This window comes from Pholis gunnellus (assembly GCF_910591455.1).
Source record: "Pholis gunnellus genome assembly, chromosome: 17".
Taxonomy (NCBI): Eukaryota; Metazoa; Chordata; class Actinopteri; order Perciformes; family Pholidae; genus Pholis; species Pholis gunnellus.
Window position 1 is genome coordinate 14,841,798 of NC_136544.1, and position 144,179 is coordinate 14,985,976.

Sequence of the window (144,179 nt, forward strand, 5' to 3'; positions counted from 1 at the left end):
GTGTGTGTGTGTGTGTGTGTGTGTGTGGGAGTGAGTAATGAAGCGCTGGCTGTCTTGCGGATGCTGTGTAATCATGCAAATCAGCACCACGCTCATCCCCAGCAAGGATATTACAGGTGATGCCGGGCATTGAGCAAGGACGACCTCCTCTCGGCGGATTTACTCTGCGAATGGCACCACAGCGCTGATGTAAAGGATGACAGAGAAGGAGAGAGACACAAAGAAGGGCAGGCGAGCGTGGAGGAGATGCTGGATAAATTAGACACAAAAAACAAATCTCTGAAAAAAGCAGAAAATTTGTCATTAGTTTTCAGTTTAACTCCGAAGCATGTGGCATGGACACAATGACAGACATAAGAGGGAAATCATAATGGAAGTATTGTTTTCACACATGTAAACAGCGGATTTTAAAAAGTGTATCGAGTGCTATCAAGGTATTCATTTGTGTCCATAGGTGTGCATACATGGGAGTCGCAAGTATGTTGTGTCCAAGTGTGTGCTTTTGTGTGTGTGTGTGCGTGTGTGTGTGTGTGTGTGTGTATGTATATTTAGGGATGAAGTAAATGAGTACTGACATTTGCACTGATGTGCACTGAAATGGAAATTACAGTGCGGACTGACATCACCTGACTCTCACCTTAAAACGAGGGGCAGCTCCACTCTACAGCTCCACACACAAGCACACAAATATGTATACATTCATATACTTATTTTACACGTCCAGATAACGTTTTGTTTACATTGGGTTTAAAAGCTCATCTCTAGCTCCCCCAGCTCTCGCTTGATGTTTGATGCAAACACTGTTCAGAGTTGAGCTAGGAGGGAATTTTGGCATTTGGGGGCACTTTGGGCACAAGATCAAAATGTGTAACGTCAATATGTTAAATATCACACAGACAGAAAACGTACACAGGGCTTTGGAAATGTTTTGTAAGTCGTGCCATGATCTAAATACTCCCTGCTGACTGGCCCGACATAATTATTTCAATTTTCAATTTTCAGAATTGAAACTAAAAGCAAAAACTGAGCACATAACATGTTTGTCTAACTTTTTAAGGCTTAAATTCAGTGACATGACTAATGACTGATTAAATATTCAGTTTATCGTTGAATTTTATTTCTTTAAGATTAAATAGCTCGAAAGCTTTACTCCTGCTAATAAACATTTCATCAACATAACTGAGTCTTGTCTTTTAAAAAAAGGTGGAATTGATTCATGCTTAATGCAGGTATAAATATAAAACCTCAGATGTAAAAACTGCCAACAGATTGAGTTTTATGCAGTACCTTCAGGACAATATATCCCCCGTATTATTACAGCACAGAGCCTTGTGAAGGTAATGAGATCACACACCCCAGGTGAGTGGTGAACCGCTGAATGGCCTTCCTGGGCTTGGAAAGAGATGTTTGTGGCTGTCGAAAATCAAAGGGTAATAGTCCATTGTTAACACAATTCAGGGTCAGACAACCGTTATAAAGATATCAAAATATTTCAAACTTATCCTCAGAATGTCTGCTGTAGTGGTAGGTACATGACTGTGATTACACCAAAAAGATAAAATAAGTGTGCATATGCAAACACACACTCCTATTTGAATACTGCTACCATATGTTACTACTACTTACTCATGTTTGCATTCAAAACTTCAAACAACATACGGTTGTAAAGTGTTGCTCGGCAAAGCGTACTTCAGCTTAATACACAAACACGTACATACCAAAACTCGTTCCCAAAATCCTTTCCTGAGCATACAGAGTGGCAAACGGCGAGTGGACGTCTACTTTACTCTTTTTTTAGATGACTGCATACCATATGTGCGGGAGAGAGAAAATCTGCTACAAACCAGGGAGGACAAAAACAACAGATCTGTAACAAAATACACATGGCCCCTGAGAGAGCAGATCAAGGTCATGCTACACATTTCCAGCTTTTGTAAAACTAATAAACCAAAGAAATTAGCCTGCGGTGTCACTTGAGACCATGCGGCTAATAAAATACCTGTCCAAATTCCACCCAATGTGCCATGTTTAAATAGGAATAAGCCAATTTGGAAAGTCAAATTGGATTTTATTTGGAGTGTAATGAATTTAAATTGGAGTTAAGTGGGGTTTATTGTTTGTCATAGCAAATCTGTGACTGTCGAATTGTTCATCACAGAAGTCTGATTTGCTTTATTAGTTAAATCCATCAACATCAAGAATAAATAAACAATTTGAGAAAAGTAATTACCTGCAGTCACAACCTTTTCCACATCATCTTGGCTTACCAAAACACATCATTTAATTCTTCTATCAAACATTTATTTGAATTGCATCTTGTTATTATGCCCAACAATGAGAGATCCTAACTGAAGCTCACAACTGCAGGTGTTTTTAACATTATTTTGACAAAATAGCTTTTGCTTTGTAAACACTTTTGCTTCTTCTAATGTCACAGTAAATTATACTGATTCCTTTACACTTTGCTTGTAAAGATAAGCTAGACTCAATTTCTTGATAACTTGTGATTTACTTTTTCTTCAAAGTCACATTCAGGGACGTACAGAGACATTGATCACGATGCCTGTGGCCATGTCATATTTTTTAGTGGTCCGAGCTATATGGTTGTGGCTGTATCTTAATAGCAGATTTCAATCTAGTTGCTCCTAAGAGACCAAAACATCTGCTGGGAAAAGGAAAAAAGTGTTTACGGACTGACGGGACCAACGACAACAGCCAATAGGAATGCCCTCTCTCTGAAATGACCTATGATTGGCCAACGTCTTTCGTAACATGCTTGACCTCCTGAAGCCTAAACACAGAGCCAAGAGGAGGTGCAGAAGTTCTCTAAGACCATTTGAATTACAACATGCTGCAAACATATTATGGAATTTTTGCCCAATGATCCTGTAAATATACGGCCTACCCTAGCTTAAAATAGATTTTGCATTATTATCTGCCTTCAGTTATTTCCTCATGAAAATCTGAACTGAAGGTTTTTTTTTTTTTAGAGCTGTCAGCCACAATCATCAACAGCTGGAGTTTTCTCACTTTGCTCAAGCTACTTTGTCAAGCAACTCCATCCTAACACCTGCCCTGGGGTTCTTTCACATCTTGATATGATCGAGGAGACCTTTTTTCTCTGGACCCGAAGTCATTTCACTGAGAGTTTGCAACATTTAATGCAGTGTAAAACCTCAAACAGGTGGTCTGGGCTCCACTTTCAGCCAGCTCCGTAGCAATCACCAGATGTGACAAATCACACTGAAATCTGAATGATATAGGTTGATCGTGTCACATTAACATTCCTGTTTACAGGCAGTAAGATAAACATACATTTCCCTTGTCCTCTTTAATACAAGTGGCACTCAGTGGACCCTGGTCTCTTTACTTGTCTCTTGTTCTCTGTAATGTATGCCAGCTCCTTATTGACCTATTCCCATCTACGTCCAGTAAAACAAATATAGCCTTATTGACGTCCTTCTGATTACACTGAGGTCTGTTTGTTGATCCGTATGGAGCCAAGTACATAAAGGTAAGATCTTTTTTTATCTACTTCTATCAATCTGTGTTTCTTCCTTTGATTACTGCAGTGTCTCTAATACACCCATGATGTTGTCCTCTAACCACTTCAATAAGTAATGATAATGATGCCGTTACACTTTCTCAATGCCACAAAATTGTTTTATCAATGACTACGTTTCGATTCTACTTGGATCATCATCAGGTCAGAATGTTTGAAAAGTGGAAACCACAGCCATGTTTATACATCTTGCACACAAATGAATATATATATCATATCTATGATAGCAGGTGTGGTTCATCCGCTCTCATATACTGTGGTAATAAAAAACAATAAGCTAACAATGTGACCATTACCGGGAAACACCAAAATAAAAAAAGAACCCCTCTGGGCTCATGTTAAAATCTCCATCATTGATCTTCCTTCTTCTATACCAATCATTTAATAAATTCATCTCCTTGAAGCATCCCGGCATCCGCTTTTTCCTCTTTCCCCTCTCTCTTTCTGCCTATTAGTATCTGCCCTCACCTCGTCTCCCTTCCCTCCACATGAGCATCAAAGCCCCAGACATCAAAAGTGTTGCAGCCACTCATTTGAATGCAATTACCCCCTTTGCTCACACTAGTAAGACTAAATAACACACAAGCAAGCATGCATGAAATTTGTCAAAACCAGTGAAATGTGACAGGACAGGTTCACCATTTTTCAAGTCTGTCTTAAAACCTTAATCAATCGGTCGTATAAACACAGAAACAGGTTTTGTTTGCTATTATCATTCCTCCTATTCATACGGGCTATTAAGCAATCCCTTCCTTACTCACTTACCCAATCTCCAGAATTCTTTATTGGCATTGTACGTTTCTGCAAACCACGCAATGTCAACGTTTCTGAACCAAAACCTTTTTTGGTTAACACGTTTCATATCAGCCTCGTATCACGTTTGCAGAAACACACAATGACACAAAACTATTTAGTTAAGGTTAAAAAACACATCATGGTTTATTTTAAAATGATAGCAGTCAACAACGTAACTAGCGTAAATAAACAGCTACCACCATAAGCAGACTTTCTTAAGTAATACTACATAAGAAGCGTAACATGAACTCGTGGATGAGAGTCCTCTGTTTGTTTGACCCATCCACCAAACCTTCCACCCACCCACTGCGGACTTTCATACCACGTAACTTTCAATAATGGTCGCTCATTATATTATTTCGCTTGCTCTGTGCATCGCTCGCTGTTATGTCACTTGCTCCATGAGAATGCAAAAATGTCCACATTCAACTTAACTGTGGTTTGCAGAAACAGGCAATGCCAATATTCTTTCTTTACCCTCTACCTTAACTGTCCCTGTCTTTTTAAATGCAGACGGTGCAGAGTTTCATTTCACTATGGATACATCCTGTGCTCCAAGTGTTGGCTTCAGTTTCACTTCCTGGGCTCCTGTGGATCTACAACATATGTTCATGAGCTAAATGTGGAAACTGTTTCATCCGCCATTGGTGTTTATAGTAGCAATGTGACACACTCTGCTTTTCATTACTCATCTCACTGATGCGTTCTTAAATTTGTTGGCACTTTTGTTCCTAACATTCTCCATTTTGTTTCAACCTCATTCATCTTGCCACCCGTTTCTTGCAGTCTTTTGTCTGCAGTGTTGTTTCTCTCTTTCTTTTGCCCTCTAAGCTAGGTCTGTCTGACGGCGATATCGTCGCTGTGTACGAGTACAGACACAGACACAGCAAGGACAAAGGACAACATTTGCTACAAAGGAAGCCTTGGTGGCTTTCTTGATCCAGGCTGCAACAAAAGGCAGCAGCACTTTGACAACCAATGGGTGCTCAAAACACCATTTTCAGCAAAGATGGGAGAGTCTGTGATAACACACACACACACACACACACACACACACACACACACAGCAGGCTCTTAGGAAGACAGGGCAGACAGGCTCTCCAGTGGAGGAGAAATGCTTTCCCAGTGTGGGCCTACCCGCTCAGCAGAGCGCCTAATTGCAGTGATAAATATGAGATGGTGGAGATGGGAGACAAAGGCTCATAGGAACTCTCCTCACATGAACCTGGGGAGGGAGGTGGCTGTCTAAAGGGCTTAACACAGAAAAACATAGACTGTGTACACACACACACACACACACACACACACACACACACACACACACACACACACACAGGCACACACACATTAAATAAGAAAGTCCACTGAGGTACTAATGCACACTTGCAGCATACAAGCTAGAAAAACATACACAGAAAAAATAGCACCACTAAGATACTAAGATATACTTACTATGTACGATACTATGCTAGTTTCACCTCACAGTCTAAATTTCTTACATCCAAAGAATGCACATTTGAATAGCCAGAGGTGAAGACAGTAGATGCAGCAGGGGACCTTGAGTCTGCCCTGAAACTATAAGGCTGAATCTTGAGTTTCATAGTTATAAGGCTTGACTAGCTGCAATGACAATACTTTTCCAAAGCTAATAGGCTTGATTTAAAGCTATTAAAGTCGCAGTGACTCCAGTAGTCAATGTAACATGCAGGATAAGTTGCTTTTGCATGTGGTTTTGACTCTCTGTGTGATTTGTTTTGTCTCTGCCTTCTTCTCTTTCTTTGTTTGTTTCTCTCTCGCACCCCTCCAAAATATTGTAGCTGAATTCAGAATCCAACTGCTTTGCATGACAAATCTATTAAGCTGTCATGTCCAACCAGCTGAGAAACAGATGGAAATGAAAAGCAGAATTACAAAGTGTAGATATAAGAATGAAGCAGATAAAGAGCATTACATATTAAGAGTGTATTAATTCATGACTTCCCAAACTTTCAAAATACCAAGCTGAATACAGGAGGTAGAGGTAAATAGCAGTTATATAAAATGCCACCCTGTGCAGTCCTACAAGCATTTTAGGCTAAGAGTAAGTGCATCTTTTCGAATTGCAGTTTCAGATTTTGACTAAATTTCAGGCACATGAAGAAGACTTATTCTGTTTAACATATTCAGGCCAATTTATGTTTTTTTAAATTCACGAGTGTCCTCATAGTTTGCCCTTCAGTGTCAACCTCGTGTCATGCATAATTCGAATTTTAGTGCGCTTCTGAGTTGGAGCTGATGTTCGGCCTCTTTTTCTCACTGTCAGCGGGCTCACAGCGCAGCATGCATGAGAGATTACAGCCAAAAGCTGTAAACACCACGACCCAGCTCTAAGAGACAGAGCTTTTTAAGATGCAACAGGCACCACACTTTACCATTAAATCTACTCAAGACCTACGACGTGTTTCAAATATCTGGACTCAGTTGCTGCTCTTTAACCAATGACAGAGTTGATGGCTATTGACTGAACCATCCTCAACAAATATGCTCTTTAGTTTTGCATATTTACAGCACCATAACAAGCCGAGATAAGTAGAAAGTCAACAAAGCTAAAACCACACGCTCCCTGTTAGTGCACCACCTGACTTTAAATTAACTTTCATGTACAATTGCTTTGAAGTGCATGGAGATATTTCAAGGTTGCCATAATTAAAGGTCCAACTAAATATCAAATAAATAGATTGCATGAATAAAAATCTGCTGACTTCGTTGCTTTGGAGGCTCCCCAATTTGGAGGACAGATGATAAACTTTGTTTTGCACTTTCACAGCTGCAACTTTATTACAAATTCAGCTTGCAAGTTGCATAAGACAGTATTTGGTAACCTTATGTAACTTTTCTTTGGCGGGCACGATTCATTTTTACTCAGAATACTGACATTTTTGCTTAGTAAAAAATTGTAGTGAATATTTGGAGCTAGTGTTCCTGCTTGAATACTGCGGCTGTGTAATTCAATCTGAGCTGTTCTTGGCCACGATCATGAAGCGTTAGGTGGTGTTGGCAGGCTGCTTCCTGACTAACTCTCTGTACTCGTCATATTTTTATTCACTTAGGCAGAAGTCTTTTGCGTAGTATCTTGACACAGAAGGTTTGCACATGGTTAACGTTGTGTAGGTTTAGGCAACAAAAATCACTGTTTGGGTTATAAAAAAAACCATCATGATTTGGCCTAAAATACAGATGATTGTAATGTAACTTAAACTTTGGACGTAGCTTCATCGTAAAGTCCCACGAGATAACGCCGTCAGTAAAAATAACGCCTTTTGGTTTCACACAGGACACAAATGCCTACCTTTTGGGTAAAAGTCCTGTGTTTGTAATGCGTAGAGACACAGAGGGATGAGGAGAGGAGATGCTGAGCGCAGATAGAACGGTAGTGATCTCTCTCGTCATGGCGATCTAGTGACTGGATAAGAGCGCTCTGCAGGTTGCTAACTGTGTGTCTGCTTTTTGGGGGTGAGCAGGTAAGTGTAGGCCTACAGCGGGTTTTTAGAGCTCAAAACAGCCGCCTGCCATGGCAGATAATGAGGCTATTAGAGCAGTGAGAGTATAACAAAACAATAAAGGTGCTAGCTGGACATCAAAACAATGAGCTGAAACAATAACGCTCCATCAAGCCGAGGGGAGCTGCAGATTCTCTGTAGGTTCATGACTACAAGCGACCCCTTTCACATTATCATTGTTTTTTTCATTGTCATTTGATACATTTTTATCATAAAAACACCTGTAATAGCTTCCTTTTCTTTTTTTCTGTCTTGCAGGTAAAATAGAGGTCGGCAAGGTTTATTTTTTCCTGATGCTCTCATACTTACAATTCAGCAGTAAATGTAATAAGCGGATTCCTCTGAAATGCCGAGGGAGTTTTGCCAGTTTTCAAAATTGTTTTCATGTTAAGGGAAATTGCTGAGTTCTGAATTCAGACAAGGCAAAGATGTGACAGCTTGAACTGGGGTTTCAAATCTGTCTGTTGAAGAAACACAGCCCAGCATACGACTGAACCGCCTGAGCTCCCTTCGAATAAATCTTTCAAAGCGTAAACCAGTCGCTCAACACTGTTGCTGTATTTTTTTTTTTTTTTAACTATTATCTTACTAAACAGTAGGCCAGGTGTTGAGAAAACCAGTCAATCATCCCTCGCGATGAAAGCACAGCGAGGCTGAAACTAGCAGTGTCAGCACTGCTCCCAATCTCACAGTTTCAGCTGTCACAGCTTCTCTTACTCCGCTAATGGCTTTATGTTGCAGAGGTAAAGCGGAAGGAACGCGGAGAAGAGAGAGAGAGAGAGAGAGAGAGAGAGAGAGAGAGAGAGAGAGAGAGAGGGCGGGGGGGAGAAGAGGACATTAGCAATGATCCTCAGACAAGCTAACTCCCTTACAGACTCACTAGTTTCTGTGTGTGAGTGGAGAACACAGAGAGAAGATGGGTGGGTGCATTTACATGTCTACATATGTGCATATATGCAAATGATGTTAAATTCCATAAAAGCAAGCCACATCTAAACTATGACCTGAAACTATGACGCAACAACAAAGGGACGCTCATAAGAGAGAAAAACGCTTTAGAAGTAGTTTCAATTTCAGAGTTTAAATATCATCTGGAGATTGACAGCTACTTTCTCTGATCTTTTACAGTCAGCTCATTTCAGTGGCACCTCATTCATCCTTCACAACCTGCCTTTTATCTGGCTCTCTTTCGGGAGTCTGTGATACAATCAATGTGCCTGGAAAACTCCCTGGGCATTTAGCCTTGACGGCTAACAGGAGCTGGTTTCCACACACAACCTTGGTAAATGTGTGCATCAGGACAGACTCAGGTGTGGGTTCAGGTTTTGCTGACTGATGTGATTATATAAAACGGAAGAAAGAGATAGAGTGAGGGTAAAGTGTTGCTCCAAGAGCAGTGCGCCAAAGTGTTGACACGTTCATTCTTTGAATAATAATCAGATAAAACTGCATTCAAAAATAGAACACCACTCATTTTACTTCATTTTTCAACTCTTTAAAATGGAGCAAAATCTCTCAGCAACATTAGTTTCCCATAATACTCACTGACCCTTCAGGTTGTCCTCTCTAAGTGCATTATATGAAAACGCTACTAGGTTGATAACACTGTTTCACGGTCCGTGTTCCCTGCTTAAAGCAGGTCACCTCTAAACACATCAAAGACACTCATTAGGTGACAGAGCACTAAACACCCCTAATTGACGCACCTTTTGAATAAAAAGCTTCGTACTTCCCCCGGGAAGAAAAAAGCAACACCTCTGTGAAAACAAGTTGGATGCTGTCAGACGTTTCCAGTTCCTCCCTCTTGAGCCTGTAGACAAACACATTAATGAGACACAGCTGCTTGTACCTTGTTTATCAGACTGTTTGACAAAACTTTGGGGTGGCACCACAGTATTTCACTTGACTACCTTTTGACCTAATATCTTATATATAAATATATAAATGTTTAGACAAAACCAGGTGAGGTGAAAAAATGATCGTGGACCAAAAGGGGCCTTGATGTCTCCGGGCACGTTGTGTGTTGCCTTGGGAGAAAATCGACCAAATCAGTAAACTGACCTTTTATGTTGCAAGAGGTCACTTGTTTTCTTCAGGTGACAGAAGGCAAATCAAACATTTGAGATGACAGGCCACTTCTTAGACCTTGCAGAAAACTGAAGCAATGACATATTCACTAAAACCTACTTGTTTGGGCTCGCATCAAGAGCACTCACAGTCTCAGAGACACATGCACGCTTACCGCTCAACACACACACACCTCCACCCTCCTGCAGTGACATTTGAAGGACAGGGTGCCTGCAGGGAGAGCTGGTTTTGAGAGGTTAGATGAGGTGGATGGCTGGCTGGTTGGGGGTGTGAGGTAAACAACACCTCGGAGTTCAGCGTGCATGCCTAATGTGCTCTCTCGCACTGCCGGCTCTGCTGGGCAAGGCTGCCGATGACAAGCTGTCTGGAGAAGTCTCCTGCTCCTGCAGCCTCTGCACTACCTCAGTCTCTGACACTGTCTGTTGGCTTTACACCGTCCAGCTTTCTACATTATCTCTGTACACGTCCTGCTTTTGTCCCTGTCCTATCACTGGCTTTCCTTTCCCTGCTCTAGACTGTTTGGACTCAACCTCTTTCCCCCCCCTTTTCCCCCCCTTCTCTCATATCAGATACTTTTAATTTAAATGTAAATAACAGGTATTAAGAGAAAGACTGAACCCCAAAATGTCATTAAAACATAATTATAACTATCTGAATAATGTGTTGGAAGAAATATATTTTTGTTGTGGCTCGGACTGATTATTTTTTAGTGGTTTCATAGCAGCAGTCAAAAAACAATGGGGCATTCCCTTTAACTTTGTACAATTTTATGAAATGCATACTAATGGTATAATCATGGTCACTGGCAGCAATGCACACATGCAGATCAAAATACAAAGATATGTACAAATGTGAATTGTACACTCTTAAGGTGTGTTCAGACTGAGGGCAAAGCTAATTTTAGAGGCGGCGTGATTGCATACAATTTCACTGTAGAGAAGGACATAGGTTTGCTCAGGGCAGCGTGAATTCAAGCAAAATTGCGTCCACACCAGGTGAAAATGTTATAACTTTAGCAAAGAATGTGTGTTTATCCCGAGCTGTTGCACTCCACTTTGTGAACGTACAGAGACAAGAGGGGAAAAAACGAGTCTGGAGGAAAACAAGAGAAAAAAACTTTAGATCCTCGTAAATTGGTCTGATTCAGAGGTGTAGCACACACGTCACGTACTGTACAAAGGCAGACTCTGCTCACAAGCAGCTGGTGCATTGTTAGGTTGTTATAGCTAACATCTGGACTGTGGGTGCATTGGCTGTTTGTAGCATATAAACACTCCAGCAGTCTAATTTGTGCGGATAAAGTGAGGTGAAAATTTGCTCTGGGTTCAGTCTGAACACACCTTTACAGCTATCTTTAAAAATTTACCAGTGGTTTTTACCCCCCGACCTGAGTTCAATAACCTCACTTGTTCATAGTGTCCAATTGCAGCCCATCTCTCTACTGATTGGTCTCCGAGAGGGCAGAGGTGCTATCTGATTGGTGGTAAGTTCAGACAAGTAGAAGCAAAGCCAGACAGTAATGAATACTGTAGTATTCTGAGGAGATAAAAATCACATTGACATCATTTACTCAGGGCATACACATAGAACATTTATTGCTGCGTAGTCAGGCTTTAACCTTTGATGTCATATTCAGTTGACACAAGGATTTGTCTCAGAAAGATAGGAGGATATATCTTTGAAGCTAAAACAGCCCTTGGTTGCTTCATGTTTTCCCTCTTCAACCTTTAATCTAAGGTATCCTCACTGACAAACAGGACACTTCAGGAAAAGGCAATCACTTCACCTGAAGTCATAAACACACACGCACACAAGCATACACTCACACAACTGTCTTGACTATCACTCATTAATACCCAACACCATGTGGTAAAACATAGTCATCAAAGTGATTTTGCATGATAGAAAAAAGGTAAAACCCTCAGTTTTTCTCACATCACCTCATTCTTTTTGAGAAAAAAAAAAAAACTAAGGTAATGTTCAAAACACAAGGGATACAACAGTCTACCTCTAGAAATCAGGCTTAAAGATGCGCACCTCCTTCTTGGATGGAGTGATTAATCAAGCGGCAGAAGCCAAAATAAGCTTGCATTAAAAGATGCAAAGTTTTGTTCATTGTTACAGTGTCAGCTTTTGATGTCAAACTATGGTGTGAGAAAGGGTTGCTACAACATACTGTATGTGTGAAGAAAAGATGAGTGCATTAATGTGTCATTTCAAGAAAAAGCATACTGTATTGCAATCCCAGAACCATGCTTAAGACACACTAATGTGCTCATAATCGATATGTTGTGGTGTAACTCTCCAATTAAAGCTTTCATAGAGATGGTTTACGCTATTCATGTTTGTTTTTTAGCATAGGAGGCTAAAAGCAAACATAGTTCCCTGTGTACAGCCAGGAATGTCTGTGAGCTAGAATGATCCTCATGTGCTGAGTGAATATGGCTGTTCCCATCTCTGGTTGTCCCCTGGGAGTCCAACATTTGAAAAGAAAAAAAAAAAAAAATCCATGAGGAACCGGTGTTCCCAAAGAGAAATGTGCTGGAGAGAACAATCACTTCAGCGCACAATGTTAGTTTGAAATTTTTTGCTTCGTTGTTTTATACACCGTCCACACCTTAAAAAATGTTATAAAACTGGAAGCCACTGGCAGACAAAAAGTCCTAGACAACAAGTCAAAGAGATCGTATGGGTTAAATGAAATGGGGACAAAGTAACGGCAACACTTGCACGTGCCTATTCTCTTTTCTACAAAAATAGTGGAATAGAAATCACATGGTTATCACCCAACATTGACATCTTGATACAGTTCTGTATATAGATAAAAAAATCTTGGTTAAATGCAATTCCATCATGCAGTCAAGGTCCCGCGCAACTCTTGTGGGTTTGTCCATTCATCACAAATCCTTAAGCATGGTGAGAGGAAGGGGTGTCAAAAGGAGTGTGCTTGAAGTCTCACTTTATTAAGTAGCTGTGAACCATTTCTTTTGGTGCACACAAGGCTGCCCCATGCACACATTATTGTTTCTTCTGATGGGGTTTGTAAAGCTCCATCCAACCTAGCTCTTTCATACGCATCTTCTTCATGTTCGAGAGAGTGAGAGATGCTGGGAGATAGAAAGAAAAATAACCAATTTCACGAATCACTCCATGCACGGTTATACCTCCGCAATCTGTCAATTTCTTTTCATTTTTCGCTGCCACTCAAGACTAAGTTGACAGAGGCACAGAGCTTTGATCGGTCGATACCTATCTTCTGTTTCAAAAATACAGAGGTATAGTGAAGTGATGAGAATGATTTAATTCATGCCTTTTGATGCCCGAGGCAGTGCTCTCACACAGACTATGAGCACACACTCTTGACCTCTCCTCCACCTTGCGTTTTACTCTGAACTCAGCAGAAGGTCCTGTGCCAGAGTGAATAGGACTTGTTGTTTCCGTCTGCCAGAACAGATGGACATTAGATCCGCTTTCTGCTTTCCCAGCCAAACAAATGACCTGCCTTCTCCTTTCCCAGCCTTCCTTCCGCCTTAATATATTCTGCCATTTTATGAGCCTCCTCCCACTTACTTGCTGCACTGCCTCTGAGACATAAACGGATGAAAACAGTCTTTGTTTGCATGAAGGGCTATTTCAGTTTGGGTACTTCTATTTTTGCATTTTTAACCCAAGCTGACACCGGATAAGGGAAACGACAATAGAGCAACAACAAGACTCTTTCTTGTGTAAGTTTAAGCTCTTTTGTCTTTGCTCCTCTTGACTCCCTGATATGAATGGGTCTCCCGGTCTTCCAATGTGAGCAAAACCTTCCATGTCTACCCTTACAGGTACAGCCTCCAAGAGGGTATACGGCCTTAACTCTGCAGGCCACATCCTCACCAGTAGTCTATTACCAAGACCACTCCCCTAGGTAGCACAAAATAGGACATGGGCTTGTCACAAATGTATAGAAAGGGGTTGAGGGGGCAAGATGAGGGTTTGGTTTTGGAATACGGGACATCATGTGTCATCGAGCCTCTCTCTCACTGATGGAAGCAGAGAGAGTGAGAGGGACAGCTATGGGTTTAGATCCAAGGAATGGAGAGACAAAGAAGGAGTGAACAGTAGGTTTCATCTATTTTTCCGACAAGGCCCTACTGTTGTTTGGCTTGAGCTCTTCCCTTTGAACCCTTGCTCACCATCTCCTATTTCAACTCGTCCTTCTCCTCTTCTTGTATCAACTAATACCCCCGTCCAGGGGTTGGCCAAGAAGCCTTGGGGGTCCATAAGCTCCAAGCCCAGAATCTCCCTGCGTCCCTCCCTGCCCCGGGACGACAGCAGCATCCCCCCTTGGTCCAGGCTGCCTGTGCTGTTGCACTTCTTCACCCCCCCTCCTGGGTACACCAGGGAGCTGGGCGACAGCAGCGATGTCAGTGACAAGCTGCTCAGTGTCTCTGACAAATGTTCACTGTTGCCCGCTTGGCTGGAGCCACAACCACCAATTGATGATCCGATACCTATGCCCAGGTCCTCGTCTGAAGGGTCGATTGAGTCTTCACGGGCGTAGCCCGGGCTGGTGCTACCTCGGCCACTGCTCTGGCTACGCTGGTGGCCCCTGGTGGCCTGGAGGGTTAGGGCTGATGAGGGGCTCGGCCTTGGTCTCAGGGTCTGGACTGGGGAGGAAATGGCAGTGCTGTCTTCAGGCAACGGGAGCGGGCACACGAGTGGTAAGGGAGCTGTCGGCAAAGGCGAATCCAAGTTCTGTGGTGGAGAGACGCTGAAGCTCAGTCCCTCTTCCAGGGTGGTCTGGAGGCTGCCCTCAGAGCTGCCTGTAGCAAGGGATGAGTCACTGTGGGACGGATACTGAAGACAGAAGGAAAAAAAAGACAAAGCCCATGAATCCAACTCTTTTTTCATTTAGAGTGTAACATTATGTTATATATTTAAATGCTGATTAAAAACCAGTTTTCATAATAATTCATCATCTGCTGTCAGTGACCAAACTTCAGGCCATTTCTCACCCAGATAAATAATAAAAATGTAATTATAAAAAATAATCTTCTTTTCTTGCTTCATCGTTTACATCAATCTAATGACTTCTTCAATCTATGCTTGAGCCTCTTCCGCAGTAAAACCTCACAACTATCTCTGTCCAATAACCTATTTATCTGTGTTTTGCCCCTCTCCTCCTCTCCCCCTACCTGTGTACAGAGCATCTTGCTATGGGCTCCTGGGGAGCGGAGCGAAACCCAGGAGTCTGGGGAGGTCAGTCTAAGGCCCCTTGACAACCGTAGGCTCCTACTGCGGGGAGGTGCTGGGATGGCTGCTCCTGCAGGGTGGAAGAACTCTGCAGGCAGATGGAAGAGAGGAGAAATGCCACTGGCTCCTCCTCCTCCTCCTCCTCTGTTTCTTTCCTCATTGCTGCTGCTGGAAACGCCACCTTGAGGAGGAAATACACTCTTTCCATTTTCATCCTGGTGTCAACGCATGGACTGTGTACATCTTTCTTGTGAATATCCCTTACATGAATGAGAAGGATTTTTTTTCATCTAAATATTGTATATTAATAATAGCTAAGTCAGCAAGCTAAGCACAACCCTTGCAGGTGGATGTCGTGAGTTGATGCTCTGCAGGGCGTTGGGTAAAAGGACCAGCTGTTTCAATATGTTGATGTTTTAATGTCAAGTGTGGGTCTGAGTATATGCTTTGTGATGCCATTTGGTTTAAAAATGAAGATCCACTGAATAAAAAAAAAGGTATGTTAATACCTTGCACCATCTGCAGATCTACACAGATGTGATGCAAATCATATCAAGCTATTCAAGTGCCCTCTGTATGCTCACTTCCTCAAGTTTGAGAGGTACATTTCTGGGACATATATAGTTCCTCCTTTAACCCTCTTTCTGTGAATATCATTTTACAATATTTTCTCTTTGATTTTCATCTTGGAAGCAACAACTTGGCTTTTGTTTATCAAAACCCTGTTATTTCTAGTACATATTGTGTCTTTCCTGTGCTACAGTCAATTTTACCCACCATCTTATTTGGCATGTAAGTCACAAAAACAGCAATACATGAAATCAAAAATTAACTAGTGGTACAAATACATATTTTAATCTATTGGTAGTAGCACAGTGGATTTACTTTATCTGGTTGTACTCACCAGGGCTAAAGTGAGGTGAGCACATATGTGGTTGGTGTGTTTGCATCTCCTTTTCCTGCAGTGCAGTCTCCACCTCAATGCCAGTGCTGATGGCCCGGCAGAGCTGGCCCAACCCCTGCACCTGGCTCTGCACCACAGTCCGAGTCTGGTGGCCTCCTGCATGACTTCCTCCTCCTCCAGCCTCTTCTGAGCTGCGGGAGTCACTGCTGCAACTTCCCTGGAAGAGAACAGATGATCTCACATTGAAGAGAAAGTCTTTTCCAATAAATCTCCAGGATAGGTTAATCAAGTAAGTGTTTTTCTTTTTCAATTTTGAATAGAAGATAAATTAAACATGTTGGGAAAGGTTCAAAATAAAAACAGAGAGAATTTATGTGCTGAACAATGATTTGACGAGTGTGTGAAAAAAAAGCTTAAAACGACAGCAAGACATAAGCTCTTATTTCTTCTGCAATGGACAATTTAGGTTTAGGATTAGCATTATATTTTGTTAAGTAACAATTCCTGGACCAAGCCTGATAGAAAATGAGTACAGCAAAAAACAGCCCCTCTGGCATCCTGCAGATATCAAACATGGCCTCTGTTTCACATCATCCCTCGGGCTTTTCATTTAAGTGCTAGTGAAAGGGTGAGGACCGATTATGAGCTAAAAGAGCCCAGTATTGTCATGTTAATGTTAGATATTGTAACAATAAATGTTTGGTTATGAATGTGTCAGTTTGTGTGATGGCTGCAACAGCTGGAAGCGGAAAGCAGGAGGTAGATTAAGGCAGGAGTTCCGCTTTGTAAGCTCTCACCTCGTACGTTTTAATTACCATCATGTAGGGACTGCAGAACCATTTAAGTGTGTTTGTGCGTGTGTGTGTGTGTGTACGCTTTTGTGCTTCCAATAGTGTATTACTGTATCTCTGAGTCATTCAGTCCTAGCCCCTGAACAGCCCCCTTTCAAACGGGCAGCCAACCACACCCAAACAAACTTCAAACAGCCTTGCCACACATGCTGAATGCAACACACACACACACCTACACACACACTTTTATATAGCAAACAGTGTTAGACAAATGAAATCCCTAACCTTAGATCCTTTCTCACCTTGTGCCTTTCCTATCCCTTCCCTTTTCCCCCTTCTCTAATGAGCAGTGTTTCACAGCTAGCTTGGTGATAGCAGGCTTATCTGGCTATCCAGACCCAAGGAGCATTGCCCCATTACAGTGGAGGATATCTAGGAAGGACGGATGATAAGGGATGGAGATAGAGGGGCTAGAGGGAGGTGCAGAGAAGGTGTGCAATTACCAGAGGGGTAGCACTGAGAACGGACAAGCATGAAAGATAAAGTCGGAAAGGGGGAGAGTGGGTGCAGGAGAGGGAGGTGTGGGAGCCACCCAGGACAGCAACTAGGAAGAGCCTAGTTTTATTCATGAGAAGAGACTGTGGATTCTTCAAAGACAAGATAGTTTCCACTGATACACAGAGAGAAAGAGATAAAGGATTCTTTGGAACCTAAGGTTTGTACCTGTAATTCACAAGAGAGCCTACAGCATAGCCATGAAACAGATTTTATAATTGCTATTTGTTTTGTGTTGAAATGAGTATTAAAAAATTATCTGTGAACTTCTGCCATTGTTTGTGCTCATCCTCTTGGGGGATTGCGACATAGTGCCGGTTTACTGATCAAAATAGTGGGCATACCAGAAGTTAACCACTGTGAATTTATGTTGCAATGGGTGTTATATTGTGTACTGAAGCTTTTTCTTTCTCAAAAGCTTATTTATTTACACAAATAAAAGTTATACTAGCATGAAGATTTAATTGGCCTCAACATTGTGTGTAAATTTGACAAGCAGGTATACTGCCCAACTAAATTACTGTGGCGCTGACAATAAAGCAGTTGCTCTCTCCCAAGCTCTCTGTCTCACATTCATTATTCAGTATATGATAGTTATTATGATGATCATCATTTTATTAGAATTTTTATCTGAGCATCTTATAGAGCAAATACTGGGTGAAGCAAAACAAGAACATCTTTGCAAATTGCACAGTATTACCACTGATCAAAGCTCAGATCTATTATTATCTTTGTAAAAAAACAACATTTCAATTTCCTCACACTGTTTTTCATTTTGGCCTCACAGAAAATGAGTCATATAGGGATAAGGGCATATGTATATCAGTACTGCATATTGTACTCCATATTTTGCAAAGGCTTTAATTAAAGAGAAGCCTCAGAAGTGTATATTCTAATCTTCCCATCTCGCCACTCTGCTCATACCCACCTTGCCCTCTCGCGCCAGCAGCAGGTAGGCAGTATGTTCGTCCAGGCTGAGGTCATCTGGCAGAGCGGGGGATGAGGACTTGTCTGACAGTTGCTCTGATTTCAGCGATGCCTGCTCTATCTCCGCCATCCTGATCTGCTGCAAAAACGCACCTCCGTTATTCATGTCGTAAAACAGGAAGGGATCGTGAATAGGAACAACAAAACAGTTCAGACTTCCTGGAATTAATTTATTAGTGCATAATATATTGCATGATTTATTCTAGGGTTCACAACAACCAGTATCTTACATCTTTGTGTACATAGATATTACATTTCAAAAGGATCAGCAACAATGTTTTGAAGAGGTCTCTCATGACTCCTTTGTTTATACAGCATCTCTTTTAGGCCGATATGAGCTACACAAACAAGATAAGTAAAACCTCCCCCACGTTTCGATACGCTTCACCAAATGTTGACAATTCAAGGTGGCCAAAAAGCTGTGGCACCTGTCTGTAAAGAGAACAGGGTGAGAGATTTCAAGAAGTAACAACATTGCATTGTCATCATTAATTGAACAAAATATGTGAAAAGAGAGGCTGAATGAGAGCGCGAGAGGCATTTATCCAAGCAGTGCGTTACAGCCGGTGTATGCATGTATGTTTTTTTGGTAAACACCTGCAGTATCCGCATGTATATGTAAGTGGGAGTGAAGAGATGCTCTTTTTTTCCCATCAAGAGTGGTGGTGTAGCTGCACCAGAACCTCATAATTCTGCCCTTATAGCCACCTGAGTATGTTTTCAAACACAAGTGAACGTTAAAATGTTGCGGTGTGTTTGGTAACGGTGTCTCATAGTCCTTGTCGTACTCTCACACATGTACATCAATCCTAAAGACACAACATTACCAGACACAGAATAATTGGGAAGTGACAACAATTACATCAATTGTTTCTACCTCTCTCTCTCATTTGTTCCAACATTAGCTCCAGCTAAGTTTGTTTCATCAGGTAACTCAGCTCATAATGGCTACTGAATTGGTTTTAAATTATCGCTGCATGAGCCTCCTGGGAACTCAAGCTTCTCGGCTGACACACTTCTCTACCTTTCCCATGGCAACACAATTTCAAAACATACAGTAAACAGTGAGTTGGAGTGGAATTTCAGGGTTCTGGGGGTTCTATAATAAGCTCAAGCAGTGTTTCTTTAACCAGAAGGAGCAATAAATAGCCAGAGAGAAGCATTAAGAAGGGTACTTATTAAAAAGGGCCCAGTGAAATCCAATGGAGAGAGGCCTGTTAGCGATATATATTAACACGTACCCGTATGAGAAAGACAAAGAGGATCATAGAGAATGATTCACAGACAATATGTAGCAGTAAATTACCGTTGAACAAGGAGGGAGGAAGAGAGAGAGAGAGGGAGAGAGAGAAAAAAAAGAGGTACGGTGGGATGAGGCAAGGAAGCAAAGCAGACGCATAGTATTGAAACTCATTAATTTAAAGGCGCGCTTTGCAGTTTTCCTGCTTTGTCTCAGTATACCGGCTATCCCTAATGCTGCTATGTGACAGTACCATATCTGCTGATTTGCTCCGTCTCTCAGAATTGGGTTGTAAATAGCTTCAAAAAGGTCCATGTGAGTCATCGGTTGGTACATTCATCAGCAGGTAGTGGAAACTACAGCCTTGTCTCTCTGTATTCCTTTCTGTTTATGAGCCTCCAGGTACAACGGAAAAGGCATAACGGGTACAGGAGGACTTGCTACACATGTGCTTCCTAGGTAAGGGGACTCAGGCAAGAACTAATTGAAAGTGTCCACCGCAGCCTGAGAGCGAAGAGGCAAAGCATTGTTTCATTCAGCACCCCGCAGGGAGGCAATGAAATAAAACAAGGAAATAAGCATGACTGAAATTTCATGACCACATGGCATGACTCATGCCAGTGTGGGCATGGTAAGCAATAATTCATGTAAAACAAGTGCACCAGCAGTCAGATGATAAGTTACAACACACAGGTAAAAAAACAAACAGGCGCACCTCCTTATTGCTGTCTACCACAGGCTTTTTCACTAGAAATCCTACACAGGTAATTCAAATGATTCGCGAACTATTTCAATGTTTGTGTCATAGTTGCATCAATATATTCATTTGTGTTTTCTATCAAATGCTCAATGGTGAGATGCTGCACCTCTGATGCAGAATCTCTTAAAATAGAGTCAGAGAAATGATTTTGCTTGAAAAGTGCCTGTTTATGCAAGCAGCTGAATAAACGTCAAAGGCCTTCACTACTCTAATAAACAGTTCCCTGCAGACTCTACTGTAGTCAGTCTCTTATTAGGCAGTTACTTGATGAATAACTGTCACACACACTGCACCCAGGTGTCCCGCTGCGCCTTTCTGCCCCCTTAAACACAATGTCATTGTACAGAAGCAGTGAAAGACTCATCTGTCTGAAAATGGCCCACACCCACACAGGCTCTCTCTCTCTCTCACATACAAACAAACAATATGCAAGTCTGAAGGTTAAAGGACATTGGGAAATGAATGACAACAGTACAGGGTCAGGTACAGTAAATCAGAGATAGATAGAGGGATAGCCAGAGGAGCAGAGGGACTGATGGGAGGAAGAAGCATGTAAAAGAGCGAGGGAAGATTGATGGTTTGACAGCATCTGCAGACAGGCAGAAAGCAGGACTGACAGGTGAGGAGGTGTAGAGCCCAGTTATTGCTTCTTCTGAGCTGACCCGCTGCACTTTGTCATTCTGATGGAGAACACTGCCACAGGATAGTATGAGTGTGTTTTATGCAGGATCTCCTGCTTACAAAATACCCCAAAATACAAGCACAAGTCAAGGACAGTGTTAGTGCGTGCATATAGGCATGCATATCAGGAATGGTTGCATGTGTGTATGCATGCAACGGGCCTCATTAATACACATTTCTGCACATATGGAAATTTCTTGTGTTCAATAAAGGGCTGAAATTCCCTGTCATACTGCATCACAATAGCGCATACAGTAGTTTACTCGCTTTATAAAGCATGAACTTCAACAACACTTCCTATTCAAACTGCTTTGTGTGATGAATGAAGCCCTGTGTTTGTTTATGTCCATGAAAGTACATGCAAATGCATGTTCACGTGTGCATCCCTCAATGTGCATGCACATAATCCGCTCCCGGACATCATGGTTGTGTGCATGTGTGTGTGTGCATGAATGTGTTTTTCTTGTATATGTGTGTGTGTGAGTGTGTTCAGAGTTTCAGGACTACTGAGTTTTACTATTCACTGGTTTTGCATAGTAATAGTTTGGTCAGTTTTTGTAACACAGTTGATGCAGGCAAAAATGTGTTTTTCCTCACAACACACTGGGCAATGAAACCCCTTGTGTGTGATTGTGTGATTGTGTGTGCATGTGTGTATATACTATATGTTTGCTTATACTGTTTTCTGTATATTTTTGTAGATGTGTATACATACGGTATGTGTGCTAAAGAAGGTCTTATTTCTCGTTCACTCTTATTTCTTAGTTTCTACGTTCATAACTATTTGGTGCTTGCATCCAGTGTGAATTTATTTTAACTTGTCCCTCAAGAGTATTTTCATCCAACCCCTGGGGCCATGTTTACCAAGCATCTCAAAACAAGAAATCACTCCTAACGGACCCAGACTTCTCAGAATAATTTATCTTTTGGTCCTAATTTCATGCAAAGGACTAAAAGCATTTTATAAATCAAGATTTGTAAATGTTTCTTATCTTTGTAATTATCCGTGTCGGCAAAATCTTAAAATTTACATTTATTTGACAACAAGAAACTGCGGGTATGACATCCAATTTGGGTCCCTCACTTCTGCGACTACATTAATGTATTTCAGAGCTTCAAAGCTGACCTGGTTCAAAAACAAGATAATGAAACAAGAATTGGTATGTCTGTTGGTAAGATGCCCTGACTGAACACAGCAACTAAACCATGGCCTTTTTCAAATACACTATGTATACTTCGTCCTCTCTGTGTCTCTGTCTCTCTCTCTCTCTCTCTCTCTCTCTCTCTCACTGACTGAACGCAGCTGTCAAGCCAAAGAGTCACAGCAACAGCGAGCGAGGAGGACTGCAGCTTCACCTGTGACACTCTTCAAGGGGGAGTGTAATGTTTGCCTGAAATGTGCCTAGATTTGTTGTTGGGCTGATTTTCATAAATAACATTGATAAACATGGTCATACAAGTGTCCATGTCTAGCAACATGGTTGCTAATGTGCCAATACTAAAGTGGTATTGTTATAAATAGATTAATATTCTGAGGTGGGAGTATTACTAGTATTATTACAACAGGTGACATATTATGTGTGACTTAAAGGAGTGATTCCGATATGTTGGACAAATATTGGCCTCCAGATTGGTCCAGTGAAGCTCAGTAGGTTGAGCCTGCTGCTAATGGTGATGTTAAAAATGGATGCATCTATGAATGGTACTGTTGAGAGTTGTGTCGGACAAATATATGGATGCCTTTGGTTCTGTTTCTCTTCTAAATTTAAAACACAAGGATGCATCTAATATCTTGAGCTATTGCCCTCATCAGGTGTATGAGTGTGTGTGTTTGCTTGTGCTGCGTATATGTATATATATATATATATATATATATATATATATATATATATATATATATTCATTCATGTGTATTCATGGCGGTACCTCTTGTGGATGGCCCTTGCAATCTCTGCAGATGGGTGGAGGAGAAGAATAGTGGTGGAAGACAGAACCGGAGAGGTTGTCGATCATCAGCATCTCCCCCTCCAGTGTATCCTTGATCAGAAGAGATACGCTGTCCAGCCATTGGCTCTCCTGGAACACATTCACACACACACACATACACACACACACACACAAACACACACACACAGACACAAAGACACACACACGAGACGCAGGCCAGCAGACCAGTATTGCACGCAGGTGCAAACATGTGCACATGCGGACATGCGAGGACAAAGAACACGCAGGGAAATGCATACACCATAGTGAGGGTTATAAAAATGTCAGTGTGCACACGCAGGTATGCTTTTATACTTAATGTACTCACACACATTTGTACACAGTCACACATGTGCATATTCACCCAAACCCATGTAGAGCTCACATTATCTCTAAAATGATTCCATAAAAGTAAAAGAAAAGCATCTCAAACACCTCTGTGTCGGAGATAATGTACAAATAAACTAGAACAAATCACCCTCTCATACTTCGTTGGCCTTTAGGGCTAAACACAGCTCGCTTTTGGTAAAAGGCTCCTCAATAATATGACTCCAAACCCTCATTAGCCAAGTAACACATCATTTTACTATCAAAGCCTTGAGCACTGAGAGCGGTGCTGATGATATATCACCTCAATTAGGCTGTTCAATACCTTGTTGAAACAATTTAAGATTTAAGCATTTGCTTTGTGCTCAGGGTATTATTAGGTTTAAAGCAATTTAGACTGAATCAGTCAGGGCTTTTTATGTGACTTAAATTATCCTTCCTTGCTTGAATCTCATCTGCCAGATTGGTTTCTGGGAAAACCAATCTGGCAGGAAAAAAAAGGAAACTACTTTAAAAATGATTTCTGTGTTTCTTGGGAGGTCACATGTGTTTCACAATGAATTAGATGCATTGTGCCTGACTGTAGCACATTCATAACAGCCAGAATAACTGTATTATATCAGCAGATATATCCAAAAGGGTACTGTGAAACAAGGTCACTCCTCTTCAATCCCCACACAAGCCTATTTTCATGACATATTTCTACAACAACGCTCATCGGACTATACTTAGATATCTTATGCAAACACACATTTCTGACTCAAACTGTTATATTACAATCACTCACGGCTCGTGTTTTGAAAATGAGGGGGCTTAAGGATTCAAGAGATAGGTTACTGTACGCCTTCACTATAAATATACCTAAATCATGCTGGTTTATGAAACAGTGTTTTCATAAACCAGTTTTAGTGCCGCATTTTGGCACAAAGACAAATCGGCAGTAAGGCTGACTCTGCCATATCCAGCTCTTTTAATACACGTATTTGTAAAAACAACAACATTTTTCTCTCTCAAAGAGACAGTCCCAAGATAAACCATTCTTCGTAGGTGGAGAACTTGATATATATAAAAAAAACAACGTTTGATTGACTGTGGTGGCTTCCATTAATAACTGTATTAGTGGGCAACAATGGGGCCCGTCTCCTGGGAATGGAAGTTGAGAGAGAGAGAGAGAGAGAGCTGAAATTAATTACTGCGTCTATCTAACTGTCACTGGCTCAGCTATTATCTCTCCTCTCTTATTCCCTTCCTCTCTCCCCGTGTGTCGACTTCCTACAGTGTCGCCTCTAGTCCCTGTGCAATATATTGCCAGTGTTTCACCATAGAGTCGAAAATGACTTTTTCAGTGTGTATTATGGCACATTATAGAATATACTAGTTGTAGCTGCCATCTTTCTGGAGCTCTTGAATTCTCCATATATCATCAAGACTCATTCAATCTATCTGCACTCTTTGAGTATACACACATACATTTTACAGTTTGAATGGCGAAAGTATAGTATAGAATATTTATGTTTCTAAATATAGCGTCCCCAGGAAAATGATTTGTATTTGTTGGCGTAGCTACTGATAACATTATGACGATATGTGGAGATTCACGAAATTTTAAAGCACCATAGGAGAAAATGTCACACACACACACACACACCAACCCTAGGACCTGTGCTCTGAGTAAATTGCATTGGTCTGCCAGATCCCTTATTGCATCACTTGAGAGACTGAGAATGAGATCGAGAGAGAGGGGGAGGATGATGCCAGTGTGTTCTCCCTGTTCTGCATTAAGTGTCTTTGTCACACTGAGCTAAAAATGACTCAATGCAGCCAACTTTAGCTCTACAAAGGTGAGAAGCTCTTTGTGGCAGCCGATGAGTCATCTTTATGTGTGTTTCCGCACGGATATCTCAGACTATCATTGGCAATTTCATAAAGGGCAGCTCTGCTGTCAGACTGCGAGTAGAAACGAGAAACCATCTACTCTCACACGCTGATGTGAAATGATCATCTCACAAATGTAACCGGCGCATGTGTGTCTTCAAACTCTTGTAGTCTCAATGTGAGCACTGACATGTTGGTAAAGCTTAAATGTAAACTCCATTGAGAAAGCCGTTAAAGTTGTTCATCTTTCCTTGCTATGACTGCAGCGAAACACAAACAAAAACATACTTAGAATTGAAATATACGGCCTAGCCTTGACTTTTATCTGCCGAATATCACTCAAGTAGTTTACTTGTAATTTCGGAAATGCCTTTATTTCCAGCCTAATGTTTTCGCATTCATAATAATTGATTTCTTAACACAACTGCGCTTGTATGTTGCAATTAAGGCGCAGCTTAGTGTCTCTTTCCCTCTTTTTATTCCCTCACTTTGTGTAAATGTTTAACCTTCCTTGCCCCTTCCTTCTCACAAAATGTGTAAAAGAAAATGAACAAAAGTTCAAACAAATTATACAAAGAGATTAGTTAAATGACGGAGTGTAATCACGCAATGTGGCTGTCAGTTAATTTCACAATAGGAAACAGAACAATGATTCCCACTCTCCCATGTCAGCACCATTCAAACACTGTACAGAAATTACTGCCATATTGTTTACCCTTTTTGTATTCCTCCAGTTTGTGAACGAAATATGTAATTTTCTCTGCATGAACTAATTTATTGATACTATGTTAAGAGAAGCAAACTGACAGGCAGCCAGACAGAGAAACAGAACTGAATCTGTTTGCACGCATTAAGATATCAGGATTGCATTGCGCTTTCCATAACTCCTTACTATATATTGTAATCGGCTTGACGCATCCCTATTTGCAGACCCACACATATACGAAATCAGTTAACAAACATAAGAATACTAACACCTTATCACACTCTCTCACACACACACACACACACACACACACACACACACAGAAATATACACACTCACTTGTGCTGGTGAGTACAGGGTTCGGCTGGAGTCACGGGAGTTGTACGCTCCCGAGTGTGCACTGCCTGCTGAATGAAGCATCCTCCTCACTCCTTCTCCTCTCTCTCCATATCCTCTGTCATGTCCCCCTGCTGTGCCTCCAGGTCCAGCAGCAACCAGTCCTTTATCCACCCTCCCACCCCCGCAGCCGGGGGCGCCCATGCAACAGAGGGTGCCCTGGGCCAGCTCCAGCTCAATTTCTGCATCCATCTCCGCCTCCTCTTGGGCCTCCTTGTTGGAGTCGTCCAGGTGCTTCATCAGCACGGCCACCACCACATTGATGAGCACGAACTGGGCGGTGAGCACGAAGGAGACAAAGTACATGGGCGAGATAAACTGAAGGCTAGGGTTGCAGGCATAGTCCACATCACCGGCGTTGTCCGGTGGGCACTCCCGCAATGTGTCCTGGTGTCATAAAGGAAGAAGATGAGGAAAAAGGTCAGGATAGTGCTGGGTCAGCAGACGGAGAATGGCCATGTAACAGGGGACGGTCCAAGAGTCAAAACAGACAAGCTAAAAGGAGTACAAAGGTTTCTGGATAAAGCTCTGTTAAGATAACGGAAGTGAACAAAACTATTTTTAAACAAATTTAATACAGCAGCCCTGCAACAACTTAGAATTACTTACATTTAACATTGTTTAAGCAACAACAAAAAATCCTTATCTTGACTACTGATACAAAAATGCAGAGAAGGAGAAAAGTCAAGATCTAAATGTAATTTTCGAATGCTGATAGCTCAGCCACGCCGCTACGCAATGAAAATTGGTATTCATATTGAAAATGTTTTAGGTAATGGAATGCATCTAGCTCTTGTTAACAAGGCTCTTTGCATTCATGACAACGTGTATAATCATTATACACTTAATTGTTTTGCCTCTATTCAAAACAACAGGAGGCTTTTTTCCCCTCTATTATTCTAGTGGTTTTCCACTCTGGTTAACATGCGCTCAGCGGAGTTCAGTCAGAGCAGAACCAAAGTGACAAGTGTTTTCTGGAGGAAGTACACATATCTCACCCAGGCTGTGACCACACATAACAATTTTAGCCCTCTGAGCTGAAGCTGGTCTTTTCTATTTAATTTGGCATGGCATTTACACACTTTGCTCCTTCACACACATTTCCCTTTTCTGCCGTCACTCCTTTTCCATCTTATTTCTGTACATCATTTTGGTCTTTATTCTTGCTAATCTCCATTTCCCCCTGTAGTTTACTCTCTAGAGAAAATAAATCTTAATAACTTGTCAGTTCTTTTAACCCCTTTTCCATCCTCTTGTATTCCCTCTTATTACAGTTCTGTGGTGCCTCCTTTCTTTTAACCTACCTTCCTCTCCCTCATGATTTCCACTCTTCCCTATCGTCATTGCACGACTGATTACCACTCTGCCTCACCTGCTTCTTACTAAACCAAAGTAGGTCTACCTGTCTCACAGCCCAGGTAGTAATTTGACAGCAAAGAGATGACAGAGATTTACTCTGAGAGGTTGCATCTGTGGCCCGCTGGTTTGCTTCATGGCCCGTTACCATCCACACTCCCTGTATCCAGTGTGTGTTTAATGGTCCGCGCCTGACGACGCGCACCAGCATAATCTCTTTTCCCCTCACAGCCCTTGGTGTGCGGAGGAGTGGTGATAGCTGCTGGTGGGAGTAGATGTGTGTACAGGGTAAATTGGTATTTTGTGTGTGTGTGTGTGTGTGTAATGAGGCACAGTCACTCCCCTGCCTATCAGTAAGAAAATCTGTGCTCCCTGTGCTGAGCAAGCACATTTTCTATTCATCAGAGTATCACAAGAGTGGAAGTTAGGGTGGATGAGAGATATAGAGGAGTTTTTTTTCTCTTGTATTTCTCAGACCACCTCTTCACTGATTTCTCTAGTTCTGTGTTTCAGTTTTTCCTCCTTTCAAAAACACAAATATTAAATTATATTATAAGTAACTTTGTACCTTCATGATGCCATTCCAGTTGTCGCCCGTGGAGACTTGAAACAGGGTTAGGAAGGCCATGCCAAAGTTCTCAAAGGTAGCGTGACGACTCATACCCTCACATGGGTAGTCTTCATTGCAAACTGAGGATGAGAGTGAGATGGATGGAGGAAGAGAAGACGTTATCAGGTCACAGATAAGGAAGACGTGAGAGGATAAAGAGAAAATGCAACAGGAAGGGGGCAGGGACAACAAGAGAAGAAGAAGAAGAGACTTGTGAGTTTGAACACTCAACACTTAAACATTTCATTGCTCCCCAAAACTGCAGAGGCATGCGCCATTTCCGTCACTAAGCTGCCTGGATGACTGTCCAAACAAGCAAACTCAGTGTAGACACAGCCTGTTATCAAATCGGTAGCAACGTGACCAAACACTCTATTTGTCTTTGAGCTTATATCCCAAGATAATCTCTGGAATGGTCTCAAGAATCAAAAAAGCGACACTTGCATTTGCCACTAATCCTTTTCCTGCCAAGCTCCAATAGGAAGCAATGTTGCCACGGGCTGCAGCTGCAGCACACAAGGGGAATGTGACAGTTCAGAGGAAATATCTTCCAACTTCAATGTGGATATTTTTGGACGGTACTTATGTATCAGAATATTGGAGAGTGGGTTGATTCTCTAATGGCTGTCTGACTGCAGGGGAGAGAACTGATGAAAAGGAATAAAGGATGGAGAGGAAATAAGATTTTCATAATAAAGTTAATACAAGTCCTCTTGCTTTTATATACACAAGTTGAGTTTATCAAAATGAGTGCACCATAACTGGAAGACACAATTCTATTTTTAATACTGGGACAGACATTGACATATGCACATTGACTTATTTTAAAATAGTGATGAAGTATGGACAATGTGCTCTTCAAATAGAGCATAATCCTTTCATGCAAACATTACCATATACTCGTGAAAGGAATAATCCAACGTGGATGAGTTTATGTTCATTACCACATGTAGAAAAATTTATATTTTGGTACATACCAGAAAACACCTGTTTCTCAACAGTGTGAAAGGAAAATCCGTCCAAAATTCGAGAGTTAATTTAGGGAATCTTGTGCAGATAATTTCCCTTTTACAAAGCCCACAGAAAGACAGCTATGGCTTAACATACCACTTTTATTTACATTCATCCCATTACATTGTCTATATACCCAAAGTCTCTTGAGTCTTTAGATGACTTGTTTGTAAATAATTACCGAATATCACAGATTAAATATATGGATTTGTGGTAAACTGTATAATTGCTTAACCTACTTTACATTTAAAGTTCACATGTAGAGAAAAATGAAGAGGTTTTGTTTGACATAATCCTTTGTAGCATTGGACTGGCTGTCATGAGCACTCACCAAGTTCTCCGAATAGCTCTACTCCTAAGGCGGCGTAGATGAAAAACAGCAGCATGAAAAGCAGGCCCAGGTTACCCACCTGCAAAACACACACACACACACACACACACACACACACACACACACACACACACACACACACACACACACACACACACACACACACACACACACACACACACACACACACACACACACACACACACACACAAGAACATCTTACCATGCACATATTTAAAAAAAAACATTCTAACATCTGCAATGAAAAAGTGCAACCTCAACAGTATTATGGTTGGGTTTTAAGCTCTGGTTAAATTATATACTCAATATCAAATGCACAAGACTGCAAGTTCTTTATTAGTGAACAGCAGTAGACAACAAAAAGTCATTGCTAATGGGACCTGAGATACATCAGCTGTAGGCTTGCTTGCCTGAATGTAATTCAACCCCCTTTTAAATTGCTACTCAAGGGCATATTGTTAAACACAGTTATTGAACACACCAGGAAGCAGGACCGGGTGGAAAGGTTGAGCATTAAAATGTGCAATAGATTGTTTCTAGCTTGTTGCCCCCATACCCTGCTTAGCTCTACAAACCATGGCACAATTTCCTCTGAGACTTTGATACAACTGAACCCCTGATGAGGTTGTGATTTTTTGAGTTTGGGGGTTTGGGACTTGGCTCAGTTCCACCACAAAACAGCCTTCTGTTACCGCTACTTAATGGTGATAATAATGTTGCACAGTAAACTCTCAGAGCAAAATCTAATCCCATTACAGGGATACAAAACCCAGTCTCCTATTCACTGTCTTTAACACTCTGCTAACGACACTGTTCCACCGGGAATGAGGAAATGCACCGACAAATAGTTGCTATAATTATACTCCATGAGTTCTACAGAGAGGTTTAGATCCCTCCACCTGTTCTTCAGGGGAAAGATATTCTAAATCTGATGTTTACTTTGTAGCGTTTGGTCTAGGAATAATGCATCAACATTACGGCTAGGACAAAGCTTATTCTAAAGGGATTGCACATAGGCTGCATTGCCAATAAAGTTTATTAAACTAAATATGTTGAGATAGTTGCAGGAAATAGGAGCAAATAAGAGCCAAGTCAAACGAAAGTGACTGAATTTAGATTACATTAAATTGAACTAGAATGAGACATTAGAGTAATGCATTTCAAGCAAAATATAGAATTAGCATCAATTCAATTATCTTAAACTCAAGGTTTAAAATATTTTCTTCTTTTTTTTTACTTCCAGAAATTGCCTGATAGATTCACCTGGTCAATTCTACACTTAATCAAAGAGCTGCAGGTGGTGCTGAAAAATAACCTAATATCTGCATGCATATAACAACAGAAATGTTTAGCGGCATCTAAAATCGAAATATGAAAGTTTACTTTTGATGGAGACAAATATGCCCCATTACATGGAGCACAGTCCGGTGAGTCCCTTTGGACTGAAAGTAATAGCGTGAATTACCATACAACCTCTCATTTGGAGCGCTGTAATCATTCTAAATGTGACTGTTCTTGGATTTGCCTCAAGTACATCTCCAAGTTGGTGCTATCCTGCATGGTGTACATAACAATCTGTGCTTCATAATGGCCCGAGTCTATGTGGGATCCAAGATGAGGATGAATGCACAGTTTTACTGGGAAGGATTTAATGGTGTATTCTATGCAGATACGTATATAAATACAAATTGATGCTTTACAGGATGAAAATAAACAAATGCAAATGTATATAATAATAGGTTACACTACACGGGATGAGAATAAATAAGAGCTGCGGATATATCATAATAACCATATACAGGATAAAATAAACATGAGCTGAAGATGTAAAATAATAACTTTCACTATACAGGATGAAAATAAACGTTAGTTTTTGCAAAAATGTCCACAAACTTTGTTTCATTATTTTACATTTTAAAGCTAAATATACATAGTTTCACAGGACACAGCTCTGACGCCTTCCCAAGCACATTCCCTGTGGGGTCCACATCTGCCTTCGGCTATTCAGTTTCTCAGCCATTCCCACAGAAGACATAAAACAACTGGCTCGACTTTAGTACCAACATGATATAAGCTATTAGTGTGAGGGAATGGTGAGTTGCAGCCATTTCACATTAGTTGGGGAGGAGAGGATAATGGAGGACGCTTATGGGTAAAATTACTTTGTCTTACTGCGTGTTTGTGAAGACAAGCCGTGAAAACGCATTTCTCTTAACATGCCAATGAGCTATTAAGCTAACTCACCCATTTAGTCTAAATGTATGGATCCCTCATTACATCTCTGTGTCCCGTCACGGCCGATTAAATATATAAACTTCTTGCATTCACATCATGTCAAATCTCATAAATTACCATTCTAGCAGGCGTCGGTCCCTGTGTGCCATGATGACATCATTCATATTTCTTGCCTTCTCAAACCAATATCAGTGCATTTGCCTGCTCCTTTGTTGGGCTGTATAAAGCCTTAGTTGAAATGTCGATACTGTCTTCAACATCCAATGTGATGTAATAAAGAAATGTTGGCAGCCTGCCATTTCATTTTCACAGTGGAATATAGCGTAATATCACCTCAGATTAATCTCTCGCCAGGTGTAACGCTTTCACTCTCACCCTTTCAGTACCTAAATATGCACACACACCCATAAAGAGAGAGACCTCCTGGAAATGTTAAATTAGCCTGAGTTTTAATTACCTCCCCTGGTGCCCTTGGGATATAGCAAAGGGCTAAGTGTTAATGAGAGGGGGATCAATAGAAAAGCAAGACAAGGAATCTGCTCTCCCTCACCTCTGCCTGCTCTCCTTTCCTCTCACCACCTGTTTTCCTTTGTTTGCTTCATCGTACTTCTGATGGTGAATGGTTCCTACTGTGTGCACGTGTGTGACTGTCTCCCTGCATGTCCATACATTAGACTGTACACCTGTACACTGTCTTTTCACCTAACCTTTCATTCGCTTTCTTGCTGACACTTTGATGAGAAGATCAATACTTATCTCACGTCTGTAGGTAAAATATTTAGCTGGAGGAAGCAGCCAGTTAGCTTAGCTTAGTTTTTCTACATAGGTTTTGTGCAGATTCAACAAATGAGATATAAACCTGTTATGTAGTGACTTTTAGAAGCACCAGAGGGCACATTTTGTTCGGCTAGCTGTTTCAAAAAAGTCAAACTATTGCTTTAGGTTTTTACAAGTATAATAATTAGAATGACAAAGCTCAAATTCAAGCTCAAAGCAAGACATCAGCGTTCAGTGAACAGCGCTTAAGACAAACATTATTTAATATTAATCAAATAAAAAAGGAATTATTAATTGATCAACAAACATTGGGACACTGATGAAGATTTGGAGGCCGCACATGAAAACCACACACAAACACCACAAGATACATTCGTTCTGTTGTTTCCTATTTTATTTCTTACCCATAACATTATGCTACAAAGCAAACAGACACTACGACCAGTCAGTAAGAATTGCGAGCAAAAATGCTTTCTGGGAATTTTCTAGAGCATTGCAATTTCAGTGCACTGGAAGGATTTTGATTCTGGGACGGCCTAGAAACTGATCGACTCTGTGGACACCTCACCACCAAATGAACTGCAGACTGGTTTTAAGAAGCCCCTTTTTTTTCGAGCACACTGTGGTCGCAGTGGGAGTACGTGTACTCTCCATGGTACTGAAAGTGAAAACAAGAAAAAGCCTGTGTGTGTATGGCAGTCTACCAGTCTGTGGCATGAATGAGTCATCTATTTGAGTTGCCTACAGGCCAACAGAGAAAGAGAAGGAGAGAGGGGGGGGGGGGGGGGCTATTCTGGCTATTGACTGAGACTGACCCACCACTCTCTTGGTGAGAGAAAGAGGGAAGACAGTTTGTAACATGCGTGTGTGTGTGTGTGTGTGTGTGTGTGTGTAGACTGTACCTGAGGCAGGGCTTGGACCACCGTATCCAGCAGGGCTCTCATTCCTGTCGCCATCTTCAGCAGCTTCAGCACTGTTTGTGTGTGTGTGTGTGGGAGAGAGATTTTAAGTGTGGCCATTTAGAGGGAAATCCCTCAGGTTCAATTACAGGCTAAATGGGAAACATTTAACTGTGGAAAGGTCAGTTTTTTATTTACAGCCTGTGTAACACACACACACACACACACACACACACACACACACACACACACACACACACACACACACACACACACACACACACACACACACACACACACACATTTATACACAAGAAAGCAGCCTATTAGCTGCTATGCTACAGCTAACTGAGATTTTAACACACCAAGACTAAATCAATGTTCAATTGCACTTAAATGATTTACAGGAAGTGTGGCTGGATAGGACTTGTGAGTGAGTGAGTGAGTGAGTGAGTGAGTGAGTGAGTGAGTGAGTGAGTGAGTGAGTGAGTGTGTGTGTGTGTGTGTGTGTGTGGGGGGGGCCATATTTCACACACGTGTGGTATATATGCTGTACCTCTTGCTATCCTCAGTACTCTCATGATCCTGATGATAGTGGGGTTGATGGGCAGGGCCGCACTGATCTCGATCTCCTCCAGGGTGATTCCCATCACTGACAGAAGCACAATAGCGAGGTCCAACTGGTTCCACCTGGCGCAAACACAAACAAACACACACACACACACACACACACACACACACACACACACACACACACACACACACACACACACACACACACACACACACACACACACACACACACACACATATATATATATAAACACACTCTTTGTGAAGTTGTACAAAGGCACTACACTACAAACACACACAAAGCATCTATAAACACAAATATACTGGCAATATATTGTAGACAAACATGTTAAGAAAAAGATGTGACAGTAACAAAACACAGTTGGACAGTTGTATCCTACAAAAATGAATACACTGCGGGCTGTGTGAAACGTTCTAAGCTTACTATATGAGGACGTATGTATTAAATTATCAGTTAGCTTTCAACACATTACTCTCCTTTAACATCTACACATTTCTACCAGTGATGCTACAGTGCCTCAGCCTCAAAATCCCTTAATAGATCCAACTAAATGCTTGTCAGGGCTTAAGGACAGATGGGAGACAGATATTGCCAAATCAGATGAATATGGTAGGGAATCAAATAGTTTGAAGACACCATAGTCATTGCAACAATTAAGGACAAGTATTATGACCTGATGCTACTACATCACTTTTGCGAGCTTCCCCATATGTTCATCCTTTATTGCCTCATGTAATTGCTTCAGTATGTACTGCAATCCTCATTTATCCTCAGACTTTTTGAAAGATAGTCAATACATATCTTTTCTAAAATCATCGAAGCGGCGAGGCAAGGCACACAGAGTGCTAAAACACTTGGCACTGCCAACTCATTTGTCAGAATGCTTGCCAAACAAATGCCACTGACAATAGTGTATCAACTGCCGCCCATGACTCATTCTCATCATGCACGATCATGTCTCCCTCTGTTGTCGGAGCCTGTGGGTCTACTTCATTTTTCACATCTTTGTTCGGGACTTACCCAGCTCTGTCACAGTAGCAAAAGAAGGTGCATCATCCTCTGTGGTTGCAGCCATCCAGCCCTTTGAAACTGAGGATGGCAACTGCCTTCGTTCATATTTAAGAAATAATGTTCCTTAAATACGTCATCAAAGTCATCCAAGACAATCTAGCTCACCTGTTAAAAATGCACCTGTTATTCATCAACAGGTTAAACTAAACTTGGACTTTTGTATCTCACTTCCTTGTCAGTCTCTGAACCTTTTGGCCAGGCACACATTCACATTCACATTCACAGTACACCCACTGCTAATGTACACAACATGCAGTTCTGTTTTTGGCACATGTGGCATTGTGTTTGTGTGTTACCTGCTACTCCATTGACCGAGTTGTAAAGCAGGCCCTAGAGCCACCCTAGCCAATAAATGACACTACATAAAAAGAGGCAAAGTGCCAGCTGATAACTGTCTGATACATTCTTTCTATATCCGCCCATCTTATTCCCATTTTATCCAGCACCACCTCTTATGTATTATCTGTTTCTTCTCCATTGCTCACGCTCACTCCCTCTGCCACCTTAGCTCTCGCTCTCTGCTGTCTCTTACCAAACTAAAATAGACCAACGACATTAAACTACCACCATCTGCCTCTGCCTTTAGTGAATTAGTCACCACATATCCCTGAAAAGAATAAGACATCAGTCTCATCACCGAGTGACAAATCAATTAGTCTGGGCTCTGAGTGACTGAATGTGGGCGTGAGCAGACCGGTAAGTACAGTAAGTTGGAGAAATGGAAAGTGCAGTAGTATCACATGCAGAGAACGATTAGATAATTTGGTTTTGTTCAGAAGAATGATGCTGTAGAGCTGTAGTTCACCCAATAGATTATTACAATGAAAAAAAAAGGATTGCCATCTCCAAAGCTGTATTAACTGCAAAAATAATTATAGTTTATAGTTTACTACATTATGGAATAAGGGAATGAAATAATAATTTGATGGTGACCAAGGAAATCTAAATACAATAAAGAAAACTGTAAACTCCTGCTTCTTACTGTGAAAAAGAACAAAACTGATTTTGTGTGATAAATGTCTTAAAACGTAACGTATTTGTACCAGAATATGGTTAAATTAACTTAATAACAGAAAGCCTCAGAGCCAGATCACATATTTCAACATATTTCATAATCCTCTATATCGTCAAAGCTGTTATTCCCTATTCCATTGCTAACGATCAAAGCAAAAGACAAATTTGTAAAGCCACTACACTTTGAACTAAATAACAATTAATTGTGCCGCTATTTATAGTATACATTAATTCACAAGATTACGGCACGTGCCTAGAGCCCTGATAGTCGCTTTAATGTTTAATTTTCACATCAAATGTGTGATTAGTGAATGAGCTGAATAGACACAAACATAGAGATATATTGTCATTTTTGGTGACATTGAATCTCCAACTGTTTTGCTTGTAAAGCTGATTTTGGCACTAGGCTAGACACTAAAACTGCAATAAAAAAAAGCTGATGAAAAATGATGATTGTCAATCATCATTCATCATCATCATACAGACCTCTGGACAGCAGATTGACAAATCCCACTGTGGATGGGCTAGTGACAGTTATACATGTGTGCACAGTGCTACAAATAACCACAAAGACACATTTACATGCAGACAGAAAAGTAAACACTCTCACACACAGTATAAACACACACTGTACCTCTCTTTGAAGAAGCGGCGAAAGCCGAATGCGGTGAGTTTGAGTATTGATTCCAGCACAAACGTAGAGGTGAAGAAATAGTTGCAGTACTTCAGGGCGAGATCCAGAGACTGGAAAGAGAGAGTAAAAAAGATGTGTTTGTCTGTCTGTGTGGGGGTGGGGGGTGGGGGGTAATAGGATGTAGTATCATCAGCAGGAGGAAACTGTAGAATTGGAATTGTTCCCATTGTTTGTAGAGTAAAGTCAAACATGCCAGGGGCAAAAATAGAGCATCTTCCATTCATAGCACCACAAACGTCCACAAACTAACATACATTTTTAAGCTGAAATGTATTTCCAGAGTATTCAAATATTCCAAAGGCAAGCATGTTTTCATTGTCTTAAACATCCAGTGCAGCTTCCTGCTACTGCAGAGACCGGAGATCATCCAGCTTGGCTGCTTTCTCCTTTCATAAATAGAGATGTAGCTTCTAACAAGTGGGAAGCTGCCAAATGTCAAGACAAGCATGCTGACAAATACAGCCAAGACCTGTGATATTTATCTGATGCTCGGTCAGTTTAAGAAAGCGTGCTCCATTTTAAAAGGTCAAACGGGCATCTTATCTCAAGCATAATCACGTTTCCTCTCCCTCGCAAAAAACAAACAAAAAAACAAGCGCTATCAGGCTTTTGAACTTCCATTCAATGGACAGATACATGTACTGTACAGCTAACAGCACTCTGACAGCAGCCCGCATCAAATCAGCAGCGCAATCACAGCTCCTTTGTACGGACCGCAACTACTCGCAACACACGCTCCAGAGCCTGGATACAGTTTCATGGTGGCTGACCAGTCAGTGGTATCAGTGTGTCCTTTTAAGATGCTGCTATTTGGGGAAGGGAAAGCTTTAGGAGCTGTAGTCTGGTGTAGGAAAACAGCCATAAATATTTGACAGACATTAATACTCTGCGTAAAAAACCCAACACAAGGTCTTCCTTCTGAGATGGAGCTTGTAGGATCCTGTCTGTTTTTGTCCACATTTTGTGGAGCAGGCGCTTTAGGGAAAGTCAGAGCTTGTTAGCACAAAACAGTAATTACTAACAGAAATGCAACAATGCAAGATGCCTCCCATCATGTATTACCTAACTTGCATCCACAGCCACTAAATACACATCTTTGCAGCTTTGCTTACATGAGGTTGATTGTAGTGCTCTAAGGACATGGTGATGACGTTGATGCAGATGATGAAGGTGATGATGAGGTCCAGGTAGTGATTTGTGCACAGTGTGTGGATCATCAGGCGTATGCTGCCATAGCTGGCAAAGTAGGGCAGCTTCTGCGCTTCTGTTGGTAGAAAAATATATCAATGAAGCCTTTAAAACACATTCAATTTGTATTTGTATCTGATGCGTTAAAGAAAGTATTACATTGCCCTGCAGAGATATAAAACACTTCTCACGATCTACAGTGATCATTCAAACCTTCAGGCAAGTACAATCAGAACTTCTATTCAAGCCAAATCCAAACAAACTGTTCCTGTTCCGACTTGAAATGTACAACTTCTTCATCTTCTGTGTAGCAGAGGATTTTTCCAGGGAAGACCTGCTCCACACTGAGCGCTTAGAAGCTCAACATGTAAGAGCTTTGATCAATCTGGAATCACTATCAATAGGAAAATAACTCTGAAACTGCAGAGGACATTAGCAATTATAATACTTGCTGTTTGTGTGTTTATTATTACCTGTCTGTCTTAATTTCCATCTCTCTTTCTCTAGACATCACACATTTTCATCAGTCTTGATCACAGCTCTACATGCTAATAGAAAGTGATTCTTGTGATGTGTCAAAGTACCAACAGGGGTAGAGTGAGCTATTCAAGCCGTTATACGTATCTGTTTGTTTTTTTAATGTTTGTCATATTTTTTTCATCTGATAGTACCCATTGTGTCTCTACAAATCTATTCCTGCATCTTCTTTCTCACTGTGCCCCTCCTTTTTATCCTTGTTTCACTATATTCCTGCCTCCTCTGCCAACTGCTCATGTGCCTCTGTTTTTTTCTTTTCCTCTTTCAGCTTTTGGCCTCTTCCATTCTCCTTCGATGCCTTCTTTGCTATCCCTCTCCTGTCATTCATCTCTCTTACTTCTCCTCTTCTTTTCCATGCGCCGCTGACGCTTCTCCTCGCGCCTTTTGGCCTCCTCCACTTCCTGGTGCTGGCGGCACTTGTGGAAGTTCTCCACCACCACGCCAACAAACATGTTGAGGACAAAGAAGCTGACGATGAGGAGGAAGGAGATGAAATACAGCAGCATCCACGGGTTGTTGTTGGTCACCGGCTGAGGTTGAAGTGGTGTGTTTGTTCATGGTGTGATTTGATATGTAATGATGTGAAAGAAGGAGGTAAGAAACAGAGATAAGAGGGAAGGAGAAAAAGATTTTGCCAGATTAAAGATTGCCTAAAGTATTTTTCTCATGAAAGAAATGTTGTTCAGCTTATTTGCCTGGGTACCTGTTGGTCCACAGACACAGCATCCAGGCCGTGATACATGATGTTTACCCAGCCGTCCTTGGAGGCGAGTACGAACAGGGACATCAGAGCCTGGACAACAGCAGGTAGAAAACAGAAAGGAAAACTGATCAAAAAGGAATGTCCTGTTACACATTCCTAAAACAAACATGATGCACACCAGATGTGCAAATAACACACATGTCACACTGACCTGTCCCAGGTTGTCAAAGTTGTACTTATGGTGGACCCACTTGTAGTTGGCTTGCAGACAGTCAGACTTGTTGGTGATGTTTTTGATGTCAAGGCCGAAGCAGTAGAAGAACTTGCCTTTAAACAGCTGTCAGTAGAAGAAGAGACCAAGCTTTTGATTCTGTCTGACTACTTATATATAAAAGAGAGAAATAAGCCATTGCAGGCTCCTCTGATGAGATGAAAGGGTGCTCTTGAGTAAAATAATGAGCTGGTCAAAGATCCCACCAGCTGAAAATGTTTTGCAGTGATGAAAGAAGTAGGAAGACAATGAGATTTACTTTAGACAAGACATGCATGTGTGCCAGGGAAAGGGAGGGAGAGAATTACATTTCTAAAAAATCATAGTAATGGGCAAGAAACCACAGCACACAATATCCTGTATTAAATGACGTATGCATGCAGCATGTCTCATCAAAACAGCTCTTCTCTTTTTCCTACCTGCACCCCAAGAATGCCAAAGATGATGAAGAACGCACAACAGATGAGAACAATGTTGCCAATGGGTTTGAGGGAGGTGATGAGGGTCTCCACCACCAGCTTCAGACCTGGAGCTCTGCTAATCACCCTGTAGAGGGGAGAGAGCAAAATAAGATAATAAGTCTAATTAAATTAAATCCATATTTTCCATTTTCTGTCCGCTGTTGAGATTGTTAATAACTTCACTTGTATTGTTTTTACTTGAAAAGATAAAACCACAAATAAGGCACAGATCTGCCCAACACAACATGAAAATCAGCACATGCAATTTACTTCAAAATTATGACTTTATCCATACCTGAGGGGACGCAATGTTCTGAGCAGCCGGAGTACTCTAAGTACACCCAGGATCTTGGCCCCACCCGCCATGGACACAACAATGTCAATCAAAGACACAAAAACCAGGAAGCCATCCAGAATGTTCCAGCTGCTCCGCAGGTAAGCCTGTTCACCCACATACAGCCCCATGGAAACCACCTGGAGAGAGACAATTTGGTGAAGCAGCCCCTTAGGACATGGACTTTCTGTTTCTGGACCAGCTCTGTAAAATAAACCGCCAAGTGTGTATCACAAAAAAAACAAGGTGAAACTAAAAGAACAAGAGGATGAGAGAGGTGATACAGACATGAAAAGTCATCAGCAGCTGGAGGACAAAAGGCTGTCGACACAAACAAAATATCTTATACACTCAAACTCACACACACACGCACAGACGTACATACACACATGCCAAGAGAGTGTCCAGAGCAGACATGGACTTTATCTGCCACACATAATATGTGCACGTGCACACACACACACACACACACATTGACAGAAAATTTGAAAAAACAATACAGAACACATCCAGCAAAATAGCACCTATATTTAATAATAAGATACACACACACACACTTGCAAGCGACACACTAACACACCTGGCACCGCTGTAAAGAGCGAAAATGTAATATCCATTGGTGCAGTGATATACTGTGAATGTCACAACGCCTTTGACTTTGCTCGCAAAAACATTATTGTGAAACCATTTGACATTATCATGGTCCTCTGTGACTTCAAGAGTGAGGGAGGGATGTTATACAGGCATTGTAATACAAATGCACACAGCTGGATTTAGTGTTTTTCGAAGCAGCAGTGGGAGCATCAAAAATGTGCGACTGACATTTGAAGCTGTTTGCCAAGTGTCTGGTAAAGCTTCAGAGGGACAGTGGGGGTTAGCGTGCAAACACATCAAGGTGGTTGAAAGATCAGTGCCTGGCAAACATCTTACTGTAGATCTGAATTTTTGTATAATCTAATGCTTTATATTCAGAAATAGTTTGGGAAATAGCATTGCTTTGTCATATAACTACAATCATTAGATCCGTTTTCTTTAGAGAGAGCTACATTGTGTCTAAAGCTGCCTCATGAAAAAAAGACAAAAAGGTTCTTCAACATGCTGACCAATTCCTCAACCCTGCTGTGCTTTTTATGTGGCTGCATCTTCAGCGCTAGACTCAGGGGTGGTGTCCTATGGAGTGATTAATGCTACACAAACAACCAACACACATTATGAAGATACGCGAGGCTCAGACAGACAGAGACACAGAGGGAGGCATGTACGGCTCGGCCAGGGGGCTGACAAGCCTGCGGCTCCTTGACGGGCTGTGATTGGTTAATAATTGATTGTGGGAGTGCATAATTGATGGCCCACTTGTGCCAAAGTCTTTCGCAGAGAGTACAGAGACAGTGGCAAAGGGAGGGAGGGAGATAAAATAAAAGTAAGGAAGGGTGGGGAAGGATTGGGAGTCTGAGTAAAAAAACAGATGAGAACAGAGGGACTTATAAGGAAGTGGAAACACAAACTTAAAAAGAAGCAGTCAACATCGGCGAGGACAGGAAGAAGGAGAGAGTGTGGGGGAGTGGTGGAGATGGACTGCATCCAAAAAAGAAGACTAGCCACTAATTAATGACTTTGCTTAATTGCTCTACTCTCCAAAGGAACATGGGAATTGCCAAGAAAGAAGGGTAAGGGAGGGGTTGGGCTGTGGGAGCACTGAGGCGAAGTCAATTCAGCAAGAGAGCGATAGAGACAAACAGGGAGACATGGGAGGAGGACAAACAAAAAAGATGCTTCTGCACACAAACTACACACAGGACTAATTGGTGTTAATAGAGACGGGTTGCAAAATGTTACCTTGAGTGTCATCTCGCTCACAAAGATGGCAGTAAAGATGTAGTTGGAGATGGTGAGAAAGACTCTTTCCTGGACCAAACGTGAGGAAGGAGAGAGAGAGTTAGACAGAAAGAAGCGATGGGACAATAAGGGGTAGTAAAATCTTACCTACTACACCTTTAAGATAATAAAATAAAATTTGTCTTTGGAGAATACATGAAGCTATCACAAAAAGGCTTACAGACAGGAGCTTCTAGGGACACATGCAAAGAAATATATTTCAGAGGAACTTACCAAGCTGCCCTGTAGTATCTTGGGCCTCTCCAGAGCTACTGTAATGCAGTTGGAGAAGATGAAGGCCAACACCACATAATCAAACAGCTTATGGGCTATGATGGACTGGCATATCTGTCTGAATCTGGAGTAGCAGGTGAGGAGAGAAGAGGACAAGAGAGGAAGAATGAGTTGAAGATGAATAAAGGAAGGTAGGAAGCAAAAAGAGAAGCATTGCAGTTGCTATTGAGCCAAAAAAGAGGCTGGCAAAATGGGGGGGGGGGGGGGGGGGGGGCAATAAATCGCACAAAAGTTAAAGACTTCTTCCATTTAATCAGAATGGGAGCCAAGTCCCCTGACAGTGCATGGGAGCTCCCTTACATCTTGGTGAGTAAACAGCCTCATTCATCCCCTGTTTACATCGCTCCTAATTTAAAACAAATTACATTAACGACACTCTCAGAAGCACCATACTCCTGAGTACAATGCTCTGTTGGGAGGACAGAATAGAGAGATAAGAGAGAAACACAGAAAGAGATGGGACATATAAACAGTGAATGTGCATGTCAAACCTTAGCATGTGCACTGCCAAAACGCAATTAAATATCTTTGCTGCAGTGTTTATTGGAACGGATGAAAATAAATAAAATGAACCCAATAGGAGAGGGATTGTATTTTGGAACAAGCACGGGGACATTTAAATGCCTTTTAGTTCAAACTCAACTGTTTCCATTCAAACTGCAGCTTGCAACACAACATCACTACAAGTTAATGTAGAATTTAATACATTTTATTAAATTCATCCCCTGAGGCCTGTTTCTTGCTCTCCAACAGGAGTGAAGAGGGAAGAAAATATCAACACGGTGGCGATCAATACTCTAATGTAGTCCTTCTCTGTGGAAGCTTGGCAACCCGTCCTTCCTATTGATGAGGTGAAGAACGGAATCTGCCCACCCATCCTTGATATTGTTTTGATGAGACACGTCCTGTGGCCAGCCGATAATGTTTGTATGAGAGGTTTTGGCTACAAAACAGCCCACATTTTAAGACAACACAATTTTGATGCAGACAATCCCTGAATGCACTGTACACAACAGATTTGATTAAAAGTGAAAAAGAAAAAGCGGTGCGAGGGGTAAAAGTGACTCACTTGTTCTGTGGGGAGAATAGGAAGACAGACCAGTCCTCTCTGCTCTCACACCAGTCTGGTTTGTATGCTTCTAACATCTTCTGGATGCGGAAGCACAAGCTCTGCAACACACATAACACACATCATGGCATGCACACACACACACCATGCACAATATAATCGCCTGTTTAGACTCTCTATTTAAATTATTTACAAAAGTGAAACACTTCTATAGCAACAGCTCGGAGCATCCTCCAACATTACCATCTGTATAGCTCTCTCCCCCGCTGTCTAAATAGTCCTTTCTAATTAACCTTGTTTCTCTCATACACAGACTTGTTTACAATGAAAACAATGGGACTCCCACGAGGCCCAGGTGATAGGGAGTGCAGGCTTTATACAAACTACTTGAAAATCCTACACAAGAGAGCGGGAGATTACTGCATGTGTAACATCTTGTACTTTAACAAAAAAAGCTAAAGGTTCGGTTATTGGGAATCACAAGCTTAGATTGTGGTTCTTTGTTCTTTTTAGACACTGTTACGTACCATCTCAAGGATGCTTATCTGAGTCTGTGTAATTGGTGTACCAAAGGAAAGTCGTACTCCTCTTACTCACCAGGCTTTTCCTAATGCTATTACCGTTTAATTCCCTCCCACACGCACTAAACGGTAACTTACATATTCAATGTCATCATCTAGGTCCTCCCGGTCCTTGCTGCGTGTGTTAACCTGCGGGAAGACGTCGGCCATCAGCTGACTCTGGGGGTTCGCCCCTGCAGCCTGCTCAGTGTGGTGTCTAGGAGGGAGCTGGAGAAGCTGAGACAGAGGAGTCTTCCCATTACAGTCTTGGTGTACCCCTCCTAAGACACCCAGACTGTCGAGCCCACCGCCACCACCACCACCACCACCACCACCACCACTACCACCACCGATGACCATCCCCCCGGAGAAGCTCTTCTTCCTGTGGTGAGCATGGAGCGTCATGGGGGGCAGCGGGAGGTGTGGCAGCAGTGGAGGGAGCGGAGGTCCTGGGACCTGCAGCAAGTGGGGCAGTTCTAGTGATAGAGCTCTGCGGTCCCTCCTGGGTACAAAGTGTCCCGGTAGCACAGGATGAGGAAGGTGAAGAGAGTTTGGAGCAACAGCAGGAGGAGAGAGGAGAGACTCCTCCTCATCCTGGTGGACATGATGGAAGTGGCGGCGCGGTGATGAAGAGGCACGGGGACCCCGGATACGAAGGCTTCCTCCGACTACTCCGCCAAGAGCCCCCAGACCGTAGCCATAGAAGGGCCTTGCAGAGGTGGGGGTGAAGGCTGGACTAGCGGAGGGAGACGAGGAGGAGCAGGGGCGGCATCCTCCCAGGCTGTTCCAGCTGGAACGCCGGGCCCACAAGGCCTGAGGCTGGGTAGGCAGTGAGTGACCCCAGTTGTGATAACTTCGACCTGGATACTGAGAAAGAGAGGGAGAGGTTTGTTCCATGCCCTGTACTGTAATCCTGAGCCACACTCTGCCTAGAGCGGCTCTGGCAGTCCGGATTACAAACAACAATAAACAGAACCAATCCAATGACCACACACATCTCATTATAACAAATAGCATAATAACATTGTTGCAGCAAGGGATTGTCCTTATCAAAGATATTACCTACAAAATTACTTATATTTATGAATTGTCCATTTTTTTTTCCAACAGTCCTTTTTCACTTACCATTGCCCTCTGCTCCAAATTGGCCCTACCAAGAGAAATAACACTGTTCTTCCTGGAGCCGAGAGCAAAGGTCAACCTCTCTCCTGGAAACAGACCATGGGGCAGAGCGGACAAGTCCAGGTGCCCATTTGGGGTTAGTGTAGAGATCTTTGGGTCTGTAAGAAAGAGGGGGTGGAGAGAAGAAGGAGAGGGACACGTGGTGATAAAAAAAGGGAGGAGGAGAGCGGGGAAAACAGTTCAAGAAAAAAAGAAAGAATTAAATAAGTCCTTCCCACCTTCTGGTGCTGCCATGCAAACATAACCTGGAACACTCCATCACGTTACAACATAAAAGTCCTAAAACAATGTTATGGCCAGCTGAGAGAGGCAGAGGAAGGTTTAATTTACACTAAATCACCTTAGAGGAGCTAGAGAGGAGCTCATAATGATGAAAGAGTGGAATATCTGCCAGTGGTTTGTCCGCTCTCTAACATATATTTTAGTGGAATAGCTCTCCAGCTACGATCAACTTTCCAAATGATGATTTTTTTCCAGGTAAGCTGACATTTAATAAGGCCCATTTGGGTTCAGGAGTACTGTGATCAGACATCCTCAGAGGCCTCCCTAATGTGCTGCTGAATGCTATTCTATACTGCATAATGCTTTTGCTGATTCCTGGTGAGTTGACTTTTGTTATGCCTACAGGGTGAAGAATGGAGGGGGGAGGAAGGAGACGTGACATCTGGCATGCATTATTTAAAGCTGGTACAGTTTATATTTCAGGAAAAAGATGGTTAGAAATGTTTGCTGCAGAAATATGACAACAGGCAGTGGTTTTAATGCCCAAGGCACAATGAAACAGCAGCTTTCTGGAGTGCTGAATGGCTGGAGGTCTTAAAATGCGTTTATGATGGTACCCCTTTTACCAGTCAGACTGAAGTAGGCAAAGATGTGAAACAATTCTGGGAACAGTTTACAATTCTGCTGAAAGGTAGACAAAAGCCAGCGTGTTTGTATGGGAAAAATAAAAGAGGTGAAGTTCAATTGTATTTAAAATGATTTCAGTGGTGAGAAGAAAAATCTATCTTTATTTAACAATAAAGCTCCAAAAGGCATTTTAATACCTGAGAGATGCAGAGAGTCTTTCTGCTTATCATTCTCCTCAAAATTACAGGAAGACCTGTCATCGTCCGAGTACGAGCGGTTTGCATCACCCTGTATTGGGGAAAGAGGGAGAAAATGAACGGGTGAGAGAGAAAGAGAGACACAGGGGGGGAAAGGAGGGAAACACAGCAAGGAAGAGGACACATGATGGAAGAGTAAGGAGCAGAAAGTGTAGAAATAATGACCAATCACAAGCTAATTTAAATAGTAACCACCAATCATTCGTCCTCTCCTACTTACCAAACTATCTAAGGGGCAATTTTCTCCCAAGCCCAGTTGGTATATTTTCACTCATCAAATCTGGCTCTAAAACACTGAGGTTCAATTTCAACCCATCGTATTCCTCATATATATATATATATATATATACATATATATACATATATAGAGTTTATGTGCACTAGTTAATATATGACTGATTGTGTCACATTCTCAGCTTATAGCAAAAATAAAAAACTAACTACATGACATGATTACATAGCTTTTCCAATATCACATTTTGTTGAGTCTTTTGCAAAGTGAATACTGTCCAATGCCCTAAATTAGGATGTCTTACCTCAGCTTGGAAACCCTCAACCAAGATGGCAACCAGTAAATTGAAGAGCACATAGTTTCCAAATGTCATAAGAGCTACAAAGTAGAGAGCAGCACAGGGCGAGGTGGATGCCATCCCATTGTACAGCACCATGTTCCAGTCCTCCTGAGTCAGAATCTACAGAAAATATAATAAAATATATGATGAATTGATGATATGAAACATTTTTATAATATACAGTACATACACACCCAAATGTCAATAGAGGTAGAAAAAATAAGAACCCATTTGACAGCACACTTAATCAAAAAAAGCGTGTGTGTGTGTGTGTGTGTTTAACCTGAAAGACGGTGACAATGGCCCAGAGCAGAGAGTCAAAGTTCTTCCTGTCAGGCACTGTGTCTCCTGCCTCTGTCTTCAGACTGAACTTACAACCAAAGATATGCATCCCCAGAATGCTGCAACACAAGAGGGGATTTGTCCAGTAATTCAGCCACACATGCTGTCATAGAACAAGGGCATGAAGAAGTGAAGTATGCCATGGGCTCCACGACATACTTAAATGACATCTGCAGACAATGTGAGGAATTATGGGATAGGGTTTAAAATAGACAAAGTAACAGAAATAGTATACATTTAGAGATGATCAAAAGCTATAGAGCACTAATGAACAAACATGTCCCCTTACAAGCGCACACATAGATTTAAATGACACATATGGTATAAGCACATACTGTACATATTGTAAGACCATTACAATCTTCTATTTCCGTTTCATTCCAAGCTTTACTTTTCTGTCTTTCCCTATTTCTCTCCCTCCCGCTCCCTTTCTTCTACCTGCGCCCATCTGTTTGCTGTAGCCACAAGACTGTGAAACCCAGACAACTCATTCATCGCTGCGTTCTTTAGGGGTTCATGAGAGGTTTTAAAAGTTTATGTCTTAGCCGAGTGGTACTTTACTGCTCACTAAAAGCTACAGTGGCTAGGTGTAGAGGCCTGCTCAGTAGCATTAGCTGGCTAAAACCTCTGATGCCATCCGTCTTACTGCTGTGCTGCAGGGGTAAGGGAGCTGGTTGCAGGTACGCATTCACACAAACACACATGCACGTTAAGATGCAAGCATTACGAAATATTAGGATTCTGTTACTTAGATTTCACAGTTGACATTATGGAATGATTGTATGAGTCTTTACTGAACTCATGCAAAGCTGATGTTGCCTTGCAAACCATCTTTACAGTCAAAACTAAAGATATTCATATTCAATTTAAATCAATACGCCGTTAGAATTTGAGCTGACAGTTTATTAGTTATGTTTTTCTGTTATTATTGTTCTTTGGCCCGAGGGCTATCCATCTAATTTAGATGAAATTCAAAAGTTTAATGTAATCAAATATAATGCTGACAGACAGACAAACTACTTAAGGTGCTTATAACTTTCACAACAGAAGTAATCCTGGAGAAGGAGGCAGGTCAAAGAGAAAAGCCTTGAAACAGCTGAGATAGAATTTGGCAAAAAATGAGGTGGAACTCCAATAATTGTAAATTAATCCTATTATTTTGCACAAACTGTGGCCTGTGGCTATGTCTGCCTCCACCACGATCAACTACTATATTTTAATTAATCTGCTGATATTCTATCAGTGCTTATTTTTGTATATTCAAAGGGTTGGAGCGGCAACAAAACAACCTGTGTTTAGACAGTACTGCACATTGCACATACAGGAAATACAGGCACGTACACACGTTCTCCTTCTTCACAATTGTTGTTGACACTTCCCTGCCCTCTCTGTGTCTTACTGGTTTCTGTTCAGAACTATACTCCGCATAGATACACGCCCCCGTGCCCCTCTGTTACCTGAAGATGAAGATGAAGAGCATAAGCAGCATACAGAAAGTGGCCACGTTGTCCATAGTCTTCATCAGCACAACCAGCTGCCGCCTCAGCGCAGGCATGAACCTCACCAGCTTAATGACCCTCAGCAGCCTGAAGGTCCTCAGCACTGACAGACCGCCGTCTGCCTGACCGATGATCTCACACACACTGTATGTGTTGAGTTGGGTGGCAGTGTGCGTGTTAAACAGAGAGAGAAAGTGACACGTTGGAGAACAACATTTTAAGAAGGAGAGGAAGATTTTTTAAAAAGAAATAAAAAGAAATAGAAATGGGAAAGGGAAAATAAGGGGATGAGTTGTACCTTAAAACTGAATAAAACACTTTGTGCAATCCATACTGGTTTGATAAGGTATACTGCTGCATTTTACACATTTTATCCATACATTGTAGTTCATATATTAAACATTTGTCACATAAACAAATGGTGCAGTTTCATGCAAAAGTTCATGGGGAACACACCAAAACAAATGGAAAATCTGATTGGAACAGTAGCTTTGTCTGTTAGAGATACAAATTTGTCTTGAAACTCAAATAGATTAGATTACATGTTTGTACAAAAGCTCTCATTTAATTACAGTGGCATGATTTGAAGCTGTGAATCTAAGGCTCTCTAGTTTTGAGACAGTATTTGTAAAGATTATCTCACAATCTTAAAATGGCAGCACACTCCACCCGCTGACAACCTAACTTAACAATTGGCAAATGATTTTGTTTGCAGACCTGATGATGACAATGATGCCATCAAAGATGTTATAGGGGTTCCTCAGGTACTCAAAGAAGCCAAAAGCCGTCAGCTTTAGGATCATCTCCAGGGTGAACATGCTGGTGAAGACAATGTTGCAGATCTCCAGGACATTGGTCAGCTCCTCGGGCTGGGTGGAGGGGTCACAGACACAGGAAGACAAAATGAAAATAGAAAGTAAGATGTGGAAGACAGAGTCGGGCAAAGAGTGGTCGGCAAAATATAAGAGGGCTTTGAGCTGTAAGCATTCCAGGTTAAAAAACGTGATATGATATCCCCGGAGAGGCAGGTACAGACAAAGAGATAAAACACAGTTGATATTAAACCACTGCTTTGCAATCATCGCTGCCGCAACAAAAGATGCTGGAGCCACTGCGAAAACAATTGTGTACGCATCACATTTCTCCGCCTGTGTTTAAAAAGGCTGTCACTCAAACTGTCAGTCACTTGAAAAGAAAATTCTTTCCTTCCTGGCAAATAAAATGAACACATACACCTTATCTTAGATGGGCGACAGACAGAGAGCAAGGGAAGAGACTGAAAAACAGGCAAACAAATTGTGTTTTTGTCTTTTCTTTTTTTTGTAGCACAGCTGTTTATGTAAAATTGTAAAGGAAAACTCACATTAGAAACAAACAAGAAAATCGGACAGTGAGGAAGGGAATGGAGAGTATATTGTCTGTGTAGCACATGGAGTCATATACTGGCTGAAGAGGGGAGCATGTTATCTGGAATTGGCTAAGGAAAACATATATATAAGTTCATGAACAGAACACAAAAGAAACACACACACCCTCCAGTCAATCTCGGATTTATTTCCATTTGTTTGTGCGTTGTGTGTTGTGTGTGTGCACAAGCAGACTGGCTTACTGACTGTGTTCTTTGTGTGAGTGAATGTGTGTTATGCACGATATGGATCAGATGCCTTCTCAGATACCCCCTGTGAATTTCAGTTTCAAAGCCGATGGAGAAATAGCCAGCTCGCCCTGCCAACGTTAGCAAACCATGTCAGAGGAAAACACACTCTCAGCCTTCCCCCTCCTCTAATCCGCTTTTTTTCCCCCGATCTATCTCCATCCCCCTAAGTTCTCTGTCCCCTTTTTTTCAGTCTCATTATCAGGCAGACACATCTCTACCGAATCAATATCCTCCTGTCGATCAAAGGAGGAAGAACGGTTGCGGAAGAACCCGCCTGAAGGAGATGGAAACCGAGGAGCGAGCAAAGGGATTGTTTCGAGGTAGATGATGACATGAGGGCGGAGAGCAGAGGGGAATACTCGATTAGAGGTGAGAAAGAGTAAGAATGATTCACGGGGTTGGAGACTCATTTGAGCTTGGAAGCTGGACCAATCTGTGGACTACAGGGTAGTTTAAACGATGACATTACTCACCACTTTTAAACAATGTAGAAATCATTAAACATGATAACAAAAATATGAATGTGTTGTATTAGATGAAAGGGAATGTAGGGATAAATGGAGTTTCATCCCTCAGGAGTTATCTTTCACCTTGACCTTTGGGCAGAATTCACTCACTAGTCGTAAGGACAAACACAGGATATGAGATGTATTGCTATTGACAGAACCATCACAGCTCTTGACACCACAGGTTAAATCAGACAAAATACCATCAATCCTCCCTCTCCTTTCTGCTTTTCTCCTTCTTGTCATTTCCTAACCCTGTTTCTCCTCATGTCCTTGTACCGGTGTTCTCCGATGTAGATTCTTCCCTAATAATCCACGTCTTGAACAATATTTTATCCTCCGGTACAAATATCCTCTCCCTGTTTCTTTTTTGTATGCCTTCAGTCAGTGTGTGAATGTTGCTTGAATATGAATGCATGAGCTGCAACTTCCAAGCCTGAATTCCAATGTGCCAATTTCTTTTCCACACAGAGATGTCCAGACACAAGACACACATAACATGAATGCAAATAGCAGCTCATCTTTCGATGACTTAGTGAGTAAAAATCAAACATAAATATTTGATAGTCAAAGATCACAAATGAAAATTACAAGGCCATACCTACACAGAGCAACATTTTTTTTTAAATTTGAAACCACACACTTGACATGAACATTTCCCCTAAGCAGGGTGTGGTGCGAGTAAAGCAACCCTGTGGTTAGTCAGTTTTCGAGGAGAAGCACATCAGCTTCAGAGTTCCTGTTTTAGAACACATATGCAAGACGGAAGACTTTTTTTTTACTGCCAAGCAAAAACCCACTTGTATCACTGCTTCTGTGTCAGCCTGTGGAGGGAGAGACAGACTCAAGAGACAGACAGACAAAGCGTCTGCGAGTGTGTGCATGCAAATGTGTTCGTGTGTTTCTGCATACGTGCCTTCTTTGAAACGCACACACACACACACACACACATAATCACACAGGGAATTGAGCTGAAAACTGCTGTGTAACGGGAGTCTGCCTCGCTCTTCCCATCTCACTCGTCTCCTCCTCTTCCTTTCCCCCTCCCCACAAACCTCGTTTTTATTTTTAGAGTCTTCAGAGATGAGAGAAAGCAACTACTCTGTACGCTGTCAAAGAGTGCGTGGGCGGATAAGAGAGAGAGAGAGAGAGAGAGAGAGAGAGAGAGAGAAGTGGGGAGACGGAGGTTGAAACTGAGGGAGGTAAAAGAGAGTCAGACAGTAGAGACACTTGGGGTAAGGAGGGAAGGACGGAAGGGAGGGAGACAGCGAGGAACAAAGGAGCGAGTGGGGAAAGGAACATGCAAAGGAAAGGTGCACAGAGGGATTTATGGAGAAAATAAGGGCAGAGAAGTGGAAGTAAAATTAGCAAGGGAGGGAGTAGAATGCCATGAGTTGAGAGGGAGAAATGAAGGAAAAAGAAAACGCTTTTTTATGTAACAGCTTGTGTATGTACCTGCATGAGTTTCTGTTGGTGCGTACACACAAATATAAAAAGATATTTGTCTATGTGCTGCACACACTGGACACATATGGATGTGTGTTTATGTGTGCACACTTGTATGTGTTTGTATCCATGCGTGCATGTGCAGTGTTGGCAGGCTTCTCCCACTCTCAGACACCTGCCTTGTCTGTCTCTGAGGAGCCTGGCCAATGTTAAAAGCCAGCTCGGTCTTGTCTGCCGCTAGGCTAAATGTTTACACCTCTGTCAGGAAACGGCATGGCAGTGATGCTCCACTCCCACACACATCCTTGTGAATGTCATCTGCTATTATGATATTTCTAGTAGCAATGCTTCATCAGCAGTGATAGTGGTTTTATCTGCTGAGGCTGAGGTAATACGTGGGAGTGAGAAATGACTACGCTAACCAATCTATTTACACTGTAGTACATCAGTCTAAAGGATTAAAGGCAATGCATTTGTTGAGGCAATATCCAAAACATTCACTATCTTTGGCCAATTACAGGTATCTGAAATCAGTTCACAAACACAGTATACCCCTCTCTGGTAGTAGCTTAAAAAATAAAGGCCTCTCTTCAGTAAATGGCGTATTGTAACTGCATTAAAAGTGTCGTAACAATGTTTATGTTATAGAATAAACAATATCATCTTACCTGGTTGTGATGCTCGATGCCCATACTGATAGTGTTGATGAGAATCGCGATCATTATGCCCCTGCTGAAGTACTTGCTCTCGACAATGCCCCAAAGTTTCCTCCTCATATCATTCCAAATGTCTTTACAATGTCCAAAGCATGTCCTCTTCCTCTTCTTCTCTCCATCTCCCCTCTCCTCCAGATGGTTCTCATCCTTGCCCGTCTCTTTCACTGCATCCTCCTCATGTTCCTCCCTGTTGGCAGAGTCTCCCACCGCCCTCGCCCCCTCTTTCAGTGATAATGCACATATAGGGCAGTCCTCAGGGTTCTGAGGGACGGCCAGACTGATGGAGTTAGCAAGTGGCTGAGAGCCGTTGTCTTGCTTGTTCTGGTGCGGACATTGTGGTGCTAGAGAGACGGGAATACAAATTCAAAAAAAGACTATATGTGCACTTATGAACCAGATGTTCTTTTGCGATGCAAAATATACAGGATGCGAGCATTTGCAATTGTTGCAAAAGTTTCAAAATGTTATTGTACAGGACAGAGCAAGCTGACGATTGTAGTCACACCTAGTTGGTGGCCATACCATATTTCATTTAACTTACCATCCATTATGTGGGCGTGAATTACACGATCATGTCAGTAACTAAAACATATTCAACTCATACTGTGTGAAATTAAAATGTAAAATGTCACATACGACATATTTGCTGAGGCCCTCCTACTCACTTTTTGGGTGCCTGGAATGATGCCGCTCTCCGTTCACGTTCCCTCCACCACGCCTGTTACCCCTGCCTTGTACAGCTGGCGGGGGTTTGCCCCTCAGCGTGTAGTAGAGAGCCGCCGATCTCCTCTTAGCCTTGCGGAGGACGTGGCATACCAGCTGGAAGATCTCCTCGTAGCAATCTCCTGGCTCAGCCATGCTGGCCAGGGTGGAGGATGACAGGCACTGTGCCCTTTGCTCCTGCATCAGCTGGTGTTCCCGCTGTTTGGTCTCCGAGAACTGGGTGGCGATAACCACCAGGCACAGGTTGATCATGAAGAATGACCCAATCTGGATGGATGTGGAAGAAGGAACAAAAAGTTACAAACTGTATGCAGGTGGGACTTGTTGGGTGAGTCAAGATGAGCAACACATTAAGTGAGATAAAGCGAGTGCAAACAATGGAAAATTACTGCAGGGAAAAAATACTACTATCCACCCCGAAGAATGACTTGTTCTGCAGAAAAGAAAGTAAAGAGTAAGTGCAGAAATCAAGACTTAACCTAGAGGCAACCCTAACTAAAACAATAAGTACCGGTGCAGTGTCTTATTTAAATAATCAGACTTTGGCTAAAGCAGATATTGCTCATTTAAGAAACATGAATTATACATTTGTGATTACCCAATGGTAAACACAGACTTCAAGCTCTCACACTGGCCGATTCTAACAACATGTGCCAATCCCCCTGCAGAAATGATAGGACACATGTTAAAGGTCTCTGAGGGCTGGCTTCCAACCAAACCGAGGCTGATTGGAGCTGACGGACAGAGCCAACACCCCAAAGCACAGTTCAGCGTCCAGCTATCTTCCTCTTCTTTCATTCTCTAACTTGACTTCACTTTTCCTCCCACCTCTACTCCGACTCAATATCTGTCTTTACTATTCTCCCATGCCGCAAAATGCTTCTAACGGACATTTATTGACCCATCACTACATCTATATTTGTTACTCTTTTCTTTCCAAATAAGAGCATTTATTTTCTTAAAATAAGTCAAAGTGAGGGTTGGGGGGATAGTAGCAGAGAGTAGATGGTGTGCAGTGTGGATGGTACGTGGCTGACCCTTTTAGTGGCAGTAATGGGAATCACTACAGGACAGCTGAAATTACTTTTATTGGACTACTCTGAGCTGGATATGGAACAATGGTTAGATCAATATTCGCTAATGCCGAACAACTCAAAAACCAGACCGCTGGATGGATAGGGCAGCTTGTAGAAGAGTCTCAGTTTCGTTCATATCCAAACGTGGTTCGCTGTTTCTCCTCGGACAAAGCTCACAAACAGACACACATCAAGAACACACACAGACGCCCATATACACCTGCAAGGCCAAAACATCTGGAGCTGGAACACTTAATATATAAAATTAATTAAAATCCAAACTTAATGACCGTCCACCTATAGACTTTCATCCAGAATGATCAAAGATGCAGGGCGAGGACTGGAGAAGCTGGGAGGAATAAAAAAAAGGGGCGACTCCAGAGATAGAGAGAGGAAACATAGCAGGGAGGAAGAGAGGGAGGAGAGATGCCCATCTGTGTCCTTTGGGTCAAAGCAGGTCTGCAGGTGTGTGGGCCTTTGATTTCCCTCCAGGCTTGCTTCTGTGTGTGTGTGTGTGTGTGTGTGTGTCTACAGTATTCTGTGATTCTGATCAGTAGACAGCTTTGTGCATAATCAGGGAGGGCAGTCCAATATCACGCATTCAGATGATCACTGCATTATGCATGCATGCAAACACACACATACATACGTTCTCATTCACACAGACAAAAGCATGTGTGATCACACACTCACATACACAAATTAAGATGGCAGGCCTACTTTACAACGGAGTGCATGTGTATATGATTCCATACAGCAGCCGTCACATACATTTATGTGTATACATACTCTGTCTTTCACACACACACAAACACCTCACTGAGCTGTAAGTGTCTTTAATCCATTTACTCACACTCCTCAATGTGACACCAATAAAGACTCTTAGGGTGCGCACTTGACAGTATATATTAAGTGTCGAGCAGAAAGAGTTGAGACTCTGTTTGACACTGTGGAGGTCAACCTGAGTTTTGTATCTGGGAACAAAAGCTTACAGGATCAACTAACAAGCTTAAAGCGCACGGTACTGTAACTTCATAATGACAAAACACCTGCACAGAAAGAAACAGAATAACTACAAAACGATCGAACGAGAGAGTCAAGGTGACCCTCACTGTGAATAACACCTTTGGAAACTTCTTATAGTATCAGCAACACTTCTATGGCATCCCTTAGGACCGTTGACTATACAAGTTGCCGAAACAGACTGGAGCCTTGCAAGGAAGCTCAGAAGGAGCGGCACATTTGTGTCAATCAATCATGTACCACAAAGGCAGCAGTGTGTTTGCCTGGTTGTCAGCTCTTGAGCTCTGTATATTCAACCTCCTCACTCCTAAATGTAACAAACACAAAGTTTGACTTCAGATCAGGATGTAATCAGCTGTGCAGTTCAATCGTATGTATTCTGCGCTGGATATTGCTATGACTGAAGTATCGGGCTAAACAATCCACAGGCCATGAGATTTTGATCAACGTAGCAGCATAAACCAGGCAAAAGCGATTACACTGTGACTCCATGTCAGCTATCTTTGGGTGCCAAAAGGTGTTTACACTTGGAATGACACCCTCAGGTCTGATCTGCCAAAGAAGGGATGAAATTTACAGCTGCAGTCACGATGCCAACGATCTCCTCAGCCTAATAAGCACTATGTTGTGATGACGAAGTCTGTGGGGAGTCTGTTTAAGTGTGGTTCCTTTTCATTATATTCTAGTGTGGAAAACATTCAGTGAGCTTGTGACTGATTGGTGTATTCACTCCATTCATTAACTCTCACTTGTCTTTCTTCAATACCATTATGCAGTTCTCCTCGCACCTCATTTCTTCTCTGGGATTTTCGTGATCTGACTTCCAAGCTTTAGAAAAGACCGTCTATTTCTCATTGTGTTCACCTGCTGGTGCGAAACCTCTGGGACTTTTATTTTACGTCTGCTGCCACAGAGTGACTGAATGCAGGTTTTGCAGACAGCCAATGGCATGTAAATGACGGATTAAATAACTTTTATTGTGCCACCATCTGGCATGGCACACAAAAAGCTGATCTAGCTCTTACACACACAGTGTGCAGACATTATTTTTCTTTTTTGGAGACACATTTTCTCCTCCCCTTCAACTGTCCTTCCTCCTCTTCTCCCCCTTTTTTCCTACTCATTACCAAAGATAACATCCACCTCTTTCGCTCAGACATTGATTGTATACTGTCCTTTATGTCTATTAACACTTCTATCCGCTTCTCAGGAAATATCCTCATTCAATGTATTGATGGTAGGAGTCCACATATATTGGAAATGTTATCCGTGGTTTTCATCTCCAGATTGTCTAATTACAGTTACACTTCATTATTTATTTAGCTATTTTGAAATCATCGGAACATACTGTACACTAGATGTGTCAGCTGGTAGGGATATAGCGAACTAATTTAAAAATACAAATAAATGTGGTGATGAATTTTACTTACAATGATGAGTAAAATGAAGTAGATGAAGTTGTAGAAGGAATGGGCATCCATTACATAATACATGATCTCCACCCAGCCCTCCAGAGTGATCACCTGCATTAGGAGGAAAGATTATTTTCAGTGTTAAGAAACAAATAACAACAACAACAAAAAGTTAACGTGACAAGGCTCGCTCAGCTGAAAGAATAGTATTGCAAACTTGTGCAGCACTCAAATACAAAATGTTGAATTGGTGTTTAAGTGAATGAAATTTATTTAATTTTTTCGAGAAGAATATTTTTCAAGAGCCCAAAAAGCATCTTGTGTTCAAAAGCAATTTGATTGTCAGCCTTTTTAACAAGCACTATTGTTTTAATCTAATCTTTTAATAACTTTACATTCCATCCCAAAAAAAGATATTTATTCAGATTTATCATATTACAAGATCAGCAGCCCAACCATACCAGTCTTCAAACTCATATGGACCATACCTGAAAAATAACGATCCAGGCGTAGACAATGTTATCAAAGTTGATGGCACCTTTGTGGGGGTTAGTACTTCCTGTATGGCATCGAGTGTAGTACTGGTGCCAGTTGATGCACAGACCCACTGCTTCCCCAGCACCACTACCGTTGGCCAGCGGCTCAGGACTCAAACCCAGACCCTGTCTGTGGATTGCGTCCTCCCTGTCCAGGCAGCATGTGCGTCCTCCTTCGCGCCTCGCCGGCACATCAGCACACGACATGATTCCATTGTCAGTTGCCAGGGAGCAGATGAAGGGGCGTTCGTCATTCTCATCTGGCTGGTAGTACGGAGCAGGCAGGGTCATACCTGAAGAGCTGGGGTCGGGACAACGTGAGAAATTATGTTTGTTGGTCATGGAATCGAATCTGTATACATAATATAGTACATAATATGTTAGTATTTCATGAGGATGCCAGAGAAGAATGTGAAGTATTCAACCTAACCTGTGGGATAATTGCATCATTAAAGGTTGAACAAAGAAATGCTGCATGAACAGTATATGCTCTCTTCCCTTTTCACTCACATATATAAACACAAACAAATATATTTTATTTTTTCTCTCCATCCCAGTCAAATTAAAAAGCACAAACACATACATACACGAGAACGAAGAAGATCCAGAAGCTGCTGACCTTAATAGACTAATAAGTTAATCAGTATGGAGGTGTAAAAGACACAGTACATGTTTTCAAGAGAAAAACCCTGACCCAGCAGTGAACTAACGAACACCGCCTAAAGCTAGTGCAGAAAACCAAAGGCATGCTGACAGGTGTGGTAAACAGGGGTGAGGTCATGACGTTGGCAAAATGAGTGGCTTGAGGAGAAATCAAGCTGCACCTAAGACATCCCCTTCCATTACATAAGAGTCCTCTATCAGCTTGGAAAAGACAAGTATGTGTCAGATTGCCACTTTATATAAGCAACCTAAAGTTGTACAGCAGATGTTGTTGTTCAGAGTTTATAAACTACTCTATTAAACTGTGTTAATCAGAGAACCAGAGAATTTGAATCAATTTTGTATTGCCTCTTTGCAGTTGACTTTGCCATCTCGGGGGGGGGTCACTGAGACCCACAGCAGCTAATGTGTTCTTTCTTCCTCATATCTTTTGTTTTGTTTTTCTCCTGGTTGGAAGGGTTGGAACTAATACATCCGTTCTCATAAACCCAGAGGAGCCCTGATGCCAGCGTTTCAAACATCTATCAATGTATCAAATAATTATTTTGCACCACTTACCATATATTGAAACCTTTGCCTTCAATGTTCTCTTAGAACTACTCAAACAAGACGTAAAAGAACTGCACTCTTTTGCAGCCATTCTAGCAAATACTCCAAGTTGTTTACAACGGGATGTTAAATGCTCCGCCAACACTGTAAAATGCAATGTGTTCACAAGTGAAGTATTTTAAGGAGTACCACGAGGTCACTGGAGGGTAGCTCTGAAAAGAATCTTCAAATAGTAACATATGATTTGTAATCCCATCATTGTGTTCTTATTCTAAACAGGCCATTCTCTCTTCATGTATCTGTATGCTTGTGGGATGTCCTGATACAGAAGCAGCTGTATCATTTGTAGTCAAAGGTACAAACAAAACAGAAATGAAAATGGTATTTACTGAGCTAACTAGCCAATTGACAAGCACATCATTGGAGATGAGTATGTTAAACACCAGATAACAGATTGTTTAATCATGTAAACTAAGTCATGTGGAAACTGTATGTGCGAGTGTGAGTGTGTGCCCTCGCATGAAATCAGCAGAAAAACAGATTACACTCTCATGCATTGACACCTATATTACACACATACACACCGTCACTGAACTCATTCGCTCCCTGTACGCGCCCCTCGTGAGTGAGTGTCTGATTCCTGCCAAACTTAATGACACACATCTCCAAACTCTGAATCTAACTGATTGCCACCATCTGAAGCACCTCATCATTTCCTGACATAGCTCTCACACCTCTCAGTTTTAATGGAAGCATGCCAAAGAGTCTGTCTTTCACTTCATATCCAGGGGACTTATCTGCCTCTGTGGATATATTTAAAGGGACAGTTGGCTACCATTGCTTTAGTTATGAGCTGGTGGGGCCATTGTGAGTATATAGACAAATTTGATTACAAATACCAATAAACAGAAACATAAAAAATGTAAGCATTCAAAGCTCTCTTGCCTCCAAGAAAACAATGTTAATAACATGTTAAATTCAAAGCAATCAATTGGAAGTTAAATAATTTAAAGAGAAATAGCAATAAGCAACCACAAATGACATGAAACCAATGCAAAATGTAGGGAAAAACCAACACTGACTGAGCCAGTCAGCAAGCCCTATTAGGTGTGTGAGATAAAGACATAACTGAAGAAAATGATGGCATGGTGTGGATGCTCATACCAAGGTCTGGGCATGGGGAGGACAAAAATAGACCCTCTCCATCAGCAGGCCCATTACTGAACACACACATTCAGGGTCACTCGACCTACCGTATTTACTCATTGCACTGTCTCTGTCTCACACTTCCGCCCTCCTTTTGCTGTCTCCTCTCTCATTTTCTATTTTTTTACACAGGGGGAGACTTATCAGGAAAAGAGTGGCTAAGGGCAAATCATATTTAATCCGCACACCTGCACAACCACAGATGCTTCCACCCTGCTGCTTACCCTTATATACTCACATACACTTCAAGCTCATGCATACATATACGCAATACAACCTTAGCTTATAGTGCATTTAACACGTGAACTCCTTTACTCCATATTTAAGCTCCTATGTTTCTCTCCTCTTCTCAAATGTTTGTCCAGTTTTTCTCTCTTTCTTCCTCTCCTTCGCTCTCCCTTTCAGTCCCCTCTCCCTCTCTTTCTGATTGTCCCTACTCATCTCTTCTCTCTCATTTTCACTCATCTCCCCCATTCCCTGTCTCTGCAATTTTCTAATTTCCAATATTCCCTCCCCTGTCTCCCCCAGTCAATAGCGGGATACTGCTGACATACATAAGAGGTGATTTTGTCCTTTTACCTCAAAAGAAACCCCACACATGCATGCACACTAATTCCAGGATCGATAGTAACAGTGGACATATCAGGCTATGCCACTCCCCATTGAGAGTGGCTCAGAAACCAGACATTGATTGGCAAAGTTTTGCAGGCATGCACTGAGACACACTAGGCTTACACTGACTTACAGCACAGTTTATGCAATTCAATGGAGGACACAAGGGACTGACAACAGAGATGGACATGAAAGAAATAAGAGAAACGTTGTCAAGTGCGCTACATCGGAGGAAGGGATTAAGACTTAGAGCCAGGAAGAGAGAAAGAGAGAGAGGGGGGGCCCTGTCAGAGTAGTGGAGCATGAATGAAGCCTGTTGCCCCCCTGCCGGTGACTTGGCATCACACAGCATGGCACAGCAAAACCTGGCATCACACTGAGAACACACCTGCCTATGGAGAGCGAAACGAAGGAAGGGATCAAGGCTACATTGTAGCAGAAAAAAGAGACAGTTTCCAGGAATCATATTAAATGAGACTCTGGGACAGTTGGGAGGGGAAGATGGCATGGCACAAAGGAGAACACACCATATAAAAAAGATATAGTAAGTGGGGGCTAAGGAGGAAAAACAGAGACCAACATGCATGAATCTTCTTTGGAAGTGCATTAGACAAGCTTCACTTTATGATAAAAATGGCTTTTGAAGTGCTGTTGGCTTCCACTGTGTGGCCACAAGTGTACGATATGTTTTGAAATGTGGAAGCTCAGAGGTGTGAATGTGTCTCCACAACAAATCGCCCTGGCTCTCTATGTATTTTTTTTTTTATTAGAGATAGTCGAAAGGAACTGTTAGGTTAAAGATACTAAGAAGGGAAACAGGCGGCCTGACTGGAGACAAAAAAAAAAAAAAGGATAAAGCTCAAAGGAAAAATAAGGTAGACTAAGGCATGCAAAGAGAAAGGTAGAGATCAAAAGAGCAAGGGTGTAAAATGGCATAGTGAATGCTGCACTTGACTGCGACACTCAGCCCACTCTATTATAACCCCTCAGAGCGCTAACGTTAGCCCTTTATTTAGCATAACAGCCCTCAAGCACTAACTCACTACAAGCTTTCTAATTAAGCACTCAAGCACCCTGACAACTCTGCATAATGTGTTAGTAAAATGCTCTAAAATAATATGCAAAAGAATACCTTGATTAAATAATAAGCAACAACCTGCCGATGTTTTCTAACGCTGGACCACAACATTGTAGTTGTCTACTGTGATCCTCCTGGTCAAAATTGTCTTTTTGCTTCATGTCATGTAGAAAAGTCAAAGTGGAGTCGTAATCACTACATCATCCTTTAGCCCAGTGACGATAAATGTAGAAAACATTGGCTTGTGTGAAGTGATTACTGTAGAGGTTGTTACGGTTAATGGCGCCTCTCAAGTTTAAGGTGAGGACAAAGCAGGCAGGACTGTGCCAGCTAACAGACACGTGTCCTGTTTCATTTGGCTATAAGATCTGTCCTTAGTACACGCTGTGTCAGCACAACCTGAGACAGTGCACAGAAGGCACAGAGTAGTATACATGGCTTTATATACATATTACAACAAACACATCAGGGTCAGGGGCCTTTCTAGCCAGCTGATGCCAGCATAAAAAAAGGAAACAGAGAACACGATAAAATCAAACACTCCTGAATACTGGTGAATATCACTCACACACAGTAGGCGATGCTGTCATGTAGGCTCATGAATATGGAGGAATGCAGCTGGAATCTAATCACGTTCTTAGTTGCAAACTGGGAAAAACTGTACTCTTACTGTTGCTTTGAAGCGTGAGAGAGAGAGAGATGGAGAGAGGAATAGGTTGAACCGCTGGAAGACAGAGTTATGCTAATGTAGGCAGAAAAGTAAAATACATAACATCTTGAATGAAATCCATGTGAAAAGAAAAACTATCAGGTATAACAAGGTGGTATGCTCATATGCGAACTGCACAAACTGTCCATTTTACTGTACATTCAATATATAATTTTCAATATACGTACCATTCCGTAATTACTTTTTTTTTCAATTTCACGAGTATGACTGATGAAAGGTAGAAGAATGGGAAGCATACAGGTGAGGTTTTAGGGCACGGCCAAATCTTCTTTCCCTTTCAATTTGTGACACAAAGGCATTGGCATAACACACACACACACACACACACACACACACACACACACACACATCTACAATGTTTTACTTACAGGTTAAAGTTCTCCTCCAGGTAGCAGCGGTTCCTCAGTAGACCCGCCCACAGCTGCACACCGATGATGCCGAAGATGAAGAAGACGAAGAAGCAGAGCAGCAGCACATTGCCTAGCATGGGTAGAGTGTCTAGCAGCAGGTTCACCAGGATGCGCATACCTGTGTGTTTCAGCAGGTCAATCAATCAATCTAAAAATAGATTATCACATGCTTACACCATTGAATATTTGCATATAGATTGCTACGTTGCACAACTTCTCTTGGGTACGTGGACCATACTGTAGGTCTATTCACATTAAACCTACAGTTACAACTAAAACAAAAAAGGGCTTTGATAACATTCTGAATCCAGCATGTGGTAAGGTTTAGGCTACTAAAACATTTTGTTTTGGGGAAAATCCTGTTTTTGGCTAAATATTGAATAAAGTAAGCTTCAAATCAGTCTGGACTTTCAAATTTAACCAAGACCAGTATCATTCACTAACCATAACCAAATGTTCTGATTATTCGAAACATCATTCTTTAGTGGCAGATATTATGGGGAGAAAAAAAAACATGAATAAATATTTTGCGATTTTCCAGATATGTTTGTTAAAACAACATTGCCACTAAGTGCATTGGTAGCCGGATGGTTCTAACGCTTGCCATAACTGCAACTTGCTGGTTATGTTCCCCCCACTTCCTGGCTGCCTCTTCACTGTCAACTGTGCAATAAAGGCAAAAATGCAAAAATAATCTTTAAAAAATATAAAGTTCCCTCATTATATCGACAAAAATGTGTAATCCGGGTGGTATTACATTCTCTTTGAAACATTTGCTGATGCAGTTTATTAAAAGCAATTGAACATCATTTCTCGACCACCATTTTTTAAAGCATTCCCAACATTTCTGGGCATTCGTTTGAGACATCTACAGCTGTTTAAATTCTGCTAATGACTGCAAACTGACTTGAAAGTATGCTAACTACAGTCCACCCAATAAACGGGCTACATGAGGTCTCATTCATGATTTGATGAACCCTAATTGCAGAAATACAAGCATGTCCCCTGTTGATATCTGATGACGTCATCCCCTGTGGATGGGCCGGCCCTGCAGCGATGACATATTGAGATGTGAATATATGAACATAATGACGGCTGATTGGACTACGAAGAAAGAGCGAGGTGAAACCCACTGATGAGATCACAGCAACCCCGTATTGACACCTGAGAGAGGTGTGTGTGTGTGTGTGTGTGTGTGTGTGTGTGTGTGTGTTTTGGCGTTACCACGAGTGTGACTATGTGGATGTCTCTAATTATCTAATGTGTGTGTGTGTGTGTGTGTTTCAATGCCATACTGGGATTCGTGAATAACAACTCAACAGTAGGTTAATGTGTCATAAACACAACAGTGCAACTAAATTGCCAACAGACTGAATGACAGGAGAGAAGCTGAGAGAAAGAGCGAGAGAGAAAGAGAGAGAGAGAGAGAGAAGCTGACAGAGAGAAAGAGCGAGAAGCTGAGAGAGAGAGAGAGAGCGAGAGCTGATGATGTACACATTTTTAGACAACTTGTAGACAATTTTTACAAAGATTCAAATACTTGAAATTCATGCAATACACACAAACACAAAACCATGTAAAAACAATCGCTAGCAGTGAAAAGAAGTTCTCACCGTTCCCTCAGTGCTAATCAATGCTGTCACTCCCCTCTGTGATCATGTCAGTGTGCTCATATTTAGAGGCTCATTCATCAAATCAACAGATTGAATATCGACGATTGAAGGCACGATTGTTGTTTACGCTGCTTTGAAAGCATTTGAACTATAACTTACAATCAGAATCTGCATTTATAAATGTCTCTTCTCCATGGATCTGACACCACACATTTCTGCCTGCTCACCAAAATGTTGCTCTGCGCTCCTTAAGAGTAGTTACCGTTGTGGATATGATTTGGATTGTGATGTTAAAGATAAGATTACAATGTTAGACTGGGCATGATGCCATGATATTGACCCGGCGATCGGATCATCTATTGGATTATATGAAAATCAAACGCCAACCCTTGTGAGGGTGTGTGTATCTGTATGTTTAGAATTCATTAATTTTGATTAGATACTAATCCTAAAACATTTTCAGCTGATGTGAAAAGTGGTCAAAGTGTAATATGCACCTCACGTCAAACTTTTATAATAATGCTTTTTTTAAGACAAGTTCAATCCTGCTGTGGCCAGTTGACCGAAATTTGAGAATCCAGGAAAAAGAGGAAAGAAAGAGTTTTTTTTTTCTTGAGTCGAGTATGCACCAGTCTTCCTCCTCTGGCTAATTTGTCTCCCTCCTGTGGCTAATTTGTCTCGTCAACTGGTATTAAAGGGAGAGCAGTAGCGTCGCTGGTGTGTATGTGTCTCTGGTGTGTATGTGTGTCTGGTGTGTATGTGTCTCTGGTGCATATGTGTCTCTGGTGGCGGCTGGAGGCGAGTCTAAATGTGTTTGTTCCCCAGGGTCCTTGTCATTAGGCCACTATTCCATTAGGCCTAATTGGGTGAAGAGAGGGAGAGACGGATGGAGGGGGAGAGAGGGAGAACAAGAATGAGACACTGCCCGAGGGTGTGCCGAAAAAGAGGGAGTGCCAAAATAAGAAATAACGCAGGAAAGAACAAAAGAGAAAGAGAAAAGGCTACATGAAAAGAAAACACAAACATTAAAAGGGAGGAAAGCAAACAAAAGTAAGCAAAGAGAAAAGAAACAGTATGGTATCACACAAATCAATCTTTTTTTCTTTGCCTTCTTTTTCTCTCATTCTCTTGCTCCTTCACTACCTGCCTCCATCTCTCACCTCGACGAGTGGCTACACCAGTTTGCCAGCTCCTGCTGTTTTCAGTTAAAGATGGATGCCACCCCTTCCATCCCAATGGAAACATATTTACAGTTATTTACTAAACCAGGAAAATTCTCTTCTTTTTCTAACACTCGTTTCTATAGTGTTGAGTGTTTTCCACTCCATTCTGGCTAACACTCCCTCTAACTCGCAACATTGTCACCAAAAAAATAGAGAGAGAGAGAGAGAGAGAGAGAGAGAGAGAGAGAGAGAGAGAGAGAGAGAGAGAGAGAGAGAGAGAGAGAGAGAGAGAGAGTGCAGGGCTATTATCTGTCATTTTGTTGGAGGGTTACAAATTGAGGTGTGTGAGGGGTCAGGATGTGCTCATCCTCCCTGTGTATCTGTGGGCAAAGTAACGATCCGACAACACAAGGAACAAATAGCTTTAGCCCCATGCTTCCTAACCCCTAATGGGGTCACTGATAGGGGACGGAATCAGGCTACCACACACTCGTGCAGCTTTTCAGCTTACTGATCATCAGCTGCTGTGGCTTTCTTAAATATTGGGCTGAGTAGGTTCCTTGTCAATGGCTCCAACACTTCGGAGCGTGTGCAAAATTGAAATCAATTCCAGCTCTGAAGACAAGCAGCTTTTTCAGGTAATCACACAGAGTATAAAGAATCTCCCATGATTGGACACTGTAAAAACTGTGTAAAAAACACTGTAATTTTGAATGTGTCTCAAAGGTCTGTATTTGAGGCGAGACACCCCAGGTGAAAAGGGTAGAAAGATTAACTAATAGATATCACCAAGAAACTTCCCCAGTTGATTACTTTTTTTTCCATTACAAGCTGATGAAATGTCATGTTTAAATATTCAAATGAGGCATTAACTTGTGCTATTTTGCACAAATTTCCTGAACAGAAGTATGCATATTGACTAAAGCCAAGTACAAATATATTGTTTCATTTTGCTGCCATGTTAGAATCAGAGGGTTTCACAGAGGGAATTTGGGATATCTCTTTGCATCACTCAATAGTTCAGAAAATACTGTCAACAGCCAGAAGAAAATAAGTGTTTTCAGGAATAAAAAGTTCTATAAATCAGTCTATGAGTGATGTATGAACAAACCCATCTGTAAAAACCTTCAGAATATAGTTAGATGTGAATGAAGGTTTGGTGCATGTAAGTGCTACTGAAGTGTGAGACCATGTATAAAAGTCCATACAGACACTACAGCTGAATATGTTAAACATCTTTAACTAATAGAGATCACCATGCAACTTTCCAAGTTGATTACTGACATTGAGACGATCTTTTTATTTAATGTTTAAATATGCAAATGAGGCATTATCTATTGTTGACTATTCGTAAAATTGAGGAGAAATCTATTACGTAAATAGACAAAACAGTGAAATAAACATTGAAGCGTGTTTTTTGGATGTTTTCTTTCCTCTAGTCTGAAAGAAGACATGTTAAAGCAAAATAGCCCAAAATCTCAAAATTGACCAATGCATGAAAAACTATTCCTTTGCCTGTTTTGCCTTGAAAACATGAGAGAAAGATCTTCAGAGGGAGGCGTTGAAAAGCAGCAGAGAAGCAAAACTCATGATATATAGTGTGAGCTGAAAGGGTAGAATAATTGGCTGAAAAACTTCAGATGTTGGGTTGTACAAATAACACAAAGAGCCTGGCGGACAAAAGTGTTCTAACAGTCCACACCTGCAGTTTGACAGTCCTGTGAAGCAAGAGAGCATTTCACAAGCAGACTCACACATATCATCATCATGGTCATCTTTCTCCCTCACATGTAAAACCTTTTGATCAAAGTCACGAGAAAGGCTTCTTTTTCCAACAGCATCTGTCCCCAAGGCCCCAACTGAATTAGGCAAGAAGGGAGTCAGTCTCTCTCAATGACTTGAATATATTGAGGAAAAGTTTCTAAGTTTCTATGCCTTGTTAAGAAAAGTGTTATTATTAGTCGTTCACGTCAGTGTTTCTCAAATAAGGGGACTAGAAGCCCTAAACTTACTTTGGAGTACTGCAATGGGGCAAGTGAAATTTAAAAATGTTTTATTTCAAAAGAATATCAGTCATGCATCATTCCTTTTAAATATATTAATAAACAAATGTAAATGTAGGTTCAATATACCACATTTTATATTCAATGTCCATATTCTTTTGTTAATTGACGGGAAATGTCAACAGCAGTTTTCTTTCCTACAAAAAATGTTTTGCGCTGGTTGAGGGATACTTCAAAAGGGGGAACATTGTTGAAAAAAGTTTGAAAACCACATCTACCGAAAAAAAAAAAAAAAGACGCATACAATTACAGATAACATAACATAAAATGTATTTAAAACAAATAGCATTTCTGACTACTTGTCTGAAACTTGCTGCTAAAGTGATCAGACCAGTCTGAACCCTACTGTAGCTTCGGCAGGCTAATTGGTGCTTACAACGATTAAGAGACGCCTGTTAGGGCAGCAGGACAAAGAAATCAATAGGAGTTAAAAAGTTTGTCCGAGAACTGAGTTTTAGATGAGAGGAACAGGGTTATGGTCACGGACTGATCAGTGGAGCAGCATTAATGGATGGTTTGTAAATCTGATAAAGCTGTGACTCAGGGCCTGAGCGGGCTGTGTGATTTAGCATGAGATGAATGTTTAATAATCCCCGTGGGGAACAGGTGGCATGCGGCTGTACAAAAAAAGCCAGAGATGTAATACTGAATATATACATGAATTTTCATGCAGATGCATTTGTGCTTAATGTGGACTGACAGACACACAGAAGCACAAAGAGAAACTACACACACAAGTACAGAAAATACACATGAATGAACACTTTTGAGCAAACAAATACACACAGACAAAAAAAAAATAAAATAAAATGTTCTCACTTGGCACTCTGTTGATTGCTTTGAGGGGCCGAAGGACCCGCACCGTCCGAATTGCCGACAGGTTGATGTTCTGCAGGTCCAGCGAGTACTCTACCATCCTGGAGAAACAGGCAGAGAGAAAAAGAAAAACATCATTTAACGTTTCTGCAGACTGGGTGAGCTACTGGTTCACAATATCACCCCCCCAAAAAAAAAGATCATGGCACCAGCTGGACTGGCAACCTCTGCTCAAGATACACCAATGGTCATTCTTTGATCTAATCTCACCCGTTCCCTCCCAGAGCTGTGTGAGCTTCAACAGTTTGGGGGATGCACTGTAAAGAGCGTTGCAACACTCAAGAGAAAGTGGTGAGGGGGTGATGTGACAAAGCATCAAAAGGGGAGAATCACATAATATGGAGGTGAAAAAGAGAGAGCGGGGAAAAAAGGGATTCATTCTATTCTAAGTGTAGCCTGCAGGATGTTGTGGCTCAGTCAGAGCCTGGCATCTGTTAGCAAGTCATTTCCACAGCATGGCTAAGCTGTTTGTGCCCCAAAACCACTTTCACAGGAGAATGGTCATGGTTTGTCATGTGTGGAAGCAGAGAGTGTATGTTTATATGTCGCACACTTATGTTACACGATGGTTATCATAAACACAGAGATAGTTCAAGTGAGCAAATAAGTTCCACCGTACAGCATATTTTAAATGAGAGCGAAAATGCCAGATTGCATGTGAGCAAATGGTGTACATTGTGTAATAGTTTTTAAGTGTGTCTGTGTGCAGAATTGATGTGCCCAGGGCTACAACACAGTTGGTATAGGGCACGATACCAACAGCAGCAGCACCATCACAAGCTAGAAACACCTGAAGCACAACCACTGGCTCCGACAAAACAAGCCATGGCTCACTGTCTCTCACATAGACATGCTTATGAAGCATTTCATTTACAATAATGTGATGCTTTATTAATCCCCACGGAGGAGTTGTCTCGATTTGTCCTTCACCACGGTGCAGAGTGCACCAGCAGAGTAACACAGCAGCTCACACTTTTTGTAACGAGGGGTTTGAGCTGCTGCACCATTGTTGTTCTAAGAACTAATCATTTATACATATACAAGTGAAATGTCAAATAAACCTGCCGAGGCACGTAAAGGAGCTGGACCACACTTTTATTTCTTCCTGTAAAACGAATGCCTGATTTATACTCAAGCAGCTGCAGCGGATTGAGTGTAGCATGGAATTTGTTTTTGGACCTGTGGTTTTTAAATCCTTTGTCAGGCCGTCTTTGATGTATGTGATAGGCTTGATTCAATAGTTTCATATAAGTTTGGCCCAACACAACTCCATGACTGGAAAAAAATACAGAAGAGTTGGATGAAGAGGAGCGGCAGCAGCTCCTGTGCCTGTAATTAATGAAGGTGGTTGTGGTCGTTGCCGTTGTTGTAACGGATGCGAGGTACCCATCTCCCACCTCTGATGTCCATTCAAATGTCTGTGGCATCCAACGGCGGATGGTACATAGTCACATTTTTCAGGAGGTGTGCGGTGTGTCTCTGCAGCTCTCTGCAAACCACCTCTGCGGCTCTGCGCAAGCTTTTCCGCAGAATTATAACTATATGCAAGGAGCCACACACTTGAAATAATACATCTTTACGAGGATATAGCAGCATATCGTAGACCAATTTTCTTTACCCGGTTTGGTCGAAAGTACAGAAATGCCACACAGCAGCTTGATGAAAATGTCACAGTACAGAGAAGAGCACAGTGGTTATTTTTATCACAACCTGCCTTCAACATTTTAGTATCTGTGGTAGCTCTAATAATTTGATGTGGGCTGCTGAGAGACTAAACAGAAGGCTAAAATGTCAAAAGGGGAGTTTTAAAACAATTAAAGCATACACATGCTCCCTTTAGTGAGCTCAAGGGCATTCAATTGGATTTAAAACAATGTTGCTTGATTAGATTACAGGGTGAGAAATAAGCTATTAGATAGACGGCACCCACAAAAGCATAAACAATTGCATGGGGGTTTTGTTGGTGACCCAATTGTATCTGGGAGACAAGTGAAAGAGAGAGCAGAAGATCACAGATGTGCCTGTGTGTGTGCAGGCACACTGTGTGCATGCATGTGTTTGTACGTGTGTGCGCTCCATAGAAGTGCCTCTTCCTGTACTGTACACATCAATCAGGCCGCTGTGTTTGGGAGGGTAATTAGTGGACTGCCGCAAGCATCCTTTTTATGATTGTTCTCTATTTTTCACATTCCTTTTTTGCCTGTGATGCCTTCATCTCATTCATGCTTTTATGTGACTAGTGTGTGTGTGTGTGTCTGTGTTTAAATCGATATGAAATGCAGAGCTTCAGGGGAAACCTAGGTTAGACCTTGTGAGAAGAGTTCAAAGGCACATTTAACATGAGAGACAAGGAAAATAACAAAAGAATGTAAAATTGGTAGTGACTTAACTGTCAAATTAACAACATCCCTTCATCAAAGTTACCATCGAAGTTGAAGTTCCGTCTCAAGAGAGTATTTTTCACGCATGATTTACATGAAAAGATTTTTTTCTTTTGACAACTAAAAGAAATATTCAGAAATGTGAGGACGTCCGAGGAAAGTAGTGAAAATTGTGAGCCAGCTGCAGTGCCGTGATGTTTGTTCCTGTTTAATTATGTATTACAGCCAAGCTACTGAAGACGAGAAGGGCAAGTCGTCAAGTCGTTGTTTCTTTGCATATATCTGAAAATTGGCACCAGGTGTCCAACAGGTTGAGTCCACGGACAGCTCCTTGATATGCTTGAACAATACAAACTCAGTTTATTTCTATGGCACAGAAAATCTCTATGATCTGGTACATTTTTTCAACCTACATTAGAATTAATATGGAAGGCCAGGCTGACATACTTCATCCCCCTGTGACAGCAAAGAGACATGCTACCATATTTCTGTTACTGCAGACAGGCAGGCTGGGAAAAAATAAGTTTCAGTGCAGTGGATTATGCAAAAATAAAATATACAGTATATAAAATAAAACAGACTGTGTGTGTCAGGGTTACGGAGTAAATGTACAAAACCCCCTTTAAAGCCTTTCATGGCGAAAGCCTGATCTGCATGGGGTCTGAAGGGGAGATGACAAGGGAAGATGTTCATCCAAGCATGTGAAAAAGGAAAGAAAAAGAGAGGGAAGGAGCAGGAGGGTTAGAAAGCGAGGTGGTGCCTGTGGGTAACAGACATGGAGCTCATGGCAGACTGTCGGCTGTGATTTGGCCTGGCAAGTTTGGCAGTGCCCTCTGCAATTACCCTCGACGCTAATCTAATGGATGCTGCCAAAAGGAAAACGAAGACGAGGAGGCGTTCACACAAATGCATATACAAGCACAGGCACGCACATACACAGATTAAACAAACTCAAAAGGCATAAACTCACAGACTGTAATCTCTGTGTGTAATTCCTAGCCGCAAACACACACACACACACCTACACACACAAACACACAAACAATGAGCAGCCACTGGGGATGAAGTGATTCGGCTCAAATGAAGATGAATGTCCCTCCACCTACCCTGGTAAGTCTGTTGCTCTACCTTTTTTTGTGTGCTATTATACCAGCCACTCTCCCTATCCATCTCTCTCTCTTTCTCTCACACACACACACACACACACACACACACACACACACACACACACACACACACACGATTGCTCTATCGCCCGTGTCTGAGCCTCTCATTTCACTTCGTTCAGAGCAGGTGTTTGAGCAGGTGTGTTTGCTTTTGTTTTGTGCACATGCATCCATCTAGTGGGTGTGTGTGTGTATGTGTGTGTGTGTGTGTCCCGCAGTAACAGCCTGTGTGAAGGACACTTTGTAAGAGCGAGCCAAACTTATGCAATAACTTACACAATATATGATGATGGAATTGAATGTTCTTGTGGGCAGGTGTTATGGATCTTTCAGCAGTGGGTGTCTCTTGAAATCTTGCTTTTGAATTCTCAGTTTCCGTCTTTTCCTTCCTTCTTCCTGTCTGCCTTGTACCATTTTTATTTCCAAAGTAAACACATGTGCTAGTCCAAAACAACATGTGTAACATCTATTACCAAGTATGAAACAATATTCTGGTTGTAAAAATGTTGTGGAAAGATTCTAAAATGTATAGCATGTTTTCATCTTTACCCTATAGTGACTACAATATGTATCATAATGGCAGCATGCCCAGTCTTCTGTTATACTGGAGTGTGTGTGGCACTGTACCAGAGGTTTCTGCCTAATGGTGTCATTCTCAGAGGACAGCTCAAACATGCCCTGTCTACTGTCACTTTATTGCATGTACAACGACTCTTTAGGTAAACTATCTTTGACTGCACACTGGCATGAAGACCACATCAATTCATCACCTGGATTTATGAAACCGCTTCCAATGTAGCAAAATACAAAGCTGCATTTGAGTAAATTATTTATTGTGCAAAAGTATCATTTTGGTAAGATTCCAAAATATTTTAACATGGTTTCAAGTACTATTATTATTTGATAGACAACTGCATGAACAACGCACTCTTGCAATTGTACTGTCTGAACTTTACTGACGTCCAAATAAGCGGATAAACTAGGAACATTGCTTTGTTCACATCTGTAGTTTGGTTCCCTCTGCTTTCTCCTTCTGGTCAATTTAGTGTTGACACTGAACAAACCAGGAATTTGAAGTCACAAGGACTGACAGGCCTCTCATTCATTAGATAGACTGGGTGACCTGTCATCCTGTATCATCAGCGCTACACAGACTCACAAAAAGAAAATGTAAAAATGTCTGGAGTGAGGGAAAATATTGCGGAACTTAAAAGAACTTGATGGCTACATTAATTTCTCTTCTCTCTGATTTTAATAAAGAGCTTAGAAAACCCATGTACAAATACTTAGAAGCAGTAGTCGAGGCTGGACTGGAGTAAAAGCGACGGTCTGTTACAATCATAGCAGGGAGACAAGTCCTGGGGCCAACAAGTCTTCCAATTAAGCGACAGATAAGTTGTTTGTTATTGCCCTCCAGAATGACACATGAAGTGTGTTCTGATATTACTCCATGCCTGACAGGACGACATTGTGTCTCAGTGCTGATCAAAACTATTACAATTCATTGTTTCAAAATAAAATCAGTTTCTACTCTTACAATGCTATAGTTAAAGGGAAAAATTCACAGATTTTCAACCTCATCTCCATCTATCTAAGTGAGGGATACAGTATATAACACGGCTGCAGTTCTTGCCGAGATCATCTGTGTCTCTGGGGCACATCTTCAAAATCGTATGTTCTTTCTGTGTCCATACAGTGACAGTGATGTCAATGGGGGCAAGGAAGAACTACAGAGTGCTACTTTAGCTTCGGCAGCTGACGGGCTCATTGCCGCTCAAAAAATTCCTTGATCTCTTTGCTTTGGTTGCAAACTACCTACGTTTTTCAACAGCAAAAATGTAATTCCAAAATATGTGGATGCAGAGGATTTTATGGACAGTGTACATTTTACATTTTGTTTTGGCTGACTCAGATATTCAGCCATTAGGCTGCCCGAGGCTGCAGCTGCAGCGGGGTGGATATGGTGACTCTCCACAATCTGAGCTGTCAAGAGCAAACACCAACTGGTGGGGCCTTTGCTCAAATTGTTCTCCGATGCTTACAGAAACTGAATCTTTCTGCAGCAATGAACGTCAGCGTGGTCAGTCGTTGCTGGATGCCGTCGCAGACGAAACGGACAGAGAACAGGCCGTGTATGCATTAAAACACATGACAGAGGTGTGCTGGTACCCGTCTTCAGGATCCTGAGGATAAACTGGAAAAGACAACCAAGACCAGCAAGGCGATTTTCGCATTGTCATTTGTGAATTTAATGGTCTTTCTCCGAAGAAGGAGTGAGAGCCACCAAAGAGCTGCTGCACATCTTACTCTGTGAATTAAGGATTTATTTAGACCAAACTAGAGTTGCTGATTGAACAGTGACAAGACTAAACAAGAAGTGATTGGTGAGTTTAATTGGTTTCTGTCCAGTTTGAATGGACAGTGTTTTGCAATGCTTTAACAAGACATTTATGCCTGTCTAAGTTCAGTATAAGAGAGAAACTTCAATTCAGGTGTGCGGTTGTATTTTTCTGTTTAGGTGTAAGAATATTTCCTTCATTGACATTCTGTGTGTTTATTTTGTTTTGTTTATCAAACTGAAAATGCTAAGAGAGCTTGTGTATGGTAACAAACATGCACTCCTGGTACATGTAGGCACAACTGAGATCAGCTATCTCGATCAATATAGCACACACTGAGGAATTTATTTCTTCAGTGGGCTACATTTACCATCAGCACTGATTAGACATTCACATAAAAAGGTGGCAAATTTTCCTATTAAGTGTTTTTTGTGGCTCTATAACTGCCACTTTACTTCCTCCTTTGTTCAGGATAAACAACATTCCATAAGGCTCCTAGAACACTTTGTCACTTTAAAAATAAACATAGACAGATTGTTGTGGTCCATATCTTCATGCAACAACTTTCTCACCTACCCACATGAAATAGGAAGCTGCACTTAATTTCTAAGCAAACACTGAAAAGGGTGTGAGGGCAGCAACAGTCATCATACACAAGTTCTTTACTTGCTAATCACTATGAACACTATATCATTCAACTCATCAACTTGTATTGACTGCTACAGACCTTTTTCCATATCAATGTCCCCTACACAACATGACAGACACATTTGAACAGAAGTAGAGTTCATGATATGGTTGCTTACCCAGACATGACGATGAAGAAGTCCAGCCTGTTCCAGGTGTCTCCCAGGTAACAGCGACGGCCAAAGATCCCAAGAGCCACCATCTTTATCACCATCTCCAATGCGAAGAAGATGTAGATGAATGCATCAAAGGCCTACAAGGAGACAACAGGAGATAAAGATGGAGGAAAGTTAGAAAAAGATGCATCCCATTACATTTAGCCTGAAACACATTCTAGGCTCAAGCTGTTGTCAAAGCTCCCTCTTTGTCTTTTTTTTTCCTCGTGAATGAGGAGCACTTGTCATTTCTGCTTTCTCCTTTTTAAAAGCACTCCATAGTGGTTAACAGCAGACCTGCTGCTGGAAAAGAAGAAATATCTGGCTCGATGGAATCCCACAAAATAAAAGACTGAGAAACCAAATGGCACATGCGCACACTTCTCAAGCCTCAAGCCATTGTTTGGGCCGAGCCCTATCTATTCAAATACCTCAAAACAATCCATGACCTTCTATTTTTCACATTTCCACGGCATTATGACACTTTTTAAGTGTGGCCAGTTCACACTCCACAGCAGACTCATCCCAAAGCTCACAGGACCTGTCAAATTAGCTCTTTTCCATCCAACTGCCCTTTTAAAGATCACAAACTATCATCTAATAGCACACCAACAGAAAATGTGATGTCCAAGACTGATGTGCTCTTAATTTGTTTACGTGTGCTCTCTAGTAGTGACTATATAGAATTACTGGTGTCTATTGCTTGAGCCAAGGATACTGTTAACATGGTGTTTGGAATGGCTTAAAGGAGCTAAATGTGTGTATGTGTGCACACTAAAGTAATACCGCACAAAACATATGGTGCCCAATGTGAACCAACCCACGCTGCAAGACAGGAATCACTAGAGAAGAAAGAAGTGAAGAGGAAAAAGAAAGTGATGGAGATCCAGGTCAAGACAACAAAGATGAAGACTGAAGAGGAGAGATTAATGAGAGAGAGACTGATGAGCTTATCTTTGCCATGTCCTGCTTGCATTATTATGTTCAGATCACTAGCTAAAGCTCCTATTGTATTTTCGGAACAAAACTCTTCCCCAGTGCTTTGCCCTAGGCTGTGTGACTGTGTTGGCTGCCTTTTTACATATTCCCACTACATATAACTCAAGCTGCTACCTCTTGACACAGAGACTTCTAAGGTCTGGAAATACAAATTAAAAAAAGCAATGCAGCTGCATGGCTGTTTGTTCACAAGTCATTGTTCCTGATTTGGATTTTAGATGATAACAAGGCTTTGTGTTTGTTCTCAACCTGTACTTCATCCCCAAACTGCACACAGAAGCACACACAAACACTCCCACGCTCTTTGAAATGGGATCATATTTTTGCTACTGCTTGCTTTGCTGACCATGAAATAAAATTTCAGTTTGACCCAAATTGCAAGAATGTTCACCCAGTTAAATTTCTCCTCAAACATCTGCAGATAGACTCAGGGCAACAACAAATTATAAAAGAAACATAGCAACAATCAAATGTAATCTTTAGCTGACAAGTTGAAGCAACCCAGGTTATAATTAAAGAAATACAAAGATGAATATAAAAACGGCCTTAAAAGCTTGAAACAGATTTTAAAAGATCACAAGAAATTTCCAGCTAAATATTGCTCTAGTCTGCTACAGTACAGTTAGTACATATGCCCTGGGAAAAGAGTTTGTGCACTCAACAAACCAGATGGCAACAACCAATACACATGCTGCAATGGAAAAACAATTTTCCACAAGAACTTAAAGGTTATTACTTTTTCCGGGTTTCAGGCAGAAGTTAAATGACAAACTAGAGACTCAACCAGAACCCACAGCAGGCTAGGAAAGCACTGATATGTGGTACATTTGGACAACTAGGAGTAATAAGCTTCAACTGAAGAAAATCTTTTTTTTTAATTTGCAATGATGAAAAATTGCAAGAGGGTGTTTGCAGCTATAGACTGCATTGAAAGAGACAAACGGTGTGTGAAATGTTGTGGATTTATTCACGTTGCAGCACTGGCAGTAGCAGGAGACGTTGCTTTCTCCAAGTCAGAAATAGCAAGAGTCAAGAGACGGGCTACTATGAACAGCATCCTTGTGGACTTTGTCTGCACCATTTGATATATATATATATATGGATACAGATATCTAGTTGGCACAAAGTGTGCGCCCATGACGGTGTTTGAACTTAAACATGCATGTGTGTGCTCAAGAATGTAAATGCATAACTCTGTGCCTTTTTTGCACTTGTGCAAGCATGGCTTTGTATATGGGCAATTGGCATGCCCTGTAATGCATTGTAAAGACGAGCTGTGTGTTCCATCCCTGTTTATTCACCCACACACACACACACGCACACAGACAGACTCGGCACACAGAGCTGGCAGAATGCAATGGGAAAGACTGGAAGATCCAGTCTCACATGCTGTTTAAATGATGTTTTGATAAATAATGCAGCCTGCACGCTTCGCATGTAATCCGACGTTGGCTGCACCAGTCGGATCCCTGTCGTGTTCTGCACCGAGTGAAAGGGGAATGAATTCATCATAGTTATTTGTCACAACCGCCAGATTCCTCTTCAGTCAGCCTATCAGGTTTTATTGCCAACATGATTTGTAAAGAGGTTGAGGCTGTCCTGTGATGGGCTCTTTTATGATTTGAAACAGGAGCTGGTGTGGGAGCTACTTCACATGCTGTCATTGTGCTTGGCGGGAGGAAAGGACGTGGTAACTAGGTCATCAGGATTAAAATAATACACGTGTGTGGAATGAGTAAATGATGAGAGTAATGTGTATCATTCAAAAGCCACCATGCAGACATTGTATATTTCACACTCACTGACAAACAGGTGAGTGAAAGTAAGACCTCTCTGTGTGGTTTCTGATCATCTGGAGCTCCATTAAAAAGGTCGATCAGGCGCTGATTTGAGGGTATAATGAGTCCTGTCCCATTTAAATCCAATCAATCAAATTTAAGGTGGAAAGACAACTTTCCGTTTGTGTGTGCATGACCATGCAAACACAGACATAATTTAGGCTAGAGAAGGCTGAAGAGGACCCCCGCCTCCTTACAGCAGGTACAATTTCATCCTCGACTTCTGGCTGTGAACTTGTCGGACGGATAGTCTCATAGAACAGAGACTATCTGCCTCTAAAACGTCTTAGTGCTCCTTTAAGCAGTGGGGGGGGAAAAGTACCAATGTTTTTGCTTTTCAAGAAATAAATTCCAAGTTACTCAAGATAATCAACAACCTTTGTTTTTTCATGAAGACAATCTTATTTTGACAACTTACTTTTCATAGCAGTTATTATCAGATCAAACTTAATTATCAATCACAGCCCGTTTCTGGCTAATTAAAGGAATAGTTGGGCTTTTTTGGGAATATGAAGCTACAGCCAGCAGCCAGTTAGCTTAGCTTAGTACAAAGACTAGAAACACGGGGAAACAGTAAGCCTGGCTCTGTCTTGAGGCTACAAAATCTGTCTACCAGCACTACTTAAGCTCACTAATTAACACATCTCATCTCATTTGTTTAATGCGTACAAAAACAACCTGTCGTATTGAAGTCTCGTTGTCACTTTGATTGCAAGGAAACCAGTGGAGACATGTTTACCATACAGACATGAGAGAGGTATTGATAATCTATACAACTCTCGGAAAGAAAGTGAAAAGGTGTATTTCTCCAAATGTCAAACAATTCTCTTCGGTTTAATTGTATTTTTAGGTATTGACCAAGGTGTACCGCACCCAAGAGCCTTCGCTGAGACTTTGAACCCCTGAAGTCCATCGCTCTGTCTTGTTAGGAGTCCCCAATTTAACCCAGTGCACAATTATGTGAACAGAGCCTGGGGTAGTGCATACATTGTTTGTGGCTGTTACTTTGTCTCTTTCCTCCAGGAGGTGAGGTGGCCAAAAAAGCATGTGAGGGCCCCGCTAACAATCTAAGCCCTGTCAGCAAAATCCCTCCCGTTACCATTAGCAACAACCAGAACAGGACCCCTCACACTACCTGGGGAGACAATATGCTTGTTAGAAAGACAAAGCACAGAGGAAAGGGGAGAGAGAGTGAGTGTGTAGGATGGGGGGGAGGATTGGGAACATAGGGAGGAGTGAAAATGGCATTGGATGGAGCGGTAGGAGGAGGAGGAGAGATGGTGAAGCAGGAAGATGTGTCGCACAGTTTTAAAACTGCAGCGGACGCTTATTTGAAATCTCAGCACAATGAAGAGAAAATCCGATGAGATAAATAAACCTATTACAGTCGGGTCTGGGGGGCTTTATTTGATATTATAATCCACTCTAATGTGCTGTAGGCAAGTGAGATATTGGCAGTGCAATAAGTCAACAGAACAACAGCACATAGGACTCGCCAACAGCACACACCTCACATGCAGGTTACTGGAAAAAAGATTTTCAATGTCAATGGACATTAGAACCATCAACTAAAAGCATGCGAGGCAAAATAAGGTCGTCCTTGTCACATCTGAAATTGCCTGCACAAATTAACTCCAATGAAAAGTAATTACAACCCCCGAGGAACTCACCGAGTCCTCGGCCAGGTGACAAATTACAGTAGTAACACACAACCCACACCGGACCTACTGCACGGCTTACAAGCAGAAACAAAAGGAAAATATTTGTAATTTGGCAAAGAAATACAATAATGTGCTCCAACATGAGTGTAAATAATAAGAACAGTGCTCAACCTGTTATTAACTCGGTTACAGGATCAATCAAGTCCACAAGCGATGACAAGGCAAGCACACGAAAACATTGATCTACAAATATTGGCTTCATGGCAATCATCTTGAGGAAGTGCACTGTTTAGTCCCTTTAAGTGAAAACCTTGATAATCTAGAGAATAACCACGTTAAAACTCATCTCATGGGTAATGTCTGGGGGCAGCTGTGGTATAGGAACAACAAAATGGTAACAATCAAATGCCTCATCAAGACAAAGTGATTTACAACAATCTGCAGAAGAAGAATCGAACCCTATGAGTGAAACTTTATCGGCTGTGGCATTTGTGGCCATCCACAACCACAATTCCAACTGTTGGTACTTGTCTCTACAAGTATATTCTCATCACAAAGTGACAAAATCACATGCGGCTCAACAAGACTATATTAAAACAAACTCTATTCCCAATTCCCTGTTCAGACAGCAGGAGAAAATATTAAGCTTTCAGGAGGGAAATATAAAACATCACAGCTTGAGAAACAAGGACAAGAGGAGTCGTGGGCTGCTCTGAGTTTATGTTTATGTTAATTGATCGTTTTGTTCCATCTCTTCATCAGTGCGCTGACATGTTATTCTTACACACACACACAGGCTCAAACACAAACACACAGAGGTCTACCTTACCTGCAGTATCTGGCAGCGGTCCGAGGTGCAGTCGATGTTCTCACAGGGCTGGTACATGCCCAGTGTCACACAGTTGAGCAGGATCACCATGATGCTAATCCTCTCGAACCACGTATCAACAGGGCTGAGGTTAAGGAGCATAGCAGCTGAGGAGAAATGCACACACTGTATATATTTCAAACTGGGCTGGATGGATGAATAGATGGGCCGTCTGTCTCAAATCAAACGCTATCTATTTGGTTTTTGTTCCAGCAAAAATATGTAATTATAGTTGCTGTTTGAAGTTAGTCCCCTAACCCTAAAGGTTTGAGAATCATTCTTTTGAATTGAGTTAAATTTAGATCCTGCCTTAATTAAATACGTTATGTTTGAATAAGTCTCTTCCTCACCTGACTCCTGGGTTGGTCTCTTTTCTTTCTTTCTTCATATCTTTACTTTTTTCACGTTTTACTTCTATAACGCTACATCCTGCATTTCTCCTGCACATCTGTCTCCCCTCTCTTCATCCCTTCAATCACTCTCTGGATATATGAGAAGCGTGTTTCAAATGTCTGGCAGATGCCAAACATAAAATAAGCATGCTTACTCATATCTGGCTATTTATTTTGTGGTCTGTTATTTGACACTTATCCTCTAAACTCGGACACACTCCTCTGTCCCATGAAAGCGGCTTCATGCCTGCTGGCTTCAGCGCGTTTGTTTTAACTCCCACATAGACAGAGTGGGTGGTGGGTTGTCTCCGTGTTAACAGGATGCCGTGGTCCTGACATGAGGATAATTTCCCAGCAGAGAACAAAGTAACTTCAAAGGTGAGTTAACGGCTCCAATACAGATAGAGGTGCAGATAAAATGGTCTTTTAGATAGTTAAATTGTACATTTGAAGATTGTTTTTTCACTCTAAGGACAGTTTCATCTCATTGGGTTTTGTTTTGAATAACACAGTTGGGAAATAATGCTGCATATTACCACAAATGAAAAAAGAAAAATGTATATATATATATATATATATATATATGCCTGGAAAAAAAACAGTGTTCCATCATAACATAGAATGATCAAGTATTGAAACAGACAGATTCACATCACAAATATCAGGACTTGCAAAACTGACTCATCCACAGCATGTAAGCAACACACCATGCGAGCTAAGAGGTCACGCAGCCGCCACGCTGCCAGTGAGCAATTCTTCAATGAAAATAAAGATTAAAAGTATTTTCCTAGCCAACATATTTTTGCTACATGACTGTATGAGTCAGGAAAAAGAAAAGAAACATGGCAAAAATTCTATTACAGCCACAAGACACCTTTTTGTGATATTTACATAAATAAGTGATGTAATGTACAGCAGCATGGGGCCGGATTTCTCTGAATGTCATTAAGAATTTCACAAATGTGTCAATAAAAAATTAATTTTTTTTACTTAAGCTGTTGTTTTCCAATATGTTTGACTTACAAACCTGGCAACTTGCTACTCACCGTCACTTTCTTCTCATCTTACTGGACCACCCTGTCACTCTGCAGAGTGCTTACACCTGCACAATACCTACTGATGCACAGACAGGACTACATGTACAGTACAGGCCTTCTTTAAGAGTTCATACAAGGTGATTATTGTGTCATTTTAATGCTTTGCAGGGATGAATGAAACTGAAAAGGCGACTTCACATACTTAATTTATACAGTATTATGCATATGATAGTGGGGAGTATGAGTGCGTGTTTTAATCACTGTCTAGCAGTGTAAAAGTCTTTTACAGCTTTTCACTTCTTTCATATCTTAAACTGTCAGCTTATGTTCTTTTAGTTCTATACTCTATCCTCTTATTTTATGTCTTTTTTTGTATTCACACAATGAGCTTGAAGTCTTTTGTTCTTATGAACTTTGCACTTACAGAACTTGTGCTCCCTGGTAGTGGGATGTGGGAAATGTGTCTGTAATTTGTCATTTTGAATCTGTTTGAACTACCCTGACCCGCCAGATAGTTTGTTACAAAGAAACAATAGAGAAGCCTTCATTGGAAACGGTTCAGAAAAGAGCCTTCAGTGTCGTTCTTTGCTTTTCTTTCATAGATGAAATACTCTCCAGTTCTGATATAACTGATGCTAATGCAGCATCTACACTAACCTCTTCAGGACCCGCCATTGTTGTTTAGAAGGTAAAAAAAACAAAGAAGAAAAAAAAAGAAGCGGGAATAAATATATATAAATCTCTAAAACACTCAAAAAATACCTAATAAACTGGAAATAAGTCAGCATTCAAAATACTGAATCTGTAATCTTCTGATTATACGAGAAAGAATCTGATGAAAATGCTCAAGTAAACGTGCACGTAGTGTCCACTGAAATAATAACACTGAAGAGTTGCATCTTATTTCAGTGGGTAAACTCACATTCAACCTGCTTTGCTCAGGGACACACTTCATTTCTAATTCAACCAAAAAAGATACAAATTAAACACGAAAAACGAAGTTATTTGAAGCTCAAGGATTTTCTAAAGAAATCTTAAGTGGACTTTTCAGAAAATCTTGACTGTAGATGCTTCGTGCAACACACACAAGCACACACACACACACACACACACACACACACACACACACAAACACACACTATTTGCTTTTATGCAGAGATTATGTGGTTGCAAACATATTTGTTATTCATCTTTCCTGCACACACGCCATTCTCCATTCATCTGTACGTCTCTCCATCCTGCAAGCTCTGCTATCTCTTTAGCAGGGTTCTCTGGGGTGAACACAGTGAAATGAGGAGACATAATATTAGAGCGCTGTGTGAAGAAAAATATTGCTATGAATTCTCCTGCCTTCTCTAGTGTCCTTATCTAACCAACCAACCAACCAACCCCTTCTTTGAAATACGGGTCTACCCCCCTTTGGGTTACAATGTTCTTTCCTGGCTTACTGTAACTCTTCTCCCTCAGTATCATTTCAATTTTCCCAGCTGTCGCCTCCCCCTCTTTTCCTTCTACCTCTCCTTTTTCTCAGCTTATCATTCATTCCCATGTGTGACAGAACAAACGATGGACAATTTTTGCCCTACCAGCAAAAACAAACGCAAACACTTTGGGACACATTATAGCTCGACGGGCAATGAAAAATCAATCAGGCTTGCGTGTGTGTGTGTGTGTGTAAATGTGTGTGTGTGTGTGTAGCGCTCCCATTGCACAAGTAAAGAACCTGCCCTGAGGTTCTGTGCTAGCAAAGCAGGAGCCAAGAACAGAGGCATGGTGTGAACTCGCAGAGAGAGAAGGAGTGAGACAGACAGTCTGAGAGAAAGAAAACACACACAGATATACAAAAAGCATGGGAGAAGACTTAGTTTGGGACTTAGCTACAAACAAACACAAGACTGGTGACAAAGGACAGAATCTATATGCCGCTGCACAATGCCTGTTTTGAACTTTCTCACCAATCTCTTCACAGCTCAGAGTTTAAAATACAAACATTTGCAGAGCAGCTCAGGTGAAAACGCGCAACGTATTCCTCCACACAACTCCCCCCCCCCCCCCCCCCCCCCACACCCCCGACTATTCACCTTCAACCCATCAGAGCTAACAGTATCAGCAGCATCTGCACTGACATGTGAAGTGACTCAGCGCTGGTTTGAGTTCAGTTTCTTTGTCATACCAACCCCGTACCCTTTCCCTCTCCAGGGAAAAGAAGCAGCAGGCGGCTGACTCACCCCCAGCTGATTCCAGAGCGTCAGCTGATGGCTGGTCATGTCACTCCCTAATCATGTTGGGAGGCCGCTAACTGAGTCTGACACCAAGGATGCTTTGAGGAGAAAGGAAGTGAGGCCTGTCGTTATCGAGCTTCAGCATTTAATTTGATTATTTATTTCTTTAACGCTATTACTTGCGGGATATTTACCCTTAAAACATTCAAGGATCCACCGAGGGACCATCCGCTTGTGACTGAGGAGGTTCAGCTTGCATTTTTATGGCTCTGTCTTTCTCTGTTTAGCATCACGCCTTCTCTCCCTTTCTCCTCACTCCTGTACGTCTCATCTTCTTAAGATGCAGACGGGGCCTCCTCCCCGTCTTTACTCTCCTCTCATCGCATTCTTTCCCTCTTCTTCTTCTTCCTCTTCTTCTCAACGTCTCTACCTATTTTTATGCCTGTCCCTCTGCGTCAATACAGATTTCGTCAGAGACTTGCCCTCCGCTTGCATCCCTTTTTTTTCCCTATTTGTCGCTTTCCAACTTTACCACGCTCTCTGTCTCTCTTCATAATAAATCATTTCAGGATCCTCACTTTGTGTTGATGATTCTCTTTTGTCTATTTGTCCTCCTTCGTGATGCATTCAGGTAACAAAAAGGCAGAGCTAAGGAGCCCAAGTATGACCTTATTTTCCACACATTTACTATGAAAACAGCTTTAGAAAAACAAATTATTCTAATCATCAAAATGTAAAAATGGAGGGCCCTGGTGCATGTGTAAAAACAATTTGTTACCTGAGTGCATTTCTTTTTTATTTTGTATTCCCTGCTGGATGCAGCATTTAAACATTTTACAGTAGCAGCCTTAAAGCTGAGATTTACGATAATGTGCCAATTATTTAACCTTTTGCTCTCCACTTTTACCTGAACTGATTCGAACAATGTGTAGGTTTAATATCTGCCAGTTATGTAATGACTGTCAGTTATCAAATCAAGTCAATTCTATTCATAGAGCATGTTTCATACGACAGACATCGACTCAATGTGCTTCAAAATGAAGCAGAAAACATTAACATATAAAACGGTGTTACAATGAAAAATGAATCAGATAAGAAGGTATTAATATCATCATTAAAAGGGGAATAATAATAACACAAATAATAAAAAAATACTTACTCATTAACCACACATTTTAAACCAAACTAATGTTTTTAGAATATTTTCTAGGTATAGTGAGAAGACCTTTACTTGATCTAAGGGATCTGTCAGGTGTGTATTTGCTGAGCATGTCAATGATGTAGGGCTGAGCCATTCATCGATTTAAAAACAATTAAGAGGTTACTTTAAAATCAAGTCTTTGTTTTACTGGGAGCCAGTAAAGAGAGGTTAAACAAGGAGTGATGTGTTTAAACCCTTACTCTGCCTACAGCTTTCTGAATGCTGAAGTTTATTTAGCACCTGCTTTGTCAGTCCAGCAAAAAACAATCTAGTCTACTAGAAATAAATACATGTCAGCATCCAAAATTTCCTGTCACGTGTATTAAAGACAGCTCCATCAGACTGAGCAGGAAAAAAAAAAAAAACGGTACAAGTTGGCTGCATGATAAATCATTCACAAAAATGCTAAATTAGATATCTGTAATTTACAATGAGTCTTTTCAACAAACCTCCCTATAGTTAGTGCCTGCATGTGCGTGCATGCGTGTGTGTGTGTGTGTGTGTATGTGTTTGTGTGTGTGTGTGTTCCTGTGAAAACCCTGAGGATCAGTCTCATTCAGAGTGAATCAAAATGACAAATGGAATTCTGCTTCTCACTGTGGCACGGATGCCTGTGCCTGTCTCATCTCCCAATGACAACATGGCATAATAGGTCTTTCTCTCAAACACACACACACACACACACACACACACACACACCTTAGCAATACACAAAAACGGACACATCCTCCTCCACCACCATCTTTGTGACAACCACTGTCCCTTCTACTTGGGTGAGTTTTCAAATTCACCCTTTAAAAACAATCCATGTTGTGGCGAGTGTCACGTCAGCTTCTCCGTTTGACACAGCGAGGAAGAATCCATCAGCGCGGCTGCGTGATGTCAACCACTGTACAAGCGGATACAGAGTGCGTCTGCCTCACACTTTTGTTTTGACGCTTTCACTGTTGTATTGTAACCTTGCTTCTCTGTGTGTGTTCCTCTCTATGATGAAGTAGTGAGGCAGACTGCCAAGGATACCTACCTTCCTAACTCTGCTCTCATCCCTCTTTCTACCCCACTTAATTTCCTAGTGCCTTGTGGTAAAATTGATCAATGAGTCTATCACAAGCTGCTTTTCTCTGTTGGACTCTCTGGCTGCTTGGCCTCATTTCTACTCAGTCCACAGGCTTCTCTGTCCATCCTTCTACAGTGTCTGCCAACTCTGCTTTTTGTGCCTTAATAGTTGAGTCCTTACTATCCCTGACCTCTATCTTTGTGTTTCAGCTTCTCATCAAGAAGTTATTTGCTAACACAGAACTGAGAACTAGAAACTTGCAGTCCAACGAAGATTTGCATACCCCTTACTATCTATGCCAAAACAGCTGTGCAAATGCCCCCGTTTAACCTTTATTGGTGACAGAAAGCTAACCCGGAGAGTTCATAATGTTCACAAAGCGCTTTCCTCTGAATACCAGTGGGCCAAAAGCTCTCCAGCCAAAAGAGCATACACACAGCGGAGCACCCTGAATACAAGTAAACCACCATCTTTTAAAAGCCTCAAGCAAACTGCAGTATTTTTTCTGTAAGTGTTGCTATGCTTGTCTCAGCAAATGTAACTTTCACTTTGCCAGCCCAGGAAAAAGTTTGCTTATGAGGATATCCTCACACTCCTATACAAAACACCATTTGAGGAATTATATTTTTGCATATTTTCCCCACACTAACAATCCGTCTTTGCTCAATAACAATGTCAGCAGTCTTTAAGATAAGACGTTCCTCAAAAATAAAATGCCTTTTTGAAAAGTGTGTGTTATGCACTGAATAGAATTGGCTCTGAAATGTCCAAGAACCACAGATTTGCCTTCCAGCACCATGAAAAAAAAGCAGGGTGTAAAGACCCATGCTTCATAACTTGAGTATCTTGTTGTGCAGCTAAAAAGGGCTCAGCGCCGGGTGCAATGCGTCAAGTAAATATCATCTCACTGTTCTTAGGAAAAACAAAGTTTAAAGTGTGAATTCAAGGTGATAATCTAATCGTGATAATCTAATCTAGACATGTCAGTGTGTGTTTTTGTACAGTACATTATATGCACATTCACCTAAAAAGAGAGGTTGATTAGGGAGTAACTGAATTGGTAACATTGCTCTGAAGTTCACAAAATCAAGGTGATAGAAGTTGATTGAATTAAAAGGCTTTTTCTTAAAATGTAACTTGATAAAGACATGCACGGCTTGCTAAAACTAACTCGCTTTGATATTATTGTTGCTGGCAGTTCAGTACTTTCAGCCAACTTTTTGCCATAGTGTGTGTATATTTATTGTTTGCACAAGCACGTATGTGCCAGCTATCAATAATAGCCCATGACTACAGCTTCTCACTTACAGTGCATGGACAAGCAACTATATCTTTGCAAACTCCATTTCTCTTTAATGGCTAATTTCTGCCGAAGAGTTTAATCAAATCAAGGCTGTTTTTTTGCTTACATCAAGTGAAGTTTTGGTTTTATTAAATCAGCCATGCCCTCAAAACAAGATAAAAGTTAAGTGAACAAATTCGATTTACTTCACATTTCTTTCTGTAATTTAATTTTGTGCGTTACACACACAAGGACATGGCAGATCAGCATTCAGTATATATTCCTGAAAGATAAATGTCAGCATTACACACTGCTCTTTTAGCATACCAGTCCACATGTGCCATGTCGGCATATATGCTCGACACACATGTTTTTTGTTAAGACTATATTTAGTATGATCGGGAAAAATGCTACAACATTTGTTCTAATTAAAGTCTTGAAATCTGGTACGGACATACTTTGGGTGAATATCTAACAGTACAAGTTTGAAATTGTTAGATCACATGACAAATCAAACCTATCTCAAAAGTGAAGGTCAGCATTTTTTTAAAATGAAGAAAAACACTAATATTGTGTTAATCAAATGTTTTTCCGTATGAAATATTTTTCACAGCATATGTGTGCCTATCTTTGATAATCTAGTTTACAGATACCAACTACTTGATTGTGCTCCTTGTTGTTTCTGAAATACTGCCATTTTCTAATCATACTACTGTATATTTAGTCTTTGGGCATATGGGACTAAAGCTTTTTCCTAAAATAGAGTATATTGCAAAAACAATAGTCCCATGTGCCCAAAAACTAGATATTTGTACAGTGAAATGGTTTGACTGAAAATTTCTCCAGATTTGTGCTTAGGCAAGCCCAGAGAATACAAACAATTCAGTTGCAGGCACAAATGAATTACATTAATCTGGCATTAAAGCAAAGCACTCAGCAGACATGAGTGAAGAGGTTCCTTATATCTGTCTGTGAAATCAGTGGCAAGCTCCATCATTATAGCATAGGTCTGTCTTATTGAGGCTTGGGAATAGTTAGAGAGGCAGCAAATATTGGGAATAATAAATGGCAACATTTGAACATTTGTGGTACATTGAAATTAGTAAACCTTTTGGCTTCAAATCTAACTTGTGCATGCAGTAGTGGTTCAGACTCACAAATGACAAACAATTTGTCTGCCATTTTTGCCTGTAAGTATCCTGTAAGTGATTTGCTCGGAAAAAAAAAACAATTATGGAATGGTAACAAAAGGGAGTGGACGACTCATCACAGAATCCAAGAAACTGGAGCTTAATGTGGTAATTGCACTCATGATTCGTTTAACGCTTGTGAAATTGCCTCATAATGCGCTGTGCTGTCCCCGTGACTAATGCACATACGTACATGCAGCAGTCCCCCTGATACACAAGCACACAGTTGCACATGCACGCACACACACACACACACACACACACACACACACACACACACACACACACAGTATGGCTAACACAGAAAGAAAGAGAGAGAGAGACAGACGGCCACACAGTGACGACCACACAGCCTGACATGGCAAGCAGAGACCTGGAGCACCTACCAAGACAAGCCTATGGCCTGTAACCAAGGCAACGGGAGCAGACGGGTTGCCTTCAGCCAGCGAGACAACACAAACTGTGTGTGTCAATATTCACGCATGAGTTTTTTTGTACGCCGGCATTTTCCTGTGGGCTAAAACACATTGTAATTGTGCAGAAGTTTGTAGTTCTGTGCCGTGTCTGAATTTACCGACAGACGATGATTACATTTTCGATCCATATTTGAGCATTTGAAAGCTCATGGTGTGTGCGTCTGAATGTGTGCGTCTGTGTATCTGTCTTTCTCCTCATATCAGCTCAGCACAGCAGGTGCCTTGCTCCAGTACATTGCTGCCACTAGTGAAGCTGAATGTATTGCAGACACCATGGGAAATATAAGCCAACACTTTCTGTGCTTGTGTGTGTGAGGAAGAAAGAGAGAGAGAGAGAGAGAGAGAGAGAGAAAGAGAGAGAGAAAGAACAACATGGCTCAGTGAGACGGAGAGGAGGAAACTGGAAGACAGACTGAGAGAGACCAATATAAACTGAGAGTATGGAGGCAAGTCAAGGGTGAAACGGGATGTTGGTAACAGAAGCGAGCACAGGAATTTGAAAAAGGCATGCACAGGGAAAATAGAGAAAGGTAGGAAGAGAAGGGGAAATGGATGAAGACTAGAGAGTCTGGCGGGTCAGTGGATAGCGGCGCATGCAGTGTACTCACAAGCCATTAGTTTGAATTCGACACGGGGTCAGAGTATTGGAAACAGGAGGAGGGAGAGAGAGAGAGAAAGCGATGACAGGACTTTGCTGCTGACATCCGCAGAGACTAGTCATACTCTGATGTGACATGCGACCATCCTCACCATTGCTCAACCTCCCTCCAGCCATCTGTCTCTGTCTGTCTGTTTTGTATTCTCTTGTACTTTTATCTCTAGTCATGTAAATACCTTACATTTGTCAAACAAATAAAAAGAGTCGATTGGTCTGCCATTACATACTGAGGGCTCATCAAGAAACACTATTGACAATCACACCTACCTCCAAAGAGCAATTCAAACCTCTTTAGTCTTAAACAGGTGGCAACCGTTGGTTCTGAAAAGTGAAGCCAATATGCAGGTGCCTTAAACTTGCATTCTTTCTAATGGCCATCAGGGGGAGACTCCTCTCAATGCAAAAAGAAGTCAGATTTAATAGAAGTCTATGACAAAATCACCCTACCTCTCACTTGATTTATTACCTCAGTAAACATTGTAAACATGAGTTTACGGCATCAATCTCTAGTTTCAAGTCTTCTTCAATACAGCATGATGTTCATTTCGTAAATTGTGGTCCCATTTAGAGTCAAATAGACTATAAAGCAGGGTATGCTTTAGGGCAACCCATTGGTTTGTGGTCTTTAATAGTGACTTGACTGGTCACAAGTGGTGCTGCCATCTGCCCTGCGATCTCTCCAACTTCCCACATACAGCCGCTAGTGAGGAAATGTCAGAGGAGCAGTGCTGGACGTTGTCTGCTCATCTCTGATATCTAGAGATCTGAAGCACATCCTTGCTTTAGCACTGGCAGCACTCACAGAAAGGGCAAACAGGAAGAGCCTCTCCAATGGGTAAATTAGGATCAAAAATGAATGCTACAAAATCCTGTTAGAACCAAGCATGTACATTTCTCTCTACCTCTTAAAGTGGGTCTGTTCTCGACTTGTTTGAAGTAATGGTGCAAAATACCTACCGTACGACACGGAAGGAGTTTACAGATCAAATCAAAGCCTGTGTCCCAATTCAGGGGCTGGACCCTCCTTTACACACTGGTGGCGGGACAAATAAACAACACAAATATGTTAAATACTCCCCTACAAATTGGACATGTCTGGGGCTTTTATTGTGAAAGGTAGGAACAGAAGGAGTGGAATTGGTCTCCAGGGCCTTTGTCAAGGTAGATTTGAGTAACAAAGTTTGCCGTCTTGGTTCGGACTACAGAGCCGATGTGTTCTTGGTTCATAAACATAACTTAGCCTGTTCTGCACAACGTGATTGGTTGTTTAATTTGCGAAGCGAAATCTCCGGAAAACAAATCGGCAAACAGTCCACAGTCATTCACCCAGTGACCAGTCGACCAGAGGATCTGTGGGCTGCAGGTGCACAATAATCACATCTTTTAAAAATGACAACTGCCATTTTGAAGACCACATACATATAATCTGTTTAAAACCTCTATGTCAATCCATACCTAAGTACATAACATTACATCATTTTCCATTTCCCAACAACAGAGACCAAAAGAGAAAAAGAGCAGCACACTCATGGCAGTAATGCTGGGTGAATCTGACTTGTACACAGTCTTTCTGGGAGGTTTTTAGCTTACAGAGCTCCTCAGGGGCCACATAATGCGACACAAGTCCGTGTGAAGATGTGCCCATATGGTCTCTTAATCTGTGCTCCCAGTTGTGAACACTCTGGTTAATTTACTAGTCTGTTTTCTTTCAGTTTACTTGAGATGGACCAGGCTAACCAGAACTAGACTAATGTAACTAAATAACCCTAACCAGAGGAGTGTAAGGCTGTTTCATTTACAACTTCTGATGAAAGAAAAGACTATATTCTGTTGTTGTCTTGATGGGAGACAATTAAAACAGCACAGACATGCACATACAGACTCAGCACATTGTCAAATTAATTAGATATCTCTTCAGGGAGAATGTGTGTGACACATGAAGTATATTAAATTTCAGGTTTTCCTCTGTAGTACACAAACAACACCCTCATCACTCTCTCTGAACTGACAGAAGGAAGTAAGGATAACGGAGATCAGAAGGAGGAGATGGGGATGAAGAGGATCTGGTTGAGAAGGGAACTGTAAGCCCTCATCTCTCTCATCTCTTCATCCATATTTCAACAGGGGTCTAATGGGCTGACATGATCCCTTGTTACAAACAGAGTGAGAAAAACGACTCAGGGCTCAGTAAGAGAAGGACACAAGAAAGAGGGGCTTGGCTGTGGCAGCGATTGAAGGAAAATTCCACTGTGAGCTTTGGTTTTGCTCTTTTTACAAGTCCATTTAACATTGATTGTGATGCACATTAGACATTTCAAAGCAGCTTTCCAATACCTTTAGGGATGAAATCTAATTTTAATATTAGACACATTTTTTTCAGTATATTGATTGGCCAATTCTGAGTTAAAATGCTGTGGATCCCTTTCACTAGGCAGCACAAATGTAGCCTGAATGACCGGAATAATGTAGTGTATGTACACCATCCTGTCTGCATCAAACACCTCCCTCATTCGTACACAAGCTTGATTGCCTGCTCTTCAAACCGCATGGGTAAAGCCTGAACTTTTCGATTTTCTCTACACTTCCTGTGCGTCTTTTCTTTTCAAGCCATCGATTTTCCTCGTGATTGGCTAGGCTCCCTGAGTGTACGCCTCTAATTGCAGGCATGGCGAGTGGATCCCTGAGCTTCACAGGTGTTTCATGAAAGGAGAACAAACAAGCCGAGAGTAGCACGGTATGAATGAGGCGACACGGAGTGGGAGAGTGAGTGAGTGAGTCAGACAGAGGGAGAGAGACACAAAGAACAAAAATAATTATTAATAGGTTGCGATCCAGCCATTTGTGATGCTAATTTTCCGGCAAAAAGGTGACGGTCTTTCTCTTTTTCCGTTTCCGTTTTTCCATTCTGTATTATGCCCTGTTAGTGATGAGGTGGACCTCAATAGCTTCTTTTTTTTAAATGGTGGAATGGGACATGACACAATTTTATACTGGAACATAGCTTCCCAACAAAAAGCAAAAAGATCATTTCTAAGAGACAGGGTTAAACGTAGAGAGTTTAACAGGCACCTTGTGCATCCACCAGCAAACAAGTGCTCAGTTTACCTTTGATCCTGTGTTCTACAACTTCAATGTCATCAAATAATGCAAACGTGTCTGGAGATCACGGGGGAATTCAGTCCTGGAATCAGTATTGGAATCAGAAGGATGTATGAAACGTGCCCAATCAAGGCCACATACCAGAAGCACACATCAATAACTTAGCAATAACTTAAGCAGGTATAATGTTTATACCACAGCGTCTAAGATTTGTTAATCAGAACTAACAGAAAGCACATCCGAGGCTGATGGGGATGTGCTTAGTGTTTCTGGTTATAAACAACAAATGATCATAATGACACATTTTCACCTGAAAATGGAGCTTCATGAAAAGTTAAAGGATCACCAAAACATAAGAATGTCTGTACCAAATGTTGTGCCAATCTGTGCCGTAGAAGTTGAGATATTTCACCGCCTAAGTGAAGACTTTGACCTGCTGGTGGCGTTTAGTGACGAGCACTGAATAAATTAGGATTCATCATCTGGGCACAATGACTATCCGTACCAAATATCAATATTCCATCCAATAGTTGTTTACATATTATAGTTTGGACCAAAGTGGTAGACTAAAGAACTGACAGACTGGCATTGTAATCCCTAGAGCCATGCCTCACCATGGTTTTAACAATAATGTGGTATCATACTCATGTAGATAATGTAAGGGAATGAAAGGAAGATGTTATTGGTGTTGCTGTGCTCAAGAGAGGAAAAACTGCATAAACCTCAAGCTGTTTTATTATTCTTTTCACCAGAATCGTATATATATATCGATGTTTCATCTAAATGGCTACCAGAACACTTATAAACACTTCTGCATTGCTATTGACTATAAGTCGCACACATAAATGCTATGTGGCATTTAGTCAATGCTTTATTGTAAACCAACGGACGCTACTGTGACGTCTATCTGATGCCAAAGGAAAGAAATGCTATTTTGGCCTAAATTTCACCCCAGGCTCAGCAGAGATGCTGTGACAGCTTCCACTCAGCTCCTGCTCTCTCAACAGTCTCTCTTCCTTTCCAGCCCCAAAACACCAAAGTAGTCTTTTCCACCTCCCTAAGTATAAGCCACAAGGCACGCTGGCTCTGGGATACAAAGTGACTGACAGCAACATGACTGACAGACTGAACCCCTCCTTAGTTGGTTGTGTGTGCACTAAAACTCCAAAATCCAGGGAAAAATATAACATGAACTTTACTTCCACTTTCAAGTATTTTTCAGTTTGAAAATAACTCTTCTTTATCATTATCAAAAGTGACTACTGCCACTATGAGACGTTCGGGATGAATTCAAATTACTAAAATTATATTTGACAGAAGAAAAAGATAATCCACACACACACACACACACACACACACACACACACACACACAGAGCAAATCTTTTCCATTTTCTCTGTCCTTGTTTGCTTTGACCTTGCTTATCTGCTCGCCATCTCTATCTCCCTTTTTTTCTCTTAAGTTATGGGAGAGGTGACTTGAGTGTGATCCTGCTATCTATACTCTGTCTGCAAAGAAACAAAATCATGAATACCTTTTTAGTTTTTTACCCAGTGTAAATCGAGAGAAAGTTGTGTTAAAATAAACACAAACACAGTCAAGTTTACCTGTGTTATACAGACTGAATACAGTGTAATACTAAAAATTACACTGTAAACAACCCCGAACAGGAAATAATAAAAATGGTAAGTGAAACAAAGATTTTTCAATCTTCTTTCAATACACTATGAGAACATTTGATCTGTTGAAAGCAGAAGTGAAGGGGCTCATCACTTGTATCACCATAAACCATAATTATTTTTTTCAGTTGGTTCACTTCAGAAAATTCTGATTGCTTCTGTTGCAGCGAGCGTAGAACAAACACTGCAGGTCCAGTGGTTAGTTCCCAGGGCGTACCGAAGCCTGCGAGGTCACGTCCCACTAAGTGCTTTTGCCCTGACTTGCCTTTGTTATTTGTTTTTAAGTTAACTTTGTTTCGAACTTTGTTTTTAGTGAAGGGCTCAGAGGATGAATAAAGTACTTCACCAAGGCCTCCGGGTCTACGTACCCTGTTCTCTCAACCTCTCTACTCCAGTCCTTCATTTTTTTGTCCTTATCAGACTACTACAATATTAATCCACATGTGCTGCAAGACTGAAATGAAGTAGAAGAAGGGGCTCAATAATGCATAGCACCCTCTTGTGTGTTGCTACCTTCAGGTGGAGCTTGTACAAAATTAGGACATGAAATTAAGAGCAAGCTTGGCTGGTTAAATGAAGTCCATGTGTACTTTTTAACTGGCTGAGAAAGTTCTCGCTGCCATGCAGTTGGTCTTTATCTCCAGTGTGTGTGTGTGTTTGGACTGGTGGCAAGTCCCTTGTAGGCATGTCAGCACTGCTGGAGAGCCAATGTTCCTGTCTTTATTAATTACTACCTGACACGCACACGGATGCTCACACAGTCAAACCTCCATTAAACTACTCCACAAAATACACACAATTACACTTGGATTCAAACACACACCTGTCTCCAACAGCATCTTGATCTTGACTCTCACACACACACACACACACACACAGACACACACACACAGGGAAGCTAGTTGTCCCCATATCCCCTCTGCATTTACTTACTCATGCTTGGTTAGGCCAGAAGGTGCACTGAAGAGGCACACAAAGCTAAGCTGCTAATCTCAACTAGAGGCTGCTACAGAATGACTCTGTAAAAACCACAATGTGCAGGGCAACCTGACAATACATGACATAGCTACACTGTAGCTATGTCGTTCAGATCTGGGCCTTGTTTTCTCTTTGGGGCCACATAACAATTTCCTGAAGAACCAAAAAACATGTCAAACCGATGTTTGGCTTTGCATTATTCATTTGCCCAGCTTACTGTAGCAATGTCATCGGGTACTGTATGTCCCTCCCGACTCTCATAGCTGTCGTTTGTTATGCTTCCAAGCTTCTCCACAGCACTGACACTTGTTCTCATTTTCATTACCATCATTATAAAAGTCAAATGGCCATTTGCTGATTTTATTGTGCCTGATTACCAGCCTACTTGTGAAGGGCACAATATGAGCAGCGCTGCCAAGTCTCCTCGCCAGAATGAAACAAAGTGATTAAACAAAAGAGGGCGGAACCCTCGCCAATGGGTTCACCTACCAAACATTGAGACTATATAACGGTACGACAACAGTGCTGTCAGATTTACATCGGCAGTTTGTGAGCGAGCTCCTTGGAGCAGATAGAAAACATTAAGCAGGTGTGGCAAGATGTTCTCCTGTTGCCATGTACAAGGGCACCTTGCATGTAAACCTCAACGGCTCCGGAGGTGCTGTTCAGTTAGCGGTACGAGAGTGTGTCTGTGCCGAGAGGCTCTCTAGTGTGAGTACGCATGCTGTCAAATCATGGAGCACTGCAATACCGAAAAATGCTGAAGAAAACTGCTCTGTGCAATTGTTAAAGTTGTAAAAGAAGGAATAGGCCTACATCATTATTAATCATTAATGGAGGTATGTTCCATTGCTATGCTTTCGTATAAGAATGACAAAATAGTACTTCTGTAGCAATTATTCCATTCGTTATTATTATTCATTATTAATCTGTCTGGTTTGAGAACGACGGGAAACATGGAGGAATTGTAAGATGTGACAGAAATGTGTGGAAAAATGTGTGCACCCTTTACAAACTACTTCAATGAAAATAGCAGGGTTCCTCATCTCATATTCCAACTCCAAAAACGGCAGCAGTTGCAAAAAAAACATTGAAACTCAGAACACGTGACACCAAATTGAAGATGATGGCACAAAAGAACTTTCTCTCTTTCTCTCATAATTCCAATTGTTTAAATATAGGAGCAATTTTGGTCATGCTATTGCTATATATATCTTTTGTTTCTTCTTCTCTCAGGCATTTTCATTTCTCTCTGTCTGTGCTGGGGCTAAATTCTCTCTTGAGGCGGTGTCAGAGATTGTTAGAGGACAGTAAAGAGACAAGCTGTGTGTATGCGCCTCTGTACCTACAACTGTCTCAACAACAATGCAAAGTTTTGTAAAGCAGTCATTTGAGCCAGTGTTTTTTATAAAGTAAAGTAAAGGCAAGCCTGGAGAGTCCTGTTTATAACTTGCTTTAAGGATGTAAAATCAACTAAATATCACATATACGCGCATATCTAAAGTAAATATAGAGGCTCAAGTATCACGGGGTTGTCACATGATTTACATTTATTATGTTTTTTGGCACCTGAGCATCTTTAACTGGATGTGCACACACATCGTCCGATGTTACATAACTTACAAATCAGTTATGAAAGGAAATAAAAACAGAAAGCAATGCCAAGAAGCCGCAGAAAAGATGTCCTTTTAACGCAGCCTGCATTAGCTCACTGGTTAGCTAAAGCATAACCAAGGTCAGTCACTGCAGCTCAACTGGTGCCATTTGATATTAACAGGCACTGACAGTGACTGCACCCTGTGGAATCGCATCTCTGCAGGCTGGCAAGCTCAGGTATGGGCAAGCACAATATGCTTGGACACAAGGTTAAAGGAGCCGACATGCACACAGACTCCAAGGAATAAAAACGCAATCGCTCATACTTGCTTTACAATGCACGCACAATTAAATTTAATGTACATAGCACGAGCGAGGAGATGCAACAGTGGCATTAGCAGAAGCATGTTATTTTGGAAAAAATATTTCCGATCTTAGCTTATTTAGTTCAGGAATATAGGTAGCTTTAAATTCATCATCCAAACCTCTCTACTTCTGTCTCTGTCACAAAAAATGAATCAATGAAAATGTATATCAAAGCATGTATTTGATAATATGATGTTTATGTAACTAAATATTTCAAGCTATTAAAAATCAGCTTTAGAAACGAGCTTTCAATTTCAAACAGTTGAGTTCACCACATATTATACACTGGTTGTTCTAAAGCAGTTACAATAAATGAAGGCAGTGTGTTATTGTAACATTTAACATTAGTCACACACACTATACTTGAAATGGATTTGTGCAATGTATATCCCCAAATTCTAGTTTCAATGAAACGTAGCACCTTGCTAAACCAATCCAATTGCTGAACGTGACATGATTGGAACCAATGGAAACGTAGGAAACTACACCCAATCAATACCACTGTTGCTTCAATTTACCACGGCTTCTACTCATTGACTTGCTCACGACTCTATAAATGATGTCCGTCACGCTGACACTTCAACTTTGTCCCTTTGTCTGTTACACCATCTGCTAGACTTTGCCTTACAGATGGCTGAAGTAACTCAAAGAAACAGAGGAAGAGAGGATGAAAGAGAAGAAGAGTGACAAAACTAGGCAAGCGATAAAGGGAGGGAGAGAGAGAGAGAGAAAGAGATAGAGAGAAAGAGATGGGGACCCCATTAATCACAAGGCAAGGAAGCAAATTCAGCATATTTTTAGGAGATATTCACACATCAGCAGCTACTCTAATTAATGACCGACTAAAGCAATATCTCCATGTACTGAATCCTTTGTGGTTAGCTTATTTTGGATGTAACTTATATACTACTATGTTAAAAATAGAGAGGTATTGCTGTGCTCTAAAGAATTACAGCAATGCTTCTGATTCTCTGACCTCTTTGACACTGTTAACATGAGGTTAATGACGGGTAAATGCACACAAATTGCATCGTAATCAACCATAATGCTCTGTGATCAGTCAGATTTCATCTGGTTCGCATTGTGATTGGATCCAAGCCAGCCTGTCAGCTGACTAAATAATGGGTTTTTTTCTATACATCTTTAAAAGCACAGTTTCTACCGCATTACCTTGAGGCCCGGATCTAGAGGAGTTTAGTTATAGAGGAGTTGGGGACTTTCCTCTACTCTGAATAGTGTTTACAGTCTTCCTCATAAGCTGCATACAGGCCCCCAAATCACTCAAAGCAGCTTGTATGTTGCCTGAGAGGCAACATTTTGGGTAAAAAAACATTATATTGCTCGCCACTGCTGGTACAGCCTAAATGCTGTGATTGCCATCTGGATTTTGGTGGTTGGACAATAAGAGGACACGGGTTAGTGGTCTTTCAGTGAATTCATGTAAAAGTGGATATGTCGCCCTTGTGTACGCAACCCAATAACCCAATAATTAACTTTCCTTCATTTACCAAATGAGCATCCTGCTGTATTAAAAAACACTTAAAACTAGCAATTGAGACCATGAACTCCTGTTTACAATGTTTGCTGAGGTAATAAAACAAGTGAGAAGTAGGGTCATTTTCTCATAGACTGCAACCAGAGGAGGCGCCCCTGATGGTCATTAGAAGAAATGCAAGTTTAAGGCACTTCTGCATTGGATTCACTTTTCGGACCCGGAGGTTGTCCCCTGATCCTTACACGGCTATTACAAAGGCAACCCATAAACATGCCCAGACCGACATAAACCACCAGCATCTGTAAATTAGGTGTCTCATCTATGTACCAATATAACAGGCATTAACACACTTATAGTGGCCTTGGGACCACACAAGGTCCCAAAGTACTGCAGGCAGGTTGTGATCAATAACTTATCGAAGCTCTAAATGACGTGTGGCTGTGGCCAGAGGGGTGTTAGGCAGGACTGAGGTATTTGTGTGTCTGTGTGTGTGTGTGTGTGTGTGTGTGTGTGTGTGTGTGTAGGTGTGTGTGCATGTGTCTGTGTGGTGGGTGTTGGTAATAAGAAGAAGGGTCACAGTATCTCTCATGTTCCTGCCACGATTGCAACAACAACACACACACACAGACACATGAAATGAGCACACATGGTCACATGTCTGCATTAAAGGTATAATATGGTACATTTGTCGGTTGGTGTTTGTAAACGCACGGCATTCAATCTTGGCTCTTCTTCCACGGCTCACCGAGTCGACAGAGAGAGCGAGCAGCAAAGGTTGACCGAGCTATAGCGTGAATGAAGAGAGGGGGCAGCGTTGGCTGGAACAAATTCCGAGAGTCAGAAAAATCAAACGGTACTTTGTGATCGTTTCACGGCAGTTATGTTTCAAAGCACAAACAAACACACTCGCACCCTATACGGGAAGGTGCCGCATTGCCGGATTTTGAACGAATGCACCGAAGGGGCAGGCTTCGTCCTGTTGGCTCGGTGTGCGACACAGCAGCCGCTCTGCACTCAGAGGAAAGAGAGAAGAGCAGGGGGGGAAACTGCAGCACAGAAAAACTCAGAGATGTAACAAACCTGTTCTACGTGAAAAACGCCCTCTTTGTGTTTGACAGATCTAAAGGGGGACATGTTCCTCGGTATCAGTCGACAAGTGAGTGACAGAGCGGCGGCATGTGATGACCAAAACTAGCTGCACACCCTGTGCGCTGTAATTGGCTGGGGGTCACACCCCCATGTGGGGCCCTAAGGCTCTTTGCTGATGCCCAGAAATATCCCGAACACAGCAAGATAAGAAGGAAAGAGAAAATACAGGCAGAGGGTATGGTACCCAGAAACAGACACCGCCACACACTTCTAGTGGGTCATAAGTGATGATTCAGAGGGATTATTTTTCTATGATTTGTTTTAGGAAATATCTGTGTATTATACCAATAAACAGTCTATGTTAATTGTGACATACAGAGAGAGAAAAATAACAAAAGAGGATGAGGGATGAGGAGCAGGAGTTGGAGAATGTGTAAGTGAAACAGACGGAGTGGATACAAATGTATTGTGATAACATCGTTTAAACAGTGCTTGGCTCTCTGGGGGCCCTGGCTGCCTTTGCACTCCTCTCACACTCGTTTGACTGGGAAAATGGCCAAACGGATGGGCCAAAAGGACACAATCTCACCCTCTCTCTCTCTCTCTCTCTCTCTCCTCTTTCTTTCTCTATTTCTCACTCTCTCTCTCTCTCACTCCCTCGCTCGCTGCCAGGAGACTAAATTGTACAGAATTGTGCTGTCAAGTCTCTTTTGTGAGAGAAATAGCACACTGGTCATTACTTGAAAACAGCAGGTTGTTTGAAAAAGTGTAGATTTCTATCATACAGTATATGTGGACAAAGAAAATGTGCGCACAGTTTGTGATTGCCTAAAAAGTATTTTTGGAGGGATGCAAGTTGGTTTGTGTACAGCACGCACACAACACAGTAAACACACACTCAACCGCACACAGCTGACCTTAATAGGAGCAAGAGGTTAAGATGTCAGCCATTTTGCCCAAGCAAAAGTCAGGGCAGGGGTGAGCCCACTGGACGAACAGTTTTTTTTCCATAATATAAGGTCAACTTAGAGGCCAAGTCCAACAGTTGCATGCACCAATAAATTCAGTCAGTCATCATGACCTCATTCATTCAGCCATTTATTTTGCGTTTCTCTTTTTCTTCCCAAGGTAAGTAGTTCACAGCTTGTCATTTGTGTCACGGTCGCTGTTGCTGCCAACTCCTCTGTAGGCCTGGCGAGGGTGTAAAATGCCATGCGTCCACTCTCACACACACATTACGAGGAGGATTTTCACCGAGAGAGTCGAACACGTGTAGAGATTCCCGCCGTCTCTAGTACTGTCCTCGTTTCCTAAAGAGATTCCCTGGAAGTAGGGGACTCTGGTACCGAGACACAATTCCCCGCTGGCTTCCCAAAGGGACTACCTCACAAGATTTGTTTCACTCTTTTGATTCCATTAACGCAAATGAAAAGCATGTAAAAAATGTATTTTCTCTTTTCCTCTATCCTTGCGGCATCACTTAGCTATTGTTTTACCACATCTCCTCATTTATTACTCCTCCATACCTCCTCTCATTCTTTCCTTTGTTTCAATCTTTTCCTCTCCCGTGTCCCTCTCTGAGCTGATATCACTTGAGCGTGTTGCTGTTATGTCAGTGACTCAGGCGCTGATTCAGTTACACGACAGTCTACAGAGTTTTGGAAGAAACCTACCAACTCAGCGACTTTGGGAGTGTGTGTGTACGTGTTAGTAAGTAAGTATAAAGCTGGCCTTTAATGACCTAAGCCCCAAGGCTCATTAGAGCTGCAGATACCAGCCGTCGACTAATGTCCAAACATCTGGGTGGTAACACACACACACACAGAGAAGCGTTAAGCTTTTATCATTGGCCAGAGGAAGGGTTTTAGCATTGGCCCTGACAGATGCCACCCACACAGTAACACACACACACACACACACACACACACACCACAGCCAGTGGAAAAATACTGAAGGATTTAGGCTGAGTATGATCCATATGTGTGTAACATATATCTGACAGCAAGGATTATGTGTATACATGAGAGTGAGAAGAGCGAGGGCGAGTTGTGTGTGTGTGTGTGTGTGTGTGTGTGTGTGTGTGTGTGTGTGTGTGTGTGTGTGTGTGTGCGTGCACGCGCGAGACAGTGACAAAGCAGGGCCATTTCAGCTGGTCCCCGGAGGTCTCTAACTAACCTTTTCTTCTCTCTCTTCATGGCTTTTTTCTGCCTGACATTCCTGGATCTTAAGCTCTGCTCTCTTTGTTTCGTATCTTCTCCCCCTCCCTGTCACCCTCTTCCACTTTTTTTCCCCATCCTCTTTCTATCCCTGGCCTCTCTCCTTCCCGAGCCAACGGAGCAAGAAGGGATTACTCCCAGGAGAGAGTAAGGGTCACCGGACAGAAGTCAGAAAAATGGCAGAGGTGAGTGATGAAAGTGTGCGTTTTCGATAAATCCACCTTCCACCATGTCAAGGTGGATTCGTAGAGGAAAATGATATTAAAAAGTAGAGGAAAAAATGTTTAACATTAAAAAATCTTATATTTGGTTTAATCAGTAAATGGGGTTGTTGTTTTGTGAAGGGCAGACAATGGCAAAACTGATATTTACATATTTATAGACTAAACAGCCTTATTTCAAACCTGTAATCACTGATTGTATTGCCGCCTTTGGGGCAGTGGAGACAAGCTTTTATCTGCAGTGAAATATCAACTCCTTTTAAGTTAACTAGTGCACTGCCCATTTGGTGCTTGCCAATTGCTTGGACCACGGGAGTGCTGCTTGCAGCGTTCGAGAACCACTATGACGCGTGCTTATGAATACCACTGCATTTCTTGGCAAGTCCCGCCTTGCGTAGTTGGTTGAGTTCAGGATAGCCGATTGGTCTGGGGATGGGACTTGAACAACACGGGTTACCAGTACCTCAGCGAGCATGGACAACTGGCCAATCCCAGCAGGGAAAGTCAGCAGTGGGATTCATAATAACGCCTCGTTGACTCCAGGAATGTGAAGAAGAGGTCCGCTCTTTTATTCAAAGTTTATCTTTATCGATTGTGGTGTGCGTTCAAATTGCACCAACTTCGAAACCCCAGCAATACACCCACCAAGTGGGACGTGGATCGGATGAACAGTTCTCTAGACATGCGAAGGACGCACACACACATTCCTTGCCTTACAGTGTAGATATATCAAACTGTTGCTTACAACCCTGTTGGATTTTAGAGCTGTTTTAGTGCCTGCTGCAAAACCAACGCCATGAGAGAAAGCATGAACCAAAAATGTGAAGTTGCGGTCCAGACAGCTCATCAGAGAGCGAGCCCTTTCACATTGTCATGTGATACAGTTGCACACATATTACTGATATATAGCCTGAAAGCTGTGCTTGCAGTTACTGTATTCTCTGTATCACATGCACTTTTGGCATTTGGCCTTATCCTTGTTTGGTGTGTGATCTCTGTTATTTGACTGTCTGATGACTTCTGTGTGCCGTTCATTTATTACATCATTTAGTACCTCCTCCCGATCTCGGTGTCACCCTGCCCTCCCTCCCACTCTCTGTCTCTCTGCCTTTCACTGTGAAAGAGGTCTGAAGTTGCAGTCACCAGAGCAATTAGAGACTTCATGTTCCTCCTCACTGTCAAGAGGAGGCAAGAATACACACATACACACATGACGCGCGTGCACGCGCACACACACACACACACACAACACCCATCCTCTGCCGTCCTCTGTGCTGACAGGCACTGGGCAAAAGTTCACTCTGCCGCTGTGCTAACTATCTCCCTTTTTCTTCCTCCTTCACTCTGTCTCCCTCTCACACTCTGCCTTTTCCAGAAAAGTGCTAACTAGCAATCTCTCCGTTCTTCCCCTTCTCTCTCTGCCGCCTCTCCGAGGGCTATCGTCCGTCTCTTTCGTCTCCATCTTTTCTCTTTCATCCGTCTTTCACAGAGAAGTTACAAGCTTGTCCTTCACTCAGTGTTTTGCTTTTGTGCCGCTTACTGACTTTCCATCCCTCTCTATCTGCACAATGATTACCATTAATCATCCACCAGCTCCGTCACTCTCTCTCTCTCTCCCTCTCTTTTTTCTTTCTTCTTTTATCTTTCTCTGCTCATCTAGTATTCACATCCTTCGTTTTCAGTGTGTCACATAAGTTTGCAGTGAATTACGCATCCGCCCTGCTCATAGGCCAACTCTGATATCTTGTGATGTAGAGTTGACTCAGTGCCCATGTGAAGTGCCGCAAACACGCAGCAGAAACTGTAATTCAACATCTCAATGGGTCCCGCTTTTCTTGATTCTTAATCAAATGAACTGAGCAGAGCTTAAACTCAAAAGGGGAAATGTTGAATGCCAAGAGAAATTCTATAAGCTTCTTTATCATGTCATATTATATTGACACAATGGGACTTCTCATACTCATCTTAGAGCTCTCTCCAACTATTAGGCAGTCTTGAAAGGATGCCACATTCTAATATCAGAGTGCCTTGAAGAAATGGAATTCCTCCATCTGTCAACCCTTGTGAAACTCGCTTTGATCTCTCTCAGGTGAACACCGGCCTGGCCGTAAGCCTCCTGCTCTCTCTTCCTCGCAGGAAACGAGAGACCTTGAATGGCAATCTTATATCACAACCATTGAGGTCTTGTGGGCAGTTTGTCAGTTGGGTGAGGGCACCATCACACATGACAGCTGGGGGAAGGTAAATCACGCACTGCTTTATGCAAACCGCACCCTGGCGTTTTGTGTGCACCGATGCAGTGAAAGTCCATGAGCCACAGAAGCTCAAGTGAGGGGAACGCTCTTCACAACGCCCTTTGACTATTAAAAAGGTGCTGCAAAGTTGTCATGACTTTACATCCAACATGCAATGATGCGTTTGCAGGGGGGAGGGGGGGGGAGCATCTGAGCTTGGCATAATTGTGACCCATGAATTGGTAACGTGATGTTGCCAATTAGCCAGGACACAAAGACAAAGACTACTAAAAGGCACTAAAAGGGCATGTGATCTGCAGGTCTCCTTGATATTGTAATGAGTCTTCTTGGTTTGCTAATGTGCTCATATCATTACCAAAGGGTATAGACCTCAAAGCTCGCACAGCAAGTGGGCAAATGGTTCATGCTGAAACATACTGAAGATCTATCGAAAAGCAGAATACTAATAAACATCCCCCAGTGACTCACACTTTCCTCACACGTCCTACAAAATTGGACTGGAAGCGTTGCCAGGGTTCATAATAGCCATTTGTTCTTCTTTACAAAATGTTCTTTGACACAACCTCGCTGTCTTTCCTCCACAGTCAATGGCAGAGCCAGATTCATGACGTACTTAAGAGTAGTCTGAAAAAACTGCCTGTGCACTTTCAAAAGTACCATAACTTATTCAAGTGTTATGATTTATTTGGTTACAGGCCCCCCAGTATCTCAATATCTCAGTTTAGGGTTAATCTCCCCCTATTTGCAGTTAAAATGCATGTACATATTTAGTAGTACTTTCTATGGTCCGAGATGTTAAAGCATGCAACTAGAGTTTGCTATTTATTGTTTTTGTAGCATTAGCCATCGGTGAAACATAGCGGAATGTATTCTGAAAGGACAAAATGTATTCCACAAAGTAAGGAAAAGACTGTGAGCTGTCACATTTGATCTAATAGTTATTCAGTCTGCTGCCAGTTTAGCTTCCAAGTGTAACGAGACAAGAATATTTGGAGTAGAATAATTATTGCTTCGCTTATCTGTAGCTTTCTTTACAGCTGCCTCTGGTAATAACCACAGAATTTACATTCAAACTACTAAAATGTAAGCTTTTGTTTAAATCCCCCTGTATTAAGGACGATGCCACAGAGAGTTGGCCCTCTGCTCTGAAGGAGCAAAAGAAGCAGGATACAAGTCAGAGCACTTATTACATATTCTACTGCCAGACGTGAACCATCTTTCACTTGAGGCTAAGCTCTGGCCTGTCACCACTTTATTTCCATATTGCAATTAGAAATATCTTGCATCATTTTAACCATAAAAACTTTGGATTTCCAGAATATTTAGCAATCAGTGCTGTTAATTCATGTCTGTACGTGCTATACACACCTGCGCATGTGTAATTCGTACTATAGTTTTTGGTGCAAGACAGCTGATTTTCAGCTCCGTCTCACAGCTTCTGTTTCACAAAGTCACAAATATACAGATGAATGAGTTAACTGCTGCCTTCGCATACAGGACAATGTCTGATCAGCTTTTTTTCCAACATTGCAGCTCCGAGACAAAAAGCACAATTCGTGTGGCGCACATATACAGGCCTCTCCTAAATCACCACTCTGCTCCACTCTTGACCAGGCAGCTAGTCGCCTCATTTCACGGTCATTAATGTGCTAACTGTAACTTTCTTCAATCATGTACCCATATCTTTGAAGAAAACTGTATTCCAAAAATGTCAAGTCTATTCAGGAGATTTTTTGGGAGGTCGGAAGCGAAGAACAGACAAGTGCAGAATGACTCACACAATTGATAAAGCCCTCTGTGGATAATTGATGAGAAATAGCAAACTACAAAGCACTCACTTGGATAAAATGTACCCTGCAGTTATTGGTGATGGAGCCATTAAATGACTTATTAAATTCTCTCAAGAGTCCCAGTTTGTGTAAAGCAATACTTCTGAGATGAGCTGACATAAAACGGAAGACATGACTCTTTTATAAGTTCAAAACAAGGACGCAAGAATGTGATGGTGAAAAAAAAGAGAGCGATAGAAACATAGTGGTTCCAGTGCGCTTGCGAGCCATTTGTGTGTTGTGAGCGTGAGCTTTTCTGTTTGTGCACCTCTGACATTTATCTGCGTGTTGTATCCAAAAGCAATCTGCCCTGCTGCTACTGAGTTCAGACAAATAGGCGCTGTTGTCTAAAGAATTGCTGCAAAATAGAGCATAGCATATATAGAATAACACAGTGCCAAAGAGGAAGGTGTATAATGTCAGCCAGCCTTCTGAATGCAATTCCGATGGATTCCTTCTAAAAATGTGACTTTGAAATCACACATAACCCAATTATGGCTGTGATTCAAAAACCGTGTCTACATAATCCATAATCCAACAGTGGTTGATCGTTATAATGTGCAAGCACACACACTGAAGCACAATTGTACACATGGATTGATGCACGCACACACAGACGCTGGCAAAGGTATTTACCATTCGTAAATAACGAGCATGCACCCCGATTCGCTGCTATAAACAGCAAGAAAATTAGAAACAAGAAATAAGGCACCTGCAAGAAAGCTTGGACTGCTTAGACCACCGACACACACCAACACATTTCCTACATATACTGTACCTAGCAAATTGTTTTTTTATTTGCTATTTCCATGATGGGCTATGTGATTGGTTGTGAGACTGTTCACAAACTCACTGCAGTCAGTGAAGAAGTCACAGGAAAGTGGTTTGTGGTAAATCCATGAGACATCAGTTATGCAAAACTTCCTCGGGGGAAGGCTGGTGAGGCAAATTTCCCTCTAGAAGTCCGATCTACCCTCAACATATTTTACAAGTACATGAACTTCATTCAAAGATTCTTGGTAAATTATTGCATTCATTCTGTGAACGTCTGGCGTCCTTTAACAAACAAGGAAATGGATAAAGAAGATGAGATGAGTCAGTAACATGTAACGACACTCTCCCTGTTTAAGTATTCCTCTTTATATTTCAACATTTACCTTGAACAGTAAGCTGCCATAGTGTAAAAAGCACATGTTCAGTGCAGCCTAACTACTAGGTCACACAGAGTGTGTATGCACTGAGGCTTGATACTACAGTAATCGTTAGAGTCACTTTAAGCCCTTCATCTCCACTGTTCCCCTCTCATCTGCTCTTCCTCTCTCAGACAGTACAGGCTAATAGAGTTTGGACTTGACCTGAGGGAGAAGAGGGAGGGAGGAGGGGAAGGACAGAGGCATGGAGGGAGGAAGAAGTGAGAAAGAGTGGTGAGAGAGTGGGGATCATTTCAATCAGTATTGGTACTAGCAGTCACTTTAGCTTTGGGAAGCATAAGCATTAGTATTCCAATAAGTTTTATTAATCACAAACAGAAGTTTGCCTCATTAATGTTAACACTTCTTTCCCCGGGGTAAAAGGACAACAGCTCATATTTGAAGCAGAGGCTCATTAAAATAAGTGGAACACTCGCATTACTGCACAAGAGGAAGGCATAGACGGAAGCTTGGGAAGCGACAACATCTTAAGGAAGGGGGAACTGATGCATGAGTAGAAAGGAGTGATAGCATGTGTGTGTTAGGACAGAATAGAAAGCAAAAACAAAGAAATGACAAAAAAAGAAACAGACAGGAGAACAAGCATGAGATAAAAGAAAGGCTTTTGATGTTCTTCATTAAAACATCCGTCAAAAACAAGCGGAACAAACATTCAACATCAAGTGACACACCTCACAGCAAGTGTCATTCCTAAAGAAAATTACAAAGATCCGCCACGTTGTCCCAGAGCAACTTTTCCAACTAGAGCCACAGAAAACAGGAGGAGAAGGAAAAAAAGAAATAAGAACAATAAGGAAGAGAGTGCGAGAAGGTTGAGGGAGAGTAGGTGATGTGTCCCAGGTGTGAGCTCGATCCTCAGCAGTAGTTAAGAGCCAGGCACGGCAACGCCTCAGCCATCCGTCACCATGGAGATAACAAGCTGTCAGGGCCAGATAGGATCATGGGCCACAGAGGCCGGTCACTCTGCTTGAACACCACAAGAGCCAATCAGAGGACAAGGGGAGAGGATGAGATAATGTGAAGAAAAGGGTAGTTACTGGCATCAAGCTCTTCAGTGAAACAAAAGAGAGGAAAACAAGACAAAAGAGAGTGGAAAGTGGACGCTGATTTCAGAGAGGGAAGAAAGAAATAGAGAGGAAGTGGCGAGAAAGTATAGAGAAGCTCATGCAATTGAAACAATGTTTGGATGGGGAAAGAAACAAGAAGGAGCCCCGAGCCATGCATCAGTCAGCGCTCTCTGCCTCAACAACTCATACACACATGCCAGCACATTTCCTTTCTGAAATGCTGTGTACTGCAGGTAGTTACTCTGCGTTTCCACTTTGAAAATACAGCTTAAAAAAATGTCTCTGTACAATGTGTGCACGTTGCAATTATAACTACAATTTAGGAGTCTGAAACAAGCAGTGCAGAAAAAAAAGTGCAGCAGTGGAAGAAGTCCCAAACGAAACACAATGTTCAACATACATTAGTAATCATTTCAGAAGATTGTTGCTCTTTCATTTGTTTATATTGCTTATAAAACTGAAATATTCTGCAAGCCAAAGGAGACATCACAATAAACTCCATAGAAGATATTGCACATAGGTTGATGAAGAACTGCTTTCTATCTTTCTCTGTGTTTCCAGCACGAGTCAATGTTGACCGGTCAGGTTTCACTGAATGCAGTCGACTGTGCTATTCGAGGTACAGTGGAGTATGAGTGACGTGACATGTTCTCATCTTGATCTACAGAAAAGAAGTATAGATGAGAGGCAATCCTCACCACTTAACTAAGAACCAATGCAACAGTCTTTTCTAAAAGATTGACTAGGTGAAAGCTATGACCCCTAACAGATTTCAACTGTAAAATATGCCGCAGACGTGGATGGGAGATGCTGATAAAGTGAGAAGCGGAAGAGGAATGTCTTTAATTGAGAGGGTCAAGTTTAATATTGAGAAGGTGGACAAGTGTATATATATATAGAGAGAGAGTATATACACTTGTGCAGTAGTGCATTATAATGAATCTCATCAAGGTGAGGGGAACTATATTGGGACACATCTTATCTGCTATCAGTCTTGACAGGAGTGGAGGAACAGCTGCTACAGCATGTCGGTACAAAGGCGAAGCAGAGCAGAGCGTCTATTTAAATTGAGAGAAATCTGTCTTCATAAATATACAGGTAGAAAACAGGAAAATTATTCTGCAGGGAAGATTTAACACATGATGCCAATATACATCAAATATATACAGATATACAGATATCTGACTATTACGAGTCAGTGGGGAAGAAAAGTGGAGGGAGGTAAAGTGATACAGAGGAATGGAAATAAGGAATGAACTAAGACTGATTGGCAAATAAACTTTGCTTTGTTCTAAGAGGATGGTCGTGAAATCAGATAAACCTCCTATCAGTATCAACAGATTGGACAAATGAGGTGGGATTAACAAAATGACTTTGAGAACAATGAGGGAAGTATTAGGGTCCATTTATGTGGCTTGGTGTGTACAGAGTGTGAGCGTGCACTCTGGAGAGCAAGAACAATAGGGAGAGGGAGAAGAAGTGTGTAGGGTGCAATATGGAGAGGTGCTCCGGGTGCTCTGCTGCAGGCAAGCGTGGGAGAGCATCATTGTGTGTGTGTGTGTGTGTGTGTGTGTGTGTGTGTGTGTGTGTGTGTGTGTGTGTGTGTGTGTGACTGAAGGCCTCTCACAGCTACTGTGCGGTGAACAGAATTATTGATCTGCAAAGAGATGGCGAATTCATCTTTGCACAGCAATGTGCAAAAACAAAACACTCTTTGACGACAGTGAAATGAGGCTGACTACAGTATGGTAGCATGCAGGTCTTCAACCAATAAAACTGCGCCGTGCTCCTATTTGGTCAGTACATAAGCAATCCAGCAATACCTATATATACAGTAATGTCTGCTTTGGTACGATCAATACACACACTCAAACGGGTACAAATCGTTGTTCCAGTGCACGAAACATCAAACTCTTGCTCCAGTTTAAGTCCCCCACACACAGATCCTACACAAGTAAAGGCACAAAGCCTGTGAATATGCTGCCATCCCACACACACACACACACACACACACACACACACACTTCAGCCAGCTTCAAAACTGTCTAAACCAACACAGTCACAGTAGGCAAAAGTAACAGCTCACTAACCATCACGGTGACCGAAGTGTGTGTGTGTGCGTTTGTTTTCTTTGCTCTCCAGCTGATTCCACGAGAGGAAAATCACCTCATTTCGAGACAATAACATACCTTCACAGGAAGCTCTTTTTCACCTTTCTCACAGTCACTTTATATTTGTCTCACACACTGCACCATGGGTGTCCAACAACCAGTGAGCCGCAATAGAAACTCGGGCGATGTGAAGTAAGATTTTGGAGTGCGTGCAGGGTGTATGTTTTTACCCTGTGGCTTGGAGCCAATGATAGCAGCAAAGCTCAGACATTAGCAAGCAGCGTAAAATCTTTCTGAAACCTCTTTCCCTCCAAACATCAAAGATGGAGTCTGAAACGTCCAGTTTTGTGTGTCTGACTGCCGACTCTCCCAATCTGTCTTTCTGATTTTCTGGCCACCCATTTGTTTGTAATACAGACATCTCACCAAGATGTTGGTCGATCCTCCGATCCTCCAAGGCTTCCTGTAAATGTTGAATATAAAGTCTTACAAGGCATTTCCTGAGCTTTTGCCTCAATGCTTCTCTGATTTTCTGTCTATTAAAATGTGCCTGTATTCTGACTTTTTTGATTCACGTAACACAACCTATGCCCTAACTTCCATCATTCATCTTTTCTTATTTCATGGTAATCTCTCTTGGTCTGTTATTTGGTGTTTTTAATTAGTTTAAAATTGATTTCCTAAAAGACAAACATCCAAATGCAAAATTAAATGAAATCAAACTGAGTGCAATTTTTTTTTAAGTAAAATTAGTTTGTAATACTTCTTTAGCCCCTGGAATAAAGGTGCTCATTGGTTTCTTGTTGCTGTTGTACAAAACAGTATATGTACCATATGTATTAATGACAATCTTAATCCTGTGAACAGTTGCTGTATATCAACAACACATACCAACAATAGTTTATATATTATATTTTATAGTACATTTGTTTGTATTTTCTACTTTTTGCAATGTGTTGACTGTTTAATGTTATGCTCCATCCACCAAGTAAAATTCCTTGTATGTGCAAAATAAAGGGTTCTGATTCTGAGTCTGATATTCAGTTTTGAAAGAATGGTTGCAATATGAACAGATGCACTGATGTGTGGGGAGTGGTCAAAAATGGTCTGGACAGAAGTTCACATTATGATATATTTTTGGAAGGTTCTACTATCACACTGATGGCTCCAGTGTCTGCAGGAACTGCACGAGCTGTGTAAGAAAACATGTAGCGCATATATTTATTATAGTGAAGAAGAGAAACCAGATCATTGCCCAGTCAGTACAGCAACTGTTCTTCAACACTTACAGCAAAACAACTGTGGAGCACAAAGTGTGTAAAGTATGACTCAGATTACTTCGATGTATTTGAATACAGAATATTTAAAGTAAAAAATATCTTTCAAAACACTTGAGAATCTAGTTGCCCCTGAAGGCTCTACTATTCTTTACATATGACAATGATAAGCCGGGCGGTTCAGAGAGGTTTGAACCGACCGACTGGCCAAGCAAACATTATACTGACATTGCAATCCTTGGAGACCTGCACTACAACTAGTGGGAGTTAATAGAGCAATAGCCATATTGCACATAAATGTATAAACACACACACACACACACAAACAAACACACATACACACATACAGGCAGCCAGCCCATTATGGTCTTGTCTGTCCCTAATGTGAAAGGAGTGAAAGAATCTCACCGTCGCTGTCAGTGTAATCAGCAAACAGACACTTGTTTGTTCTGGGCGCAAGGTAAAACCACACACACACACACACACACACACACACACACACACACACACACACACACACATACACACAAAATGTACACATTCTATTGTTCAAGTAGCACAATGCTGATCACTGCAGTTGTAGTTGAATAAGCATGCCAAACACACTTACTTTGAGGAGATTCTGGGATGTCTGCTGCAACAATGTGGTGGCAAATAAGTGAGTGAGTGAGGGTGGATGGGATGCGGGTCAGAGTCAAGATGGATGCAAATGTACCAAAACAACACAAAACAGAGACAGACGATACCTGGGACTAGAAACTGGGACTCTAAAAAACTGGGTGACGGATAGCCAGAAAAAAAATAAACTGGGAGCATCAGTGCTAGATGAGGACATGAATAGATGCTACATGAGAGGTGTACCACTGAACAAAGGTTAATGACAGCCAGTGCTGGTGTTTTAAACAGATACATGTAAAGTGCATTGGCATGAACTTCATCTTTTGAACTGAAAAAGCACTTGGAGCTGGTACGCAGACAGGTGAATAATTAGGGTTAGAGAATGATGAAGGGTTAAAGTGAGTAAAGGTTATCGTTCAGGTTAAAGTGGGCCAGTTCCACCAGTGGAAGAAAGGATATGGGCTGGAGACCATACGGATGCACCAGTTGCGAGGACAGGTGGTCTGCTTGAGGCAGAAGAAGACCACAGGCGCCAGCTCCGGGAACGGCAACACGAGAGTGCTTAGGTCACTGCCGATACTGACGTCATCACCCGGACCCACTTCCTCAATGATGTCATCGGCCTGCGCCAAGCCGTACTCCTCACTCTGCCCTGGCCCCGGATAGGAAAGGCTCCCCAGCGGCACAGGACACTCCTCGCTCATCATGGCAACCCAGCCGAGATCTGAAAGACAACGCGAGTTGACACCGGGATTAGAGGAATGAAATAATGACTGCACCGTTTGACACACTGCAGATCTCCAAGAGACTTAAGACACCAAAGAAAAGGACTGCTTTGATTTAATTAACGTTCAGCTATTGCACTGCAGCAAATAAATAGCAACTAAATGAGTTTATTTCATGAAAAATTAATTGGACAAGCAGGCTTTTGGCTAAGCTGTCACTCCCCCACAGACCACTTAATCGCCTCCACGTCATAACATCACCTCACAACTCACAGATATGTAATGCTCGTTGTTTTCAATCCCAAATGCCCATTTGTCTCTCGCCGTCTCTCTGCCGTGCGAAGGCAAATGCTCTTATCGTAAACTCTCTTGTCTGCATAACAGAATGCATCGCTTACTGATAACAATCACCTCTCGCAATCAAACACACACAGAGGGGTACGATAGCGGAGAGTAAATCAATGTCAACAGTCATTGCACATTCATTGACAGTTCATTTAGCCCCATCACAGTGTTGTGGAAGAGGAAATGGTTTTGCATCTCTTACCACTTAGCTCATGAATGTTTTTTCTGTCAATGTAGCACACATACACACACAAAATTTGATTTTGCATGATCCAACGGGCAATTTTACACATGCCTGATATTTAAACATTCACGTTGACAACAGAGAACACAATACTGCATATAGTTGGGCTTTCAGCGCTTCAGCTCGAGGAAAGAAAACAACCAAATACTGCAGTTTCAGTTGAGAAAAGGCATTAATTAAATCCACATGTTGTTTTATTCTTTTGGCTCATCACACCAGTGAGCCAGCAAGCAAGTCAACAAACAGCAGCCAGAGCCTAAGTGAATGCATAAAAACATGTTGGACTTGGTAGCCCCTCTTGCTTTTAACTGGCTGCCAAAGGAGGCAGCCAGCAAGCGGCAAGGAGCCAAGCGAAGGCTGGACATGTGCATAGCTGGACATACGCACGGCCTTGCACAGACATAACCACACACATAACCAACCAACCCCCCCCCCATACACACTGTTGTTTAAGGCTTGCATCTGTGCACAGAAGTAACGTTAGGTGAATGTCTTAGACAGATGCATTGTGATTTCAAGCGGCGTGATCATGTGTGAATGTTCATCTTTAGTATGGCCAATGTGATATTTTGCATGTTTGCGGTGCAAACCGAAGAAGCCGATAACGTCATACGTGCATGCGTAGGTGTGGTTCTCCATATGTGCATGTGTGCGTGCATGAGGGAGCGTGTTTGCTTGCATTACATCCTACAGTAGGATTAACTGCTAGTGGGGGAGAAGACTTTGTCTTTTTTAATGGGGTAATGATATTAAAGGCTATTCAATGCGCGCTAAGAAAATAGGACAGCGGTGATTTAGTAGCCGGTATCTCTCACAGCTCCAGAGCTAATCCTCTGACGAGATGGTAGAATCAGGTGGAGATATCAATCACATTAGAAAGTCACCCACCACACACAGTGATACACTGATAAGTTAAGCCTCTGTCCATTTATTATCCCAGTACATACAAATACAAGTTGTTTTGCCTTTTCCGAAACTGACCTTTTGAATTAGCTTAACCATGGCAACAGCTGCTTCCCGTGGAGGCAGGAAGTTTATTCTTACTCTGCTGTGTTTTATTTCCCATTACAAAGCTTCTTTAAAGAGATCCAGAGATGCCACTGTTATGGGCGACTGCAATTAAACTGAAGACAGCTTTTGCAGATATGCTTGGAAGGATTGTGTTATCTGTGTGTGTGTGTGTGTGTGTGTGTGTCTGTAGTGAAGACAGGTTAAAGGTTCTCTTTACAAAATTTAGAACATAAATATAGTGGCAAACCCCTATTTGCTATGTAAGTGGAGTAGTGTCTACCTGAGCAGAGAATGAAGCCGCTCTCCCTCCGTGTGTGTTGTAATCAGAGCTTCTCTGTGCTTTGTTTATATGGCCTGGCCAGTCGCCCATATCTTTTTAAGCCATAGATAGTATATAGGAAGTGGATGTAGTCACCTTTACGTCACCTATACGTTTGTGGACTGCAGTTTGGCATTTTGGCTGTCGCCCTCTTAGCTTTTTTTGTCGTTGCTGTCTTGGCTTTTTGCAACCGGAAGCGACACGAGAGGGTGGAGTTAAGTACAACCGGACGCTGAATAAGACATTTTGAGGCCAAATAGGTGACTAGGTAACTTGTATGCACTGAAAACACACTGTGAAAGTGTTGAAGTTGTAAAACGAAAACACACACAACTCCCAGACCGGACAACACTGTGGTAGCTTTCTGCCAATCACAAGGTAGCCCCGCCCAAAAGCATAACCTGCTCTATCATCTCTTTTACTCTAAATGGACCATAATTGAATAAATGAACATCATGCTGTATTGAAGAAGACTTGAAACTAGCGAGTGAGACCATAAACTCGTGTTTACTGAGGTACTAAATCAAGTGAGAAGTAGAATCATTTTCTCATAGACTTCCATACAATTTGTTTTGGTTTTTTTTGCAACCAGAGGAGTCGCCTCCTGCTGGCAAGTAGAAATAATGCAAGTTTAAGGCAACTCTGCATTGAATTCCTTATAGAGCTCTTTTAAAATCCTTTCATCTAACTATTGCTGCTCCTTTACTCAGACTCTTTTTCACAATATTCCTGCATGCTGGGAAAGCTTCCTCTAAAACGTTTTTTTTGTGTGATGACGACTGATGAATGCATGTGTGACACACAGTGAGAGAGAGAGAGAGAGAGAGAAAAAAGAGAAAGAGAGAAAGAGAGAGAGAGAGCGAGAGAGAGAGAGAGAACACGCACAAGGCCCCTACTGCTGTGTTGGCACACAAACACATTCACACTTTCTCAACATACCCACTCTCACGCATTAACACCCTTAATTGGGGTAGCGGATATACAGTCACCCATTTAGCTGCACTATGAGCTAAAGGCTGTGATGAGCCATGGAAAGAACTTGCTTTCCCCCTCCCACACACACACACACTCACTGCGACAGTCTGATACAGACACGGGAAGAGGCTGGATGGAAAACAACAGCGAAAAACATACTGTGGATCCATAAGGGATTTGGGCAACACTATTTTCATTTCAATCGTTTCATAATGCCAATTTGAATATAAAAAAATCTGTGAAAATCTGTGTTTTCAGTCCTCACTGGCTGTTTACACGGAGATCAAAAATGTGATGTATGATCCCCAAGGGATACAAGTAATGACTGAAAATCTCAGTGAGTCACCGAATGAGCTCAAAACTGAAGGCTCAAGATAAGGAATTGGAGGCTCGAGACAAGAAATTGTGAGTTTCCAGTATTCTCGAATCTGTTACTGATGCCTGCAGTCATGCATGTTCAGAGTTATAGATAACACTTGCAATGTTCTTTCAAAGAATAATGTTTTATGTGTGTTGTTGCAGCAAAGTTATAGCTTTAATGAGCAACGTATACATGTGCCATTGTAGTGAATCTGTGAAGGGGCTTCACTGGCAGCTGATATGACTATTAAGCAGTATTGGCAGGGTATCTTTTAAACTGACGACATTTTGACACGTCACAGTAGGAAAAGCGCCAGTTCGGGTGAATTCCAATTAGCTGCTTCAGTTTCCGGTGACTATAGATGGCCTCTCGATTTACACACAAGTGAGCATGCACGTGCAGCAGTTGGGTAGAAACCCGATTGCCACAATGTCATAATGGCTTGTATATATGGACATTTTCAGCATAGCGTGATAATGCAACTTGCTGGAAACCAGTCAAATAAATCATCCGAGGTTAATTTGTACGTGGCACTCATCCTTATTTCCAAAGCTTCTTTTTTTTTTAACCACACACACACACCACTCTTTGATAGATATCTGTTGGCTCTTGCAAGCTAACATGACGCATATTCCAGAAAGAAATGACAGCTATTAGCATTACTTTTGCGATTTGTCGAGTTTAAGGCACGAAACACTGTGTCTCGCATTATGCTGTGCATATGACTAAAGCCAGTTGTGTTGCTTTTGAAAGGCAGCCCAAATCTACTGTGAAAAGAGCTGATACCGAATTTGACATACTGTAGCACATAATCCTCAGCTTCTACAGGGGAAAGTTATTAAAAAGTGCCTCCCTGTTATGTTGCATTATGAGTTTTAGAAGTTTTAAAGATTGGTGCAGAAAGTTGCAGTTTTTTTAAATTATTTTTCTTTAGCAAAAATACAGCTTGGTTGGAAGTGCGCGTGTGTGTGTGTGTGTGTGTGTGTGCGCCTCTACGTGTCAGGTGATTTGAGACAATGCTGAGCCCGGCACAGCTCTCACAGACAGCCAGGGATCTGACTGTCACACCGACTTAACACAGCATCCAGTCTTAACGTCTCTTAAATTCTTTCTCCCACTGTGTCAAAACACAGCGGAGGAAGCACAATAGTATCACTTGACAACACAAACACACACACACACACACACACACACACACACACACACACACACACACACACACACACACACACAGAGTTGTGACTGGGCTGAAAAATGAGTTAGAACATTGAGCATGAGAAAACACCGGGCAGATCCCCTATGGTTGGTACCATCCCAGATGTGTGTCAGGAGAAACATAATGCACCATTGGACCATTCAGACACAGACGGTGTCTAATGCTATTAGAATCACTTGAGGGCAGGAATCCCTTGAGAACACAACTTAGGCTACACACCCCATGCACAAACGCTACACACACACACACACCGTCTCGTCAGCCATGTCAGGCAATGCTTCATCTAGTGACCCGAGACAAACCAGTCTCGACACCTATTGCTGAGTGATCAAAGCAACACATTACTTTGTTAGTGAGACTATCAATATATGACTATCAATGAGAGAGCATAATGTATTTATAAAGCAGCCGGTGACAGGGGAGCCACTGCTGAATAAGATGGCTGGCTTCCCGACAGCACTCTAAAATAACCCTCTAAAATGTGATGAATGTGACTCTCCCATGATGGAGAAAAACATCATTCCCACTCTTCAACTTTATATTGCCAAGTAAACCTTAATATTTCTAGTTTAGTGCCATATTAAAATTTAAATATGTCGACATGAACAGACTTTAGAGCATGATGAAACACCTTTATTGCACGTTGGCAGTGGGTTTGGGTAGAATTTACAGGACAGCTCAGAGTAATCACTGTCTGCTGGAAGTTAATTGCTCATTATCCATTCTGCATCATTGTTTTCTCTTCAGTTGCAACACTTTCTACATTTCACCAGCCTGGCTTTATGTCTTTGCAGCACCACAAAATGTGGAGCAATGTGTTTTTACTTAGAATAACCCTCAAGAGATCAAAAGGAGGATATAAAAACACTAATTCAGTGTAACTGTCTGGCTCAGTCACCGTTGCTGGAGCAGGGCACCACAAATATTTCTCCTAAGAAAGTATAAACGAGGCAGAGAACATGCTGCATCAACACTATCGCTGACGGGCTGTCACAGGGCAGAATGCATGGGCTTCAGTCATTTAGAAGCTTCATATGTCAGATTTGTAGGTACAACCAGAGAGCGGCAGGCGGCGTCACCAGCACAGACACCCGAGCTCAGCGGCAATTTGCTGATGATTTTCAGCAGCAAATGAGATAGTAGTTATGAGAACATATTAAATAGAGCTGAACTGAAGACAAAAATATGTAAATGCCAGAAGGGCCATTCCAAAATCCGCCGTATTTTGTTTGAAAAGTACATTAAGACTTAACGGAGCCCTCCAAAATCCTCTTATAAATCATGCTGCTCCGTATTGCCCTACAGTGGAATAAAGAAGAAGAAGAATGCGACTTCTGGGAGAAGACGCTTTGAACTGAACATGGCTCTCACATTACAAACAAGACTCCCAAACTTTATGCTCCCAAAATAAGGTAAAGTTTGAGGCAGATTAGATGAACAAGATCAAGAGACTTGCTTGTAATAATGGACACCATGAATACATTTAACTTGTACTCAAAACAACAGAGGTTTATACCAGTAGGGTTAGTTAAACCCATGAAATACTGCATCACCAATATCACAGTATTTTATGGGATATCCATCTGTTACATTCAATGTTCTCTGCTCGTGTCGAATTTGGTAGTTTAAATTTCTGTCCAGAAAAACTGGTTAAAATATCCTCATCCAGTGCAGGGAGATGGGTTGTTAACTGTTAACCTGCAGCCACAGCCAGACACGTCAAGGTATTTCAGTTGGTAGGTGACATATGGGTGTCAGACCCATCTCCTGCTTCCAGCGGTATAATCCTGACTCGGCATGAATAGCCAGAATGGCCCAGACATTTGTTGTAGATCACAGACCAGCCGAGTGGGCAGATTTACTCCAAACAGTCATTTGTCCTGTGAAAATAATATTTCACTGCAGGTCCACACTGAAATTACAGGTTGTCACATTTCTGGGTTGCACAAAGGTAATTCTAACGTGTGAAATTATTAATACGTGCAGATCATCATCCTCAGGCTGTTGAAGTTTAACAATGCATTCAGAATTATTTTTATACTGACATTGAATCAAATGACTCCTGGTTGGGTGTTGATCATATGTGCTGTTACCAGGCAGAACTAAAACCATCAACTCAGTGAGCCCATAACCAAAATAAAGCTACTTTATATGAAATCGTTTGCAGCTGCTCCTGACTGGTTAAGAAAGTCGAACATTTAGCCAGACAAAGAGTTGTTCATTTTGGGAAATGGACGATATGGCCAGAAACGTTATCACAATATGTGTTTATATTGATCAATGTTTTTATCACAATATATATTTTTTATTAATAATAATAATGCTCAATTTTTGTTTTATGAGTGTTCTCCTAAGGACAGAACCATAAAGGAATCAGAAGGTTAATTATATGGTAAATAATATACAATTATCTATTTTCAAAATGGGTCAGCTTGGTGAAGGCGGATTACAAATATATATGACACTTGTTGGCTTTTTCTACTTTTGTAAAATGTGAACGTGCATTTTCAATTGGCAGAGCAAGTGCACCGGAAAGTCTAAACTTGGGGATACAATGATGTAATCGTGCAGCTCTTTTAGACTTTCCAAATGTTACTGGAAGAAAACGATCAAAAGGTGATTGTGAAACGAGTCGTTTTGCGGAGGTTTTAACGGTTAAAAAACATTCATCCACCTTTCTACAGACGCAACAGTAGCTACAGGTAAGGCTCCGGCAGAGGCTATGACGTATTGGCTGTTTGTGTCGTGTTTTTGTAGGTTGTAGGTTTTTGTCGGATTATTTTACCATGAAAAATGTTTTATTGCCCATGCAGCCCTAAGTCAGAATGTATTGTCCATTCATTGTGCCTTCATGTGTCAACCGCAAGTCAACATCCCTTCAGTCAAAGTATTTTTAGGTTTTGAATGGTCGGGAGTTTTTGGCGATTCATTTTTTTGATCTGAGGAATGAGTGAACGATTTGCTTTGATCCTTCTTTAATCTCACGTCTTCCTGTTGGAATTTTTAATCTCCAGCTTCCATTTCAGTTTCCTAATCTCTCTTGATTTCGACCCACCTTCCCCCTCCATTTTATCTCATCTTCCCATTCCCTCTGCTGCCCCTTTTCCTTTGCTCCCACTTTCTTTCCAGTTCTCTCTGTAGCTCCTCTAACCCTCTACGTCTTCCTCCTTTTCCTAAATTCTCTCTCTCAGTCACACTGTCTCTCCCTTCTCTATGATGAAGAGGATATTGAGCTCTGTGTCAGAAATCATCTTTAGTAGCTGCCAGTCGATTACACTGGAGCAGTGGCCCCATCAGCCTAATCTGTTTTAACAGCATTAGCTTTTGCCAAGCAGCAGAGACTATCAACGTGCATGTAGTGTGAGCAGACAAGACATCAAGCACTTCTTTGTGTCTTTAAGTCAGCATGAGCGCTCTGTTGTGTGACATGCTACTGTATTGCCGATGTGTAATGCAATACTCCGCACTGTGAAGGGGATCAAAACCAATAGCATTAGCATCATGCTAACGGCTTTTAGAGTTTGGGTCATGTTGAAAGTTCAGGAGTACTAATGTGAATTCACTGGGTGGCACGAGGCCAGCGAGTGGAGGATCGGACCTACAAATTGGACCCACGGCTCACTGCACAGAGAGTGCAGAGGCTGGACTAGAGGTTGACTAACCAGCACAAACAGAGCTCTATTCAGGAGTGGACTTTAGTATCGTGATGTCAGCTTTAGTCTGTCGCTCACTTCTTTTTCTCCTGTCATACTAGCGCTGCATTTTCAGCTTCCAACCGCATCAATAACAGAGCTGTGTTTCCACCGAAATGTTTGTTTGTTTTTTTCCAATTCAGTCCGTGTGAACAAAAGCTGCCCAGGGGACACAGACGCTCTTAATTTGTTATACTTTCTGGTTTGGATTCAACATGATCGGCAACATGTAACTCTCTGAACTGTGATTCACTAATTTAGAGGCTCAGGTTCACATTTCACACTTTCAATTAACTTAAAGACAAGGCTGAATCGAGCACTGTTGGATACAATGACGTAATGTCACAATGACACGACTTTTCTGTCTGCATATTGTGTTGTACGTGATTCATGATAAGTGTAGAGGACTGTAGAGGGCAGGAAGCAGAACTGACACCGCAGGTGATCCACACAGGAAAATGTGTTGGTCATGTGTGTGTGTGTGTGTGTGTGTACATGCATCAGCGTAAGTGATGTGGGTAGTTGTTTTTTTTGTTGCTTCTACGCTCTGCAGAAGTTTGTGTGCACACGCTCCTGTGTGTTATTGACTGATTTATAACAGGCTCCCTCAGCTTCCCAACACAAATCCATCTCGGCGAGGGAGGGGAGGTCCAATAATGTTGCCAATGATTTACTATTAGAGCTCTTGCTGTCAATCTCTCACCCTGATAAATGACGTGCTTTTTTTCCTCAGGCTGCCCGTGTGTGAGGCAGGGGGAGCTCATACTCGTAGGCGTGCCAAATCAAACAAACGGTCAATCTTATAGGCCGACGTGCGAGTGCTTCTACACTACAACAGCCTGTCAGCTTTTGTGAGTGTGTGTGTGTGTGTTTTCAGGCTCCGAACCAGATAAAGCAGTTGTCTACTCTATGCCGACTACCCTGACGGTGGCAGGGGGACTGAGGACGGTCAATTCACATTAGGGACAGACTGCTGCACGACTGCAGGTGTACGTAGAATATCAGCAGTTTGCCTGAGCGCACATGTTTTTGGTGTATGCCTCAGTGTGTGTTCCTGCATTCCACCAGATTTTGTGTTTTTTTTTATACAATGTCCTTTACATGCACACACAACGTCGCTAGCGAGCAACAGTAATGAGGACAGTGGGTGCTATCATTGTCACAGGCATTCCTAATTGGCTAGAAGCTGCAATTATCTTCCTGATTTAAATGGCGAGAGAGGCTGTGTGAATGCATATGAGAGGCTTTGTGATTTAGTTTAAGCATAAAGCCGTCAGCCTCTCCCACTTGAAGTTCAACTGAGTCTTACTTGTGGAGAACATGCATCCCTTTTGAGTTTTGCAACATCACCGTCTGTGAGGGGCTGCAACTCGACTCTGTTCTACCCTGTAGATTTCCTTGGATTCTATTTAAAGTTAGCTAAAAGCGTCATCGCCATTAGATCAAAGGAATGAATTCAATAACATAAATGTGGGCTTTACATGGAAAACAAGAAGGGGGGGGAGAAGAACAGAGAGAAGATGGGAAGAAGAGGTGATGGAGGAGGAGAAATAACGACTATTCCTCTTTTTTTTCCTCTGCGAGGCAAGAAATGTTGAGTTGAACATCTGTCAGCTCTCCTTATCTCTTCTCCTCCTGTCTCTTCACTGTCTATTCCTCTCCCGTTAAAAATGTCTTTCCAGTTGCTTTCATGCCCTGACAGGAAGCTGCCATCCAAAGTTTGAAAATTCGGGGAGGAATGGCGGGAGGTGATGTACATTTTTGTGTGGAACTGTGTGTCTGTGAGAGAGAATGAGACAAAGGGAGCGCCGTAAGAAGAGAAAGAGAGAGAGAGAGACGACAAACCTTGATATCAAGCCCGAGGAAGCAAGCCTGAGAAACAACGTATGTGAGTGCATGTCCACGTGTTTCATGAATACATTATGCATGTTGATGAGTATGATTATGCTTGCATGTGTGCGCTTGTGTGTTTGTGTGAGTCCTCTCTATGCAGATCATATCTTATTAGTAATAACTGAGAGAAAGGCACCGAGGGGAACTGTTTATGACCAGCGATTTGAAAGGCATCCTCGAACATAAGCAAGAGACGGAGAAGGAAGGGTGAAGGGGAAGAGGAAATTGAGAGACAAAGAGTGGTGGGAAAATATATGGAATCAGAAAAATAATGGAGAGGCTTGTGAGAGGTTAGATAGGGAGAGCCGTGAGCAAAGTGCAAAGGAAAAAGATGGATGAAAGAAGAAGAGTTAGAGGGCGAAAAACTTGAGGGAGAGGCGACTGAGGCGAGTCAGACAGAAGAGACGGAAACAGAGGAAGACATAGCAAGAGGGAAGGCTGTAAGCAAGGGAGACAGAGAGAAGGTAGGAGAGGAGAGAGCTGAGGAGGAGGAGGAGGAGGAGGAGGAAGAAAACAGACAGAGAGAGCTGAAGTGTTTCAGAACAGTTGTGGCTTTTTCTCTTGCAAAAAGAGACGTATCAGTGATAGAAATATAAGGACACGTATTAAACCACACTCACACACACACAGAAGCATACAGCACTTTAAAGGGAATATGTGATAATATATGGATGTGTAATGCCAATGCACACACACACACACACACACACACACACACACACACAAGCAGTGATTCAAACATACGCTGAAGCCAGAATTCGTCCATTCTCTTCTCTTTTTCCCTCTTCACCCCTCTTCTCAAACCTTACAGCTCGAAGGAAGCCAAGCAGCCTCCTAATTACCTCATTTACATAAACATGCACGTTGTGCAAGTAAGGGAAGGGGGTTGGTTGTGGAAATTGCAACCAAAAAAAAACTTCCAAACTTGTCTTCCTTCCCTACTCTGGTGATATTCTGCTCTCTTTGTCCTCTCTCCATCCTCCTCTTCTTTCATTTTTTTAGCATTGGCTGTGTGCTATTCATTCTTTGCCCCCCCCTCTCTCCCTTTTTTTTCTCCTCTTGCCATACTGTAGGTAGCTTAATGCCAACAGCCATTATTCTCTTCCTCTCCCACACCGTGTCCCTGGCTCTCCTCCTCCACTTTCAGCGCTGTCTTTACCGTCATTTCCCTCCCGTCTCTCCCGTCCCTCCCTTCACTACTCCTCTCTTCCTCTTCCTCTCCTCCTTTTCTCATAGAGTGCTGTGTCAGGTCTTTTCACCCTCAGCAGTGTGAAATGAGATTTGAATATGGCTCTTGAAGCATTCTCAGCTCGCCTGCACCCCCCCCCACACCCCCATACACGGACGCACAAGCAAACAAACACACAACAAACTCATATACACAAAGAGAAGGCCGCTCGTAAAGTGTTGCTACTTGAGTGCACGCTCATATGTCGAGGAAGAGGAGAGGAAACGGGTGAAGGGAGGACCCGGGGAGGAAGAGGTAGGTGTGGAGAGGAGGGAGGCGTGAAGAGCGGAGGAGAAGCAGAATGGGCTACTGTAGAACCATGAACATAAAGAAGGGATCAGCCAGAGAGAGAAATGTGTGAAACGGATGAAAACTGAAACATTGATATAGGGGATCATGTGGAGAAAAAAATGGGCTGAATGGAGAGAGGAAGGGACTGTCATTAAAATGCACTAACCTTCTTGTTTGCCCCTTTTTTTTACATTTTGAGTGGAAACCCTCACATGAGAGAGCGAGAGAGGGTGGAATCGAGAAGAGCGCTGAACTGAGCTGAGCATGAAATGACCATGAAGTGTCAAGTGCTGGCCTCCTCTCCAGAGAGAAATAAGGGAGATAAGAAGGTCGCAGCATGCGCGTGAGAGAGTGAGGGAAGGGCGGTGTACCGGTTCCATCGCAGCCACCGCCGTCACACGTGGCCTCGTCTTTACCGCAATGAAAACACACACGTTTCGGTTTAGCTAACACACGAGGACGAGGGAGAAACAACACCCGGTGAACCGTGTCACTCCCACACAGTTTAGACTGTCTATAAGTATCAGTTCTGCAGTGTGTCCACACAGACGCCGTTGCTGCTGCAGCCGGCGCTGCTGCTGCCAGCCCTCAACAGATCGTTTTCACCGTCTATTTTTGCAGAGAAAAAAAAAATATGGGCAACACACGCCGAATCCCTAGAAGAGCCGAGCCTCAGCCGAGCCACGCTGCTCACACGCAGAGAGATTAACTAAGGCAGGTGAACATGTGAAGATCTGCGCCTGGCGTTGGTTAATTAAACACAGCGGCTAAAGACGATTCTTGCCTCACTTTCTTTAAGACTCCAACTGTCTAAGAACCTTCATGTGTAATGCCGTTGTCGGTGTGTTCATCCAAGACAACGCAGCAATGCATAAATATCCTGGAAACTAAGCATTGTAGTTTGCAAGCGGTCTGGCGAGAGAAGGAATAATGAAGGGGCTACAGAAACAAGCAGGTGACGATGGGCTTTGACCTGAGCGCTCTGCACAGGGAGGAGGGATGGAGTACTTGAGGAAGATTGAGAGAGGTAGCCAGAAGAAAAAGAGGGGAGGAGTGAAAGGCCGGCTTGCTGACAATGGAACAGGGAAACTTTTGGTTGTGATGCATTGCTTCTCCTGTCCTTCTATGTCCCCTTGCTTTGGCCAGTGTAATGGCTATAGTCGCTCTGTGTTGTCAGCAGCTTTAGCAGGATAGCGTGCAGAAGGACATGGTGGTGAAACACATCCACGACGACACCTTGAACACAGTTCAACAGAACACTGCAGTGCCTATAGGGTAAGGAAGCTAGGATTACCGCCAAGCGGTTGTTTGGCTCCGCCTGCCAGTCATTTTACATCAATGTCTGTCTAAAATGTCATCGCTTCATAATTTGATCCTATTAGACATTTGAAGAAATCCGAGAACGGACAACATAGAGCCTCCGGCCACGACTGTCGCCGGAGTGGAGGCATGAAAAAGAGCCAGTAAACTAAATCAGCTTTAAGGAGTGCATTCGTTTTAAAAGGACTAGTGTGTTTTAAAAAGCATCAATCACATTTGGCCACATATCTCTCAAAGCACCAGTCCTGCCTTCCGGGGCTTCATTACTACCACAACACCCATTTAAAGACTCAGTTGCCTGCACTGGCCTATCAGGAAATGGAGTTATTTATTGCTTATCAAAAACATTTAGAAAACGGTTTTGTTGGCTTTTTAGTGTGACTGTTTACCACTGCCACTTTTTCTGTGCACTACTGCTGCAACAGTTGTGTTGCCAAGTAAGACATGAAAGTGGTAAAGAGCTTAGTAAAGACAAGTGCTCTGTACATTTTGGCACACATTCAGTTTGTTCTTTAAGTTTTTTCTCCACAACAAGTCAATGGTCACAGTGCTTGAAGCAATTATTTCATGAAACCTTACAGAAGCATCTCATTATGATCTATAAACAAGTCAAACATCCTTCTCCACACTTAAATCTGTATTAATATTTTCTAGAGAAGAGAAAATATAAAGCATTTAGCAAGCTCTCACTCTCTCAACTTCCGAAACAGCGGATAGATGTGCTATAATAGATACGTCTCCTTTCACTAAAAATGTTAAACTTTGAGTGACCGTTGAACATTTTTATATTCGGATTGAATCATATTTTGGATATTTCTTGTAGCTGTGAATTCATGTTTCTATTGCTAAACTCAATAACAATAACAACAACAATAGTTATATTTTCACAAAATTCGAATCTGATGAAGTGTGATGAATCAGGTTTCATCACAGCATTAGACGGCACTGCCACAGTCGTAGTAAAGAGTCTAAATGTTCAGCATGAATAATCTCTCATGAGGGAATCCCAACACACAGAGCACTGACTGCTCAGCCAATATGTAAAGCTATCTGTCAGAACTAGTCTTTCTGTGACAAAGACGCACTGTTAAATATTTAATTGTCTGCTTCACTCCACTGTCTCTTATTTTCCTAAAGGACTCTGGGAGTTTGACATCTTCTATTATCAAACAGCAATGTTCTTGTACCAATCTAATCCAACAGGCAGCCTAGAGACACTGACACGGGGCAAGCAAATGATACCGATGACATATGTTTTTAAGTGATGTACTATTTACGTCTCGACCAACCTCAACGACCAAGAAGTGCTTTAATTATTTGTATGTTTTGGAATGGATTCGCGTTCTGGTTTTGCTCGGCTGATCTTTAATTTCAGTTGATGTGATATGGTCCACCCTTAGTGATGAGGTCATATTGATATTAATGTGGCGCGCAGGTGGGACGGAAGAGTGGGGAAGTCCTGTCAGCAACAAATTGACTTTAATACTCCCATCTGGACCCCAAATCCTCACCGCGCACTTCAGCACTCGTTTTTATATTTGCTCTCTCTCTCCGTCAAATGATAACTCTTGACGTCTCTCTTGATTTTGTTTCCCTCTCTCTCAGCTCTTAGCAGCATCTACCCCTCACCTTACTTCACTTCGTCTCTCTCTCTCTGCTGTCGTGTTCTTTCATTAAAGCTCTTATTCAGCCTTCTCTGCCTTCTCTGCCTTCTCCATACACAGTGAAGTCAACATGAGGATGAACAACAGCCTGCACCGTTAGACACTTTCACCATTTCACTGCTTGAGTGCTTGAATAAGGGTCTTCTAGATAAAGGAATGGTGTCACTTCACACATAGTCAAGCTGCCGCAGGTATTTATCTATACCGGAATATAATTAGCCTTCTGTTCGGGATCACTCTCTCTCTCTCTCTCTCTCTCTCTCTCTCTCTCTCTCTCTCTCGCCACACAGCTTTAATAATGCAGAACAAAACATCTTCATCTCTTCCCGGAGACAAAAGTGACATTACCTTGCTAATTAGCTAAAGCAGATAAATCAGCTAAAATGCTAATCCTGGAAAATCCACAGTGTTGTGTTCCCTTTCAGCTTCTTGCAGGAGGTAGCTGAAGCCTTCCAGGAGACGACTGAAGGTCAAACTGAGGTGGAGGAGAGAGAGCGAGAGAGAGCGAGAGAAAGCGAGAGAAAGCGAGAGAGTGGCTGAACGTAGATGGAGATGAGGGATCCCAGGCACTCACGAGAGAGAAGGATGAGAGATAGCGTGCCACACCATGGAGTGAAAGAATACTCCAGATGTAAGAGACAGAAGGAGATCGTGGAACTCCAAAGGAGGACGGATGGCGCACAGCTTGACGGACAAGGAAGTGATGTTTGAGGCCTCTAAAACAGTTATTGAGGGAGGCCTATCAATAAGGTGTATGTCCCTGACGATGCTGACGATTTTGAGCCCAGTTTTATCCTCAGCTGCAGGCTGACAATTTAAACACATTTCATGGAGTCTCAGTTAAGCAGCGCAACGTTATGAATCCTGCTGAAATATGTTGGCTCTGGTGGAGTCCAGTGGAAGCAGACTTATCCACAAAATGAATTGTTGAACAAAATAAAACTGAAAGAGTCGGTAGGTTATAACTATAATACAAATATTTACACTTTGATTTTTGCTTAAAGCAGAGAATCACATTTCCGCATGCTGGAAAGGATGCCGTAGATACAGAAGCTGTGTATTTTGTGTGCTTAGCATTCTCCTAAGATGGAGCCATGAATAAATGAACATGGGGACAAAAATAATAGTACAGTATGTTGCATTCCTCCGTTGTTAGTCATTCAGTACCTCCATTGTTAATTTACAATGCATCGCCTAGCTAGCAAACCAAACAGCCTTATTTTGTGTCTTTAGAGCAGTTTATTGCATTATTATTATTACTATTATGTGTCATATGTGAATTTCATCTGTTCCCTCCATCTAACTTTTACTAAGCCACAAGCCTGGATGTAAGTGACACGGCGGTTTCATGCTCAGGTGCTCATTTAGATGAATCATCCATGTCCCACTTGCTGTGCGTTACATAACTTCAGGAACAGAAAAGGCTGCTGTGGATGTTCAAATAGAGGGACTCAAAGTGAGATTCGTTGTTTTTCGGCAGTGTCGATGAGCTAAACATTTTTGGGCCCCACACAATTATTCCAGCTCATCGCGGTCCAATTGATCAAACAATAGCACCGCGCAAGAGACCGAGGGGCAGACCATCACAAAGCAGAAAGGTCGAGTGGTAATGAACTATGTCTTGCTCCAACAAAGAGGAAGACATGAGAAAGAAAGGTGGTAAGACGGCTCTTCAGATACAAATTAAAATTTTTTAGATATAATAAATTAAAGCTATTATATTAAGGAGTCCTATGAGGTTAATACTCTTGAGTATCTTCTAAGGAAAATGAAAGAAATCTGAAAAAAAAGCACACGCAAATTATTGGTTAATAATTTAGAAAATGTATGAAGAAATTATTTTACTTCTCTGATATGGACTTTTATATCTGTTTCATACTTTCAAATTGTTTCCCCTTTAATAAATCCTGTTGACTCTGAGTAGCATGACACATTACTTTCCCTTTTAAGGAACATACCACTTATATGTTGAATTTGCAAGTTTAACTCAGTTGTTTTCCTCAAAATCATATTTGTTCCTGAAAGTTTTTTTTTTTTTTTCAACAAAAAGAAACAGATTTTTCCACAGGGATGGTTTTGATTTAAACTCGTCCGAGGAAGCAGAGAACCATGAGAGGCAGACCGAGTGACAGGTACAAAGAGAAGAAGACAGTCAACTAGAAAAGGAGAGTTTATAGAAACCAAGAAACAGACAGACAGAAGAAAAGTTGGATAGCAGGTTGGGAGGATAATTGAAAAAAAAGAAAATGTAGAGAAATACTGTGACAGCGGGCAGAGAGGCCGCTCCACACTGTTAGGCATCAGCTCCCTCAGGAGTGGTTAAATGCATTAGGCCTGTCCACTGGGAACCAGTCAAGTGATTAGCTGCACTTCAGCTTCAAGACGTAAGCTAGTCAAGATCCAGCACACATCCTTCACACACACACACACACACAGACACACACACACACAAACACACATGCGGATGTGCTGATTAGATTAGTTATTCCACTGATAAGACAGCATCTGACAGTCGCGACAATTAGGAATTTGTGTGAAGAGACACATCCGTTGACGCGAGCACTAAATACTGTATTATATGAGACTGCAACCTGATACAAACAATAGCAGTAGTGGAATGTACATTTACTCAAGTATTGTACTTTTAGTGGCAAAATAAAATGTTATTGCTGAAATAATGACCCCCATTTGCGTCTGGATTGGTTCCCTTAAGCTTCGCCTTCACGGTGCAATTCTGTCGGCCACACTTGTACTTCACTTCAGTATTTCCATTACTACTTTATACTTGTACTCTACTACATTTAAGAGGAGGACAAAAATGTAGTATTACTGAAAGATTGTAGAAAATGACATTCAGGCAGTTTTCAAAGTATTCTACTCACCTGTGAATTTGTATTAATTATGAAAGTTAAACAGGTTTGGGGTAAAAACCCAACACACCTCCACTCTGTTCAACCTTGAAAACAAGTCAGATAAGTTATGCCAATAGTAAAAACCACTGAAGACAGAAAAAGAAGTTTGCAGATATTTGCATCTGGCCAGAGAAGATAAATATTGAGATACATGGAGTTGTCTCAAAGTGATGAAGCAAAGACAGGAGTAAAAGTACTCAGACCTTTCAGCATTGCAACCAAATTATCATAAACATATATGGCATCTATTATTAATCATCTGTCGTGTTCCACCACGCACTCAGGACCTATGGCGGTCTGGGGCACATGGGTGTGTGGTCTGCGTGCACTGTAAGTAATCTATGGATGGCTGTGGGCAAAACAGCATCCAAAATTCAATTACCTCAGTCTTGGCAGAGATAACTGTTGAGCAATGACCTTACAGAAATGTCAGACTAAATGTATTCAGTTTGATTTTACATAATATTGAAATCTCCCAGAAGACCAAATTCATCGTGGAGCGTATTCGTCAAAGGTAGGAGACCCCGTATGCACGCTGTACTGTGCTTTAATGTGCTATAATGTAATGTAGAGTGTATGATGTGGTGAGAGCTCACCTCTATGTTTGTCCTGTGGCCTTGCAGGTCAGTGACCGCTACAGTCTATACACACGACGGAGCAGAAATGGACAGCTGTCGTGATGAATTGGCAAACAATGTTTGCATTTTGTTGCGGTCGTTCCGAGAAGAACACGGTTTTAAATCTGAACTTAAATGTTGTTATGTGAAAAAGGGAAAGCCATATTAGGTTTAAATATATTAAGTCCCAGAAGTTCCTCCAGTGTATTAACTCGTCGATACGTTGGCCAGCAGCCTGCATTTGTAACCCCAATCTATCGACAGTCAACCATTACTCTAGGTGCTGAGCCATTCAAAGAGCCCCCACTTCAAAGCAGATTTGACCAAGTAGTCCGCCTTATATGAACACACAAACAAAACACGATTGACGTATATACTGTACGTGTCAAAAGAAATTCTCAAAATGCACACACTCGCACACATAATCCAGTGTGGCTGCGTGAAATCATCCACAAAGACCAGGGCTGAAATAGCCTTTGATGTTTCCCAAAGGCACACATTAGGCCCCTATATGTCGAGCTGCTCTTTGACATAAGAAACATCATAGAGGCAACAACACACGCAAAGCAACGCTGACATTATGATGAGACATATCCTACAAACATGCAATAAAACACAGTAATCATGTTATTTACTAAAAGGCTTGGGTTCGTGTTTAGATCACAGATCACTTCCAGCCTTGAACACATGGTAATAATGTGTCCCAGATTGCAAAGGGTGAAGGAGACACGCACGTCACACACGAGAACACCACAATGAAAAGCCGACGCAATTATCAAAGGAATGATCCACCTGCAGATCTTCAAAGGTCTCCCCCCATTTCAATCCATCTCTCATTTCTCTCTGCATCTCAACCTCTCAATCCGTCCATCATTGCACGTCTCTCTATTACTCTGTCTCACAATCGACCCCGTCTTTTTCTTCTTTTTTGGGGGGGAGGGGGGGGGGTCTTTGGCTTGCCACGATAAGTGTGATAGCTTTTTTGCACCTTGGCAGGTTTGCGTTTCAGTAAGCAGCAGACTGATGACATTAATAACGTTGTCTCTCTCTGCTTCTCCTTTTAAAACTATAGGTTAAAGTAATGCAGCATGTCGAATACTGAATTTTAAATGCAGATGCATTTGTGAGAAGTGAGAAGGAAGGTGCTCCAATCGTTCGGCCAGTGATTGTTATTGGATGATTTTCATTCTAAATAGTTTAATCGGTGGTCTCTAAAAAGGCATCACAACATTGTGAGTTTTTGATGGTTTACTCCGTCTTCAGAACGGTTGAAATTGTTCCGGGAACCTTGCTGTCAATTATAGTTCTTAGAAAGAAAATCGGCATCAGCAGGTCATCAGAATTTTATGAAATCAGCCAAGAAAATCTCCAGCTGATAGCCTACTGCTTCCAGCGATCGGCGATCGCCCCCAGAAATCCAGATCGGAGCAGCCTCAGTAAAAGGTACTGTAGGATCAGAGAGAAAAGGCTCGACGCAAATTAAGCTGCGGATCAGTTACTTTGTTTGCCTTGAGTAAATTATAGAAGAGAGAGAATAGACACTGTATATAACTGCCTGAATGCACAAAATCAGCATCTGGTTTTGCAGCACAACGATCATGCGAAGCCGACACAGAGCTAAACATCACTCCCTACAGCAACAGTGAACTTCAGGTTTGACTCGGTTACACCTCCCCATGTTACCGCTTCTCTCAACCTATTTGTGTGTGTGTGTGTGTTTCAAGATCTTCGCGCTCTCTTCCTTTTTCCCTCTCCTTCTTTAAGTACCTTCTCTCTTCCCGTCAGACCCCCCCCCCCCCCCCCCCCCCCTCACCTCCCTCTGCAGCTCTAACAAGCCGAGCAGACTAAAAGGCAGAGCGGGAGAGAATTTACCATTCACAAAACACCCAGTTTTTTGTGGACCTAACGGGGCTAAAAATACTAATGCTTCTCTACTCCATCTCATTACTCAGTAGGTCTCCAGATATAGCCACACACACACACACACACACACACACACACACACACATGCCGGTTGGGCATCAGGCTGAAGAAAATGTCGACAGAATAAGTAACAGGACATACTTTTTTTTCAAGGATTGTGCCTGTTGGCATTCAGTTACATATCAGAGTTTTGATTATTAAAGCCTGATGTGACTTCTGCACTAGATAATGACATTTGTCTTTTTAAGGGATACGGCCCGTGTCGAAACACATTAACCTTCTTCCTCATCATACACACCAACACACACGCACACACACATCCTGTTAAGCCTCATTGCTTTTGTGAGAGCTCTGAACAGTACACGGTGCATCCAGCATAACATGACATTACTTGTGTTTTCCTGACTCGGTAAATGAGTCACGTCAGATTCGGAGACTTGACTGCCGGACCACTTGTGTGTTTGTTTGTGTTTGTGATTGTGAGAGCAAATCCGGTGACATTTTAGCCTGAAACATTTACAGAACACAGAACTCTGGGTAGTAATGAGTAATCGGATGAGTGTCAGCCACCATTGCCTGGTATAGAATCATGCCTGTAGGGGTAAATGTAATTGTGTGTGTGTGTGTGTGTGTGTGTGTGTGTGCATTTCCATACGAGCCAGGGCTTGCATGTGTCCTCATTATGTTTTTACTCAAGCAAAACCTATTTTGTTTTTAAAACTTTAGATTCATGAGAATTAAAAAAACATAATTGCCTCTTAATCTGTTTTGCTGCTCTCCGCTCTAGAACAAAAAATGCTGGCTCCCATTACCCACAATCCAACCAAAACACTTCCCAACAAATGTTCAGGTGGCTCATATCCAGAAACAAAAGGAGACATTGGGTAGATAGTAGCAAGTCAGCGGACTGTAAAAGGACAAATGCACTGCATACACAATATATACATGTTCCTGAAGCACAGCGACATTTAGACATATCCCTTGTGTATTTGTATGTCCTCAGACATTTATGTATCGACTCCCACCCCTGGATGCACAACTCCCTGTGTGTGTGTGTGTGTGTGTGTGTGTGTGTGTGTGTGTGTGTGTGTGTGTGTGTGTGTGTGTGTGTGTGTGTGTGTGTGTGTGTGTGTGTGTGTGTGTGTAGGCAGCAGTGAGAGTGCCCCAGGATGCTAGCTGCCTCTCCAGGGATGTGAAGTGTCGTCAAAAATAGAGAGCTTTCATGGTCTAGTTCAGTGCTTGTGTCTGCATCCACAACAGATTAAATTGCCTTCCTTAATTGCTTGCTCCAGTTCTTAATAATAAGAATAATAATATTGTATTTCACTGCGCCGTCTCCATTATTGGGGCACTGCTTTGGTACATGCGCTTAATGACCAACTAGTCTCTCATTGTACTGTCCAAGTAGACCAGTCTGCCTGTCTTTCTATCTGCATGTCAATTTTATCTCCATATGCTCACGTGCTTTGTATTTTAGGTGGTCTGGCCATTTTGATCTGTCTGTGTGTGTGTGTGTGTGTGTGTGTGTGTGTGTGTGTGTGCTTGTGTGTAAGCGAGTGACAGATGGTCTCTGGTCATTGTCCCAGTGGAGTATATACTCTACAGATGCTGGCGCCAAACAAGGTGTCAGCAGTAGTTTACGTTCCCTCTCTCTTGTTTCCTCAAGATATCACGTTATGTAATGATCATTGTCCCCCCGATGACTTAAAAAGGGTCACTGCGCCCAAGACACAAAGAGAAACGTATGTATTTTCTGACTTACCCTTATTTGCTGCTAAAACGTTGTTTTCCAAAAGTTACTCAAGATGAAGAGCTTCTCCATGGATTCATTTTTTTGTAGAAAGTAGTTCTAATGCAAGCCAACCATTGAAATGTTTTGGGTGAGTTACCAATTTTGCTGACACACAACGGAGTTTTGATGTCCACTGGTTGCTCTTGAAGAGAGCCGGGCACGCTGTTTCCCCATGTTTCAAGAGTTTGTGCTAAGCTACTGTAAGCTAACCTGCTGCCTCATATTTACAGTATACAGACATGAGAGTGGGATCTTCTAAACCACTAGACCACTGAAGTCCATTTTAACGAGTTGTAGGAGTGAGCCCAAGTAAAGTCCACTGAAAGTCCTTTGCTTTACGCATAGATTCTGCTGCCATGATTGCTCACTCCATGCCTCAATCACACTCAATGTATTAAACACACAAAGATGATCAACTACTGTAATTTCAGGTGCACCACAGCTTTTAACCCTGAAGAAAGCCCAGGGCTGAGATGTCAGTGTCAATCAGCGCCGTGCTATTCAGAGAACAGATTGTGGATTTTGATGTGGACGTCTCCCCCCTCCTCGTATCTGCCCCCATACCTCAGGGTGGTGCACCCACATGCAGACGTTTCGACACGCTCACCTGTATGCTGCCCAACCATCCATGAACACTTAATATGCAACTGAACTCCACCGTGCAACAAGAGCGCATCCCTAAGACTCTCGCCTTTCGTTTCTCCCTCCATCTTGTCCTGGCAGAACAGGGGCCGACTTAATAGAATTCATAAAACAAAGCACGGATTGATTGGTAAATGAGGCGTGTGAGGGGGGCAAGCGTAGAAATTAATTATTAGAGCGGCACAGTCCCGGCTTGTGATCAACAAGCGTGGACCTGTGGAGCCTTCTCTTTCTGTGTGTGTGTATGTGTGTGTGTGTGTGTGTGTGTGTGTGTGTGTGTGTGTGTTTCCAATTAAATGCAGTGAAATTGAGAGACTTGGCCTGTAGGAATCTAATTACCAGAATCCTTGGGGGGAAAGAGGACAGAGTGCCTTCAATGTGTCAGCACATCTTGCACGGAGTGTGTGTGTGTGTGTGTGTGTGTGTGTGTGTGTGTGTGTGTGTGTGTGTTTAGGAGAGGATGTATGTTGATATATTTGTGCAGGTGTGGGTGTGTATGAATTCATTAAAATGTGTCTGCATCAATGATTGTTTAATAAGTCTCAGTGTTGCCTTTAGTCTCGCTGTGTTTCAGTGTGTGTTGCACATAATCCTTCACACTCCATGCTGTCTATGAGCGTGTTTTCATGCATGTGTGGCTGTATCGCTGCATATTTTTTGGGGTTTATGCCTTGTGTGTATGTTTGTGAATTCCCTATCTATGCTTGTGTGTTTAGCAGCTTTATGAGAGGCCAAGGCTACTGAATCAGGATGACGGGGAGGTGCTCAAAAGGAACCGCGGTGTCATCACCATCAAAAACCACAATAGCTCCATATGTCTGTCAGCCTCCGCTCGAGTCCTTAGAATACCCGGCTGGCAGGCATTAGAGAGAGAGAGAGATCAGACAGGTGGAGAGATAGAGAGATAGAGAGAGGAGAGCAAAAACAAAGCAGACAGTCACACAATTTAGTTTTGCGATGTCACATTATGCCTTTACCTGATGATGGAGGAAGATGAAGCCATTCACTGTAGAAAGGATATAGACGGTTTCAAAAGGCTCTTTCTCAACAAACAAGTGACGATAGAATCGTTTGTAACTTGCGTCCAAATATTTGATGAAAGCCAGCAGAGACTGGCCCAGCACTTTGAGTGCTCTCAGACATTTAATGTATTAGATATATACAGATGCAGCTGTGTGCTAACAGCCTACTCCACATTCTGAAAATATCTCTATTATATAGATTGAACATTGATTTGATAATCTTACAAGACAAAGAGCTCTTTGAGGTCAGTAAGATCCCCCCCCTCTGAAGACCATGAATGCTTGAACCCAATTTCATGGCAGTCCATGCAAAGTTTGTTGAGATATTTCAGTCTGGACCGAAGGCTTGACAGACAAACATTGTCAACACTAGAGCCATGCTGCTAGCGTGGCTAGAAACGTACAAGGTGCCCTGTGGGGTTTCCTTGTGCACAAACAAAAGTCATGTTAACATTTTCTGTTCCCAAATCTGACCGTGTGTATCCATGAGGTCAAATACACGTGTTGAAAGCATTTCCGTCCTCACTGAGTCAGAATTTGTTGTTCTTTATTTGGCAAATATAAAGTATTTTTCAGAAACATTCCTCAAAATATTCAGTGAGTACTGAATTATTTAATCTAATGTATTGTGAAAGTACCAGTTCACACAAAATAACAAGACCGTCATATATACAATTTTGCAATACGACACTCAAAACAAAAATAAAACATAAAAGGAGGTTAAACTGAAAACAATTCCAATAATTTCTTCCCATTTATTATCAAACCTTTGCACCACACATATACGTATCTATTCAGCCTCCGCTGGGCAGCAGCAGCAATATTACCAGGAAAGGATTCATATTTAACTTAAGAAATAACTGAAAAGACTTCAAGCATAAAGAGACAATTCTCCTCTCTTTCTAGACGGGATGAATTCCAGTAGTCCTGAGCTAATTATTACCAATCACCAGACCAAATCATAAGCTACTCTCTATCTCTCTCACACACACACACACACAAACACACACACACACACACAAGAAAAAAAATCTCTGGACATTTAATCACTTAACTTTATGCAATGAGTAAGTACGGCCTGAGTCTGTACTGTCACTTATCTAATACAACATCACATCATTTTTTCTATGGCCTCAAAATGTCAGCTAACACACACACACACACACACACACACACACACACACACGCGCGTGCACGCACTTGGCCTTCCAGGCTTCTCCTTTCCAAACTCCATCAATGTCATCTCCAGCTAATGTGATATGTCATGTAGTATGACCGCAACAATTACTCAAATTCCCTAACTCTTACCTCACATCATTATGATTCTGGACTAATATATTGTAACACGTCGGTGACAGTAAGGATGAAGGAGCAGGATCCAAATGTCACCAGCGGGATGACGTTGTTTCCTGACAAACATGGCTGCGTGACGGATTTGACACGTTGTTAATCACCAAATAATACTTGCGGTGTGATTGGTGGGTGGGGGCAACCGTTCTGATAAACAGTGTAGAAATGGAAACTACTAAAATACACAAGTACCTCGGGGATATTCAGATTGATAGATTGGGAGGCACGACACCAAAACACTAAAATGAGTCACTGGCATTGAACGGTCGAGCGTCTGTGCGCCTGTGTTCCTTTAAAATTTGTGGCAGCTGTAATTCATGCACATGGACACACACTCAAAAACACAAACACAGTCCACAATCAATCAATCAAGGGCTGACATTTTAAGCCCTGCAGCTCTCAGTTGTGTGTGTGTTTGTGTGTGTGTGTGTGTGTGTGGCCTTATGATGCAGAAAGGGGCCACAATGTACAGGTTTTAATAGGGGAAAGAGACTAAATGTCCACAAGATATAGAGAACATGAGTAATAGTAATAGTCCAATAAAAGCCTATTTAAGTCGCTCAGACCGCTTGATGTTGACAAAGAAGCAGAGGGAGAAAAGCAATGAGATGGTTATGATTAGATTTATTTCATAATGATGGTAATGATAATTACAATGATGATGATGGCGGTAATGCCGCTGGTGATGACAGGGACGGAGATGATGATGTTTTATTTGTGGAGAGAATGCTGCAGATGAAAATGTCCGATGTGTGATCACGTTGCTGTTTTTAAATCGTGATGACCTTGAAGGCGTTACAAAGTGATTATGTGAAGGAAGAAACCGCCTCTGATATGTGACATGTCAATACAATGCGACGGGAAAGACAGGAGGCGAGAGAAAAGAGGGGAACGTTAGTCTAAAGTGAGAGTGAGCCGGAGGGGAGCATCGAAAGAGCATAACGGGCTTCCAGCCAAAGGAAAGTTTGCTCTCTCTTTCTCATCTAAACACAAACAAACACACACACACACACCAACAGTCAATGTTAATACCCTTAATTTACAAGCAAATGACAATGCTGAAGAAGTGCGTATGTGTCTGTGAATTTTTCCACACATATACAGCATGACTGATCACAAAGAATGATCAGATATGATTTTATAGCAGTGCTCATTTCACTGCAAACTGGTGGTATTTGTCAATGCAGGCACTGCCTTTGATGTTAGATCAATCTCATGTCTGATCAGAAATCACAACTTTCCATTGGCTTCGCTTGCTGTGAATGGGAAATAATGGAACACCTGGCATTTAGACAGCAACAGATTCTTGGATCTGTTTCTGTGTTAGAATGTTTAGCTATGAAGCTTTGGCAACATTGTCTTTGCTATTGTCATGCAAATGAAACATATTGAATTGAATCGAGAACAAGAGATAGAATCAGATAGAGCAAAGAGCTGTTTTCTACAGATAACTAGTATCATCCACTCAAACGTGTCCCTGGGTCTCCAGACTGCTTAGCCAAAGCTGCTGTTGTTTGAACAAACTCTACAAAACAGTTTGGAGCGTGTCATAACGGCTGTTTCCTTTATCTCGTACTGCAGTGAGCAAAAGATATTTGTTGCTGTAACATAGAACAGTTATAAATAAATAGAAATGTCACAACTTCCTTGATAATGTAATCTCCAAATGTGAGTTATGTGTGGAAACTGGAGAGCCTATAATGCTTCATGCAGGTGTGCATCTATTTTCAAAAGGAATAAACCAGCATCTTATCATTCTGTATCTCATAAAGCTAAATGATCAAGGTTTGAAGTGTTACCACCTTTATCACTGAAAAACTCAAACTTAAAGTAATTTACCGCCTTGACAAAATAATTTGCCACAATTTGTACCGTCAATCATTTTGCATGAATTATTTCTTTTTCAAGTAACAGATGAGTAATTTCAGAAGCATTTTCTAAGCTATGATTGACAATAACAATTTCCAAGAGGAATTTAAAAGCTAAACTATTCTGTTGCATTACTCTACCTATCCCTCGTAAGTGCTAAATGCTCCATTAATCATGCAATCAACCAAGCAAAACACCATCAGACAGTTACGCCAAGGGAGTGCCACTTTGACTCCAAAAAAAAAGGTCACAAATTGTCGAGGCGGGAGCGCCGTTTGTTCACATCACTGAGCAGCGGGCAGAGTGGGGAATGTGGTGTCCGTCAAAATGGCTTAGTGATGGTAGAGCGGGCCCGAGATGGCCTTCCTTACTGGTGTCAGCCCACGACAGGTGACAAAACAGCTGCGGAAGACGCACACCAAGGGACCACATGAGTCTGTGTGTCAGAGCGCAGGTAAGAAAAGGAGTGTGTTAAAAGAGACAGAAATATCAGTTGGTAAAGTGTTTTTTGTCTTTTCGATATGCATCGTATTTGTGTACTACGTCAAAACAACTCTATGGTGACAGAGGAGCGACTGGTCATCGTCCACTTTATATTTCAATATTTTAATTTTTTTCCTGATACAGTTTGGTGTCTTACATTCTGAGCAGCTTGTTTAATTAATGCCACTAAGGTCAGATGCACCAGATTAAAGGGAGTTTGTTGGTGGAGTGGTGTGTGTGTGTGTGAGGTTTTGTGTCAGATTAGTGCAGCTGATCATTAATGTGGAGAGCAGGTGTGAGGTTGGATGTTTCTGGGACAACGGGACATACTGAGGTGCCTTCTGGGGGTGTTGTAGTCCGTATTCCATCAAACAGCAGATAGCATACTCTCTGTAACACACACTCTTTTCCTCTAAAACCTCTACGTTGTTAAAGGGGTGTTGTGTTGTGTCGATTACTGTACAGTATGCTGAAAGAGATTCTGCACATGAAAGTCAACATGATAAGGACACCGTTTCGTGACAACAAATTGTGAGCATTTTGGTATACCTACCTAATAAAAATGTAAAAAGATGTAACATACTGTCACAATATATCATAGTCTAAGTCTAACAACAAGAGAAATTGTAAAAATTTGAAAAAATCACTTTGAGAAGATTGATACCACTCTCACATCTGTGTGGTAAATATGAAGCTATACCCCCAGCATGCTACGTTAGCTTAACGTAGCATAAAGACATAAAAGGCTAGTCTGGATTTCTCCAACGGTAACATAGTCCGCCTACATTTAAAGCTCACTAATTAACAGGACGAGTGTAGATTGTTTAATCCGTACAAAACCAACATGTTGCTGTTTTATAAGGGGTTGTGAGCTAGCTCTTAATCCTGTTTCCAGTATTTGTGCTAAGCTAACATAGCCACTGCTGGCGTCAGTAGTTTTAGCATAGGCCTACTGCACAATTTTATCTCAAGCTATCTCTATATTGAGTCTATTACAATTTCGGAAATTATAACTTGATGTTATTCGTTATGTAGTACGTCTAGATTTATACAAATGGGGATGTTACGGTCAAACATGTGAACACATTAATGTGCATAAAAAATAAATTATTGGAAGGTGGTGACTCAGGTGAGGGAAGATTATTAGTTCAAATCCCTCTACCTTACATAAATAGATAAACAAGACCACCAGTGCGTCATGTTTTCAGAACAATAAATCAGGGGAATGACATCATTGCGGAAAGATTTAAATATCCTGTTGCTATCTGCCTGCACGGTATCACAAGATGTCATGGGAAAATCACAATATTAAATTCATCTGAACAACTTTAACCTCCGTTTCCTAATCCAACAGCACGTTCTATTTACAGAGCGAACGGCAGCTTAACCAGCAACTATCACCATGTCATGAAGCCAGAAGACTGCGCAATAATCCCTGACATAACAAACACATCATTCTAAATACATACGTATCCACACCCCCACATGCTGTGCCGCATACAGTCTATAATTGGGATGTTGTGTGATGGGGCGACTGCTGCTTGTCAACAGAGATTAGCTGCAGACGTGTGTGTATGTGTGTGTGTGTGTGTGTGTGAGGGTTTGTAACCATTGTTGCACCTGAGTACACGGAGTGAAAAACACCTGGATTAGATGTGATACTGTAAGGACACACCATGTGCAAGCACTCACATGAATAAAAGTCTGTATATTCGTAAACAAGTGATACAAAACACAGATGGCTCTTTCTTCTAGTTCCAGATGTAAAATAATGCCTGCAAATATCTGTGCAGACACTATTGAATATATATATATATATATATAGTATATCTCTTATGTAAGGCCAGTGGGGAAGAACAGATGTCACATACAGTTACTTTAGTGTATATTTCCAGTACAGCAACATTCAGCTTTTAGAGCAAAATGCCCTTCAGAATCTAAAAGCAAGGCGTTATTTCTGTCACAAAAACCTTTGTGTTTCGCACAAGAACAGCGACTCTCACTTTATCTTCACCAGCTATGACAGCAACCGCTATCAGTCATGCTCTCTCCACCTATTCTGAAAGCCAGAGTGAGGAAATGATCATATACAGATGCTAAATATTTGTTTCAGGCTAGCGAGCTGAAAATAAAACAGTGTCAGTGCAGCTCCACCAAAGCAAACAAGCTAAGCCAGGAAGAAGTCCCGATGAAGACAACCTCGCCCATGTTGTCATTTGCTGTTGTCAAAGTAGAAAAGGAAAAGGGCATCTGCTGCTCTTTTACGAAGACAAGGCCCATAAGGGTTGAGTCGGAGCCTCCCGATTGGCTGAGCACATACATGCAACTTTGCGACAAAACTATCAAGGTACTTTTGTGATTCATTGTCAGCAAGGTATTGATTCAGCGCAGCGTTGATACCTCCGTCTGTCATTTGTTCATCAGTTGTCTTGTTAAATGTCTGTCTCTCTTGATGAGTGCCAACCTACAACTGC

General features: G+C 41.8%; 1 protein-coding gene across 1 annotated transcript; it reads right to left on the reverse strand.

The window, feature by feature from the left end:
* Nucleotides 1–11,587: 11,587 nt before the first annotated feature.
* cacna1ia (calcium voltage-gated channel subunit alpha1 Ia) lies at nt 11,588–114,518 on the reverse strand (the record flags this gene model as incomplete). The annotated part of the gene is made up of 36 exons (XM_079177189.1): nt 11,588–14,826; nt 15,165–15,403; nt 16,127–16,343; nt 18,401–18,535; nt 23,067–23,216; nt 26,374–26,817; nt 28,355–28,476; nt 29,739–29,817; nt 33,674–33,744; nt 34,227–34,360; nt 36,985–37,094; nt 38,157–38,308; nt 39,107–39,299; nt 39,473–39,562; nt 39,684–39,809; nt 40,163–40,289; nt 40,500–40,678; nt 42,375–42,443; nt 42,648–42,771; nt 43,777–43,877; nt 44,436–45,203; nt 45,462–45,616; nt 46,565–46,655; nt 47,161–47,316; nt 47,480–47,597; nt 48,996–49,181; nt 49,755–49,906; nt 53,315–53,703; nt 54,028–54,352; nt 57,615–57,707; nt 58,085–58,433; nt 63,339–63,498; nt 69,039–69,136; nt 75,788–75,921; nt 81,151–81,274; nt 114,253–114,518. 36 exons carry the CDS (start codon nt 114,516–114,518, stop codon nt 14,095–14,097), a joined length of 7,158 nt encoding a protein of 2,385 aa, XP_079033315.1. The 3' UTR covers nt 11,588–14,094.
* Nucleotides 114,519–144,179: the final 29,661 nt, after the last annotated feature.